This window comes from Zea mays, chromosome 6 (assembly GCF_902167145.1).
Source record: "Zea mays cultivar B73 chromosome 6, Zm-B73-REFERENCE-NAM-5.0, whole genome shotgun sequence".
Classification (NCBI taxonomy): Eukaryota; Viridiplantae; Streptophyta; class Magnoliopsida; order Poales; family Poaceae; genus Zea; species Zea mays.
The window spans coordinates 161,129,092-161,270,663 of record NC_050101.1 but is presented as its reverse complement, the minus strand read 5'-3'; the positions used below and the strand labels follow the sequence as shown (position 1 = coordinate 161,270,663).

The 141,572-nt window shown below is 47.0% G+C and overlaps 7 protein-coding genes and 1 pseudogene across 15 annotated transcripts; 2 read left to right on the top strand and 6 right to left on the bottom strand.

Annotated features, from left to right (window-relative positions):
- Positions 1 to 35,794: 35,794 nt before the first annotated feature.
- LOC103630414 (uncharacterized) lies at positions 35,795 to 50,122 on the bottom strand. Of its 4 annotated transcripts, XM_023300385.1 has the most exons (12): positions 49,418 to 50,122; positions 48,487 to 48,572; positions 48,319 to 48,360; positions 47,243 to 47,286; positions 46,303 to 46,361; positions 44,827 to 44,885; positions 44,283 to 44,341; positions 43,766 to 43,847; positions 43,518 to 43,697; positions 43,193 to 43,255; positions 43,002 to 43,112; positions 41,936 to 42,921 (listed from the first exon to the last, which is right to left on the bottom strand). In XM_023300385.1, the coding sequence occupies exons 8-12, from the start codon at positions 43,830 to 43,832 to the stop codon at positions 42,332 to 42,334; spliced, it is 1,011 nt and encodes a 336-aa protein (XP_023156153.1). In that variant the 5' UTR covers positions 43,833 to 43,847; positions 44,283 to 44,341; positions 44,827 to 44,885; positions 46,303 to 46,361; positions 47,243 to 47,286; positions 48,319 to 48,360; positions 48,487 to 48,572; positions 49,418 to 50,122; the 3' UTR covers positions 41,936 to 42,331. The 4 variants fall into 4 exon arrangements, 1 of the variants encoding a protein (XP_023156153.1); XR_004850378.1 differs by lacking the exons at positions 43,002 to 43,112; positions 43,193 to 43,255; positions 43,518 to 43,697; ... (6 more) ...; positions 48,487 to 48,572; positions 49,418 to 50,122 and adding exons at positions 35,795 to 36,149; positions 36,287 to 36,388; positions 36,515 to 36,619; ... (1 more) ...; positions 37,165 to 37,387; positions 37,475 to 41,925 and having other exon boundaries at positions 42,008 to 42,079; positions 42,154 to 42,311; XR_004850379.1 differs by lacking the exons at positions 43,002 to 43,112; positions 43,193 to 43,255; positions 43,518 to 43,697; ... (6 more) ...; positions 48,487 to 48,572; positions 49,418 to 50,122 and adding exons at positions 35,795 to 36,149; positions 36,287 to 36,388; positions 36,515 to 36,604; ... (1 more) ...; positions 37,165 to 37,387; positions 37,475 to 41,925 and having other exon boundaries at positions 42,008 to 42,079; positions 42,154 to 42,311.
- Positions 50,123 to 51,374: 1,252 nt separating this feature from the next.
- On the bottom strand, positions 51,375 to 53,876 carry LOC100273791 (uncharacterized). The gene is given in 3 exon segments (NM_001148193.1): positions 51,375 to 51,944; positions 52,073 to 52,147; positions 53,350 to 53,876. Coding segments are annotated over 3 exon segments (786 nt in total). The 5' UTR covers positions 53,800 to 53,876; the 3' UTR covers positions 51,375 to 51,683.
- A 298-nt stretch (positions 53,877 to 54,174) lies between these two features.
- Positions 54,175 to 56,666, top strand: LOC100279460 (uncharacterized). The gene is made up of 4 exons (NM_001360971.1): positions 54,175 to 54,996; positions 55,144 to 55,215; positions 55,627 to 55,656; positions 56,315 to 56,666. Exons 1-4 carry the CDS (start codon positions 54,412 to 54,414, stop codon positions 56,390 to 56,392), a joined length of 765 nt encoding a protein of 254 aa, NP_001347900.1. The 5' UTR covers positions 54,175 to 54,411; the 3' UTR covers positions 56,393 to 56,666.
- A 3,897-nt stretch (positions 56,667 to 60,563) lies between these two features.
- Positions 60,564 to 66,299, bottom strand: LOC103630411 (uncharacterized). 3 transcript variants are annotated; one of them, XM_020539572.3, is made up of 5 exons: positions 65,999 to 66,299; positions 62,127 to 62,625; positions 61,953 to 62,040; positions 61,736 to 61,868; positions 60,564 to 61,640 (listed from the first exon to the last, which is right to left on the bottom strand). In XM_020539572.3, the coding sequence occupies exons 2-5, from the start codon at positions 62,514 to 62,516 to the stop codon at positions 60,755 to 60,757; spliced, it is 1,497 nt and encodes a 498-aa protein (XP_020395161.1). In that variant the 5' UTR covers positions 62,517 to 62,625; positions 65,999 to 66,299; the 3' UTR covers positions 60,564 to 60,754. The 3 variants fall into 3 exon arrangements, with proteins under 3 accessions (XP_020395161.1, XP_020395162.1, XP_035816094.1); XM_020539573.3 differs by lacking the exon at positions 65,999 to 66,299 and adding an exon at positions 62,797 to 63,082; XM_035960201.1 differs by lacking the exon at positions 65,999 to 66,299 and having other exon boundaries at positions 62,127 to 63,082.
- Positions 62,649 to 66,084, top strand: LOC109940575 (HIPL1 protein). Its single transcript, XM_035960308.1, has 3 exons — positions 62,649 to 62,654; positions 62,827 to 63,079; positions 65,133 to 66,084. Exons 1-3 carry the CDS (start codon positions 62,649 to 62,651, stop codon positions 65,237 to 65,239), a joined length of 366 nt encoding a protein of 121 aa, XP_035816201.1. The 3' UTR covers positions 65,240 to 66,084.
- On the bottom strand, positions 63,608 to 66,229 carry LOC103630413 (uncharacterized). Its single transcript, XM_008651471.3, has 2 exons — positions 64,993 to 66,229; positions 63,608 to 64,910 (listed from the first exon to the last, which is right to left on the bottom strand). The coding sequence occupies exons 1-2, from the start codon at positions 65,015 to 65,017 to the stop codon at positions 63,775 to 63,777; spliced, it is 1,161 nt and encodes a 386-aa protein (XP_008649693.1). The 5' UTR covers positions 65,018 to 66,229; the 3' UTR covers positions 63,608 to 63,774.
- Positions 66,300 to 72,615: 6,316 nt separating the features above from the next.
- On the bottom strand, positions 72,616 to 73,023 carry LOC103631540 (succinate dehydrogenase [ubiquinone] iron-sulfur subunit 1, mitochondrial-like; annotated as a pseudogene).
- A 38,318-nt stretch (positions 73,024 to 111,341) lies between these two features.
- Positions 111,342 to 116,632, bottom strand: LOC100276348 (cytoplasmic membrane protein). 4 transcript variants are annotated; one of them, XR_004850377.1, is made up of 6 exons: positions 116,484 to 116,602; positions 116,234 to 116,390; positions 115,062 to 115,125; positions 112,332 to 112,437; positions 111,830 to 111,962; positions 111,342 to 111,726 (listed from the first exon to the last, which is right to left on the bottom strand). XR_004850377.1 is itself a non-coding variant. In XM_008651465.3 (6 exons), exons 1-6 carry the CDS (start codon positions 116,567 to 116,569, stop codon positions 111,592 to 111,594), a joined length of 687 nt encoding a protein of 228 aa, XP_008649687.3. In that variant the 5' UTR covers positions 116,570 to 116,632; the 3' UTR covers positions 111,342 to 111,591. The 4 variants fall into 4 exon arrangements, 3 of the variants coding, with proteins under 3 accessions (XP_008649687.3, XP_008649688.1, XP_008649689.1); XM_008651465.3 differs by having other exon boundaries at positions 115,055 to 115,125; positions 116,234 to 116,296; positions 116,391 to 116,632; XM_008651466.4 differs by having other exon boundaries at positions 115,055 to 115,125; positions 116,234 to 116,296; positions 116,484 to 116,632.
- Positions 116,633 to 141,572: the final 24,940 nt, after the last annotated feature.

Here is a 141,572-nt window from a genome sequence, read left to right as displayed (position 1 = left end):
AGGTTTCCATACCATTCAGTGCCATTAGCATCCCCACCGATCGGCTAGGCACCGACCTAAAGGACCGTGCGACGACCCCAATGATTCCTCTAGCCCCGGCACACCTAGGAGTGGGACCTATCTCTAGGGGACCAACACTCCTGATGTGGCAGCATCTATAGGATGTGAGGGACTCCCTTCCTCCTCACTAGGGCTAGGCAAAAAACCCTAAACCCGAACCCGGAATACCCGAACTCGAAATACCCAAACCTCGAATTTTGTTCAAAAATTTCAGGTAGCAACTTGCAAAACCCGAATTTATTTCGGGTAATTCGAGTATCACAACTGGGTACCCGAAATACCCGAACTTTTATGTGTCATGTACTCATGTCACGCTTAATTATTAATTTGTACATCTATAATTATGTGTAAGTGTGCATGACTTGTGATTGTAGATTGCTTGAGTTTTTTATGTCCATGTATATCATTATTCACACTATATTTTTATACTAATTTAATAGGGTGTATGTGTTTTTATGAAGTCGACACAAAAGTTCGGGTAGTTTGGGAATACCCGAACCCGAAATTCCGAGTACCCGAATTTTCGGGTATTGTAAAACCCGATGTAATTTCGGGTATTGATTCTCAAAACCCAACATTTTAAATACCTGAATTACCTGACCCGAAATTTTCGAGTAACCTGAACGCCCACCCCTACTCCTCACTCACTAGCCAATTGTTGGCCCACACGTGGTGCTCCAACAGGTGTCGTGACCCATCTGAACCACCGTTCTAGATGAAGGGGATCTAGCTAGCACGAGTGCAGTAGTCACCCAAGTGGTTGCTCCCACCCATAGGGACACCACCTTATAAGCTCGTGCTAGAAGGTATGATATTTTTGGAGCCACAACTAATGAAGCCTCATGTTCTAGATCACCCGCGTCGTGCGCCACATGTCCCTGACTCCAGCCATATGTGACATGCATCATGACGTCATAGGCCTCCTGGAGCAGCATGGAGGACCTGCTAGTCCACCTGCCATGTCCCAGGATTTCGGAATAGACACACACCCTCGCACATGCCTAGGATATCTAGTACGCGTAGGGCATGCATCTACAACATCTCGAACATTACTACAAAACCTTGGATTAACGCCAATAAGATTTGCATAAATGCAGGGTGGGACCAGTGCTAAATTGACCCCACATGTTAGTTGTAACCCCTCTCTCTTTATCTATAAAAGGGATATGGGAGCCTCCCTTAGGGGGGAACACATGGAGTACCCTGAGGTCCCATATGTTTATACAACTTCACACATTTTCACTCTCGAGATCTAGCAAGCCCCATGTAATAGGACTTAGCCTCTTTCCCACAAATCAATCTAGTCAAGGAGGATGTTGGGTGTTATGCCTAGGCGGACTGAACCTCTACATAATTTTGGTCTCCCTAGTGGTGTCAGATTTTTTGTGTCATGGTCATCTTTCGATAACTGGGCTGGGACCCTATACCGTGGTAAGCGGTAGAGCAACACACTAGGATTGAAAGAGAAATGTGCCCTTGGGCCATTTCTATTATGTTTTGGTGATTAGATGTCCAACACATAGAGTTATGACTTTATCGAGCTAAGAGTTAAAAATATGCAAATGGAAAAAAACAAAGGTATGATTCTAGCACTTAGTAAATTGTTTTTGGTACTAACTATGTTCTACTAAGTTCTAGGAAACTTCTCAAATCAAGAAAGATTCAAAGGGGGAAGTTTGGCTAAGCTCAGCCAAACCTACACCAGCCTATTGTGCACCGGACTGACCGCTCTCGGGAAAACTCAGGGAGACACGACTATAATTTACCGAACTGTCCGATGCGCATATGATTGGCCGGTGTGCCAGCCACGCACCCAGTCAATGGCCGATCGCGCGATCAACGGATGACACGTGGCTCATCCAACGGTTAGAAGGTTGCACCGGACTGTCCAGTGTGTCGCGGGGGCCGATGGCTGCAGCGGTCGGCTTCGCCAGAAAAGGAAGGGAATCGTGCACTCTTCAAGAAAACGTCTTACGAGCTTCTAACCGGTAACAAACCCAGTGTTTCTTACTTTCATGTATTTGGGAGCAAATGCTACATCTTGGTGAAGAAAGGTAGACATTCGAAATTTGCTCCCAAAGCTGTAGAAGGGGTTTTTACTAGGTTATGATTCAAATACAAAGGCATATAGGGTCTTCAACAAATCATCGGGTTTGGTTGAAGTCTCTAGTGACATTGTATTTGATGAGACTAATGGCTCTCCATGAGAGCAAGTTGATCTTGTTGATGTAGATGAGGATGAAGTTCCAACAGCCGCAATGCGAACTATGGCAATATGTGATGTGTGACCGCAGGAACAACAAAATCAAGATCAACCATCTTCCTCAACACTGGTGAATCCCCTAACTCAAGATGAGGAACATGTACCTCAAGATGCATGCATGAATCAAGGGGGCACATGAAGAAAAGAATAAAGAGGAAGAAGCACAGCAAGCACCTCCAACTAAAGTCCGGGCAACCATTCAAAGAAATCATCCAATGGAACAGATTCTGGGTGACATCAACAAGGGAGTAACCACTCATTCACGTCTAGCTAATTTTTTTGAACACTACTCTTTTGTTTCTTCTATTGAGCCTTTCAGGGTAAAAGAAGCCTTGCAGGATCTAGACTGAGTGTTGTCCATGCAGGAAGAGCTCAATAACTTCAAGAGTAATGAAGTATGGAGCATGGTGCCACGTCCAAAGCAAAATGTTGTGGGAACCAAGTGGGTGTTCCGCAACAAGCAAGATGAGCACGGGGTGGTGACAAGGAACAAGGCTCGACTTGTGGCAAAAGGTTATGTCCAAGTCACAGGTTTGGATTTTGAGGAGACTTTTGCTCCTGTAGCTAGGCTCGAGTCAATACGCATATTATTGCCCTATGATGCTCACCACTCGTTTAAGTTGTTTCAAATGGACCTGAAGAGCGCCTTGCTCAATGGACCAATCAAGGAGGAAGTGTACGTGGAACAACCCCCTGGCTTCAAGGATGATAGGTATCCCAACCATGTCTATAAGCTCTCTAAGGCGCTCTATGGACTTAAGTGCAACACCTTGAATTTGGGGGTATAAAATTTCTTTCTTATTATCATCCAAATTCAGGTGTTACTCTTTCTCTCTCTAGTTTCTATCTCTCTCTAGCTTCTATCTCTCTTTTTTTCTTTTGAGTAGATTTAGCTTAATTAGGGAGGGATTTATTTATTTATTTTTGCCAAAACATTATGAGTCATGAAATGTTGCATCATGCTGAGCTTAAATATTTTTTGAATTGTTGCACATGTTTGAATTAGTTTGAATTTAAAACTTGGTTTGAATTTGAATTGAAAACCCTAGAGAAAAAGAAATAGAAAAACAATTAGAAATTCCAGGAAAGTAGAAAAATCCAAAGCAGCCCAAACCGGCCTAGTCCAGCCCAACGGGGCCGCGCGCGCGCCCGCGCCGCCTGACAGGAGGGCTCCACCTGACAGCGGCGTTTCCCCTCAGCCCACGCCTTCTCCCCCTCTCCCTCTGCCCAGTGGGGCCGCTCTGTCGTCGCCAGTTTCCCTCGCCTGTGTGCTCCTCTCCCTCTCTGCCTCGCGAGCCAGCCTCGTCAGCACGCCGAACTGTTTCCCCGCGCACCCGTTCCCTCTCGCTGCGCCGTGGGACCCCCCTGTCAGCTCCGCCTTCCCCGCGCCCCGCCGTGGACCAGCACGCGCGCACTTGCGCACGCACGCCGAGATCCCCGGCCACGTCGCCCGCCCATGCACCCCATCTCCTTTTTGAGCACCGCCAGCACCCGCACACTCTCCCTCGTCCCATTTCGCACAGTCTCGCTCTCTCTCACGCTCTGCCCATGCCGCTCAACCTTGCCAGAGACCCGCGCCCGCCATGCCGGTCACCTAGCTCGCTAGAAGCCGCGCCAAGCGACCCCGAGCTTCGCCCCGAGGTGAGACACCCATTCCCATGCTCAGTTTCCCCAATTATGCTTTGTCGTCGGCCAATTTCGGCTTCGCCTGAGTTCGGCCGTGGCGGTCCAGTGCCCCCGCGTCGGTCCCTGGCGTTACCCTCGCTCTGTTGAAGTTAGTCCAGGCCCTAGCACGCCTCAGACCCCCTCCCCATGGCCGGAAATCCTCACCGAAACAACCCCGACCTGCCCGGAGTTCTCCCTTCCCCATTCTCCCTCTCTGACCTCGGTCTTGTAGTCAAATCCCCACCAGTGAGTTTGCCGCTTCTTCCTCTTCGTTTCTAGCCAACCCCGGTGACCCCGGAACCGCCGTAACACGCACCCGCCCCAACTCCGGCGACCCCACCACCGCGAGAAGGAGCGGCGCCGCCTGCAGCCAGTCAACCCCCCCAGCTTTGATCTCCTCCGTCCGATTCGGATCGCACAGACCAGAGCATGGGATACCGCTTCGCGCACGCGCGCCTTGCGTCCGAACCCACCTGTCGGTCGCTTGTGCCCCTGGCACCAGGCCCGGCCGATCAGTCCGCCCTCCCCACCTCGGTCGCTGACCTCCCTGGCCCACTGGTCAGTGCGCGCCCGCGCCCGCGCCCTCGCCCGCGGATCTAATCTGGGCCGTGGATTCTAGATATAGCGGTTAATCAGGCCCTATAACCCTTCGCGCGGTAATTTTGTTAAAGAGACCCTCGGTTTGTTTGGAATCAACCCGCCGTCCATGGTTTTTGCGCGCAGGCCCCTGTAATCTTGCAGATTGAACCCTAGACTTTTAAATAATTCAAGAATTAGACCTATTTTCATATTTTAAACTCCCAAACTTGTTTATTTCATATCTTTTGCATATGAACTCCAAATTTAGTGATTCAAATTTTAAAATGTTCATAGTAATATTCTCTGTTTAAAAATTAGTTCCATTCACAATCTGCACACTCTAATTTTTATGTTTAGCTCTGGTATTATATATGTATTGTTTCACTTAATAAAATGAATAAAAAGGGAAACCCTAGTGGTAAATAGATGTTTACTATTGGGAAGATAATAACATGTGATGTATGAATTTATCTCTGGTGTAACTCTTATGTCTCATAAAAAGAAATAGAATCAGATTATGTAATCATGGGCAACACTTAAAGAGTACTCAACTACTTAGTGAGATTAGTCTACCCTATAATTTAAACTCCCTTTTAAGTTTAGACTTCTCTTTTTGAGATGTGTTCCCATGTTTGTACATGATTGATGTGTTGTTTATTTGTTATTTACCAAATGTATTGAATGCATGATCACTTTATTTAGACAACGAGCAGTCTGTGGTTCCTGAGTGTGTTGCTGAAGATCTTCCTGAGCAACAACCTAGTGAAGGCAAGTGTACTTTGACCCATTATGTCCCAATCATTTTTAATTCACTGTCCCACATTACATTACTGGAACCTAAGGATTGACTAGTCTGTATTTACTTATCCTTGTTTACCTTTTAGGTTATCATGGTTAGCTTTATGTTATTGCTTTAACTTAATCAATGGACATGATGTGATCATTTATGATACGATGATGTTATCCCGATGATGATATTGTGATACTCTAGGGCACTCAGGCCATTTTCCTGAGTACCTCTCCGTAAGGACCTGTTCGTGGAGTGACCACCTGGGATAACAGTGCAACCATGAGGGTGGAATGGGACGCCCTTAGCTAATTAATTAGATGAACCTGGTGGGTGTAGTTGGCTTTGCCTAAGGGTCGTCAATGGGGGCTGGGGCGTGGTGCTCGCTCTGCCAAGGGGGGGTGCAGAGGTTCATTCGATTTGGTTTTTGTTAGTCACCCACCTTGGGGAGGTGTACTGCGTTTGTACGACTGGCGAAACCTAATGAGCAGCTATGCACTAGGGGAGTCTTTATAAAGGCTACGTAGTGTATCCCTGGCCATTCACCTCAGTAGTGAAGATCGGGTCTATACAACCCAGGCTGGAAAAGGATCACGACTCGTGGGTAAAGTGTGCAACCTCTGCAGAGTGTTAGAAACTGGTATATCAGTCGAGCCATGGTTAAGAGCGGCCTTGGGATCCTCTTTGATTAGAAGAACTTTGGTTACTTTATGATGATGGTTAAGAATGTTGGTTATAATTATGATATCTGGTATTTCCTCTTAGAGGGAGTACTTTTGGGTAATAATTGGGTTTATTACTAAAACTTGGCTCTACTAATAGTAATAAATGTTTGACCAACTAAAAGCAACTGCTTAACCTCAACCCCACATACAGCTAGTCCACTTTAGCCAAACGGGACATTTGTTGAGTACGTTACAAACCACCCCCACCCAGGTTGTCCTCAGGAGGAGATGCTCGCAACATGGAGGACTTTGAGGAGTTCCAGGACTACGACGAGTTCTAGTTTTTCTTAGTGGCAAACCCCCAGTCAGCTGCCTGTGAAGGCCTTATCTTCTACGTTTCGTATTCCGCACTGTGATATTAACGTTAATGACTATGACTATGTATTAGACTCTGTGGATGTCTCAAACATCTTATTGTAATAAAGTACCTTTCCTCTATTTACTTTGAGCATTGTGTGATGATGTCCAATTATGTAATCGTTGTGTACGTGAATTTCTGACCCTGGTACGTACATGGTTCGCATTCGGTTTGCCTTCCAAAACCGGGTGTGACATTAAGCAAGCTCCAAGAGCATGGTATGAATACCTTAGATATTTTCTTCTTTCTAATGCTTTCAAGGTTGGGAAAGCTGAGCCTACTCTGCTTACTAATACTTGTAATGATGATTTGTTTGTATGCCAAATATATGTTGATGACATAATATTTGGTTATACTATTCAAAAGTCTTGTGAGAAGTTTAGTAGGGTAATGATGCAGAAATTCGAGATGTCTATGATGGGCGAGTTGAACTACTTCCTTGGATTACAAGTAAAGCAACTCAAGGAAGGAACCTTCATCTCCCAAATGAAGTACACTCAAGACTTACTCAAGAGGTTTGTGATGAAGGATGCAAAGCCCGCTAAGACGCCAATGGGAACGGATAGACACTTGGACCTCGACAAAGGAGGTAAGTCCGTTGATCAAAAGGCATACCAGTGTATGATATGTTCTTTACTTTATCTTTATGCTAGTAGACTGGATATAATGCTTAGCGTATGCATGTGTGCTAGATTTCAATCCGACCCTAATGAATGTCATATTGTGGTCGTGAAGCGAATTCTTAGATATTTAGTTTCTACGCCTTGCTTCGGGATCTAGTATCCAAAGGGGTCTACCTTTGACTTAATCGGATATTCAAATTCCGATAATGTCGGGTGCAAGGTTGATAGGAAGAGCACATGAGGGACTTGTTAGTTTCTAGGGATATCCGTTATGTCTTAGAGCTCTAAGAAACAAACATTTGTTGCCCTATCCATTGTTGAGGCCGAGTATGTTGCCACAGGACAGTGTTGTGTGCAACTACTTTGGATGAGGCAAACCCTCTGAGACTTTGGCTACAATCTGAGCAAAGTCCCACTCCTATGTGACAATGAGAGTGCAATCCGCTTGGTGGATAATCCTGTTGAACACAGCCGCACTAAGCACATAGACATCCGGCATCACTTTCTGAGAGACCACCACCAAAGGGGAGATATCGATATTTATCATATTAGCACCGAGAACCAGCTAGCCGATGTCTTCACCAAGCCTTTAGATGAGAAAAAGTTTTTGCAGGTTGCGTAGTGAGCTAAATGTCTTAGATTCGCAGAACTTGGATTGATCTATAGCATACATGTGTTTTATGTATTTGATCATGTAACTTTGAGCATTACTATCTTTACTTGCTTATTTTTTGGTGCTCAAGTTGTACATGTCATCCCCAGACTTCACAAGACCATATGCAAATGATGCACATGTTTAGGTGGAGGATGTACTACAACTTGATCCTTTACGACTAATGTTTTTGCTTGAGTAATATTAATCTAGTCTCAAAGATGGAATTGAAAGGGAAAAGATGGACTTCGACAAAGAAGGGCCTTCCACTGCATTCCGGTATCAATGTATCTTGTCCCGAGTCCCTATCTGTTTTTTCCATTGCCTTTGGTTTTACTTGCGATTTGTGTAAGGCAATGGGGTTAAGGGGCCAGATAGTTCTTCTATTTTGGTGCTTAATGCCAAAGGGGGAGAAATTAAGGTCAAAGCAACTGGATCAACTACCACTTGTGAAGTTTTCAAAAATTTAAAGTGTAAGAACTCTTGGTTTTGATCAAAACCCACTTATTACAAAAACTGCTCTCTTGTGGGGGAGAAATTCGATTATGGGAAAAGAGGGAGTTTTTGGTACTTGATCAAATCTAGTCTTCAAAATGTTTTGATTTTCCAAAACAAGTGTTTTTGACATAGAGACGGGAAAATGAATTTGTTATTCGAAATCAAACCAAGTGGTGGCAAACGTGATCCAAATATGCTAAATCCTATGTTAGAGAAATTGATCTTCAATTTGACATCAAGTTGCACTCTTTAGCTTGCATTTGAAAATGTTGTTACATTTTGAGTTGCTTTTGATGTGTTGGTATACATCACCAAAAAAGGGGAGATTGAAAGGGAAATGTGCCCTTGGGCAATTTCTATTATGTTTTGGTGATTAGATGTCCAACACATAGAGTTATGACTTTATTGAGCTAAGAGTTAAAAAGATGCAAATGGAAAAGCAAATGTATGATTCTAGCACTTAGTAAATTGTTTTTGGTACTAACTATGTTCTACTAAGTGCTACAAAACTTCTCAAATCAAGAAAGATTCAAAGAGAGAAGTTTGGCTAAGCTTAGCCAAACCTGCACCAGCCTATGATGCACCAGACTGGCCGCTCTTGGGAAAACTTAGGGCGTCGCAGCTATAATTCACCGGACTGTCCGGTGTGCCAGCCACGCGCTCAGCCAACGATTGACCGCACGATCAGTGAGTGACATGTGGCTCAGCCAACCGTTAGGAGGTTGTACCGGACTGTCCGGTGTGCCACGGGAGCCGATGGCTGCAACGGTCGGCTTCGCCAGAAAAGGAAGGGAATTGTGCACTGTTCACTATCCGATGCACCCACGAATAGAAGGCAACCAGAGCCTTCCAAATGGAGCTCAAATGGCTCCTAGCTGCCTTGTGGCTATAAAAAGGACCCCTAGGCGCATGGAGCACAACACCAAGCACGCTTTGAACATCCAACAACGTTGAGACATCTAATTCACGCCTTTGCTTTAGTAGATTGAGATTTGTGCACTTGTTTTGAGCTATAACTCTGTTGTGCTGTCTTTATTTGTGCTCTTCTCTCTCGTTGTGTGTGTGCGTGAGTCGCTGCAAGTTTGTCTTGTGTGTGTGGTTCTATTCTCTCTCTTACTCTTGTGGGCGATTTGTGATCAATCTTGTAAGGGTGAGAGACTCTAACTTGTGGAGATTCCTCACAAAGGGAATACTTGAGAAAAGGAAGAAAGCCGTGGTACTCAAGTTTGATCTTTGGATCACTTGATAGTGATTGTGTGCAATCCTTGACCGAAGGAGTTCACCACAACGTGGAGTAGCCATTGGCCGAACAACGGGATAAAATCACTGTGTCTCTTGTACATCTTTCTATTGTGATTGCTTTCTTCCGTAGAGTTCTCACTTGAGTTATTATTTATAAGAGCAACGGGGGCACAAGCCCGCAGCGCCCGGCAGCAAGGTCCAAGTTTCAACGCCGCAAGTGAAGTTGACGTTGGCCGGAAGAAAAAGGACAGAGCAACAGGGGGAGCTTCGCGACGTCGGTGGGTGGATCATCGTGGGAGGTGGCTGGAGTCGGTCTGGCCATGCACCTAGGCAACGAAGCTTAACATCGGCAGCTGTGGTGTGGTGGTCCGGATTTGCCTGCACTGCACACCAATCTTTGTCCCTGCTGCCGTCAGGCAGGCTCCCGGGGCGATGGTCTTCTAGCTCAGGTTCCTTCGCTCCTCGTGCTCCCCTACCCCTGGTCTTCTCGTTTATTCAATCATGGACCTCGCTCTCCTGGACTTTTGGCCTGGGTTGGCCTTCGCGGATTCCCTCAGGCTCAATTTAGCTTCCTCGGTTTGTCCGGTTCGCCCCCGTCTTCAGTCGTCTTTTCTGACTGGTGGTTTCTTTTGGCAGATGCATCTTCAAGTTGAACCCGGATTCTGTTGGTCACCTCCTCCAGGCGGCCCTTGGTGGGTTCGCATCTGGCTTTGAGGTGCTTCAGCTCGCTGACCGGGTCTTTCGGTTTTTGGTTTCCTCGATGGCTGTGGGTTTCCATATTTACAATTCCGTATGCATTGATCGTAAGGAATTCAGGGCTTTCTTCAACCTCTGGAATTATGGTGGACCTAACTGGAAACATGAATTCAAGATCTTTTCGGAGGAAGAAGCGTCTTCTTGGCAGCAGGTGCGGGGCAAAAAGAGTTTATCCTTTGCGGATATTGTTAAGCTCCCTCTCACTAGTGCCAATGCTATTCCGATTCGTAACAACATTAATTCTCCCAGTGGCTTTGAGCGTCAGCCTTGGGCTAGAACGTCTGTGTTCAGACGTTTGGGCTCTTCCCCTGATAATCTGGCCTCAGTTTGCAACGATTGGAGGTTTCCCGCTGATGGGCGTTATCAGTCTCGCCCTAGAATCTCAGCGTTCAATCGCCTGGGCTTGTCGTCTTCTTCCTCTCGGCCGGGTTCTGTGCCTCATCAGTTCTCGAGCTCTGACCCTATTGGTGAGGTTCATGGCGGCGGTATGCACGCCCGTTCCAACTTTCAAAATTCAAATTTTAACCGGTATCGGCGTCGCAATCTTCACTGGCGTCCCGTTCGGCCTCGGGGGCCTGTTGGGCTGTTGGGCCCGACGGCCTTTCGCTGTTTTTTTTTTCTGTAAGGCGCTCGGTCACTTGGAGCTTTTTTGTCCCTCAAAGAAATCTTCTTTCGGTTTCCCATTGGCTTCATTTCCTGCCTTTGGGAGCCGGGCCATTTTGGTGGGAAATCGAAATTCTCCGGATCACTCTACTTGGTTTCGCTCTCCCGTGGTGTCCCTGTCCGGTGGACCGCCCTATTTCAGTTGCTTCGAGGAGTTCGCCCGGGAGGTATTAAAAAAATCCGAATCGTCACCTCTCCAGTACCCGACGCTTTCTTTGGGTGTCACTTCACCAAAACCCCAAACTGCTCCCTCTCCGGCCACTGGTTGGCGATATTCGCTTCCCGTCTCGATGGCGTATAGGCGTGTCGACCCCGAGCCCTTCCTTCCGCCGGGCTTCAGCGCTTCGGTGGTCCTGCACCGGGAGGTTATGGCCAGGTCAGTGACTCGGCGCCTTCCGCCATTACATGAGGATTGGGCCATCATCAATATTAAACCTTTGCCTGAACATGAGGTCACTTTCCCGGCGGTGAGGGATGTGGTCAGAGAATATTTGGTGGAGCACCGTCGGCTTGGGGTGCGGGATATTCAGCGGTCGCACCTGGGACAGGTTCTGGTTCAGTTCAGTAGTGTGCTTGAGAGAGACAATCTTGTCCTGCTTGGCCCACAGAATTACCTTGATGCCACCTTCACTGCTCTGCGGCACAATGATGCCTGGAACCACAGAGCCCTTTTCTTTAATTGTGAATGATGGCTCATGTTGTTGGGATTCCCGCTAGATTATCGTTCATCAGAATATCTGCAGGCTGCCATTGGTTCCTTTGATAGATTACTTTTATGGGAAGAAGACAGACATAATGTTTACAGGACCATGCTTAGGGTCCGGGTCACGTCTCGCGAGGTCCCACAGTTCATTGTTTTTTCGGAAGCTGATGGCTTTATTGGTGACTCGTGGACAGTTCAGTGCGAAATCATCCAGCAAACCTTGCTGGGGGCCAGGCCCAGGATGAGGACCCGGTTCCGGTGGCCCCGGAGGATGGTCAGCAGCTTCCCCTTGAGTTCTTTGGTCTGGGTCAACCTGTGCCTACTGCGTGGTGGGATCTCAATCTGCCTCCTGATGACAATGCCTAGGCCGAGCCAGCTAATAATATTCAGGGGGACTGGGACCAATGGATTGTGAATGCACCGCCTATGCAGCTGCCTCAGCAAGACCTGCCACCTGACGAGCAACAAGTCAGCAACCCTCATTCTGACTTGTCCTCGGATAGTTCTTCTGGTCTCGCTCTGGGTGTTCCGGTGCAAAATGGATAGATTCAGAATGGGCAGATTCCTGCTGACCTGGATGTTGTTGGGCCAGTGCCCCCCTTTAATGCCCCTGCCCTTCCTGTTGTGGATGGTGTTCCCTTGAATGACCTTCAGGAGATTGACGGGCCCCCTATCCAGGGAGGTCCCCATGTGCCAGGGGATATTGTTTTACCTGATGCCCAGCCAGAGGGGCCTAACATCAATGACCCCAACATTGTGGAGTTGAATTATATGTTTGCCCAGGATTGGAGGCCGGACCCTGTTCTTCTGAGTCACCTGGAAAGGAAAAGGAATGCCCAATTCTACAGAATCTGGGCCAACTACTTTGCTCCTGCTAGTAATCCTGAGCTCTCTGTGCAGATCCCCAAGAAATGGGCTCCTTTTTTCATGTCTAACCTGTTGCATAAAGACTCCTTCAATTGGTCGAAATCTTGTCTTCAGATATTCCCTCTGCTTTGCTGGAGTCTGAGGATGAGACCCTCCCTTTGGCCATCCCCAAGAAATGTCCGGATGGCATGTTTCTTGAGGCTGTTCTCCAGGAAGATTCTACTGACAACGTCTCTGCCACCTCGGACTTGGCCTCTCGCTCATCCAAGCCTGTGGTGGTGGAGTCTGACCTTCGGAGAAGCAAGAGACTTCGTGATGCTCGGGCTGGGTTCAGGCAGGGCTCCTGCCAGAAAAAGAACTGTTTGATGTGTCAGCACAAGTTTGAGGGCCCCCCTCTCTTTCTGCCAAGAACATCAGATGCCTAGGGGAAATATTTTGTAACCTGTCAGAAGTGGACGTGTCCGATATTGCTCTGAAGAAGAAGAAGAATCCCTCTGGTTGTGTGGGCTCCGATAAGCCCGGGAAAGGAGACAACGGGGATCAGAATCAAGATTCCACAGATGAAGACAACTAACTTGATGGTGCTGCTCCAATTATGGGGATTTTGCAGGACTTCCCTTCGCCAGGCTTTTTGGCTGTTTCGGCCCTGGCGCTTTTGGCTGGTTGTTGGGGCGACAAACTTTGTGATTTCTAGCTGCGCTATGTTCGGTTCTAACAAACACTATTTTGCCCACCCTGCTGATGGGTTTGGGTTTCTTTTCGTTGACAAACCAGATCATTCCCATGATGAATAGTTACAACTCTGCTACTTTTAAGTTTTAATGTACGAGGGATCAATTCGGTCGTTAAAGGGAATGGTACTCATTGCACGATTAGGGATTCCAGATGTGATATTGTTTGCTTGCAGGAGACCAAGAAGGAATTTTTTGACAGGGCTGACCTTAGAAAATTCTGTCCCAATTCATTGGATGCGTTCGCTTTTGTTCCCTCGGTGGGAAATTCGGGGGGCTTCATTACTGTTTGGAATAGCTCTAAGTTGGTGGGCACTGTGATTTTTCAGAATGATTATGCTCTTTTGGTTGAATTCTTTGCTAATTCGTCCAATGAATCCTGGATTGTCACTAATATTTACACGCCCTGTACTCCGCATGGGAAAGTTGAATTCCTTAACTGGTTCTCTGATATCAATATGCCCTCGGAAAAGCTCTGGCTGATTGTTGGGGACTTCAACCTCATTCGTAGGCCTGAAAAAACAGAAACGTTGCAGGGGGGGATATTAATCTGATGTTGAACTTTAATGAGGCCATTAGTGCGCTTGACCTGCTGGAAATCCCCCTCCATGGTCTCTCCTTTACCTGGTCGAACAGGCAAAGGGAGCCTCTCCTGCAGAGACTTGACTAGTTTTTCATCTCGCAAGAATGGTCGGTTTTTTACCCCGACACCCACGCAAAGACGCTGCCCAGGGATTTCTCAGACCAAGTTCCTTGTCTAATTTCTTTCAAGTCTAAGGTCCCCAGGCCTAAGATTTTTAGGTTTGAGAACTTCTGGCTTCATTTTGAGGAATTTATGACTGTTTTTCAACATTCTTGGACTACTCAGCCAACTCTTGCAGACAAAGCGAAAAACTTAACAACAAAGTTCAAGTACACCAGAAAGATCCTCAAGAATTGGCAGCGGTCTCTGCCAAACATTGATAAAACAGTGAGACAAATTAAGCTGCTTATAGAGTTCATTGACTTTATTAAGGAACATCGTGATCTTTCGATTGAAGAATGGAATTTCCGGGAGCTTCTACAATCCAAAAATGCTGAACTGCTCCAAATTCAGAAAATCTATTGGAAACAACGGGCTTCCATCAATTGGGTCACCAAGGGGGATATTTGCTCTAGATTTTTTCATGCTCACGCAACGGTAAAGCATCAGCATAATTCAATTGCGCTGCTCTCTAATGATAATGGGTCATTCTTTTCAGATCATGACGGGAAAGCTGGCCTTCTATGGAATGTCTTCAAATGTCGCTTGGGTTCTTCTGACTTTTCGGACAATGTTTTCGACCTCTCTAGCCTGATTTCGTTGCAAGAAGATTTACATTGGTTAGAGGAGCCTTTCACAAAGCAAGAAATCGACAACATTGTTGCTGCCCTCCCCACCGACAAATCGTCGTGGCCCGACGGATTCAACACCAATTTTCTCAAAAAATGCTGGCCGGTCATTTCTCAGGATTTCTACGACTTATGTGAGCAATTTTACCAGGGGGATGTCTGTCTTCGAAGTATTAATGGATCTTTTATTGTCCTGATTCCGAAGAAGGAGAGTGCTCAATTGGTGGGAGATTTTAGGCCAATCTCGCTTCTAAATAATAGTATGAAAATCATCACTAAGTTGCTGGCCAACCGTCTCCAGACAGTGATGACCTCCCTTGTTCACAAAAATCAATATGGCTTCATCAAAGGTAGATCCATCCAGGATTGCCTAGCTTGGGCTTATGAATACATCCATTTATGTCATGTTTCCAAAAAAGAAATCATCGTGCTAAAGCTGGATTTTGAGAAGGCCTTTGACACAGTTGAACATGATCTGATCCTTCAGGTGCTGTCCTCCAGAGGATTTGGGCCCAAATGGCTGGGCTAGATTAGGGATATCCTCCATTCTGGCACGTCCTCGGTTCTCCTTAATGGTGTGCCAGGCAAATCTTTTCATTGCAAGCGTGGGGTAAGACAAGGAGACCCCCTTTCGCCTCTTTTATTCGTTCTAGCGGCAGATCTGCTTCAAAGTATAATCAATAAGGCGAACAACAGGGTCTTCTCTAGTTGCCTCTCACTGAGAACTGTGGTCAAGATTTCCCGATTGTTCAATATGCTGACGACACTCTCTTGATTTTGGAAGCTTGCCCCAGACAATTATTTTTCCTCAGAGCAGTTCTAAACTCCTTTGCTACCTCAACGGGTCTCAAAGTGAATTACCTTAAATCAAGTATGTACCCAATCAATGTCTGCCCGGCGCAGTTGGAGATTCTAGCCAGAACTTTAAACTGCGAGACAGGCTCTATGCCTTTCACTTACCTTGGTGTACCTCTAGGCCTGTCAAAACCCAGAATCTGCCATTTTTTATCTCTTATTCAAAGGGTTGAAGGGAGACTGTCCTGTACTTCTGCTCTCCTCTCCCAGGCCGGAAGACTGGAGGTAGTTAACTCTGTTTTCTCTACTCTTCTGACTTTCTTGATGAGCACGCTGAAAATTCATGCCTCCACTGTCAAAAGGATTGATGCCTCCCGGAGGCATTGTCTCTGGAGAGGAAATGATGTGAACTCAAACAGACCAGCTCTTGCTGCTTGGAGCATGATTACTCAGCCGAAGCGAAATGGGGGCCTTGGGATGGTCAGGTTGGAGACGCAAAACAAGGCCTTGCTTTTGAAATTTGTGCACAAGTTCTTCAACAATCATGACTTACCCTAGGTTAACCTGGTCTGGAACAATTACTACAGGACAAACAGACTCCCTAGTTGTTCAAATATTGGTTCCTTTTGGTGGAAAAGCCTGCTTAGTTTACTCCAAGACTTCAAGGGCTTGGCAGCCCCGACCATTGGCAATGGGAGAACTATTCTTTTCTGGGAAGATCTGTGGAACAAGGGCATCCCGGCTCAGCAATACCCGGAATTATTTTCTTTTGCTTGCAACACCAAACTCTCTATCAAAGAAGCTAAGCAAAAAGAGCACCTCCTTTAGATTTTTCAGCTCCCTCTGCCTGTGCAAGCCTACGAGCAATATCTTGAGCTAAATGAGGCCTGGGGACAAATCACGGTGACCAACGCTAAGGACACTTGGAAGCTCATTTGGGGATCTGAAATCTTCTCAACGAAGCAGACTTACAAGCATTTGATGGGTCAGTCCCACGTGCATCAGATTTACAGATCGCTCTGGAAGAACAAATGTCAACCTAAGCATAAAGTTTTTTTTGGCTATGGCTAAAAAATAGGCTCAACACTAGGAATATGCTTAGGAGGAAGAACATGACCCTTGAGTCTTATACCTGCGAGAACTACATCTGGCAGAGGGAGGAAACTCTTTACCATCTATTCCTCAGGTGCAACTTCGCGAAGGCCTGCTGGCACTCAATCGGTCTGATTCCTCCTAGAATTGCTAATCCAGAGTGAAAGTCGCCTAGAGGGGGGGTGAATAGGGCGAATCTGAAATTTACAAACTTTATCACAACTACAAGTCGGGTTAGCATTAGAAATGTAAACGAGTCCGAGAGAGGGCGTGAAAACAAATCGCAAGCGAATAAAGAGTGAGACACAAGGATTTGTTTTACCGAGGTTCGGTTTTCGCAAACCTACTCCCCGTTGAGGTGGTCACTAAGACCGGGTCTCTTTCAACCCTTTCCCTCTCTCAAACGGTCCCTCGGACCGAGTGAGCTTCTCTTCTCAATCTATTGGGAACCAAACTTCCCGCAAGGACCACCACACAATTGGTGTCTCTTGCCTTGATTACAATTGAGATGATCGCAAGAAAGAATGAAAGAAGGAAGCAATCCAAGCGCAAGAGCTCAAAAGAACACAAAAAATCTCTCTCACTAATCACTAAAGCCTTGTGTGGAATTGGGAGAGGATTTGATCACTTGGGTGTGTCTTGTATTGAATGCTTAGCTCTTGTAAGTGGTTGGAAGGTGGAAAACTTGGATGACTTGAATGTGGGGTGGTTGGGGTATTTATAGCCCCAACCACCAAACTTGACCGTTGGTGGAGGCTGCTGTCGACGGGCGCACCGGACAGTCCGGTGCGCCACCGGACAGTGTCCGGTGCGTCAGCCACGTCACCCCGCCGTTAGGGTTCGACCGTTGAAGCTCTAACTGGTGGGGTCGCCTGGTTGTCCGGTGGTGCACCAGACAGGTACTGTAGACTGTCCGGTGCGCCTCCCGCGCGTGCTCTGACTCAGGCGCGCACTGTAGCGCATTAAATGCCTCTGCAGGTGACCGTTGGCGCCGTAGTAGCCGTTGCTCCGCTGGCACACCGGACAGTCCGGTGACTCACCAGACAGTCTGGTGAATTATAGCGGAGCGCCCTTGAAAATTCCCGAAGGTAGCGAGTTTGGCTTCGAGTGCCCTGGTGCACCGGACACTGTCTGGTGGCACACCGGACAGTCCGGTGCGCCAGACCAGGGTGCCTTTTGGGTTGTCTTTTGCTCTTTTGTTTGAACCCTTTTCTTGGTCTTTTTATTGGCTTATTGTGAACCTTTGGCACCTGTAGAACTTATAGACTAGAGCAAACTAGTTAGTCCAATTATTTGTGTTGGGCAATTCAACCACCAAAATCAATTAGGAAATAGGTGTAAGCCTAATTCCCTTTCAATCTCCCCCTCTTTGGTGATTGATGCCAACACAAACCAAAGCAAGTATAGAAGTGCATAATTGAACTAGTCTGCATAATTGTAAGTGCAAAGGTTACTTAGAATTTGAGCCAATATAAATACTCATAAGATACACATGGATTGTTTCTTTATTTTTAACATTTTGGACCAAGCTTGCACCACATGTTTTGTTTTTGCAAATTCTTTTGTAAATTCTTTTCAAAGTCCTTTTGCAAATAGTCAAAGGTAAATGAATAAGATTTTGCAAAGCATTTTTAAGATTTGAAATTTTCTCCCCTTGTTTCAAATGCTTTTCCTTTGACCAAACAAAACTCCCCCTTAATTAAAATCCTCCTCTTAGTGTTCAAGAGGGTTTTAAGGCATCAATTTTGACAATACTACTTTCTCCCCCTTTTGAACACAATGAGATACTAATTTGAAAATCATAAGTTTTAAAAGGTGGTGGTGCGGTCCTTTTGCTTTGGGCCTAATACTTTCTCCCCCTTTGGCATGAATCGCCAAAAACGGATACTTTGAGTGAAATATAGGCCCTATTGACTACTTTCTCCTCCTTTGGCAAACAAAATATGAGTGAAGATTATACCAAAGTTGGAGAGTTGCTCGGAGCGACGACGAAGGATGAGTTATGGAGTGGAAACCTTTGTATTTGCCGAAGACTCCAATTCCCTTTCAATACACCTATGACTTGGTTTGAAATTCACTTGAAAACACATTAGTCATAGCATATATAAAAGAGACCTGATCAAAGGTATATTGATGAGCTATGTGTGCAAGATATCAAAAGAAATTCCTAGAATCGAGAATATTTAGCTCATGCCTAAGTTTGTTAAAAGTTGATTCATCTAATGGCTTGGTAAAGATATCGGTTAATTGATCTTTAGTATTAATGTATGCAATCTCGATATCTCCCTTTTGTTGGTGATCCCTTAGAAAATGATACCGAATAGCTATGTGTTTAGTGCGGCTATGCTCAACGGGATTATCCGCCATGCGGATTGCACTCTCATTATCACATAGAAGAGGAACTTTGGTTAATTTGTAACCGTAGTCCCTAAGGGTTTGCCTCATCCAAAGTAGTTGCGCGCAACAATGGCCTGCGGCAATATACTCGGCTTCGGCGGTAGAGAGAGCGACGGAATTTTGCTTCTTTGAAGCCCAAGACACCAAGGATCTTCCCAAGAACTGGCAAGTCCCCGATGTGCTCTTTCTATTAATTTTACACCCTGCCCAATCGGCATCCAAATAACCAATTAAATCAAATGTGGATCCCCTAGGATACCAAAGCCCAAACTTAGGAGTATAAGCCAAATATCTCAAGATTCGTTTTACGGCCGTAAGGTGAGCTTCCTTAGGGTCGGCTTGGAATCTTGCACACATGCATACGGAAAGCATAATGTCTGGTCGAGACGCACATAAATAGAGTAATGAACCTATCATCGACCGATATACCTTTTGATCTACGGATTTACCTTCCGTGTCGAGATCGAGATGCCCATTGGTTCCCATGGGTGTCTTGATGGGCTTGGCATCCTTCATCCCAAACTTGTTTAGAATGTCTTGAGTATACTTCGTTTGGTTGATGAAGGTGCCCTCTTGGAGTTGCTTCACTTGAAATCCTAAGAAGTACTTCAACTCCCCCATCATTGACATCTCGAATTTCTGTGTCATGATCCTACTAAATTCTTCACATGTAGATTCGTTAGTAGACCCAAATATGATATCATCAACATAAATTTGGCATACGAACAAATCATTGTCAAGAGTTTTAGTGAATAGAGTAGGATCGGCCTTTCCGACTTTGAAGCCATTAGCAATAAGGAAATCTCTTAGGTATTCATACCATGCTCTTGGGGCTTGCTTGAGCCCATAAAGCGCCTTAGAGAGCCTATAGACATGGTTAGGATACTCACTGTCTTCAAAGCCGGGAGGTTGCTCAACATAGACCTCTTCCTTGATTGGTCCATTGAGGAAGGCACTTTTCACGTCCATTTGATAAAGCTTAAAGCCATGGTAAGTAGCATAGGCAAGTAATATACGAATTGACTCAAGCCTAGCTACGGGTGCATAGGTTTCACCGAAATCCAAACCTTCGACTTGTGAATATCCTTTGGCCACAAGTCGGGCTTTGTTCCTTGTCACCACACCATGCTCATCTTGCTTATTGCGGAAGACCCACTTGGTTCCTACAACATTTTGATTAGGACGTGGAACTAAATGCCATACCTCGTTCCTAGTGAAGTTGTTGAGCTCCTCTTGCATCGCCACCACCCAATCTGAATCTTGTAGTGCTTCCTCTATCCTGTGTGGCTCAATAGAGGAAACAAAAGAGTAATGCTCACAAAAATGTGCAACACGAGATCTAGTGGTTACCCCCTTATGAATGTTGCCGAGGATGGTGTCGATGGGGTGATCTCGTTGGATTGCTTGGTGGACTCTTGGGTGTGGCGGTCTTGGTTCTTCATCCTCCTTGTCTTGATCATTTGCATCTCCCCCTTGACCATTGCCGTCATCTTGAGGTGGCTCATCATTTTGATTTTCTCCTTCATCAACTTGAGCCTCGTCCTCATTTTGAGTTGGTGGAGATGCTTGCGTGGAGGAGGATGGTTGATCTTGTGCATGTGGTGGCTCTTCGGATTCCTTAGGACATACATCCCCAATGGACATGTTCCTTAGCGCGATGCATGAAGCCTCTTCATCACCTATCTCATCAAGATCAACTTGCTCTACTTGAGAGCCGTTAGACTCATCAAACACAACGTCACAAGAAACTTCAACTAGTCCTGAGGACTTGTTAAAGACTCTATATGCCCTTGTGTTTGAGTCATATCCTAGTAAAAAGCCTTCTACAGTCTTAGGAGAAAATTCAGATTTTCTACCTCTTTTAACAAGAATAAAGCATTTGCTACCAAAGACTCTAAAATATGAAATATTGGGCTTTTTACCGGTTAGGAGTTCGTATGATGTCTTCTTGAGGATACGGTGTAGATACAACCGGTTGATGGCGTAGCAAGCGGTGTTGACCGCCTCCGCCCAAAACCGATCCGAAGTTTTGTACTCATCAAGCATGGTTATTGCCATGTCCAATAGAGTTCTATTCTTCCTCTCCACTACACCATTTTGTTGTGGCGTGTAGGGAGAAGAGAACTCATGCTTGATGACCTCCTCCTCAAGGAAGCTTTCAATTTGAGAGTTCTTGAACTCCGTCCCGTTGTCGCTTCTAATTTTCTTGATCCTTAAGCCGAACTCGTTTTGAGCCCGTCTCAAGAATCCCTTTAAGGTTTCTTGGGTATGAGATTTTTCCTGCAAAAAGAATACCCAAGTGAAGCAAAAATAGTCATCCACAATAACTAGACAGTACTTACTCCCGCCGATGCTTATGTAAGCAATCAGGCCGAATAAATCCATGTGTAGGAGCTCCAGTGGCCTGTCAGTCGTCATGATGTTCTTGTGTGGTTGATGAACGCCAACTTGCTTCCCTGCTTGGCATGCGCTACAAATCCTGTCTTTCTCAAAATGAACATTTGTTAATCCTAAAATGTGCTCTCCCTTTAGAAGCTTATGAAGATTCTTCATCCCAACATGGGCTAGTCGGCGGTGCCAGAGCCAACCCATGTTAGTCTTAGCAATTAAGCAAGTGTCGACTTCAGCTCTATCAAAATCTACTAAGTATAGCTGACCCTCTAACACTCCCTTAAATGCTATTGAATCATCACTTCTTCTAAAGACAGTGACACCTACATCAGTAAAAAGACAGTTGTAGCCCATTTGACATAATTGAGATACAGAAAGCAAATTGTAATCTAAAGAGTCTACAAGAAAAACATTGGAAATGGAATGGTCAGGTGATATAGCAATTTTACCCAATCCTTTGACCAAACCTTGGTTTCCATCCCCGAATGTGATCGCTCTTTGGGGATCCTGGTTTTTCTCATAGGAGGATAACATCTTCTTCTCCCCAGTCATATGGTTTGTGCACCCGCTATCGATGATCCAACTTGAGCCCCCGGATGTATAAACCTACAAAACAAGTTTAGTTCTTGATTTTAGGTACCCAAACAGTTTTGGGTCCTTTGGCATTAGATACAAGAACTTTGGGTACCCAAACACAAGTCCTTGATCCCTTGTGTTTGCCCCCAACAAACTTGGCAACTACCTTGCCGGATTTGTTAGTCAAAACATAAGATGCATCAACAGTTTTGAATGAAATGTTATGGTCATTTGATGCATTAGGAGTTCTCTTCTTAGGCAACTTAGCATGGGTTGGTTGCCTAGAGCTAGATGTCTCACCCTTATACATAAAAGCATGATTAGGGCCAGAGTGAGACTTCCTAGAGTGAATTCTCCTAATCTTGCTCTCGGGATAACCAGCAGGGTATAAAATGTAACCCTCGTTATCCTGAGGCATGGGAGCCTTGCCCTTTACAAAATTAGATAATCTTTTAGGAGGGGCATTAAGTTTGACATTGTCCCCCTTTTGGAAGCCAATGCCATCCTTGATGCCAGGGCGTCTCCCACTATAAATCATACTACGAGCAAATTTAAATTTTTCATTTTCAAGTTCATGCTCGGCAATTTTAGCATCTAATTTTGCTATATGATCATTTTGTTGTTTAATTAAAGCCATATGATCATGAATAGCATCAATATCAACATCTCTACATCTAGTGCAAATAGAAGTATGCTCAACGGTAGATGTAGAGGATTTGCAAGATTTTAATTCTACAACCTTAGCATGTAATATATCATTTTCACTTCTAAGGTTAGAAATGGAAGCATTGCAAACATCTAATTCTTTAGGCTTAGCAAGCAATTTTTCATTTTCAATCCTAAGACTAGCAAGAGAATTGTTCAATTCTTCAATCTTAGCAAGCAAATCATCATTATCATTTCTAAGATTGGGAATTGAAACATCACAAGCATTTGAATCAACTTTAGCAATTAAATTTGCATTCTCATTTCTAAGGTTGACAATAGTATCATGGCAAGTGCTTAGCTCACTAGATAGTTTTTCACATTTTTCTACTTCTAGAGCGTAAGCATTTTTAACCTTAATATGCTTTTTATTAACCGTTGGTGGAGGCTGCTGTCGACGGGCGCACCGGACAGTCCGGTGCGCCACGTCACCCGGCCGTTAGGGTTCGACCATTGAAGCTCTGACTGGTGGGGTCGCCTGGCTGTCCGGTGGTGCACCAGACAGGTACTGTAGACTGTCCGGTGCGCCTCCCGCGCGTGCTCTGACTCAGGTGCGCACTGTAGCGCATTAAATGCCTCTGCAGGTGATCGTTGGCGCCGTAGTAGCCGTTGCTCCGCTGGCACACCGGACAGTCCGGTGTGCACCGGACACTGTCCGGTGACTCACCGGACAGTCCGGTGAATTATAGCGGAGCGCCCTTGAAAATTCCCGAAGGTAGCGAGTTTGGCTTCGAGTGCCCTGGTGCACCAGACACTGTCCGGTGGCACACCGGACAGTCCGGTGCGCCAGACCAGGGTGTCTTTCGGGTTGTCTTTTGCTCTTTTGTTTGAACCCTTTTCTTGGTCTTTTTATTGGCTTATGGTGAACCTTTGGCACCTGTAGAACTTATAGACTAGAGCAAACTAGTTAGTCCAATTATTTGTGTTGGGCAATTCAACCACCAAAATCAATTAGGAAATAGGTGTAAGCCTAATTCCCTTTCACAGAGGAGGCTGCGGCAAACCTTGAACAACAACTCAATGTTTCATTCTCTATGGAGGTTATTATCCTCATGACTTGGAGCATTTGGAAGTGCCGCAACGCTTGGCTTTTTCAGAACAAAGATCCAACGGTGCATCATTGCAAGCAGGAGTTTGCAAATGAGTTGCTCCTTGTCATTCCCAGAGCTTTGGGTAGATTTGATTCTGCCATCCCAGCATGGCTTCAACATTGACAGTAGAAAACATTGGCAGTACAAACTCTCCCTAATCTCCTGTAATTCGTCTTCTTGTCTGTTCTAAACCTTGTTTTCTTTTCAAATTTTAAATAAAATTTTCAGTAGGGGCCCTCCCCTCCTGTTCTATCAAAAAAAATCAAGTGAAGAGTTCTCTTCCCTCTATTCATATCACCTTGATTTTAATATCACCAACTTTTATTATAAACCAAGTTTGTGTTGTTTAGACTTGATTTTTACAGGATCACCTATTCATCCCCTCTAGATGCTCTCAAGGATCCCCCGCCGAATCTTTATGGTGGTATTGTACTTGTACGTGTGCCCTTGACTGTCAATTAGCGACAAATGCAAAAGTAGGCATCTTGTTCTTATTATTGTTATTGTGTGAATAAGGTGTATTGGAGAAGAATACAGTGTGTAGCATCCCTATTTCACTAGTTGTTTTGCACATTTCAACTTCCTTCCTCGTTTTAACTAAGCATTTTATATGTATTCTTTGGACATGTGGATTTATCCTTTTCAAAATATTGAAGCAAGTATACTTCAACTCTAGTGTAGCTAATGAGCTTCTGCATTAGAAAATATTTGCATCTTCATAAGGGTATGTTCGGTTATCTCGGATTCAACCTCCAGAACAATTCCACTTGGAATGATAGTTTAATCTATATAGTAATTGATCATCTAGAACAGTTCCGGGTCTCGTTCCGTTGTAACCGAACAGACCCTAAAACATTCTCTCCATTGGATTCACTCCGTCTTGGGGTGGATTGGCTCTTCTCAACTCTCACGTGGAGCGGTACTTCGATGAAGAGGAAGAATTCACTAGTGTGGCCGCTGGCTTCCATGGAGACTCATCACCGTCAGTCGCTGAATGGCGGTGGCATGTTGTGTGCATAAGTGTGGGAGAAGACACGAATGAGGAACAGAAGGATCTAAGGGCCTACGTAGGAACATGGTATTTTTCTAGTCTTAAGATAATACCATGCTAGGTGTTATTGTCGTCTGCGCTTTGTTAGGCTGGTTGGGCCGTATCCAACCTATAAATACGTATCAGCCTATGTACTTATAATTCCTTAAACTAAATAAAAAATAGATGTGTATTGTCGTTGTATCCTACGCGTATTATATATCTGATACGAGATATGACCCAAGTACGTGTGCTGCATAGATTTCTATTTATCATTTGGATTCAGTTCGAAAGGGATAATGATGCCTGTTGGGGACTTGGGGACTTGTTCTCAAATGCTATGAGTCAAGAACAAGGCAACACAGAGAACATTAAACGTTAAAGTCCTTCGTCCTTCGAAGCATTATTTATCTTAGGATATAATGACCTTCGGACGAAGGTTATGAAGGTCATACTTTCATAAGTCACGACATATAATAATGAAGAAAGAATCATGCAGAAAATAAAAGATAATATAAATAGTCATGCATTATCATTATCTCATTTCTATTTTATTACTAAGGAAAAATAGAAATGATATCAAATTACAAGTGTACCTTCGACTTGAAAGAATGTAAGAGTACAAGTGTGACACAAAGGCAAATGCTAAGTCAACGTGAACAGTACGGGAGCACTGTTTATCTATTTATAGGCACGAGACACAGTCCATGTAAAATTACACCCATGCCCTTTACATGCACAAATAACTCTATAGTAATCCATCGAGGTCTAAATGGCTTTTTCATCTTTAAGTCGGTTTCCTTTTCTGCTATCATGCCGAAGCTCTCCTGCTCACAGCTTCGGCGCTGCACAACCTTCGTATTCTTTATGCTTCTCCCACTGTGGTACTGATTCGAATCCGAAGATACCTGTCCACGCATTATACTCCAGAAACATTGTTAAATCATGTTTTTGAGGACCTTCAGAAGCCGAAGGCCCCCAATAGTAGCCCCTCGCAATATTAATTTGTTCGAATGATAAATTCAGATTGCGACATGGACGAAGGCCCTAAGCCGAAGGTCCGAAAACACCTTCCCTTTGCTAGAATAGCAACAGTCACTGACAAGTGGGGCCTTCCAATTTTCAACGCACTAGGCGTATAAATAAGAGCGCACCACGAGCTCATTTGGCACGCTTTTTGCCATCTGCTCTTGCTTACTCAACTTTTAGCTCTTTGCGCACCAACACTTGCTTGGCTTTTTAAGTTTTTAAGCTTCGACTTTGAGGGCAGTTTTTTAGCATTTCCGAAGATGTCTGAAGATAAAAAAAGTTGTTACTGAAACGAAGCTGAGCCTTTCTGAGGAGAAGAATCTTGGCTTTCTTGAGTCAATAGCAAAGACGAATACAGAGAAGATTACTAGGGAGATTTTAGAAGGTTTATCTGAAGATACTGGTGATAGTGACAGTTATGATGTGGAAAGCGGCGGGGAAGACTCCAAAGATCGACCCTGGCGACCAAGCCATGCGGTTTTTGGAAAATCAACTATTAAACAGAGCCATCTTGACAATATGAGGGGGAGATATTTTCGGGATATGTCTATTGTGAGAGCTGACAACGGAGACAAGACTTGTCCTACTCCCGAAGAAAATGAAGTCGTGATCTTCCGAAGCTTCTTCAAGGCTAGGCTTCGGCTCCCTCTAAGCAGTTTCGTGGTTGAGGTTTTGAAGATATTCCAGATTTTTCTTCACCAGATTACTCCCGAAGCCATTATAAGGATGGGAGTCTTCGTATGGGCTGTGAGGAGTCAGGGCTTGGAGCCAAATGTTAAAAGTTTCTGCAGCATGCACGAACTTTTATATGAGACGAAACCCTGGGGTAAAGAGTAGTATCACAACAACTTTGGCTGCTATAGCTTCGTTGCCCGCTCTGGGTCAAGCTGCCCTGTGCCGACTTTCCAGAAGCGATGGCCCGGGGATTGGATGAAAGAATGGTTCTATGTGAAAAATGATTTAAAGGCACGAGAGTATATTAAGGAGATTATCATGCGCCCTATATGGCAACGCTTCGGCCTCCGGAAGCCGAAGGTGGAAATTGATGAAGCAGCCAAAGAATGCTGAAAGGCCTTCGGCATAGTCTGCTCCTTCATCGGGACAAGGGACTTAGTTCAAGAGCATGTGGCCTACAGGATATGGCCATTGGTAGCCAACTGGGAGATGCCAAAGGAAACTATCAACAACCCCCACGAAGGTGGTTTGGTTCGACTAAAATACACCTTCAGATTTGGAGACCAGTTTGACGAGCCAGACGATGATTGGCTGAAGAGTGTCGAAGCTACAAGTGATGAACTGCTTGGGCCATACTCCAAAACAGAAGATAATGCACTATCAGCGGCCTTCGGAAGCCGGAAAAAGAAGATACTCAACAGAGTTTTCGATGCTATTGGGTTCATGTACCCTGACTACCGCTACCCGTTACGGGGGCAAAAAAAGGAAAGGTGCAACTTCCGGGAAAGATGATGCTTCAGCTGCTCCAAGCGAGCCTGCGCCGAAGAGGAAAAAGGTGAAGGTCCTTACTCACCGACCGCGCTTTATTGAACCGGCCATAGTGCCCGAGTTTGTCGGTGAGACCTCTTCGGCTACTAAAGCCAAAGAACCCGCGCTTGCGCAGAAAACTAAAGAGCTGACTGCAACGCCGAAGGTTGCAAAAATTGAAGAGACGAGAGCTGAAGGGACAAGAACATCAGAAATTTTAAGTCCTTCGGCAGGAGTTGAAGTGCCAAAAACCCAGAAAGGTCTAGCAGTGACCCCCAAAAGAAAAAGGATGGTTAATGTTCTAGATGTACTGGAGACAATAAAGTCTTCAAGCTCTACTCCGAGGAAAATTGCCGAAGCTCCAAAAACGCAAATTGAGACAACAACATCTGAAGCCAAAACTACAAAGCGCTAGGCTGAGACCGAAGCTGGGCCCTCAGAGCCCGCCAAGGAGAAATCCTTGGAAACCAGAGGAAAAGAAACAGAAGCGGCATAGCAAATTTTGGCTGAAAAAACTGCGACTGCCACCCCGAAGCATTTTCCGAAGCTCTCAATTATATTTTAAGACATGCTTCGGGGAAAGAGTTGACTGAAAAAGAAAAGTGAGAAGCTCAGTTCTATGCCCAAAAATTGAAATATCCAAAGGGGGCATTGATTTTCAACGGCAGCGGAGAAGAAGACTTCTTGTATTGTCTCCCAGACAGCAAGGAGATTTCTGTCTTCCGGGAAATAAGCAAAAGCTTCGGATTCCCGACACTAGAGGACGGGCTCTCGGTGCTATCAAAAGATGAATTGGCCGACAACTTAGCATACAATAGCTTAAAGGTGAGAAAATAAATTTTACTAAAAAGCAAAAAATTTCTGTTTGCTTATACTTAATACCGAATTCCTTTTTCAGGGCCTTATTCTTACCAACGCCCTCAGGGCGCAAAAAAGTGCTGAAGACAAAGGATATACTATAGCTTTGAACAACCTTCGTTCCGAAGTAATTGAACTAAGGAACGAAGGTCTTGAAAAAGATAAAATATTAAACTCATTGGTAGACAAAATAAAAGAAGATGAAGCTACCTTCAAAGCCCAAGCTGAAGCCCAGAAATGCGAAATTGAAGACCTTCGGAAACAGCTGGCAGAAGCAAAATTAAAGTGTGATTGCCGAAGCTGACCGAGACGCCAGTAACTATTGGAAAAATTATTGGGAGAAGACAGTTGTAGAACTTCGGTCTTCAAAAGAGAAATGCTACGAAAAATCCATAGAATGTGTGCAAAAAATAAAATCTAGCTTCATCAATGTTGGCTCATTCTCTAGCGAGGACAACTTCGTAAGGGACGATCCTGAAGGCCCAATTGATTGGATCAGCAACAAAGCTGAAGCCTTTGAAGAAGTTTTGAGTGGTCGCGGGGATGTCTGCGCCTTCTCAGGTGCCAGGGGAATCGTGGCTATTTTGGAGAAATCAGGCTGTGATCACGTGAAAGCTTTGGCTCAAACCGAAGCTACCTTATCTATTGAAGATACAAAAAACCCCTCGGCCGAAGCAAGCTTAGTTGGCGGGAAATTCTTTACTGACATCTGGGAGAACAGCGGACGAGAGATGGCGCACGAGATAATAAAATAGAGTGAAAAAGATTCTCATGATGCAAAAGAAGCGACAAAGGCAGCTGAGAAAGCTGCGGAACTTGAAAGGCGGATAGGTATTGCTTAATAACTTTTAACTTTATGTTTTATTTTTGTGACTTCGGACTTATTTACGTTTTCTATCGCAGCTGAGCTATCTCCTTCCCCAGAGCCCTTCGAGCCAACGGCCGACCCAGAAGCAAAGAGAGGAAGAAATCACTAAAATGGCTGAAGCTAGTTTGGATGAAGCTATTTCTCAACTGTTAAACGAAGCTGCGGAAGCAGTTTTAAAAGAAGAATAGTTGTTATTGTAAAAACATTTGGAATGTAATATTTGTTGAACAAAGTGTGTAGTATTTTTATAATTTTGAATATAATATATAAGCTGCTTGTAACTCAATTCTTTACGATGCATGAAACTTTACGTACATACAGTTTTTGAGCCTTCGGCGAAAAAACACCTTCCCTTCTTTTCATGCTTCGTGAAGAATATCCATATTTCGTAAAAACATCCAATCTCCGTAAAAACATTATGCTTCATAAGCAATAGATCTCCTTTTCATATTAGAGTTGACGAAGCTGTACTTCTTCAAAACTTATTTTGTGCCTTGGCATTGCTTCTTCGAAACAATCTCCGAAGATCAACATTGCATCCCCTTCTTGTGCCATTGATGCAATATGATGTATGATGTTATGCTATGCAAATGATGTGATGATGTTATGCTATGCAAAATGATATTTGTGCCGAAGATACACACACATTCCCACGGTAGAGCACACAATCTTTTTGCCGTTTATTTTTCAGCTTCACCGCTTATTTTTCGGTGTATCAGCGCTGACTTTTCGTTGTAAGCCTCCCTTAGGAGCTTCTTCGCCTTATACTTCGGCGGTATTCACGTTGACTTTTCGCGCTTCGCCTTATACTTCGGCGGAATCAACGTTTATTTTTCGCTGTAAGCTCTGCATTCCCTTTGGAACGACTTTTGAGCAGAAAACTTACGCTGCACTCCCTTAGGAACGACTTTTTGTAACTTCGGCAAACTTACGCTGCGTTCCATAGAACGACTTTTTTTGTAGCTTCAGAGATACTTTCTGTAGCCACGAGCTCTTAAGAAGATACTTTCTGTAGCCACGAGCTCATGCTTCGACAACTTTTTGGATTCCGTAAGTCTGTGGAGAAGATATATTTTCACTATGGCAAAAACGAAGCTGTTACAAGAAATTGAAAACGACAAGGAAAACTTAGGCTTTCAATGATTGTTCCTTATTAAAAAATAAAAATGATAACGAATGCAAGAGCTATTTCAGAAGTAGGATATCTTCTAGTAGATGTGCTTCGACTCTGGCATAGTACTGTTGACTGTGCGAGCTTCGGACTCCTCTCTGAAGTTTCGTTGCTGATGAGTGTGCTGGCTCCCTTCTGGCTGCTGGCCTCGTTGTATTGGTGGTGGAGGTGGAAGCTGTTGCCAAGATGCCTGAGGTTGGCTTGCCGAAGAAACAAAAGCTGCAGGATGGTTACCCACATACTCTGGAATGTACGGTGAGTGGTATGAAGCAGTATGCATAACTTGCTTCGGCTGGCTCTGTTGGGCTGCAGCTTCTGCTATCTCTTTCTGTTTCTGGATGGTGACATGGCACATCCTGGTAGTATGGCCCTTGTCCTCACCGCAGAATAGGCAATAAATTTTCCTGGGCTGATCCCCAAACCTTCCTCCGAAGCCCCTGGCGCCTCTGCCCCTTGGAGCTGGGGGCCGAGGATAGCTCTGTTGCTGCCCCGAAGCCTGGGAAGAATATTGCGGCCTCTGTTGCTGACTTCCCCTGTCGTCATTCTGAGTGGAATGAATTGATCTGACGTGCCTAGGGTGGACTCTCCCTCCAAAGCCCCTGGTCATTTCAGAGAACTTGTAAGCTTCCTCCCTTCTCTGTCGAAAGTCATTATCAGCGCGGATGTATTCATCCATCTTCTGAAGCAGTTTCTCCAGGGTCTGAGGGGGTTTCTTGGCGAAGTATTGGGCTGTAGGTCCTAGCCGAAGCCCCTTAATCATGGCCTCAATGACAATTTCATTGGGCACCGTTGGCGCCTGTGCCCTCAGTCGTAAGAACCTTCGGACATACACCTGAAGGTATTCTTCGTGATCCTGGGTGCACTGGAACAAAGCTTGAGCAGTGATCGGCTTCGTCTGAAACCCTTGGAAACTGGTGATAAGCATGTCCTTCAGCTTTTGCCATGATGTGATTGTTCCTGGCCGAAGAGAGGAGTATCAGGTTTGTGCAACATTTTTTACTGTCATGACGAAGGATTTCGCCATGACTGCAGTATTGCCACCATATGAAGATATGGTTGCTTCGTAGCTCATCAGGAATTGCTTCGGATCTGAGTGTCCATCATACATGGGGAGCTGAGGTGGTTTGTAAGACGGGGGCCAAGGTGTAGCCTGCAGTTCTGCTGACAAAGGAGAAGCATCATCAAAGGCAAAATTTCCATGATAGAAATCCTCATACCAGTCATCCTCGTTGACGAAGCTCTCTTGGTGAAGCTCTTTGTGCTGAGGCCTTCGGTTTTGCTCATCTTGAGCAAGATGACGAACTTCTTCAGAGGCTTCGTCTATCTGCCTTTGCAGGTCAGCTAGCCGAGCCATCTTTTCCTTCTTCCTTTGCACTTGCTGATGAAGCATCTCCATATTCCTGATCTCTTGGTCCAAGTCATCCTCCTGAGGCGTTGGACTGGTGGCCTTCCTCTTCTGGCTTCGGGCCTCCCGAAGAGAAAGGGTCTCCTGGTTCGGGTCCAGCGGCTGCAGAGCGGCAACCCCTGTTGCTGAAGCTTTCTTTGGCGTCATGACGAAGGTCGATGCTTGCCGAAGGTGGTCGAAAAGGGTTCACCGGAGGTGGGCGCCAATGTTGGGGACTTGTTCTCAAATGCTATGAGTCAAGAACAAGGCAACACGGAGAATATTAAACGTTAAAGTCCTTCGTCCTTCGAAGCATTATTTTCCTTAGGATATAATGACCATCGGACGAAGGTTATGAAGGTCATACCTTCATAAGTCACGACATATAATAATGAAGAAAGAATCATGCAGAAAATAAAAGATAATATAAACAGTCATGCATTATCATTATCTCATTTATATTTTATTACTAAGGAAAAATAGAAATGATATCAAATTACAAGTGTACCTTCGGCTTGAAAGAAGGTAAGAGTACAAGTGTGACGCAAAGGCAAATGCTAAGTCAGCGTCAACAGTACGGGAGCACTATTCATCTATTTATAGGCACGAGACGCAACCCATGTAAAATTACACCCATGCCCTTTACATCCACAAATAACTCTATAGTAATCCATCGAGGTCTAGATGATCTTTTCATCTTTAAGTTGGTTTCCTTTTCTGCTATCATGCCGAAGCTCTCCTGCTCACAGCTTCGGCGCTGCATCAACCTTCGTATTTTTTGTGCTTCTCCCACTGTGGTACTGATTCGAATCCGAAGATATCTGTCCACGCATTATACTCCAGAAACATTGTTAAATCATGTTTTTAGGACCTTCGGAAGCCGAAGGCCTCCAACAATGCCTTCTATCCTGACTGACGAGGCGGCGAACGTTTGATTTGCGCAGCAAGCGTGGAGCTAGGTTGTTTTTAGGGTGCAAATGCACCCAAAAAAACACAAATTATATAGCTTTAATTAAAATCTCACCATATATACACCTCTAGTTTATACACCCACAAGACTAAATGCATCCTCTTTAATTTTGTTCTAGTTGAGCACAAAAGCTCTTCATCGGCATGGCTACCAGTGCCATCTATCTACGCTATATGATCTACGCCTCTATGCAATTCTTGACCTGCAAAAAAAAATAAATCCTAACTTACATAGACCTATGAGCTAATTGTACCGATCGTCTCGCCTTGCTCGCCTCGGCATCAACGGCAATCACCCGGCGAGCCTCTCTTTTTTCCCCTTCCTCCTCCTCCGGTGGATGTGGATCACGATCCGCGTGGCGCTCGCCGCCACCGGCCGTAAGCCGTCTCGGTTCCGTGTCACTGTAAATGGCTGCCAGTGACCGAAACCTCGGCCTCTTCCTCGCCTCTCCGTGGACGAAGCCGCCGTTGCGATCCTTCCCCGCGGGAAGCCGTTGATCAGCGCCCCTCCGACAGCTTTCCACCACTACAACCTTATTATCCTCCGCCACCACGTCGGCCGCCGTGGCGCTGCACGCGGAGCTGTCCACGCCCTTGACACCTGACTCGCTGCCGCGGTTGCCATCCTTCCCCCCAGCGGCAGGAGGAGGAATCCTTCCGGCGCTCCTCCTGCGGCTCTCCACCGCCGCCTCCTTCTCCTTCCTCTGGCACTTGACGCTGTCCGCGCTCCTGCTCTCCGAGACGGCGGCGGCGGCGGCGGCACCGTCGCCGTCGCCCCCGCTCAGCTGGATGAGCTGCTCCGCGGCTTCCAGGTCTAGCTGGTCAGTGTCTGCCGGCGCCACCGTACAAGACCCGGCCGTAGACTCCGCCTCCACCGCCCCGGCCGGGAACATAGCCGTCCGCCGACGAACCAGATGATGATGGATCGAAGACGATGACGAGGAGAGGACGGACGAAGGTCGATCGAGGCGTAGCTAGCGGTCGCAAAATAGCGTGAGGCCCCCGGCTTTGGACGGTGTGCGTGCTTAAATATAGGAGGCGACGGCGTGTTGGGAGAGGGGGCCAGCCGGCCAGAGAGGTGCCGAAGAAAAACTAGGAAGGTAGCAGGAAGCAGACGCGGCCTTCCCGGGATTTGAGGCTTTTTGCTTGAAGCCTCCTTGGACTCGTGCGTTTTGTTTGGCCCGGCTAAATTTAGAAGCCTTCGCTGGCTCGCTGCTGCGGCAGGTCGACTTGACCCCTTCCACGCAAAATCAATATTACTTGTAAATTAGGAACTAAAATAAAATAAAATAGATAAACTAAAAATTATTTCTATAAACCAAACACCTTCTAACATAGCTTGAGTATATGATGTATGCAGTTAATTATCGGATCCCATTGGTAGTATATCACACGGCCATTTGTTGTGTGAAAATAAACATTTGTTTACTACTAACTCTGCTTGAGTTTGTGCGTCGCTTTGTGCTAGAAAAGCTAGTGCGCCTACGAATGCTCGAGCTAAGGTGCAACTAGTGCAATACCTTGCGTTGCAACGTTATATCAATCATATTTGAAGGTATACTGCAATAGGTGTATGATACCCGAGGTATATTGGTAAGCTAGTGTGATAGGCACACTCTATAAAAAAATAAGTTTTAGATTAAAGTGGACCCTTTACAAAAAAAATATTAAAGTTGATATATGACGCGTATATCAAATATTTAACTGCAGATATTGTATTTTATCTTAGACAAAAGGCCAAAAAAGTATGGGTTGAAAATCATATCTATCTTTTTTTAGCTCGATCGATATCACTCGTACTCGTTTAGCTGGCTAGCTATAGCGAGGTGGTGCTATATGAGAGTGGCGCTACGTGTGGCTTCATACCATATTGGGATTGGATATTTTCTTAGGCCCATCTGTGAGGTAATGAACCGATTGTTAGACGAGACATGTGCGTGGAAGAGAAAACAAATCTAAGCCATTTGTATTTGACGCACGCAAGAAACTCGTACTTTAAAGTAGTAGAGATGAGCACACGTACGAGGCAACTGGATTTTCTCGAATGCAAGCTCAATGATTAGCGGTGATGAGTAGCACTAATAGACTAGCTAGCATGTTCACTTGACTTTAATCCGTCTCAGCTTCTACTACTTCTACAATGTTTTTTGTCTCTATGAATTACATCAGTCAAAATAGCCGGCTTTAATCAAAACGAACAAATTGTTTTGTTGTTAGTTTTGTGCTATAATATATTTAAAGTTTGTTATTATCTATCTATAGAAATAGTTGTTTGTTTTTTATATAACATAGAATATATTTCACTACTTTTATAACTTTGTCTAACGAGTTTTTCGTTCTCAAATATAAAATTACAGCCTATAACTATAGAAATTGTGATAAATTAAAACTACATTTTAAACTAAAATGTAGTTTTCTACGGCGACCCAATAGAACGCACGACTCTGGGCATCTGGCACACGGAACGAGTAGTCTGACCTCGATGGTGACGCGGCTGCTCTCCTCTGTCCTCAGATCAGCACACGCGCACTGGCTCGTCTTGACGGGGCCGTGGCGGCAGGCATTGACCTGGACCCAGGAGGAAAGAGTACTCGCACCGGCGGCGAATGACCCCCCAGGTCGTAGCATGTCATGGTGATGGTGACCTAAGAAAAACTGTGGAGGCTAAACCGCGTGTAGATGGGGGGATCAATCGCAGCAAAACTCAGGAGAACAAGAGTGATTTCTGATAGTCTGATCTCTGCCGGTCTTCAGTCTTCTGTCGTGCGTACAGTCAGAGAGTCACTGCTCGGGTCGGAGATCTGAACTGGATATGGAGACTGCAGGTCCGTTATGTTCATCAGTTCATGTATGATAGCAACCTGTATGCATGGATGAGCTGCCACGGCATTTGCAAGTACGGTTCGTGTCGGTTTCTTTCATCACTTGCGTCACACCTTTTTCAGATAATAATGCTCAACAATGTAATGACTGTACTATTTTACAGCATATGTAGATAGGTCCTCGATCGGCCAAGAGCTAGAAAGTTAACAAAAATAAAAAAAAGAGTAGTATGACTACTTTAGAGCATATATATATACTAGGGATATGCCCGTGCGTTGCGACGGCACAAAATCTCTACTCGCATGAAACCGAAATCAACAACACAATCAGATCTTAAGATGTGCCTTATTCCCTCAAAAAAAATCTGTTTGAGGCCTAAATGACCTTGCAACAGATGCTTGCAATCTAACAAATCTTTTTTAGATACCAGAACATATTGGATCTTTAAAAAAAAGACAATTCAAATTGACACATAAATTCATTGACATGATCAGAAAAAGAAAAGAGGGGACGTGATCAGCCAAAAACACAAGCCCCACCACAACTCACATATATTTTGTTTTCTTAAGATATGGCACAAACCGATCATCTATCCATTACCCAATAGAGATGGAACCAATATTACTTTGCATTTGGGAATACAAGAGAAGATATGTGATGCAATCTAACTCTATCTACAAGAGGAGGTAGAAAGATATAAACTACAGCTAAACATACTTTGAATCAATACACTTTTCTAAAAATTAGTTGCACGCCTTCATAGTGGTGGTAGGGTCTAGTGCATGACATGTCCCAAAGGTGACTATGCTCGCCTTGGTTGAGAAGTTGCGGGTCACCTCCATACCAACAGTTGTGTCCTTCTCTGTGTTCGCCAAATGGTAGGAGGTAGGACGCAGTGAGGTTGTCCCCTTTGTCGTTCCTGAAGGAGTGTTAGTGATCGAATCACTTTGCACACCAAAAAGCCACAAAATTCATGCATTATGCGCTAATATAAAAAATCATTGAAGGTAACAGCTTTCAACATGCAAGTTAACTGCCCAACAGGTAAAAAAACATAAAACATTTAAGATATGCTAGCAGACCTCATGCGGTGAGGAGAGTTGTCCACTAAAGTCTCGGGTTTGAAGCGACCTCACAAGGCTTGCCTCGAAATGTCCCTTCAACCCCATTCATGTGGAAGCCTCCTGCAGCAGTTTGTTGAAGGATTTACTATGAACTGGCTAGTAGAAACAACTTACAAGGTCATAGCAGCACTGAGATCTACAATGAAATAGATATTCAACCAATCTAGAAAAGGTGAAGAAGCATACCCTCCCAAATGCTTGATGTGGATAAGAAATGGCCATTATGTTTTTCAAGCCTGGTAAACCAAGTTCCTCGACTGTGACTGTAGTTGAGAGCTGAATAGGACTAATCTAAAATCAATCATATGCATAGAACAATTTATTTAATTCCAGGCAGTTAAACAAGAACCTTAACATAAGAAGGCTTGAATAAGACATGAACAAATTTAGAAGAAACTTACATGAGGGTCTGAATTTGCTTTGACATCCACTGTGACATTCTTGTGCTTTAGCTGGGCTTGGATCTCACTAATGATGGACTCATTTCTCATTGTGCTTAAAGCTGTTATATCCCCTATAGACAGAAATATTAGAAAGGAAAAGGTGGAAGACCAAATTTTCATCATCGTTAGTGAGAAGTATGAATATAATAGGTGTATGCAAACGTAGACAAAATCGTGCAAATGTTTCCATATATCAAATCACTGTGAATAACAATTAAACAAAATAAATCATAACCAATTAATTTCTTCCATAGTGTACCAAATTCATGTCTGAAAATTGCAGTATGAAAGTCTTTAGTGCTTGCTCTAATTATGAGTTATTTCAACATTGGATAACAGTGTAACAAATAAATCTTGAGAGCACAAGAAATCAATTAAGGAAATATCACATACCATTTTATTGTAAAGAAAAGCAGAATTCACAACTTCTCTGCTTTTTCAGATTGATTGTTGGGCTTATTGGTTCCATGTTCACTAAAAAGACCAGATATTGAGCGAGAGCTGAATTTTTCATTCAGCATGACATGAGAGTTCTTTGGGCTTGGTGTAGGGTCGGCAACCATTCATCAATGAGGGATCCATGGTTACTTGTGTCAGCCATGCTAGAAATCTCTAACTGAAACAGAAACTCAAATCATTAAATATCTGAACAAATAAATTACTTGCACATGTAAAAAAAACAATTGAGTTTTGACAGACTTACTGTGGGTCTGGGTTGTGTTGTTGTTTGTGTAAATCACTCTTCTGTTGTTTGTGAAGATTTCCGCTAGTTTGTTAGGACCTCCTTGTAGACGATGTTCTTGGTGTATGTCCCACAATCTACTGTGGGGTTCTTTCGTACACCCTTCCTCGACCTCTTATTTCCATCGACGGCTGGGATGACAAGGATCTTTATGTTCGATCGGGCTGTCGCTCTAGATAGAGCAACATATAATTGGCCATGAGAGAACACTGATTCGGGCAAGTACACACCAACATTGGGAATAGTCTGACCCTGTGCTTTGTTAACAGTCATTGCAAAACTAAGACGTATAGGAAACTGCTTCCTTTTGAACTGGAAAGGGAACATCTCATCATCAGAGGGACAAAGAGGTATACGTGGCAGGAAAATCCGTTTTCCAGCATGCTGACCCAGTACAATTTCTGCGTCAATGCTATTTCTTTGGAAACCACGAACCACCAGCCTGGTACCGTTGCAAAGTCCATTCGCAGGGTCTATATTCCGAAGCAATATAACAGGGCATCCAATCTTGAGCTTCAAAACATGCGGGGGCAGCCCATTTGGTGTTAGTGTGTTTAGGAACTCAGGTGGGTAATAGTTATGGGGATCATCCATGGCGCTATCGAAACTATGGTACACCGTATGTGCACCTTGAAAACGATCTATCATCTTAACATTTATCATATCCACCCAATCGTTTCGCGTTGATAGTATCACTCGTGAAGTAATGTAGGTGGAATCTGATATATTTTCATTGAGATTTGGGAACACGTAGTCTATTAGATTGTCAAGATCACTGTCACTCCCACTATAAGGCACACATACCTCGCCAGGAAGACGGATGTCACCATCTCTATTCGTGACCTCAGTTCCACCACCTATGCGTAGCAAAAACTCTGCAAACCAAGGGTCGTTTTTTGCCCTCATATTGCTAACAAGCTTTAAGTGGGACATGGACTCCCATAGGTAAGACATCCGTAGAGAAGAAGCGACTACTTGAGCCCTTGAACCTTTACGAACAACGGGCAAGACTTGTCTGAAATCCCCACCGAAGACAATGGTTTTACCACCGAATGGCAATCCAGGCCGACCCATTATATCGCGCATGCTATTGTCTAGTGCCTCCACAGCTTGTCTCTTAGTCATAGAAGCCTCGTCCCAGATAATGAGAGATGCTTTCCGTAGCAACTCTGCGGTTCCACTCTGCTTCGTGAAGCTACATACAGCGCCATCATCAATAGTAAGAGGTATCTTGAAGCGTGAATGGGCAGTTCTTCCTCCAGGCATTATGGAAGCCGCAACGCCAGATGTAGCTGTTGCCACCGCAATCTTGTTCTGGCTGCGTAGCGTCGCGAGCAACACTCTGTATAGATAAGTCTTTCCAGTGCCACCAGGTCCATCCACAAAGAACAATCCGCCCTGATCAGTGTCAACAGCAGACATAATCTTATCATAGGCGGCTCTCTGTTCCTCGTTAAGAGTCTCTTTGAGAGCCACATCTGCCACTGTCGGTTCGATACTTTCCTCCTCGTAAACCTCCCTAACAGTACCTATAGCATCGTCATACGTGTCAATGATAGGAGGAAGTGGGAATGTCTTTATGTCCTTTCCCATTGACTGCAGCATGTTCCTAATGTCAATCAATACCATCTGCTCAACATGAGTTTTGCTCTCACTCCTACGTTGATAGTCCTCTGACATAGCATCTAGGTGTTTTCGCCAGAGTACTGCCACATCGCTTGGCTCACAGTACACCAGTATTGTGGCAAAAAGTCGTCGCAGCGCCGATGGCATCTGGAAAAGAGCACGTTCAGTGAGACACTCATCCAGTGTGTTGTCCGACTCAAGCAGTCCCCTTCTCTCTACTGCCTCACGAAAAGTCGGTAGTGTGACACCATCTACTGTCCTTAGATCCACATAGGAGATGGCGCCAGCCACGTGGTTTAGGAGAACACGGAGATAGTAGCGCTCCCCCTCAGCTGGATGAGCAGAGACTATTCTACCGACTTGTCCACCCGTATCTCGTTTCCTCCGTTGCCATACTTTGCCCTTACCACTCTGCCAAGTGAACCACTCAGGGAAGTCACAATATAGGATGCTCGGAGCCTCTTCGTGTAGCCTATTTGCCTCAAAATATGCTGTGAGCATTGACCTATCAGCACCTGGACGGTTTACAACTCGCTGGACCATTTGCCGATCATGAAATGCCACCATGTGCATGTTTGGAAGATGGAGTTGCAGTTGCATCACAGGTGGAGAGTTCTGACTAAGCTCAAAGCCGTATATCCTCCATAAAGCTTCTGGCGGGGTCACCCACCTTGCATCTCTGTACTGCTTGATCTCATCTACATCATCATCTGTCTTGCTCGCATCTCTCATAACAACAGACGCACGATCATGGCCTTTGTATATGTACTTGAACAAATATTTAACAGCCTTGATGCTCCCGCACGCCTCAACATTGATGTGACAGTTGAAGAGGCGAAGGAGGTAAGGATTGTAAGGGACAACCCATCTATTGTCCAACTCGCACCCTCGAACCTTTTCCTTACGCCCATCGTCACGACGTCTGTAAACAGGATATGAATCCTTCCCTTGCAAAGTTGCGTCACTGAAAGGCCGAGGGTAATGATTCTTGCACGATGCACGACCCTTAGTGCATGGACAGTTAGGGTTTAGCAACCCACATGGACCATGCATCATATGCTTGATAACCATCTTTCGTAGTTCATGGTACTTTTTGTCTGGGATCTCGGCTGAGATCAAAAGGTCATACTGCTCAGGGCATGTGAGCTTGTACTTCCTCTGCATGATTAGTAAAAAATGGGCATGGGGCAAACCCCTCTTTTGAAACTCGACGACATAGACGTAAGCACGAACCTTACCGAGAATATCTTGTTTAGTCAGCCTATACTTTAACTCCTGTAGCTTCGCATGAAAGACACGCACTACAAGATCCGAACGATCTTGTGGTGTCTGCCCAGGGAGAAGCTCCCTCCTTATCTCATCCCAGTTAGGGTTACATGTCATGGTAAGAAAGATGTCTGGTTTCCCAAACTTCCGCACCAGAGCCATAGCATCCATATACCGACGTCTCATGTCACGAGGACCGCCAATAAACGATGACGACAGCACAGTTCGCTTCCCAACCTTTTCTGCTCTTATATCGCCATCTAACATAGTATCCACCAAACCCTGGTATAGGTCTGCCCGTAACCGATCCTGGTTCTTACGAATGAAATCTAAACGGGAGCTCTCAATCTTGATGTATGTGTCAACTGCGAACTGCTGGAAAAGACGTTTACCATGAAGTATTGGATTGAATACCCCTGGACGAATTTGGAATTTGTAGCAGTAATAGTCACGTACGGACACACATAGATGATTAGGAGATTCTGCATACGCAAGGATTGATTATTTAGTGATGTCGAAAGGATACTTTAACAATGTGTTACGTAAGAAATTACAAAGAAATAACTAACCTGCATCTTCATCGTTTGCATTACTTGCCCTATGCGTCTCACGGTATGCATCCACTTCACCCATGGATACACCAACCTTTGGTATATTTGCATGCCATCCAAGTTCACCTCTAGGAAAGAACAGTGGATATGATAGTGCATCGTAGCATCCATGGTATGAGCGGATACCATGGCTTGACCTATCCTTCCCATGTAGCATAACACTCTTGCTGAACTGGCCTCGCCGTTCGCTCCCCTCGATCCAGACAGCAGCGACCTCTGAAGTGATAGGTGTGTTATATGTCTTCTGGTTCAACGATTGATCAAGGTTCAATGTGATACGATAGTCATCAAGGTTCTCAACATGACCCATGCTTCTAAGATGTTCAGAGTATGGATTTTCACGGAGTATGGAAACTATCTGTTTAATAACATCTTTGTCTTTCTGTTGATGTTCTTTGCGGCACATACGGTACCGATGCTCGAGATTGGGATCATCATCGTAAAAGTAAAGTTCAAGGTGTTTATGCTCCGCCCCACCTTCCCTACCGAATGACTTGATATTGTGATACATCATGCCTTGTGCCCGAAACGTGTATATACCAGAATCCTTCACATTAGTTGTCATACTATCAAGGCAACAGTACAACGAAGTGAAAGAGAAATGGCCATTAAAAAACCTGATGTTATCACGAAAGTGCCTAGCATCAGAGTCTGCACTATCCCACAACCTCCGAAGTTGTGGAGGGGTCTCCAGTGGGGCTAGCTCAACCTTCCCACCACGACAGCAAAATCTAGGTGGCTCATACTCAAACTTCTTCGCATTGCAATAACCGCAGTTGGGAACAGACTTCAGCATATGTGTTTCTTCAGGCACGTTACTGTACACCTTGTTGTACGTGTCAGGCAAATCAGTGTCAATAGATTCATCTTGAGTACCATCGATCTTGATGTCCTCGTCGGTCTCATCATCTAATATTTTTTTAGAAAACAACGATTAAGACATGTGTATCTATATAAACCATGGTAGCAACATGTAAATCCAGGTACGTACATTGCCCAGCGAATAGGTATCCATCGTTATCATCATCATCCTCTTCGAATATGACACCCTCATCATCGTCACCTATTCGTGAAAATATGAGGTTTGACTTCTAGGGTGGGGAAATATGTAATGTGAACAAAGTTTTTAACAATTACCATCGGAAATGACCTTTGGCTTCGTATGTGTATGCTGCACTCTTTGTTCAGCCATGCCTTCACTCGCATTTGTTGCCAAGGTAGCACCTTGGCATGGATTCGTACATTGTACTGATGGAAACACACGTTTAGTAAGAATACATGCTATCGTCGCCGTGCAAGATTGATTTAAAATTGGTTAGAAATTACCATTGTTGTGGATCTCTGTAGTCGTATGGGGTTGTGTCCAATCGTCCCCTTCCACGGCGTCACTGATTGTATCCTCAGTCACCGTAGCCACGTTCCTTGAAATGGCGGCTTCAAATTGTTGGTTTCGACTACCTAAGATAGCTGGTCTTGCCCCAGATAGCACATGATGTTTACGACTTAGTGGCTCAGTAGACATAGTGAGTGAACCAACATCCTCGGTCTGTATTGAAGTTGGCAAGAAAGGTGTCCCGACGAATTCAGGGATAACCCAGTCGCAAGTGGTAACTGAGGATCCATACGGTTGTGTTGCATCTGTTCTATGACGTCCAACCTCAGGGGTATATGTTGGGTCCTCCATGGCGATGGACTCCTGATTCAAAGTGTCACATTGCAGTGCTCTACGTTTTCTGCCGTACTCTGTCTTTGCATCTTTCCGTTTTGGTGTCTTATTATACAACCTAAGGCGTTCACGCCTAGACTCCCTATCGACGGGAGTTAAGTTTTTGTACCGCTCACTAAAGTAGGCGGCCCTTTTCATAGTATGATTAGGTGTGTTATCAACACTTTCATGCACACAACCTGGAATAAATGCATGTCTACGTTCAATGTTTTGAAACCCGTTGTTTTTTGCATATGTAGTCAAGTGAACAGTCATGTACCTGTTGTCAGAAGGTCATTACTTGCGACAATGTTGTTTGCCTGGAATGTCTCATTTCTATGCAACCAATCGCTATCATCATCTAGATCCACGTTTACTTGTTCGTCTCCACCTACATTTAACATTTTAGCATAAGTAAAGAGATACATAATAGGTGGTGCTAAAGTGACAAAAAATGTGATTGTTATATACCTGCAATGCCTTGTGTTGACAAAATTCTGAAATCAATGGTGCTACAGTCATCTGGAAAGCTATCTGCGAAACATGGTGAAAACAAAAATAGGATTAATAGGTACTCACTCATTCATAAGAGGATCTGTTCAAATATTGGTAAAATGATCATATACCTAAACCGAGATGCACATCCCCACGTATTTTAAAGTTAACCACCTCACATGACTTGTCCATATTAATGTCTTATTTATATATCATCCATTTACAAAAGGCTACACAACAACTTTGTATAGTACGAACATGTAGGTATAACATTTAGAATTAGAAATTTAACTTTCATCACCTATGGATGATTGTGTTTTTATCGGTAGTCCTTTATTCCTTTGGCGCGCTTCACGACGCTTCCTATTTTTCTCATTCTTTTGTTCAACAGTCATCGCGGCATATCTTTCCCTATCCCTTTGCCTCTTACGTTCCCTAGCATCGACAATTGGTCCAAGCGAGTTCGATTCATTTTGATTACCTACAATGTAACTTTGTGGATTAGTGTCCGTACCTACTACATTTCGACACGCATGTACTAAGCTTTACCTGTAATGATGGTGTTTGAGATGTTCGTGAATGGTGTGCGATCAGCATTGTATCCCATCTGATCCATAACAAGAACAGTGCCCTACAAAACATGAACACATAAATAAACAATAATAAAAGAGGGTAGACAATCGGTAGTCTTTTATATGTGCTCATCCAGTTAACCAGATTGACCATCAAGCGAGGTGTGATTGAGAAGACAATAGATGTTGTCAAACCAATTAGGACTGTGTGTGAGACATATACATTATCAAACAACAATTGTGAACTGAACTATAAAGCAACATAGTTTCAATGATTATGATATTGTTATCTCTAGCTAACACCCACCGAAGGCATTTAAAGCACCACATCACACCATAACAAAGCAAAGTTCGCTAGTTAGTTTATAGTTTTGTGTTTTATAGTTTTGAAGTCCTAGTGCTGAATAAGTTGTTACTGTTACTACTGGTTAAGTGCTACTGATATCAGTGAAGAAAATATAAACCATAAACATAACAGTGCATTTTAGGTTTACCTGGTAAATGAAAAGAAGCCTTATGGAAAGTGTTAACAGTCCCTTTTCAGAAAGAAAACCTGTGGAGAGCAGAACAAAAACATTCAAATCAGTATACAACTTATTTAATTAAATGGTAGTGCACAATGATTACTGTTTAGACCGTCTAAATAGTGTTTAGACAGAATAAAGATAGTTCAGACAACATGACAAAGCCATAATATATACTTATTCATAAAAATACATGTTATCTAAGTTCTCGGTAAAACAATAAGAAAAGGAATAGTCTGCTTTCATTGTAATGGATTTTTCTTGCACCTAAGGATAGCAAATGAATGTCACGCTGTATTTGACAGAGCAGCTAATTATTGGACAACCACCATACATATGATTGGAAATTAAAAGCTTTTGAAAGAACTCAGATTGAAATCATCACCAAATTAATAGATAGCCGAAGGCAGATACTTAGATAACCGAGCTGTGATGAAATCTCTAAATCTAAAACTCTCTAACATGTAAAAGTCTCTGACAAAATCATAAACATTATAGTGCATTATAGATTTACCTAGTAAATAAAAAGGAGCCTTATGGAAAGTGTTAACAGTCCTTTTTCAGGAACAAAACCTGTGGAGAGCAGAATAAAATAAATCAGTACATCTATCAGTTTTATGCACCCAAGTAATATAGTAGATCGAGAGAGTTTAATCATAAATTTTGGTTAAATCAGTACTGCTATCAAAATAGAATGGAATAACATTAGTGGCCAGGAAAAGCACAAATAACAACACTTAACCGAAGGCAGAACCAAAAAACAGTACATCTATCAGTTGTATACATTTAAATTTTGACAGCCTGTGAAATACTCAAATAACTCTACTGTAATGAAATATCTGAATCTAAAACTCTCTGACAAAATTTCTGATCCGATCAGTTGCGGGATATTGATAGACTGTGTGTCCATAATTCATGCCTGAAAACTGGAAGTTGCCGAGATAAAGTTTACAGTTTAGGCTCAATCTGCAAGGATAAGTTCTGGCAAATGTGTATGACTATTATATTCCTTGTTCCGCAATTCCATTAGCTTGATAAAGTTTACAATTTTTTTCTTCATTAAGTTAAAACCTTATTCCTGTCACCTTCAAGAACTACGTAATAGCTACCAACTGGATTGCCTGGTGTCTGAAAAGCGAAATGCCTGACAGAGGAAAACTAAGTTCCTGCAGCAAGGGTGCTATCGTGCATCTCGCATATCAATGAAATAGGCAACTACGAAATGCCAAAGACCATAGTAACTCAACCTCAGAAAATCGGAATGCAGGTCACCATGATCCAACCAAACTGCTCTCCAACCATGCTTTAAGAAATATGAAAACTCGTGCGACAGCCATTTCAGTGGCAGAAGAAGCCATGGGGCAGAAGCCGTCGTACCTTCTGCTGCTCGTCGGCCTCCTCGCCATCGCCATGCTCTGCGCTGGCCTGGGTCACGCGAAGCGCCAACTGAACGACGCCAACGGCGGTGGCCTGGAGTTATCCTTGGGCTCCAAGGCGGCCACGGCGGGGGCCAAGACCGAGCCGCTGGACCCGTCCCTGAGCGACGACTACGAGGTTTGTGCTGTTATGGGTTATGGGGGTGGCTGTTTCGTGGCTGGTGGGGGCAGGATGGCTGTGGCGTTGCGGTGGGGCTGCGCGCTGCTGTCTGGGGCAGGTTGTGGTTCGTGCAGGCGGGCACGCGGGTGGGTGGCGGGGGCACTGTGGACGCTTATGTTTTAGGCTTAATAGGAGTAGTATAGATAAGTGAAATATGTACTTACGGAGATTCTGAAGGAATAGGAGGTACGACTGCAATCGTCCTATTTTGATTAAGTGTGGATGGTGCCATTGTTCTTCTAGTATTTTGATTTCACCAAAAAATCGATAACCAAAGGCATTTAAAGCACCACATCACACCATAACAAGTTGTTACTGTTGTTACTGATTAAGTGCTACTGATATCAGTAAAGAAACTATAAAGCATAAACATAACCGTGCATTTTAGGTTTACCTGGTAAATGAAAAGGAGCCTTATAGAAAGTGTTAACAGTCCCTTTTCAGAAAGAAAACCTATGGAGAGCAGAACAAAAACAAACAAATCAGTATACAAAATATTTAATAAAATGGTAGTGCACAATGATTACTGTTTAGACCGTCTAAATAGCGTTTAGACAGAATAAACATAGTTCAGACAACATGACAATGCCATAGCTAGTCTATACTTATTCATAAAAATACATGTTATCTAAGTTCTCGGTAAAGCAATAAGAGCAAAAAAATTTGGTTGCTATAAAAAGAAAACAGATTTAGAAACATTACTATTAGTTCCCAGGCAACACAAATTAAGATGGCATACAACAGCGTGCATATGACAATACAGTCAGATCTGAGAAAGAAAAGCACTATTTTTTTGTGGACAATTAACAATGTCAAATCATATACTATGCCTTCTAACTTTATGACGTTGCAGAAAAGCACTACAGTCAGAAATATTCTTTTTTATAGAAAGTAACACATATGTATACTGTAGCTGGCACAACTGAACTGGACGAGAACATATTGTGAGCATCTGGTACCCGTTCCCACTAAAATGCATTAATTATGCCTTCTAATTTTATGACGTTGCAGTCGAGTTTGGATGACCGAATAAAGTGTCAATCAGGGCCAGGGATGGTCTTTGGTCGTGATTTACTGATAGGTTGCACATAGTTCCAAGCGCTAGGACTGAAAGGATGCCATTGCTATTCTGTTGAAAGAAAATATTACTTCCAACAACTAATTTAAGAACCTTGCAATCTAAGCTCCCTTGTAAAGCACAAAAATAATTATAACCTAAGTTTAATCTAGATGATTCTTCACTAAGTGAACAGGTAGCAGCCCCAGGTCTAATGACTTGACTGACAAATCTGGGATCCAATCACGAAACAAATAAGTGCTACAAGCAAACTCACCCTGAGAAATTGGAGCTTGTGTGCTGTCCATCTCAATAGTTGCACTACACAAATCCATATGAACAAAAAGAAACATGAAACAAAATAAAGAAAAAGAGAACCGAATCTTAGGCTGAATCAGAAGATTCACATGAGAAATTGAAGAACAGAGGCATATGACTCGACTTTTTATTAAGGGGAATGTATCAAATAGGTAACAGAGGCATTTTGTCATAGGTGTTATAGATATCTGATAAGTTCTACATACACTGTTCCTGACCAAAGCAAATTCACTATATGTCGCTGGTCACCTTTCTTTAATCAACTACAGCTACAAATATTGGATCCAATCAACAAACGAATAAGTGCTATAAGCAAGTTCATCTAAACTTTGTGCACTGAAAGAATCTGTTGCGAAGTTCTACACCGTAGGGTACATGGACTGGATGCAATTAAGTTCATCTACTTGCTTGTTGCCTGTAGTATTCACGACATCATACGTACCAACTAAGATACTTGGAGAGCTGCATGTAGTGATCACAAACAGCTTATACCATCTAAATGAACAACAGTACAATGGATACCCAAATTAGTAAAAGAATGTTGCTACTTTCCATTTTGCTGGAAGTGGAAGTCTTATTGCCCAAAAATCAAACATGTATTCTAACCGCAATTCTAATACTCAAATAGAAAACACAAAATTGCAAAAACAAGAACCTATCCTAAAAACAAGAAAAAGAATAGTCCGCTTTCACTGAAATGGATGCCACTTGCACCTAACAATAGCTCCTGAATGTCACGCTGTATTTCACAGACTGCTCAATTATAATTAAAATATTTTGAAAGAACTGGAAATTAAAATTCTTTTGAGAGAACTCAGATTGATAGAGCAAAATATACAAAACCACCGTCTGTTGCAAACAAATAGAAAGCAACACCAAATACTTATAGATAATCGAAGACAGATTGTTAGTTAAATTTTAGCACTGTGAAATACTTAGATAACCGAACTGCAATGAAATCTCTGAATCTAAAACTCTTTAACATGTAAAAGTCTCCGACAAAATCATAAACATAACAGTGCATTATAGGTTTACCTGGTAAATGAAAAAGAGTCTTATGGAAAGTGTTAACAGTCCCTTTTCAGGGAGAAAACATATGGAGAGTAGAACAAAAACAAAAAATCAGTACATCTATCAGTTGTATTAGCAGCCAAGTAATATAGTAGATCAACAACCAACAACCTTATGAGTTGTAGGACACACCTTATGAGTTGAATAGAACGACGCCAAATCGGCGAATCGGAGGAGAGTACATTGGGATGGGTTGGAGTCCTCGGCTCTGCACAAAACTTAAACATGGACAAGATACATGTGAACACCACACAAATATCTACTACTATAATTATTAGTTATCAGCCTCATCTAAAATAATAGGTTTTGGCACTATCAATTGAAAATATAAGACGACATAAAGCGCTGGATGGGAGACATGTGTCTATTAAGAAAATGGGACTCGGGTGTTAATAAACATGTTCTTTGAAAGATGAAACAGACAGTTTACTGAATATTACAAAAAAGTGAAGTAAGAACAAAGCAGAGATGTCGTCCTCATGTAACTGCCATTTAAAAACAAGACTCTAGTAATGTATCATATATCACACAGATACAGGAGTGATCTTCATCAAAACAACACTATCTCACTTTAATAATTTCAGTTCAATTGTAAGGACACAGCAAAACTGGACAACATGATTCTAGCAAAGTTGGATCACATTATTTCAGCAAAACTGGATAGCAGGATTAGAATGGTGTGTTTCGGAAAATAGAATAAACTAAATGTATCTGCAAAACTGGATAACATGATTGCAGCAGAGTTCCACTACCTTCACATAAACATGCAATCTGTAAACAAATCTGCAAAAATTGTGTTTCAGCAAAACTGGACAACAGGATTAGTTCGGTATGTTTCAGCAAACAGACTAAACTAAATATATCCGTAAAACTGGTTGCAGGATTTCAGCAGAGTTCTGCTACCTTCATATAAACAGAAAATGTGCAAACATTGTGTGTTCAGAAAAATATTCCTTAACTGAATATTCCAGCAAAAGAATCCATTTTCAGTTTACATAGTTGTCCCATTATCAAAATGAGAGAAGATGGTGATGGAAAATGGGCTGAGAGCAGTGGTGCGTACCTATTGTTGATTGATGTGAATTCGAAAATTCTTGGCTGATATCTTGGCTGCTCAATAGTTGCTGCTGACAATGGAGAACAATTTGTGGTTACCAGTGTTTGGCTTTATTAAACCAATGACATGTATCCTGGCAACTAATGCGATTGGCTGATTGCACGGAACTCGTACACCGGATTTGTGCGCAGGCTCATACAGACTCTCCTTGCTGGCGATTAGGACGCTAGATCCACTGTTGTGAGGAGCGTGGTAGGAGGGGGCCGTGTGGCAGCATGATGGAGGCAGAACGCGGTTGGAGCAAGCGACGTGGCGGGGGCGGGATCGGGATGCAGAGCAAGGTTGTAGGGGCTCGGATGGGGATGTGGATAGATGGGGAGGAGGCTGCGTAGATGTCGGTGTGGGGTGCGCGACATGCGGGGTGCTGCCGTGCTGGCGGCGCGATGAGGGCGCCATGCGGGTAGCACGGATGGTGCGGGAGCGGTTGGAAGATAGCGGCATGCAGGGGAGATGGTTGGGGCCGGCGGGGATGAGATCTGGGAGTGGGCGCAGCAATGGGGATGAGGGTGCATGTTCGAGGCGGAGTATGCGGCGGCGAGATCGTGGCGATGTGTGTTCGAGGCAGTTGGATTGGGGATACGGGGAATCTGGCGGAAGAGCGAGCGTAGGCGAGGACGCACGGGCGTAGGCGGGGGCGCCGTTTGGTGTGGACGCCCTCTTTGTCTTCTTAATAGGAGTAGTTTAGATTGGTAGATCCACTGCAAAGGAAGTTGTTGACTAACAAAAATCGATTTTAACACACCAGTCCAACACGCAATCATTCAAACACATCCAACACTTCTACTGACAAAACGAATCTACTCAAACACAAAAAATTACAAGGGTAACTTCAATTGAATATCTATATTGCATCCGTAAATAGTACATGTCATAAAGCATTTGTAGAGATCTCTGACTTCGTAATTGCTTAGATAAAAACTAAAACACCCTTGACTTATTTAACTATAGTCATTCATCCAAGGTCACTCTATCTTATGTTATAGTTCTTGTTGACGGTCAATTTTTGTAGATCGTATCTTGTAAATGAATCTACTTGTTTGCTTCTTAGATAAGACCATACTCATATCCATATTTAAACTTCACTATATGAACAGTACAGTTTACAGTACAGAACAGTTAAAACAATACTTATGATTAAACTTTAGGTGAACGGTTGGAGTCGCGTAAGGTCATCTGGTGGCTTCTTTTGACTTGTGACGAAGAGAGTCTTCGATAGGGAGGCTTCTTCCGCCCTTTCCCATCTCCGTTTTGGAGACTTGACTATATATAAAAGCAATCCTCAATGTTTTGGAGTTCATTAACAATTAGATGTTGTTTGGTTCGGCAACAACAGCTGTAAGGGCAATGAAAATAATTGCGTCTGATATCTTTTGCAATGAATGATTACCGGCATTCTGTTTGGTTGCATCACTTACATTCTGTGCGATGTGAAGGGGCATAACAGAGTTGGCTAACGGCCGGATAACAGCGGTAATAATTTTGTATTGACCGGTATTGCATCCCATTGTAATCACTTACGGCCTAGTCTAAACAAACATAAAGCAACGGTAATAGATCACGGTGTAAACTGATTATTGGACTAGGAAGCACCCAGTTTTTAATAAACTGATTTATAGAAATTGAGGTGCCAAACATATCAGTTTTTATGACTTAATCTTGATTTAAGTCAGCTTTGACGACGCCTTAGTTTTCGGTGGTGTTTTCTTCGCGAGTCTGGCCAATGCGCTTGTGGTCGTGGGTGTTAACTAGCACACACAAACGGTTGGGGATAGACGTTGGGCAAACAAATTTACTCACACAGAAACGGAGTAAGCTCTATTGGATATCAATCTCAACAACTTCGCTTAAAACGAGAACCGAGAAAACTAACTGTTCTACAGTCCACACACCCAAACGAAATGGTAAAACAGAGTAATTCACTTATTCAGGCTTCAGCAGTCCATTCCAGATTATCCACATAGATGCGAAACAGCAAGATATCTGTATGGCTATACAACATTCATACATTTGATTGACTACATTCTAAATCCCTGCGATTTTTTTTTTCTTAAACAAAATGAAATAAGGTATTGAAGCAGCCAGCAAAAACTACAATAACAATGTGAACCCAGATCTATACGCAGCCAAAAAAAAAGGATATGCATTTTGATGATCCACCTAGAAAACAAAATCCTGTAATTCTTCTGATAGTTCTGTAGAAACCATGCCCGCCTTAATCTATAGCAATTATGAGACAGGCAACTGAGATATACATGAGGAACACGGGATACAGCGCCAGGGCCTTTCTCTTTGGGTTAACAGCAGCACTCATGAGGGGGTATGCTGCCCAAGAGCTCCATGCCAATGTTACCGTCACCACAACCATCTTTAGTATGACACTGTCCTTAAGCATGCAAATCAGAGCCCCCACGTCCAGCGGGAACAGACAGTATCCGAGAAGACTGAGGCTTTGGAAGAAGATTATGTTCCCACCCTGTACCAAACCATTACAACCATCACCAAATATTGCAACGTCAGGTACTCAGGTATAAGCTGATATGGCAATATGGGTGCTGTGGCCAGATACAATATAAGAGAGAATAGAGGAGAGGAGGGGCGTACCAGCAGTAGAACATTGAGTGTCAGAACTATAGCACCAGCAGCTAATACAGCGAAGGCAACAGCGAACACTTGAGACTACAGAAACAAAATCAAAGCAACTGAAATTAGTATGCAATACAATGCACCATCACATTGTATAAAACAAACAAAATATCAGTCATAGTTTGAGTTGGTAAGTCGACAAAGAATACTACTCTATTGTAAGCTAAGGTTCTGACAGAAGGAAACGGATATCTAAAAATTACGATACGAAAATATCGGAGTTTTTAACTCACTAGATGTCTATGCACAACAAAGAGATAAGATCCACATCCAGCAGAATTTCAGAAGGGGAGAGATGGCAGCAGCATATACTCAACGCACAAAGTGTTTGTGTTCAAGGGAAAAAAAAAACCCTACAAAGCGATCAATCTGTAGGGTGTTCTTTCCACCGAAACATTGGAAGAATATCCTTAAGCCCTTTCAATTTTTGAGCAGCTGAAGCAAATATGCTCCTATAGTCCTATATCCATGATAGCTAGACATTGAGCATCAAGAGTCTTACGTTTTAAGCCTGATACTGATGATTATTACTCAATTCTTGAAGGCAAGATAGACACATATGGCTTCAACCCTAAAAGTGTTCCGTGTCAGCTCAACATAAACTCCTAGATTGACATTGTTTTCTTTTCATAAGGCAAAAGCACACTGTCTCTCACAAAACATTCTGCTTTCTAACAGCATATGCTCCTAGGTGTTGTTGTCCTCGTCACCGATGTCCCTAGAGAATTTGATCTACCTACGTCTGCATCACGCAGGCAAGTGGACTTCAGCAGCTGTCTGGACATCTTCAATCCTTATGTTAGTGTAAATCTAAGTGTGATCAAGTGTTAATCTAAGCACTAGCTATTGTAATGGTAAGCTAAGCGATTAAGATCCTAAGTTTAAGGTTACTAGTTTATAATACTGTCTTCATTCATCTCGACTCTAAGATGCCTGAAATGCAGTGGCCTTAGGGGTCTGTTTAGTCCAAAGATGGACGGAATCATGGCAGAGGCAGAGGTTAGGGAGAGACACACGGGGTAGTCCCATTGCTGCACTGAAGATGTGCGGTGGTCCCTAGCCAACCTTATAAATTTAATGACTGAAATACTTGTATACCTAGCATTTCGACATTTTTACTGGTTTCCAGACATAGTGATCGTGTTAGATCAAACTTAATTGAGTACCAATGGGATCCTGTTCCATATAGCGGAACGAGTGTAGGTAAGAAAAAACCCATCGAGACGCTGGGATACCTTCTTGGCGGTGGCCGACCAGGAGAGGATGAGTCCGAGTAAGACGATGAAGAAGAAGGGGCCCCAGAGGTCCCAGTCGCGCAGAGCCTTGCCAGGGTCCTCGCGGAAGGGGTTGGGGAAGACAACGAGCTTGAGGTTGCTCACGATACGGGCGAGGTCGCGCTTGACGGTGTCCCAGACGGGCTCGGTGAGCGTGCTGGGCTCGGGGCCCAACCCGCTGGAGGCGATAGCGACAGTGATGGAGCCCGAGGCGGAGGTGGGTGCGGACACCGCTGCGGAGAATGGGAGCTTGGCGGCAGCAGTCTGTGGAGGCGCGTAGGCAGAGGAGGAGACGGGGATGGAGGCGCGCGGAGGGGAGGAGGGCCGCGCGGAGGGGAGGACGACGACCTGGGCGCGCGCGGCGTGGGCGTGGGCGTGGGCGTGGGCGTGAGTCGCCGCCATCTCGTCCATGTCGGACACGCCCGACGAGGAGTGGAGAGGGTGCGGCGACATGGCGGGCGGGTGGATCAGTGGAGGCGATCCATCCTTTCCTTCTCATGGGTTTACCACCACCGGACGCCGGCTAATTCAAGGAGGCCGGGAGAGGGGAGCGGAGGAAGGAACACGTGGAGTTCAGCGGGACGACGGAGCACCGGGACGAGGGATGCGCGAAACACACGTCGACGTTCGTGTTTTATTGGCGCGTTCGCTTGTCCGCTTTGCCATCTCTGATCTCGGGCGAACCACACATCACTGGACAGTTTCGACGGCCGTCAAGTACAGAGGACACGCAGAGAGCCGCAAAAGCACAGCCCGCGGCGCATGCGCCGATCCGAACCCAGAAATCTTCCATTCCAAGCTCTCAGAAGTCGCAGTCGCTTCGCTTCTCTCTCGTTCGCTCGGTTCCCCTCGTCTCGCTCTCGCCCGTCGCCCCTCCCGGGACAAGAAAGCAACGGAACATCGCGGAAAGCGAGAGCCGGCCTGACCTGTCCTCACTCGACCTGCGCTAGCCGACTGTCTGAAGTTTTGCCCCCCCTTTTCTCCTTCCCTTTTGGGCCGTGGGCCGGCCGCGCGCCCCGGCGCATGGCGTCGTCGCGGGTGATGGCGTCCTCGTCCCCGCCGCAGCACGCCGGCGCCGGCTCGTCCTCGGACCTAGCGCGATTCAGGAGCAGCGGCGGCATCGGATCCATGAACATGGACAACATTATGCGTGAAATCTACGGCCCCGAGGCCGTCAACGCCACCGTCAACGGCCGGGTGGAGCCCTCCCCGGCGGCCCCGGAGGCTGCTGCCCGGCGGACGTCGGAGGAGGTGTGGAAGGAGATCTCCGCCGCCGGGGGGCTCTCCGCTCCCGTCCTCCCTCCCCCTCCCGCCGCCAGCACCGGCGCCGGGGCCAGAGGCGGCGGCGGCGGCGCCTCGGAGATGACGCTGGAGGATTTCCTCGCCAGGGATTCCTGCGCCATGGCGGCGGTGATGGAGGGGGACATGGCGCTAGGGTTCCCTAACTGTGAAGGAGACGCGGCAGGGAGCGTGGCGGGGGAAGCAGGCGGCGGGAGGGGAAGCAGGAAGCGGGCTCTTCTGGATCCCGCGGACCGTGCCGTCATGCAGCGGCAGAAGCGCATGATCAAGAACCGAGAGTCCGCAGCGAGGTCTAGGGACAGGAAACAGGTAGTAAGGGGGGCTAAAAATTGAATTATCTCGGTGGCGCGCAGAATTTGATTGACTCTTGCGTGATTTTGAACTGTTCTCTGTGCGTACTTGGTTTTGGTTACTTGAGCATCTGAATTTGATGCTTTCGTTTGGTCCCATGTATAGGCCTATATCGCGGAGCTGGAATCGCAGGTTATGCAGCTGGAGGAGTATCAAGCGGAACTGTTAACGGAGCAGGTATTATTCTTGGTTCTGCAGTAAGGAAATGGTGTTGTACTGTTGTGACGCCCCGGTCCCCGGCCCACATCTTGTTCCCATTGCTTTATTCCAGAACATTTCATTGTACAAGCACTGTGTAACTGCCCAGCTGGTGATTCCGCGAATCGTAAGAGTTCACTGTGCAGCTGTGATAGTTGGGGTTGGGGGTAAATGACAAGGATGATATCAGGCACATGATCTAATTTTATTACGAAATAAAACTCACTCCCTCTAAATTTTCTTAGTTGCATCCAGAGGCTTTATTCAGAATGAAAAAAAATTTGGCCATTTTACCACTGTAGAACCGAGTCTAACTGGCATACATTTGCTCTGATAGTGAAATACATAGTGGGTCCTTCAATTGATCTAATTTTACCATTATTATTCCAGGAGGACCGACGCCAAAAGAGACTTAAGGAGGTAAACATTGTTTTCAATATAATTGCTTGAAATCATGTTTAGCTTTGGTATGCTTTTGGCAGTCAGATTAACATGTGTTTCAGAACCTGAACTTGTATTATGCTTCTGTATGATTTCAGTGAGAAACACCCTTTCTGTAATGTCAATTTCTTTCTTTTTGGCAATATAATTAGCTCCTTTTTGGGGAGAAATTTAATTAGCTCATTTGCTTGCAATGCCTGGAAGGAAACTTTTTTTTTCATCTTTGATTGTAGTCTGAATTCTGAAGAGTGCATGCCTACTAGTTATGTTTTCATCTGTTGCTGTATTAATAAATTCTGCCACTAGCTTATCTGTTACTGATAATTATCTCGCAGCATTATACCGCATGCCAATCTTAAGAATCGTAATAACATTATTTGTATCATCTTATGGTCTTACCCTCTATCGATCAGGAGGAGGGTGTTGTTCTACAGTACATAATGAAAAATAGTTTCCAATTATTTTAGCATAGCAATTAAAGGTTCAACACTGATTAGACATGGTGATTTTCTCCATGTCTGCACTATCACGATTTTCTCAAATCTATTGCCATGGTTAGTTGAGTACTCTGCAAATTCAAACATGCAACAGTTGCTTTTTTTTGTCAGTCGTTAAAGAAGTTAACCTGTTTGTGCAGCTAGTTGAAAGGGTAGTTCCAGTCATCAGGAAAAAATCACCACAAGATCTTAGAAGAAACAACTCCATGGAATGGTAAAAATGACACTGAGCCCTGATGTTCTTCTCTTAGAATTTACAGGGTTTCTTTTTCTTTTAGATTTCTGTTCTCCTAGTTTTCTTTGGCAGCTATTTAGATTAGTGGAAAACATTTAGGTGATTGTGCGTGATAAAAAAGTCACGCCATTCAGAATTGATCTGTTGTCAGCTGATTGTTTCCTTGTCAATGTGGCCGAGTGTTGTATAAACAAGAACAATAAGGTTTGCTTGAAGGGTGGACCAAAGTATCCTAATTACAAAGGCATCTATTTGACATATCCCATTATCTGATCAAAGTTAGTTTACTACTCCCTCTATCCTAAATTATAATCTGTTTGACGTTTTTGGACCAAGTTTGACTGGCTCGTCTCATTCATTTTTTTTTTTTTTTTGCGAAAAAATGGAAAATTCAAGTCCATACAAAGTATATTATATACAAAACAATATCACTGTAAAAATTAGTAATAAATATGAAATTGTTTGAATAAGACCAGCCAGTCAAACTTAGTTTAAAAAAATTAAATAAATTATAAATTGGAACGGAAAGAGTATTGCATAAGAGCATCTTCGACAACTCTCAAATACAAACTATCTAAGACAATAATGGGGTGGTCCAATATCATTTTTAGATTATTGAAGATGTTCACCAGATCAACGGTAAGGTCCTGTTTGTTTTGGATTATAATCTCTCTAGATTATATAATCTAGCGTAAATAATCCAGCAGGTAAACAAACAACTAGATTATAGATTCAGATTATATAATCTAAAGCCTAGATTATGATAATCTCATAATATCCTCAAGAGTAGCTTATTTAAGATTATTGTTGGTAAAAGACCCACTACCCATGGTTATGTAAATAGAAATTAGAATATATGTCATCCTTATTTCCTCATCTCAAATAAACAAATAAGGGTATTTTTGTCTTTATGAATAATCTACATTTATATAATCTAAACTACCAAACAACTATATATAGATTATAATATATCTAGATTATAATCTATAAGCTAAAACAAACCGGCCCTAAGTCCCTCTCCCTTCGATCTATCCCACTTTTACAATATTCTTACTAGCAGTACCGTACAAAAAGGATGACCGGTATGAGTGGAGCATAGACCTTATTAAAAAAAAGTACCCATATTACATATTCCCTCTGTGGCTCTGTCTCATATTAAAATTCGTTTTGGGTTATAGTAGGTTCATATAACATTTAATGTGCGTGTTTTAGATATGTGTCCAGGTTTATTATCATCGTGATTTATAGATATATTATCATCTATTTAAGTATAGATATAAAAGAAAGAGCTAAAACAAATAATATTTTGGAATGGGGGAGTATTAAATCACCAACGCTACTATAACTTTTTGGTGAATGGGGCCGTATCCAAGACCAGAGCCGGATCGGCCCATTCCCATCCTCAAGTGGAGGCGTACTATAGCGGACTCCGGGGCCGAGCCGCTCCCGAATAAACAGAAGGCCACTCCGCGACGGGTCCGCATTTTCTTCCAAGACTAGCTGGTGCGGGCGGAGGCGGGCCATGGTTGTTACGAGGCCGGCGTCGTCGCTGTTGGCTAATTTTATAGGCCACGGGTCACAACTCACAACATTCGCGGACGAAATGATTTTTTAAGACAGTTTAAGAAAGGTAAATCGGACAAACACTATTTTTGAATACTTTTTTCCTTAAAAAGGTACGTAAATTAAAACTTTAAAATCTAGTTTAATCTAAAAAACATAGGAATTTTATTTGAGCTTAGAAAACCAAGAAATCCAGTTTCATTTTTTTCTCTTCTAAAACTACGCTTGATCTTATCGTGTGTAAGTTAAAGCCGTCTGAATCTTATACAGTTCCATCTTGGCTTTTTACTTGGTAGTACGTACATGCATTCGTGTCTATTGTAGTTGGTCAACACACTAATAGCTTAGAAAATTTGTTTTTTTTATCATCAGCAAGAATGCATATTAGAAGATAGATATAGCAATATATAAGTGCCACATGTGCCGATGTAACCACAGCATAATCCTACATTACGCGCTGTTTGACGCCATGCAAGCAAGAGTGAAGGATACTACACTTGTCCAACGGACAGGATTCAAATCGAGGATTCATGTTCGAACGATATACTTGCGTAGTTTGCACACTTGACATTCTCTCGCCAAGATTTAATGCAAAGCAAGTCGATTACCGATGAACTCGGAGGCCACCCCTCTTCCGAGACAAAAAAAAACACATGTCAATGTCCAGGGTCGTTCCTGACTTTTTAGAATATCGGTGCGAAATCCGATATGAAGGCCTCATCCCCATATATACATACCTTGTACTTGTAGGTGCTCATGTTTATAGTGATGACCACATTGTAGGTCTGGAATAAAATTAGGATTGCTCTTTCTTAAGGTGATTCCTTGTTCCTTATTTATTTTCACTCTTATGATGGCTTTTTATAACACATTGTTTTATATTTTTTTTCACTCTTATGTTGTATCCCTGTACTCTTGGCGTCGCGTTGCAGATTCCAAAATCTCAGGTTAAAGTGGCATTCCGTAGAGAAAGCATGGTTAGCGCTAATGAAGCAGCAACATGCTTTGGAGGATGCTTTTTTATTAGACAAACGACTAGGAGTAGGCAATGCTGTGTAAAAAAAGTGTGGCCGGAAAACCACCGTACCAATCACTTTCCTGCAGATTTGTGAAATCGTATCACTTTCCTGCCTTATTGCAGATTTGCAGATTAAGGCGCATTATGCTTTGATAAAAAATTCTACAACTTTGTTTTCTGGAAGTAGCCGTTCTTGTATAGAGATAGTACATGAATACCATGCTCATATACATGACGCATAAATGGATTTTCTTATTGCTTTTTTTACTTTAATTTGGTATTTTAGAAACATTAAATCCACACAAGTTAAATTTTAGGATATAGAGTTTGAATTTAATTGATTAAATATTTGAATACAAATATGGATTCGAACATTCGTTTTGTATTCGTATGCGAGAATATTTAGATTCATATTCAAATCGGATTAAAATATGGTAAATTATAACATTCGAATTCGTATCCTTACGTATTCGATCCGTTCCCACCCCTACTCCGCACCCCCGTCAGGCCGTGTCAATGTCCCACCTGGTAAAAAAGCAGCCAATGCCCCCCACGTTCCGTGGTTCAATCACAGCATCGGCCATCATTCGCCGCAACGCCGGAGGAGAATCCAATCCTTGGTTCCGTCGCATCGCACTTGCCAGTGGCGGCTAGTGATAGTGGAGTGGGATTCCACCGACCAGCGACCACCGCGTCGCGCCACAGGCACAGCAAACAGCATGCACGAGCATGTTTCCGGCGGGCAGGGAATCGTCTGCAAAAGCAAGCAGACAAGATCAGAAAATTCTCCTGCCTGTCTAACAACTTTAACTATGCGTATATGTACCGAGTACTGAACCTAATCCATATGTATTTGAAATGAAATGAGAATTAATTTAAGTTCTATATCAAACCAGTTTAACACGTATAGATTAAGATATACATAGATTAAGATGAATACATAGACATCCAAACAAATCAGCAGTCAGTGGCGAGCTACAGGAGGGGGAAGTGATGGTCGCCGAGCTGCACGGCTGCACCGCACGCACGCGTCCTCACTCCCCACTCAGTTGCTAATTCATAGGAATTGAGGGAGATTATATCCCTGACAAGTCAAAATCCTCTTCAATCCCTCTCAATCTTTATGATTTTAAGATCAAACAGACATGGCCTTAAAAAAACCCCGAGAGATCTGAAAACCCAGAGGCGGTGATCCGATACCACAGCAGATACCCTCGCCGAGGAGAAACGGTGTCATCATATCGAGCACCAAGCCTGTATGGTACCAGTGGTAGGCATCTAGCTAGTGATGAGGCCACTGCAGGGCCGATCTGCTAGTGTTGAAGCCAATTCAGGGCGCACCTGCAGACACAGCCACAGAGAGAGATAGATCATTCCTTCACCCAGCCACACTCATAATAATGGGTCCATTCCATTCCATCCACCCTTTCTTTCTCCACCTTGCCGCTACACGTACGAACGTGCACCCTTCCTCTCCGCCTCCGCGCACAAAGTGTTGGAGACCTTAGCAATTGATTCTCCCATCAGACAACAGCCACCGAGAGCTTCACATGCGAGAGACATGCTCGGTACATTTACACAATAGATAACGCAAGTACCCATGCGAAACTCGCAAACAAAGAGTCACATTCCCATCGAACCCATGAACAAAATGCAAAGAGGGTCCCGGTTCCAGGTTAACAGACAGGAAGCAGAATACAACCATGCACGAACAAAATGCAAAAAAAAAAAAAAGGCTCCGGTTCCACTGCTTCTATCCCTCCTTTACTCGCAGGCCAATTTGGTGTCGAAGCTACTCAAGCAGATGGCGAAAGCCTGGAAGGCCGAGAGCGGGTATCGGTAGTCCATGGTGAACATGTCCTTGGCCACCTTACCGAACTGGAGGATGACCTTGTCCTGGTCCTGCGGAGCCGGCTGTGACGACGGGGCTGGAGGAGCCCCAGCCCCAGCCCCAGCAGCGGGGGCCTGAGCCTGCAGGCTTGGCGCCGCCGCGATCAGCTGGAAGTTCTTCACCGAGGCGATGGTCACGCGGCCGCGGAAGTTGAGGCACCAGCACTGCAGCTGCTCGTGCCATCTCGGGGCCTTGTTGCGGAGCACGAGCGGCCTCTCCCTATCCTGCCCCCCATCTCCACCGCCTCCGTCGACAATGTCGGAGAACCGGGCGCTGCTGAAGTCGCGGAAGCTGCTGCTGCTGCCGCCGCCGAAGTCCACGGACCGGTCCATGATGGATGCTGACGACTTGGAGAAGGAGGTGGTGCCGGTGCCGGTGCCGGTGCGGCGGAACGACGAATCCTCCTCCTCCTCCTCCTGCTCCTCCTCCAGCAGCGCCCGGGGCAGGATCCGCTCGGGCTGTCCGGGGACCGTGCCGCCCGGCTCCACCGCGGACGCCGGTATGGAGCGCATGACGCAGTGCATCCGCCTGGGGCCTCTCGTGCCCAGCACGTTCAGCTCGTACGTCACCTGGGCTATGCTGTAGCTGCCACCACCGGCACCGCCCGGGGCCGGCACCTTCGGGGAGACCTTCCTGGAGTCGAATCGCCGGCTTGCCCGCCGCCCAGCAGCACGAGGGGGAGGGGGTGCAGCCCCGCTGTATCTGTATGGGGGCGGCTGCGTGTCTGAGACCACGAACTTCGTGCCCAGGAAGTTTGACCTGGGAGTGGCCGGAATCGTCTCAATTAATAGCCGACGTACGTACGTAGTCAAATGAACCCGATCGCTTGTTGCATTGCGTTTCGATTCTGTTACCTCAGCTTTCCGATGTACGTGCTGCTAGATCTCGATATGTTGTCGGCGTCCATCGAGATGATATACTGCGTGCAGGTTGTTCTGCGGCTCCTTTTAGCTGATAAGAGGAACTTGCCGTTCTCCATGAGCACAGCTGATAAGAGGGAGAGCAGAGTCAACAATTGTAGGAATTCAGTAAAATATCTACTCATACAAGCAAAAGAAATACACAGCATACCAGTACTCAGGCACAAGTAGAGACGATACGTGGACTTGGATTTATCGCGCTTTATGAAACACTGAATCATCCCGTCTCGAGGCCCAGGCTGTGAAGGCAAACAATACTGTCAAATGTTAGTAATACTACCCAAAAAAAACATTCAGGTAATTAGGCCAAAGGACTAAGTTTTACCTGCTTGAGAGAGACCGGGAAGGTAAGCTTCCCGCAGACCTCCGGGCTGAGCACGATCTCCCGGCACATCTCCCTCCACGCGCGGCAGACGGCGGCGCAGGACACGACGTGCTTGCGGTTCGGCCAGGCGCTCTCGCTGGCCTCCAGCCTCCGGACCACGTCGCGGAGGAGCTCGGGAGGGAGGCTGGCCCAGCGGCTCTCGTCCTGCTGGACCACGACACGCGTGTCCCGGAGCTCGTGCACCGTGCTCTGAGACCTCCCCCTGCGATGTTGCGCGGCGGTGCGTCCGGAGAGGCCGCCGGCGGCGGCTGCAGCAGTCACCTCGAAGTTGCGCCTCGACAGGCTGCCGATGCTGTCTCGGACGTCGCGGACGATGCTGCGGAACGACATCTTTCTTCGCCAACTAGCTAGAACAGGCGCAGGAAACTTGGGGCTTCAGCCTGCCAAGTAGTACGTATGTAACAGTGGAGGTCCTCCGACAGCCTCCGTGGTTGCTCCACTGATAGAGAGAAATTTGCCATTATGGAGGTCCTTAGGTGCGGCTTCGACGATTTGGAGGCGTAGACGAGAGATTCGCTGTTATAAAAAACTAGGGGACTACCCACACTCCAAAATGAACATGATCACGCCATTACAAGGTAACGTCTATGATTAAACCAGTGATACTCACGTCGTCTCTACATCCGTTACCCTGTGGCAGTCCGCGGGCGAGTTCTGCGGCTCGCTGGGCGGCGCCGGCAGGTCGCCGTGCCTGGACGGCGGCGGCGCGGCGTTCAACTCCACCCGCCCGGCGGCGCTGCCGCTCCGCAGCATGTTCCTGGAGCGCGTCGGCAACGGCTCCTACCTCAACATGGCGGCGCACCCGGACGGGTCCGCCCGCGTGTTCCTCAGCACCCAGGCCGGCAAGGTGTTCCTGGCCACCGTGCCGCCGCGAGAAATTTGCCATTATAGAAGTCCTCAGGTGCGGCTTCGACGATTTGGAGGCGTAGGCGAGGGATTCGCTGTTATAAAAAACTAGGGGACTACCCACACTCCAAAATGAACATGACCACGCCATTACAAGGTAACGTCTATGATTAAACCATTGATACTAACGTCGTCTCTACATCCGTTATCCTTCTCCTTCTCCCTATTCTCGCTACCAGGCACGCACCCTAGCAGCCACCGTCGTCTTGCTCCGTCCTCCGCTCGCCAGGTCTCGACGCGCGCGCAGACTCCGCCTCGGCGTGCCGCTGCCGTGCCCCGTCTAAGAGCTGCCGCTCCGGACGCCACGGACGCGGCGGCGGCCCTCATGGTCGCGTGCGCCGAGGCCGGGGACTTCGCGGAGGCCCGGTCCCTCTGGGCGCAGCTCCTGCACAGCTCCGTCGCGCCGTGCCTGCCCGCCGTGGCGCCGTGCCTTCTGCCGGCGTACCCGTTCCTCGACATCACCGACGAGGTGCACATGGACAACGAGTTCGGCCTCATGGGCCTAGCCACCACCATTTCAGAATCAGTGCACAGAACTATTGATGCGAGTATAAATCATCTTCCAGTCTTGGTATGTCTGTTGCAAGCTCCTAGATATATGGAGTTGCTGGCAATGGCAAGCACATTTTAATCACTAAAAATTACAATGTAAGCACTACCCTAGTCGCTGAACTGATTAGCATCAGTAGTTCCAGAAAACTTGGTTTCTCCTATGCTGCTTCCTGAGGTAGACGCCGAGCAGCTTGTAGTACGTCCAGCGCCCCTTCCCGCCGGCGGTCTCCAGCAGCACCTCGGAGCTGGCGTGGAAGCCGCCCTTGCCGAACGCCTCGAACACGATGGGGTCCGTAGCCACGACGGGCTTGGCGTCGCCGTCGAGGCGGTCGAACGCGAACGTGAGGTTCCGCGCGAGGCGGCGCTCGAGGTAGGCGTCGACGAAGCAGCCGTGAGTGACGAGGTCCGGCGCGACGCCGTCGCGGTGCATGTGGTCGGCGCTGAGGTGGAGGTCCCAGAACATGCACATCTTGGAGAAGGCCGCGGCGCGGATGTTGAAGGTGGTGAGGTCCGGCCGAAACCCGGCGGCCACCATCTCCAGGAACGCGCGCTGCAGGGACTTCATCTTGAAGTTGGCCGCGGAGGAGAGGAGGTAGAGGTTCCAGAGCAGGTTGCCGACGTCGCGCCGGCGGAGGCCGGCGTCCGCCGCGAACGCGCCGAGCCTGTAGTACTTCTGTCGGGAGATGTACGCGGACGCGACGGCGCGGATGGCGCCACGGGTGATGAGCAGCCCGGACTTCCTGTGCCGGCGGTAGGCCGCCTCCATCTGCGGGATGGTTCCGGCGGCCGCGTAGGCCCGGACGAAGGCGTCCCCGGTCGCGGAGTCGACGCGGAGGCCAAGGCGGCCCATTTCTAGGACGGCGTCCTCCATGCGCGCCAGCTCGCCCGCGGCGCCGAGGCAGGAGACGGCGAGCGGGTAGAGCGTGCGTGCCGCGCCGCGGTCCCGCGCCGAGAGCTCGCGCACTGCGAGGAGGATCTCGTCGAAGCGGCCCAGGCGCGCGTACGCCGGCAGAAGGCGCGGCGCCACGGCGGGCAGGCACGGCGCGGCGGAGCTGTGCAGGAGCTGCGCCCAGAGGGACCAGGCCTCCGCGAAGTCCCCGGCCTCGGCGCGCGCGACCATGAGGGCCGCCGCCGCGTCCGTGGCGTCCGGAGCGGCAGCTCTTAGACGGGGCACGGCAGCGGCACGCCGAGGCAGAGTCTGCGCGCGCGTCGAGACCTGGCGAGCGGAGGACGGAGCAAGACGACGGTGGCTGCTAGGGTGCGTGCCTGGTAGCGAGAATAGAGAGAAGGAGAAGGATAGCGGATGTAGAGACGACGTGAGTATCAATGGTTTAATCATAGACGTTACCTTGTAATGGCGTGGTCATGTTCATTTTGGAGTGTGGGTAGTCCCTAGTTTTTTATAACAGCGAATCCCTCGTCTACGCCTCCAAATCGTCGAAGCCGCGTCTGAGGACTTCTATAATGGCAAATTTCTCACTGATAGAACAGTGTGCCTACACACACACAAAAAAAAGCAATCGCCGATTTGCACCTGCGCCAAGAGAAGGATGCTAGTAGCTGTGAAAGCGTGTGAAATAGCAGAGGAGACATAGCGACATATGATATAGTTAAGAGATCAATTCCAAGTAAGTACAGCTCATCACGATTGAACACACGAGACGGTGACTCTGAGAGTAAAAAGAAGAAAAAAAACAGAAAGCCTACGTCTCACTCCAGTCTTCCAACACCCGATTCTTCCCTTCTCTTCTTCACCATCTCCCGCGGCCTTAGAAGAAATTGCGGGAGGTAGGCAAGGCAGACGATAGGAACGGGAGACCCTACGGGGCGGCGGCGCGTCGGGAGGAGGAAAGGGATGAAGATTTGAAGGGGGGGAAAATCGAGTATGAGAAGAGCTCAAAACACTCGAGAGTGAGTGGTAGATAGATAGACTAAAAAAAACTGATATACCACAACAGGATTCGTGGAGTGCAGCTGCGACGGCGAGAACATTTTAATTCCGGACAAGTCGTATCAGCGCATCACACGCCACGACACCAACCCATTCTGGTGGCATGTTGCAACATTTCAAGAAAGAAACGTCGTCTCCGTACGGCAAAACCCCATTCCTACTTCCTATCCTAGGATCCGACCTCCGTTGTCAAAAGATCAAAAGGATCCCCACCCACCCTTTTTTCCCCCGGATTCATCAAGGGTGGTAGTGGTGGATAAAAAGGAGAGGCCTTTTAAGGAACAAATCGATGGGCTACGAAAATCGAAATAGATGGACACAAGATCTCTACCGCGGGAATGGACGCATCAGGCAAATGAACCCACGAAATCGGATCACAGCTCTTGGGGGAGAGAGAACTCACGTCAGGGCGGGCGTGCCGGAAGGACGAAATTCCCCGATTCGGGGCTTCCTCCGCGTCCTTCAGATGGCAGATCGGAGTGCAGGTGGCTCAGATTCCTTCAGAGTCTTCACCGGGTTAGCTTCTTTCCACCTCTGGGTTTCCCTGCTAACCACGCGACGAGATCACACGAGGAGCTGACCGTGGAGGGAGACGGAGACCCGGAGCGAACCAGCGAGCGAGGAAGCCGAGGGGGTAAGAAAGCCGAAGCGCACGAGGCTTGTGTTCTTTACTAGTTGTGTGTCGGTGCGTTGCCACGGGAGTATGTTGAGATGAGCATCGACACATCTGATCGGATATTATATTTCTTTGGGGTCTGGAGAAAGTTTGCTCGAAAGCCAAACATGTTAAGACCTGAGCATGTGTTTCTCTTGTGCCCCATCAGCACACTGTTCCGTGCTTGTATGAGTCTTGTTAATTTGCATGCCTCGTGCATAGTTGTCGGCGTTTCGAGACCGGGGGTCCCTAGGCCGACGAGTGAGATGTCGCCGCGTGCCCCAACCCAGATGGGTCGGCGCGAGACGGAGCGCGAAGGGGGGAAGAAAGGGCAGCCGGAGCGAGAGAGGGAGGTGGAAATCCTGCGGCCTTCGTGTTTGTCCCGCGCCCAGGTCGGGTGCGCTTGCAGTATGGGGTTACAAGCGTCCACGCGGGAGAGTGAGCGAGCGGCCTCACGCGAGCGCCTGTCCCGTCCTCTTCCCCGCGCGGCCCACCTTCTGTAAGAGGGCCCTGGTCCTTCCTTTTATAGGCGCAAGGAGAGGATCCAGGTGTATAACGGGGGTGTAGCAGAGTGCTAACGTGTCTAGCGAAGGAGAGCTAGCGCCCTAAGTACATGCCATCGTGGCAGCCGGAGAGGTTTTGGCACCCGGTTCGTGTGGTGTCGTGGCCGTCGGAGGAGCGCTGAAGCCTGGCGGAAGGACAGCTGTCGGAGCTGTTGAGTCCTTACTGACGTCCTCTTGCTTCCGTAAGGGGGCTGAGAGCCGCCGTCGTCGTAGAGCGTGCGGGGCGCCGTCATTGCTTGTCTGGCGGAGCGAGCCAGATGGGACGTCGGTCTTGTTTCCCGTAGCCTGAGTCGGCTCGGGGTAGGGTAATGATGGCGCCTCCTGTTGACGTGGCCGGTCCGCGCCCTAGGTTGGGCGATGTGGAGGCTCCTCCGAGGTCGAGGTCGAGTCTGTCTTCCGAGGCCGAGGTCGAGTCCGAGCCCCTGGGTCGAGCGAGGCGGAGACCGTCGACGGAGGCCAGGGCTGAGCCCGAGTCCGAGCCCTGGGTCGGGCGGAGCGGAGTTCGTCGTCTTCCGGGGCTGAGCCCGAGTCCGAGCCCTAGGTCGGGCAGAGCGGAGTTCGCCGTCTTCCGGGGCTGAGCCCGAGTCCGAGCCCTGGGTCGGGCGGAGCGGAGTTCGTCGTCTTCCGGGGCTGAGCCCGAGTCCGAGCCCTGGGTCGGGCGGAGCGGAGTTCGTCGTCTTCTGGGGCTGAGCCCAAGTCCGAGCCCTAGGTCGGGCGAAGCGGAGTTTCCTATGGTGCCTGAGGCCGGGCCTGGCTGCCTGTCAGCCTCGCTCTGTCGAGCGGCACAGCAGTCAGAGCGGCGCAGGCGACGCTGTCCTTCTGTCAGGCCGGTCAGTGGAGCGGCGAAGTGACTGCGGTCACTTCGGCTCTGTCGACTGGAGGACGCGCGTCAGGATAAAGGTGTCAGGCCACCTTTGCATTAAATGCCTCTGCGATTTGGTCGGTTGGCGTGGCGATTTGGCCAGGGTTGCTTCTTGGCGAAGACTAGGCCTCGGGCGAGCCGGAAGTATGTTCGTCGCTGGAGGGGGGCCTCGGGCGAGACGGAGATCCTCCGGGGTCGGCTGCCCTTGCCCGAGGCTAGGCTCGGGCGAGGCGTGATCGAGTCCCTCGAATGGACCGATCCCTGACTTAATCGCACCCATCAGGCCTTTGCAGCTTTGTGCTGGTGGGGGTTACGAGCTTAGAATTAGGAGTCTTGAGGGTACCCCTAATTATGGTCCCCGACAATAGTCTCTCACCATCTATTCACTATAATATACAAAATCCGTGTCTATCTGTATTTATTTTAAGCTTCTAACGACCTTCCATGATTCCATCAGGTTCTTGCCAATTTTGTTACAACCATGTTCTTGGACAGAGCGAGGAAGGGGTGTTAATTGTTTGTTACAACCATCGGCTGAACGAAGTATTTGAGAAAAAACTATTAATATTTACAAACATGATTAATAAAATCAACAAAAAATTTAATAGTTTAGGTATGTGTCCGTGCTTTGCAACGGCACACAAAATATTCAGCAAAATATTAGTGCACAACAATTATATAGAAATGAAGAACACTTATATTATCACCAACTTTAATATCTAAAAAATTGTTTGCTAACAAATACAATGTTACACTTATACGATTAGTGGCAGCGGCATGAACACGTCCGAGAGTAGCCATGAAGTGAAACTATTTTGGTACTTCTCTCACAAAGACAGAAATATCTGAAGTTGTGTAATATGACATAACAGTTAACATGACCTTATGAAAAAAGATGAACCGAAATATGGTCTCCCGCAAGCCAAGCACGATCTCTCTCTCTCCTTCAACACGAGCAGAGTTCATCCCATCCACACCCAGTCGAGTCTGATAACATCGTCCAACTCCATTAGTGCTATGGTGCCATCCTGCGCAGCGAGCATGAATACGAAGAAGAGTGAGATCGACCTAGATGCCTCTTGTGATGCACAGAACTCCGAACCACCTACAATATAGCGTGTGAAAAAATATAGAATAAGATGAAACCAAAAGCAGGGTAAATGCATGTAGTTCTTTGTGTGAATGCACACCTCGTTTATAGAGTTCGGTGTATCCACAATCTCTGTAAAGGTTGGTCTTAGAGTGGATCTTTCTACCATCGGCTCTGTAATAATTCAGCGAGCATAGGATGTGTATCAGCGGCAATAGTAAGCCTCACATCATGCATGCAGAGGTATCGTATCTGCCAGAGGTAACTCTAAGCTTGAAGATGACTCAGCTGAATGTGAGTGAATCTGAATGAATTATGCAATTAAACAGACATTTTACTCTGCTTACCATTGCCTCTGGTGCAGCCAATGAAGCCACTGGTGTTTTCGGATCAAATGAGACTGGTCTGGGAAGATCAAGAACCAAGGCCTCGGCTAAAGTTGTTCTCCCTGCTAAGTCAACAAATAGTTTTGATCATAAAGATAGTACTGGGTTAAGCTCCCTTAAAGGTGCTCTTCTCGGCCTCGCTAGTTATGATTCAGATGATGACGACGATGCTGACACTGACAGCAAGGATAAGATGCCAATATCAAATTTATCTTCTAAAGATAATGCTGGTGATATAAATACTGAAGGTAAGGTGTAACCAAATGCTCACATTGCATTGCTTTCCAGAATTATTAACTTAGATGGATGATACAATTTTAGGTGATAAAAGCACTCTTGGTAAAAGGAATGGGAATCACAATGAACAGAATTCTTCACTTGGAAGTGCTCCATCAGGGGAAGATCTTAAATCTAATAATCAAAACTTTCAAAGGAGTGCGAATGCAGAACCTGAACAAATGCATATTCGTGATACAGAGAATGGGGAGTTCCGTTTCAAGGCCAAAACTTGTACTGAGCCAATGGGTGCATTTGACAGAATGGATGAGAAGGCAAATACGTATGCAGAGGTATATATCCAGAACAGAAAAAACCTCTTTTGGCAATAATGCCGAAAAGCACAATGATTTGGAAAGCCGTCACAGACATTCAGAAAAGAGCAGCACAGAGGACTTTGTTAATGAGGTGAAGGCTGATCATACAAAAGAACTCGAATATTCTAGAGCAGAAAAATATAATAACGATGACAAATACAGCATGTATGGAAATATTGACAAAAGGGGTAGCTGCAAGGAGGGAAAAGGTTCTGGTAGGGCTGCAAAGCATGAATCTGATACAAGGGAGCCACATTACAGAGGTAACTCTAAGCTTGATGGTGCAAAGTGAATTCGCAGCATGTAATATCATCTGGTGTATAGTAGCTAACCATTTCTTGCGCTGTCTGAAATGAATTTACATACGATCCATTTTTTAACTGGAGCACCCATGATTAGGAGTATTATTTATTGGCAATCTAATGATGGGCATAAATTTCTGATAAGAACCAGTGGAAGTTCTACAGTAACCAAGATGTACATGGTTCAAACAGAAGTCATATAAGCCAAAATGCGTACATATTGCAATGTGGACAACAATGCTCGCAGATTTCCTTCTTTTCCATTTGACCATCTCTTGACTTCAAGATCAAGAAATTCAGCCAGTCTTTGTATCCAAAAGTAAAAAGTTCATGGATAACAAATGTTATTTAGAAACAGAGGAATATGTTTTTCTTTCCTGATGACCAACTATCTTACATGTTTCTCAGCATGCTCCCTCTGCACCAGCATATCCCGCATGTTCTTTTCAGCAAGGGCTTTCGCCTGGAAATTGGTAATGATGAGGACTGCCATAGGCTAGGCAAACAAACAAGTAGAAGGCAACATAGCAATAGCATTGGAGTATACCGCTCGCTCAGATGTGCGTTGGTGCCTTTCCAATTTTGCTTTATGTCGTAGAGCTCACTCAACCTCGACTAATATAAATAGGGAACATGACCACAGCAAGTCAAGTCCCATGTTTCAAATAAGATAACACTATAGAAATATTACAGAAAATTGCACAGAGAAATACTTGAACTATTTTGCAGTAGGATATACTTCTAGCAATACCTTCAACACAAGAGGTCCATGCTTATTATAAGCTATCTTCTGAGATGATGCCTCATGTTGATTGTCCTGTGTCAAGAATGCAGATTAGAACAATATTTATTTTGTGTATGCAACAAAAAAATGCATGCATAATGACATCAGCTACCTGATTAGGTGCCTTAAAACTATCCTTGAAAGAGGACCTGAACTTCCCAATTCGCTCCTTTGCATCTGCAGCAGCTTTTGCCTTTTCAATTGCCCTCTCCCGAGCTTCAGCAGTTGCTCTCTCAACGGCTGCACGTTCTGCTTTCATTCTAGCTTCTTGAGTTTTCAATGGCCTTCTCCCGAGCTGCTTGAGCGGTTGCCTTTCTCTTCTTTCTCGTGGGCTTCTGCAGATGCTCTTTGATGTGCTGAGGTGATCCTTTCTAATGCTATTCTTTCAGCCTTAGCTCGAACCTCGGCGAATGCCCTCTCATGTGCTTCTCTTGTAGCTCTCTGAACAGCAAGCCTATCTTTTGCTCGCTCCATTTCCCGTTCCTTCTATTCTTCCAATTCTCTTCTTTGTCTCTCTTTATCTTGTTCCTTCTCTTTTCCCATTTTGTATTCTTTTTCTTTCTCTTCAACAAGTTTTACCTCCTTCTCGAGTTCTCCTTCAGCCTCTTTTATGTCATTCCTCACTTTAGTTCTCTGAACATTAAGATCCTCTTCTCTGGATTTTAGAATAGTTTCTGATGCAGTACCTTCTGCAGCCTTAGGTCTAATGTCACTGTCCAAGTAAAATGGTTGTTGATCCATGAACCTTATATTTGATATATTGTCTTCTCTTTTTCTTTCTTCCATTTCAAATCCAATATTTTCCCTTCTTCTGAGACTTCACAATTTTTCACTTGGAATTTTTCTACCTGCTTCTCCGCAATCCACTTCAAGATTTCCAAGAACAGGAGTGTTTTCATCAGCCTACTCAGCAGAAATAGACTGAGGTTTTTGAGAAAGATGTTGAATGCTACTGCATACTTCTGAAAACGAAGCTTGCATATTATTTGACATTGTGCTCATGTTCATGGCATAAGTTATTGTGCTCATGTTCATGGCATAATCAGAGCTCAAGCCAAATAACTCCTTTAACAACTCAAATGTAGGATATAGACAGGGCAAGGGTACCTATACTTGAATGGCCTTGGTCCTCGAGAAGATAGATTTCAGTGAATAAATAGAAACTGAAACACTAACATTAAAGGTTAGGCTATAGATCTACCAAGGGAAACACTAACAGGCTAATTACAAGTGGTGTCTGCACTTGAGGGGTGGTAAGGATAAATAGAAACTAAAACGTACTACAAGCATGTTTCTCAATTTATGATTATGATTTGCCTATCAATAGTGTATGAAGATAGGTAACAAATATATACAGCACACATAAATAATGTTTTCTTGGTATGATAACATGCCGCCAACTATAACATTTTTTAAAATAAACACAATTTTCTGGACTGGATTACCTATACACCCAGCATGGTCTTGAAAAGATAGCCAGAGCTCTGATCTTGACAATAGAGATGGTAAACAAAACATGATACACTACATGCACCAAAAATGGGATGGAATCAAATGGCCTATTGTCAGCTAACTCAGTCCCTGTCAGTTAGAACAAATCATTAGATGTGGTGCGGACTGGCGATGTAGATACAACTAAAACATATATTATTCTCCTTTTTCAAAAAAAACAAAAAAAGGAACAAGAATACATTATTTAGTTGCTGCCAATGTAAAATCACAATTATGGAACAAGAATACATCATTCAGCACCAACAAACAGATCCAGCATACACCACCCAACAATCATCCATCACAGTACAAAGGATGTGATGTGGCGGTGATGGTGGTATACCTGTTGGCGTGGAGCAGCGCGGCTAGGCCGAGGTACTCCTTCAGGTTCCACCAGTAGGACGGGCAGGAGGTGGAGCAGCAGGCGCAGAGGATGCACTCGTACATGCCGTCGAGCTTGGCCCGGTCGGCCTTGGTCTGCGGGATCTCCTTGCCCTACTGCGGGGGATGGTCCTTGCGCTTGAGCCATGGCTCGACGCTCTTGTACTGGTTGTAGAAGTTGTTCATGTCCACCACTAGGTCCATGTCCACCACCAGGTCGTTGACGACGAGCATGTGGGGCAGCGGCGAGACCGTGGACGCGGAGGAGGCGCCGAAGATCTTGGTGAGGCAGGCGAGGCTGTTGTCGTCGTAGATGTTCATTCCTTAGATTCCTCGTCCATGACAACAACGAATGTAAAATCCAACGAAATGTTTCAAAAAACGAAGGGATCAGGTGAGGGAATCATATTGCGGCGACGCGGTTGCTCACAGAGGGAGACGAAGGCGAAGCGGTGGTTAGGGCGTCTGTCTGAACGCGTCCATGCGCCTGACCACAGTCCGGGTCCCCACCGCCGGGGCACCATCAGCTCCTAAGGACTGCGGTGACGCGGTGGACGTGGATCCGAGGACGCTACGACAGCGGACTTCATCTTGGCATGGACCTCTCCGGGGAGGTGGGTCGACGGTAGCGAGTATGCCGAGTAGCGCGGTGCCGACGGTGGTGCGGGGTCCGACACCATCGGCGGAGATCTCGAGCGGGAGGGGGATGGAGACGGCGGCAATCTCGGGGGGCAGGGGCCGCAGAACTCTAGCCACGGCGTGTGGCAATGTTGGGGCAAGCGCGCAGCGAGGGGTTGTGGGGATGGGTAGCGTTGCCGGATCCCGGGGCGTGGACTGTGGGCGCGATTAGCGTCGCACTGCCGGATCCGGTGGGGAAGTGCGTGGACGGCGCTGGTGACGCTACAGCCTGCGGGGATGGGGCGGGCGCGGCTCGCCCGCGAGATTGGTGGGGGTGGTGGAGGGTGGAGCCGCATGGTGAAGCAAGGTGGATGCCCTCCTTACGGTCTTAAGGAGTAGTAAAGATATAGTAGTATAGATATAAATTGGACCAAGAAATTAGTGCACAAGAAAATCAAAATTACAACGCAAATACTAAAATTTCAAACAAAAATCTTGGAATAGTAATTACTCCCTCTGCTATACAAGTTATGGAATCAATCACTTTAGCTTTATCCTAAGTCTAACTTCTCTAGCTCTGACCAAGTTCACAGAAAATAAACCGATATATACGACATCAAATTAGTTTCATTAAATTATCCATAAAGTATGTCTTGAATGCCCGTGCATATATTTCAACTCTTTTTAGCGAAAGATACAGCAGGGGAGACCCCCCCACCACCCATACACATATTGTAAAGGAATTTTATTAATATAAAATAAGGGAAGCATGTGCAAAGACGTCTCAAACTATACCAAAAAACAACCAGAAAGAGAGGAACGACAAGACTGAGGGAGGCAAAAGGGAAAGCTAAGATAGAGAGTCTAAACAGAGCAAGGCAGGCCGATTACCATCACTGAATCTAAGTGCTTGAAGCTTAGCTTCCTCGTGGAACAACCTCTTCCAGGAACAGAAAGAAGGGCAACCTCCATCAAAGATGAGGTCATATTTCAACTTGTAGATGTTAATATATTTTTCTAAAACTTTTATCGAAGTTAGAGAAGTTTAACTTAGAACAAAGCTAAAGCGAACTATAATTTGTAAACAAAGGGAGTATTATATTCAGAGGAACATGCATTTAATCCTCTTAAAATAAAAAAATGCAATTCAATTGCATGAGATATGTAAGGAACAAAGACTCAGCTTTTATGCTCAAAGGTATATTATTCTCGTTAGTTCCAAATGTCACATGTAGCTTCTCAAATCCCAATATCAAACGGAATGCACAGACAATCTATCCAGTCTAACAACTCAAAAGTACATACCCTAATACTACAGGCCCCAAATGAACACATGAGGCAATGAGGAACTATGAAATGTGTTACACCATAAGTGAACCAATTTTGAAATACGTGTCTCACCATATTTGACCCAAAATTAATTTGACTGATCAGTCACTCAGGTAACTTTCATCATCTATTTGACTTGAATATGTATACTATTCAAGAACACCTAAAGCAAATATTGTAACTGAGTAAATTACATACCTGTCCAAAGGCACCTTTGACAAGATGTAGAGGCTTTTTATCATTGTTTTGGTCTTTTCCACCACAACTTCCTCTGCCTGTACATGGCATTCAACAGATAAGTATGTTGGTGTCACACATATAAGAATAGTTGATGGACAACATTAAAAACGAAAATATATTGTGATACAACATGCGAGATTGAAAAGGATCGCGCCGCCCCTCGTAAAAAAACAATAACAATCCGCAAAAGTCCAAAACCATCAGAACCAACCATTTCCACCGTCCATAACAACAACCACAATCTTCAGAAGTATCATGACCAGGGAAAGCCTGAGATCAGTATCACAATATGTGTTAGAATTATATATATAGTATATCCACAGTGCTAAAGTTCACATGTTTCGTAACACTACAGCATGCCAGCAAGCTGTCGGCTCAACATGCAACAAGAAAGACCAGCATGCCACATGCACCCATAGAGTGTCATGCAAAAAAACAGAAGCTCAATTCAGTGATAAAAGCGCACGTCAAATTCACATAAAGTGAGGGGAAGGTTAAACTAAGAATGAACTTTGGCCATACTAAAAACCAATGTTATCGAATCGTCTAATCATTCCTAGTCACTGATGACGTCAGTCAGTCCAAGACTAATCATGACATCACAATTAATCATGACTAATCATAGTTCATAGCTCATCGCCATGGCAGCGATCAGCCCAGCTAATCGTGAGTAAAAACCAATGTTATCAAATCATCTAAATCGATTCTAGTGACCATGAGACCGACCAGCCTGACTAATCATAGTGCATAGTTGATTGCCATGGCAGCGATCAACCTGCAAATCGTGATTAGTCATACGACTTGATAACATTGCTAAAAACATATTCTTGGACTATCCCTACAAAAGTGTGTTAGCAGAGGCCCAAGTTAATAGAAAATGACTTAAAGTCATCCTAATTTGGGTGCTCTAATCATGTACTCCAGCTCAGATGAACCATCCCTCTGAAAGCACATGATAGGCATGACTAATTCCACCAGTAGCAATAAACAGCTATCACTTGTGAGTAAAACCGAAAAATCTCTTGTTTGTGTACCTTGTCGGCAAACATCTGATGCAGCACCCTCACAACCTGCGCGCCAGCAGAGTGCCCCACAAAATGCACTGGGTTGTGCTCGTAACAAACAAGATAGTGCCCTGCACCAAATTAGAACAGCCATGTAAGAACTAATGGATAAATAAATTTCTGAAAGGCCATGGCCATGTATTGTGTTCTTTGGAATCTCCTACCTGTGTGATATATTCTCCCAAACCTGTTGTGGCTGCAAGCCTTGCTGTGCTCCTCGCTATAGTCCACCTGCCCACCCTTGAGGTAGTAGAAGAGTTCACGTGCCCTGCATCGCTAGGAACAATAAACTCTCAGCGATCTATATTCAGGGGAACATAATCTTTCTTGTTCATAGACATGCAGAAGATACCAAATCATAATAAAACATAATAATCTACTATTAAGGCGATTGAAAAAGTTAAAGCACCCACCTGTCATGGATGCTGGTGAGCGACCCCAAATCCGGCACGAGCACGCGGTCGTCCTTCTTGGCGAAGCCGCACTTGTAGACGCCGTCTTCAGCTGCTTGTCCCACAGCACCTGAAACGCAATGGAACACTGGAATCAGCTCGGCTGTTGGGCTGTTCTACACTTCTGCGTGCTGGAAAGGAGGAGGGGGGAATCAGATCCGCTGCTTGTTTGGTGGATTTGGAGTGACGAGATTGGAGGCTCACTGGGACGGTTGGCTTCCCGGCGTAGTTGGAGCTGGCGATCTCGTAGAGCTCCCTCACGCTCCGAGCGCCGTTGAGAGGGTCGGTCTCGATGCTAGGCTCCTCATCGGCGGCGGCGGGGAACACCCAACCCAGATGCCCGTCTCTCTCCTTGGTCCGCTCGAAGATGGGCTTCACGACCTACGGTTCTGATGCAGCGCATCACGGGGATCTGGAATCAATCCACTGTCGAGCGAACCCCCGATCCGGCTTGCCGGCTCGCGATGGCGAGGGCGAGGCTAGGGTTACCGATGTACCGTGATGCATATGGTGTGGTCGAGGCCCTTGAGCTTGAGGAAGGCGAGGCACCGAGACGCCCAGGCGCACGCGTACGAGACGTAGAGGTGGTACCACCCCGCCACGGCGGGGAACCGCCCGTCCCTGGAAATGGAACTCCGGAAGGTGGATGGCGACCCGTCGAAGGCGCCCGTGTCGGTGACCTCGTCCAGCGCCGACCGCGCAGTCATCTGACGCGCGCGCATGAGTCCATGAACATAGCAAGCGTGAATCAAGAGTCCATGACGACAGCATCTCGGTGTCGTGGGAGAGGATACCAGGGCAGAGCGACAGCGATAGACTCGAGCGGAAGGGGAGGGGGAACAGGGGCTCTTTGCTCACGCGGGACAGTTGCGAGATGAGGGCTGGCGGCCGAAGGCAGGTGGGAGAGGCCGTGTGGGATTGGTGGACAGGATCGGACGGCTAAGATCGCAGAACGGTAGAACGGACGGATGAGATTGCAGAATGGCAGAACGGCAGGCTACCCTTACAGCCTTAATAAGTAGTAGTATGTTCTTTATTACGGAGTACGACGCTCCGGTCTCGTCCACGAGGGGTTACGGGGGTCGACCCGCTTCCATAACGTTTGTACTGCTACCACTATTATTAAGGGTGAAAACAATTGGTAATAGTCGAAAAAAACCTCTCACTATTTTCACCTGCAAATTTTTTTTGTTTGGTTGAAATCGGTAAATAGGAAGTCAGAAACGGATAACGGCCGATAAATTCTGGTATATCGAAAATAGATAAATTCGAGCAAAAATAGCTCAAAATTAATCGGGAAACAAATTCTGGTATATCGAAAACAAATAAATTCGAGCAAAATAGCTCGAATTAATCGGGAAATAGTAACTGTAATCGAAAAAACTCACAATAAACAAATCCTAACCACACTATTGTTCATTCACATCCACATACAAGTCTCATTCATAAAAGTACACAAAACACAATCTTGTCCACATATAATTGGTCATACACTCATACATGTCCACTCTTAAATTTTAACACACAACACATAAATCTTAAAACACGATTATTTATTCACATCCACATACAAGTCACAACCACACAAATACACAATACATAGTCATGACCACACATAAATGATCATACATGTTTACTGAAGTTTTAACCACATAGTATATAAGTCTTAAACACACGATACATAAACTAAAAATCATGTGGCATGTCGTCTGGATCACTTGATATATCTTTTATGACATCTAAAACCCTAAAACCTAACGGGTATAGTTCTTGCCTCCTTGGTTGTTTTGTAGACCGGGAAAATACGATTAAAATACGGGAAAATATGGATTCTTCCCGAGAAATCCGCAAACGGACAGTAAATATGTTTCACTGTTTACTATACCGTTTCCGTAATAACATTTCTCGTTTTCGTCCTGTTTTCCGTATATCCCGAAAAAATCTAAAAACGGCCAGAAAAATCCGGTAAACGGTACCATAAATTTATAGAATTTTACCGACCATTTACATCCTTAACCACTATACCACAGGACCATCACAGATGCAGGCGGGCAGGGAGCCCGACCAGCATAACGGCGTCAAGTGTGCGGACTGAGGCTGTCCACACTCAACCCTAAATTTCGACTCCAAAATTTTATTGTAGCGATCAAGATTCTCTACTTGAAAGGGAATAGCTTACACCTTTTTCCTAATTAATTTTGGTAGTTGAATTGCCCAACACAAATAATTGGACTAACTAGTTTGATCTAGTCTATAAGTTCTACAGGTGCCAAAGGTTCACAATAAGCCAATAAAAAGACCAAGAAAGGGTTCAAACAAAGAGAGCAAAAGACAACCCAAAGGCACCCTGGTCTGGCGCACCGGACTGTCCGGTGTGCCATCGGACAGTGTCCGGTGCACCACCGGACACTGTCCGGTGCACCAGGGCACTTGAAGCTGAACTCGCTACCTTCGGGAATTTCAGAAGGCGCTCCGCTATAATACTGTCCGGTGCACACCGTACTGTCCGGTGTGCCAGCGGAGCAACGACTACTTCGCGCGCAACGGTCGACTGCAACCACATTCAATGCGCTACAGTGCGCGCCAGAGTCAGAGCACGCGCAGTTGGCGCACCGGACAGTCTACAGGACCTGTCCGGTGCACCACCGGACAACCCAGAGGTCCCACAAGTCAGAGCTCCAACGGTCGAACCCCAACGGCTGGCTGACGTGGCTGGTGCACCGGACAGTGTCCGGTGGCGCACCGGACTGTCCGGTGCGCCATGCGACAGCACACTTCCAACGACCATTTTTGGTGGTTGGGGCTATAAATACCCCAACCACCCCACATTCAATGGCATCCAAGTTTCTATATTTCTACACCTTACAAGAGCTATAGCATTCATTACAAGACACACCAAAGAGATCAAATCCTCTCCCAACTCCACACAAAGCTTTAGTGATTAGAGAGAGAGATTTGTTGTGTTCATTTGAGCTCTTGCGCTTGGATTGCTTCTTTTCTTTCTCATTCTTCTTGTGACAAACTCAATTGTAACCAAGGCAAGAGACACCAATTGTGTGGTGGTCCTTGCGGGAACTTTGTGTTCCGTTTGATTGAGAAGAGAAGCTCACTCGGTCTAAGTGACCGTTTGAGAGAGGGAAAGGGTTGAAAGAGACCCGGTCTTCGTGACCACCTCAACGGGGAGTGGGTTTGCAAAGACCGAACCTCGGTAAAACAAATCATCGTGTCTCACTCTTTATTTGCTCACGATTTGTTTTGCGCCCTCTCTCTCAGACTCATTTGTTTTTCTAACGCTAACCCGGCTTGTAGTTGTGCTTAAGTTTATAAATTTCAGCTTCACCCTATTCACCCCCCCTCTAGGCGACTTTCACTACTCTATCTCATAATTTTTCATAGCCATACTTACCCTAAATATCTATCCTATATGAACTACCACATATTCTATTATTTATTTTTTACCTACCTCTTGTTTATACACAACTGTGAGTCAATAGGAAGAAGAGAGATTATCCAGTTGGAGGAAAGTGTGCGCTTGATGTAGGGTTCTCCTAGCCAATCATAAACTTGTGGTGGTGTTTTCAGTCCACCTACAGGTGTTCTCAGCGCTGTAAATATTTGATGCTATCACTATACATGTTACTAAATTTGAGGCACTTGGATCACTTGGAGATGTTGCTTTAGCTTGTAAGCTTTGATTCTCAGTTCATTGGTGATGTATTAATTGATTAGAATTATATTTATAGGCTCCCAAAGCCCAAATAGTCGTTTGAAAACCACTACCAAAGTTACACAGATTCTAGTCACATCAGACATGTCTAGTGGTGTACCATACATGGCACCGTTTGGCATTGTCCCATTAGTAGCCGTTCTGAAAAGTTATCAACTGTCAGGCAGCATCGGACACATCCAGTGCACTAGACACACCACGACAGTTGTATCTCTTCATTTGGCCTTTCTAAATTTAATATCTTGATCCTATAACAAAACACTTAGCAAACTAGTTACACCAATAACTTGTGATGGTCATCAAACACCAAAAGTCAATATAGAATTGGTCCAAAGCCAATTTTCCTTTTAGCTCGGTCTACCGAGAAGAACTGGAAACCATTCCGATGAGATTCTTTGCACCTCTCAACAAGACTCATCAAGAGTAGGAGGATAGGGTATAATTGGTCCAAAGCCAATTTTCCTTTTAGCTCGGTCTACCATTCCGATGAGCTGTAGTCCGATGTCATGAACTAAGATGGTCTCATTTCTCTGATTAGCATATTTTCACTTCTGGTGGTGGTGGTTTGTTTCATGTGTAAATTGTATCGTAGCAGGGTTTTCCGGTGTCATTAGGCATCGTTTTGTGCTAAGTTTATATTAGCGCTAAAAAATGCATCAGCTTCTCTTGGCGCATACTACCTTGATGGAATGCGTCTCAACTCTTTGTGATCATCTTGCAGGAGCATTGCACTTGTTTATATCAGTGTTTGTAAATAAGGAATATCACTATGTTTTTTTCAGTTTTCAAGAATATTCAGTCCCTGGAGGTCTGCGGTGGGTTGATTACTGATGCTGGCGTGAAGAACATCAAGGTCCTGAAAGCTCTGACGTTACTCACTGTTTCACTGTTTCGGGTAGTTTGATATTACCCGAACCCGTACCCGAAATTATGGGTACCCGAAATTACGGGTACGGGTTCGGGTATAGATGTTTGTCGGCGTTTCGAGACAGGGGGGTCCCTAAGCCGACGAGTGAGTGTGCTGCGTGCCCCAGCCCAGATGGGTCGAGCGCGTGGGCGAGCGCGAAGGGGGGAGAGGCGAGGCGGCCGGAGTCGAGCGTGAGAGAGGTGGAAGTCCCGCGGCCTTCGTGTTCGTCCCGCGCCCAGGTCAGGTGCGCTTGCAGTAGGGGGGTTACAAGCGTCCACGCGGGTGAGGGAAGCGAGCGGCCCCAAGAGAGCGCCTGTCCCGTCCTCGGTCCCGCGCGGCCAACCTTCTCTGAGAAGGCCCTGGTCCTTCCTTTTATAGTCGTAAGGAGAGGATCCAGGTGTACAATGGGGATGTAGCAGAGTGCTACGTGTCTAGCGGAGGGAGAGCTAGCGCCCTAGGTACATGCCAACGTGGCAGCCGGAGAGATCTGGGCACCCTGCTGGCGTGATGTCGTGGCTGTCGGAGGTGCGGCGGAGCCTGATGGAGGGACAGCTGTTGGAGCGGTCGAGTCCCTGCTGACGTTGTCCTGCTTCCGTAAGAGAGCTGGGGGCCGCCGTCGTCATAGAGCTTGTGGAGCGCCATCATTGCCTCTCTAGCGGAGCTGGCCGGATGAGACGTCGGTCTTGTTCTCCGTGACCCGAGTCGATTCGGGGAGGGATGATGATGGCGCCTCCTGTTGACGTGGCGGTCTGTGCCCTAGGCAGGGCGACGTGGGGTTTCCTCCGAAGCCGAGGTTGAGTCTGCCTTCTGTTGCCGTGGCCGAGCCCGAGCCAAGGGGTCGGGCGAGGCGGAAGTCGTTCGGCCGAGGCCAGGGCGGAGTCCGAGCCCTGGGGTCGGGCGAGTCGGAAGTCGTTCGGCCGAGGCCAGGGCGGAGTCCGAGCCCTGGGGTCGGGCGAGGCGGAGTTTCGTCGTCTTTCGGGTCTTAGCCCGAGTCCGAGCCCTGGGGTCGGGCGGAGCGGAGTTCGCCGTCTTCCGGGTCTTAGCCCGAGTCCGAGCCCTGGGGTCGGGCGGAGCGGAGTTCGCCGTCTTCCGGGTCTTAGCCCGAGTCCGAGCCCTGGGGTCGGGCGGAGCGGAGTTCGCCGTCTTCCGGGTCTTAGCCCGAGTCCGAGCCCTGGGGTCGGGCGGAGCGGAGTTCGCCGTCTTCCGGGTCTTAGCCCGAGTCCGAGCCCTGGGGTCAGGCGGAGCGGAGTTCGCTGTGGCGCCTTTGGCAAGACCTGACTGCCTGTCAGACTTACTCTGTCGAGTGGCACTGCAGTCGGAGTGGCGCAGGCGGCGCTGTCCTTCTGTCAGACTGGCCAGTGGAGCGGTGGAGTGACGGCGGTCACCTCGGCTCTGCCGGGGGCGCGTGTCAGGATAGAGGTGTCAGGCCACCTTTGCGTTAAATGCCCCTGCAATTTGGTCAGTCGGTGTGGTGATTTAGTCAAGGTTGCTTCTGAGCGAAGCCAAGGCCTTGGGCGAGCCGGTGATGTGTCCGCCATAAAAAGGGGGCCTCGGGCGAGACGGAAGTCTCTCGAGGTCGGCTGCCTTTGGCCGAGGCTAGGCTCGGGTGAAGCGTGATCGAGTCACTCGTGTGGACTGATCCCTGACTTAATCGCGCCCATCAGGCCTTTGCAGCTTTATGCTGATGGGGGTTACCAGCTGAGAATTAGGCGTCTTGAGGGTACCCCTAATTATGGTCCCCGACAGTAGCCCCCGAGCCTCGAAGGGAGTGTTAGCACTCGCTTGGAGGCTTTTGTCGCACTTTTTTGCAAGGGGACCAGCCTTTCTCGGTTGCATTTCGTTCCGGTGGGTGCGCGCGAGCGCACCCGCCGGGTGTAGCCCCCGAGGCCTCGGAGGAGTGGTTACACTCCTTCGAGGTCTTAATACTTCGCTTAACGCTTCGGCTGGTCTGGTCGTTCCCTCATGCGAACTGGACGTAGCCCGGGTGCACGGTCGGGGCCCAAGCTCTCGGGCTGGTATGTTGACGCTGTCAACGATTTGGCCGGAGCCAGTTTTTGCGAGAGCAGCCCCCGAGCCTCTGCACAGGGCGAGAGGACGATCAGGGACAGACTCGGCTTTTTACATACGCCCCTACGTCGCCTTTCCGCAAGGAGGAGGGGGGGAGTGCGCCATGTTACCCTCGATGGGCACCGAACATGGTGTCTCCGGTGAGCTGCAAGCGGGTAATCCGAGTGGACGTCCGTGCCCCGTTCGTTGGGGGTCGGCTAGGGGCCCAGAGGCACGCCCAAAAGTACCTGCGGGTGATTTGCTGGACCCGGTCCCCTGGCGACGGGGTCCGAGGGCTCGATGCCTCCCTCCGATGGGATTCCGTTACAAGATCGTTCCCGCTGGTCTCGGAAATGTCCTAGGGTACCTCGGGAGCGCAGCCCGAGCCTCGGTTATGTATCGAACGTACCCCTGGTCATCCCTCGCTCGGTGTCTGAGGCGACTGTGAACCCTTCGGGGGCCAGCCTTCGAACCCCTGATCAGTAATGGGCGCGGAGCCCGAGTAGCCTGAGGCGGCCATGGAGCCCTTCGGGGGGCTGGCCTTCGAACCCCTGACCAGTAGTGGGTGTCGGGCCCACGCGATCTGAGGCGACTGTTGAACCCTCGGGGGGCCAGCCTTCGAACCCCTGATCAGTAATGGGGGGCTCGGAGCCCGGTTCCTTCGCGGAGAAGGATCCCTTTCGGGGTATCCCCCTTTCCCGGTCCCTGTCGCAAGAGATAGAGAAAGAGAAAAACGGAAAAAGGATACGAAATCGGATGACGTGGCGTACCTTTTCTGACGCGGTTATTACGGCGAAGGTGAAGCGTCGCGCGCTCCTCCTACCCGAGGCGCCGCGTGTCCCGCCGCGGAGTTAATGCGACGGGGCGAGTGGTTGGTGGAGCGGCCGTTGCGCGCGCGCGCGATCCGTTCGAGGAACGGGTCACGGGTGCACCGTCTTCACGCCGTGAGAGGAGGCTCTCTTGCTGTCTCAGGATGGGACGTGAGCCTGGCTGACGACGTGACCGCTGCGCCCGCCCGCCTGCCACCGCTATTACTGCCGGCCCACTTTCGGTCGCTTTGACCGATGCGCCAGTCTGGCGCTGTTGGGTCGCCTCGAGTCGTGGCATAGGCTTCGCAACCGAAGAGGCGCGATGGTGGCACAAGTGGCGGTGCGGTTGCTTGCATGCAGCAACTGGCGCGCCGGTTGCTCGACGCGTGGGCCTGGGTTCCAAGCTGGCGTGTCAGAAGTCGGAGAAGCGCGTCCATCTGGTGCGGTTGCATGCCGCCTGCATGGCTGCCCGCCCCTTCTGCCCGTTGGTCTGGGCGAAAATGGGGGGTCGCCTGTAACCGCTGGACGGTCGTGCGCACCATGCGCGGCGGTTTGGCTTCTTCTGCCCTGAGCCGGCTTGCATGACGTGCGGGACCCAGCCCCCGAGTCGCAGGGGAGGGCCTTGGAGCGTGTTGGAGAAGACTCGGCCCGCGGCGCCTGGGGGCGCACGTAGGGGGAGTTGCCTTTAAAAGGAGGGGGGCTCCTTTCGTAAGGCAACCATGTCTTCTCCCTCCCTTAAGCGTCGGGTCTTCCCGTCTTCCAAGCCCCCGGATGGGGGGTATCCGCCGCCTTTCCGCCTCCTCGTTGGAGGAACGCAACTCCATGGGAGTTGGTACCTCTCAGCCATCGTTCGGCTTCAAGGATTTTCATCACGCTGCCCGGCCGCTTCCCTCCGCCGGCGGTCACCCGAGATGGCGACCTCCAGCTTGATGGTGGGGGAAAGCGAGCCGGGCTGCGGCCTCTGCCCCTTCCTCAGCCTCAAGGATTTTCATCACCAAGGCTGGGGAGGGGAGAGTGCCGAGTTGGGGCCGGCCCCTGCGTGGGCGGTGGCCCGCTCCTTCACTCAGTGATGGGGGGAGAAGCGGGCATTGCCCGTGGCGTCCGGCAGCTGCAGCGTGCCTGGTCTTCAGCCGCGAGTGGCTTCGGGGCCACTTGCGGCGTCGGCGTCTGCCACGGCAGCCGGAAGAGGTTCTTCCGCCGGCGCGGCGGCCGGGACCGGCCACGGGCTGACCTCCAACTTCTACGGCCTTCTGCCCGTCCTTGCCTCACGAGTTTTGGCATGGGCGGGGGCCTCCTGGCAGCGGCATCCACCCTGAGGTCAGTGTTGCCGCTGTTCGGCCCCCCGGAGCAGAAGTCGCCGTCGTCGCCACTGCTGGAGCAGGCGACTGCGCGCCGTTCGTCGGCCTTCCGTCGCTCCGCAGGCCTTCCCCCTCGGAGCGAGGTTGTTCGTACCTGCGGAGGGGGAACCGGAGTTCCGTTTGTAATGGCACTTCGAATGCCAGTGGTCCTCGTTCATTGCGGCTGTCGAGGCCTGAACGTGTATGTAATTTTGGCACGGAGCCGTGTTTTTTCCTCATTTTCGAGCACTAAGTCTCGCCTGTTGATTATCTGAACCGCTTTACCAAGCATGAGTTGCCCCGTGTCAAGGTGGCGGGTGAGGTATCCGTATCCCGGAGGCGTAGGAATCCCTCGGCCCGTTCGGCCTTGTCGTCTGGGGCTCCTCTAGCTTAGTTGAAGAGACCCCTCGGCCGCCCTTCGATGGGCCAAGGCCAGGGGTAGCGATATCAGTATGAACAGAGGCGGAGTTGGCTCGAGAATGGGAACCTGGTTGGCCGGAGCCTATCCGTGTTGTCCGTCAGCGGGGCCGACGCCAAAGTCGATCAGTCGAGGCCTCGGATCGGGCTGGCGCCCTTGGGAGCCGGTTGACCGAGGCCCCAGGGGTAACCGGTTGAGCCGCCTGCTCGGGCCGGATTCCCGGAGGAGCCCCTGCGCCGCGGCGCCGCCCGAGGCTGGGTCGGGCTTTGCTGAAGACGTCGTCGATGCCGAGGGTGCTACGGCTCCCTTCGGAGTGAAGACCTGAGCCTGCAGGATCAGATCATCTTGTAGCGTGTGCTTTCTGCGGCCGCCGAGGTCAGAAGAACACGCCCTCGCCGCGCTCGCGAAGCTGCGTCTTTTTTCCTCCTGTCCCGAGCATCTGGATTCTGTCGGTAACAGGGATGTTTGTGTGAGCGAGAGTTGCTTTTCGCGGAAGGGACGAGTGAGGTATCTGTATCCCAGAGTGAAAGTCGCCTAGAGGGGGGGGTGAATAGGGCGAAACTGAAATTTACAAATATAAACACAACTACAAGCCGGGTTAACGTTAGAAATATAAACGAGTCCGCGAGAGAGGGCGCAAAACAAATCACAAGCGAATAAGTAAGTGAGACACGCGGATTTGTTTTACCGAGGTTCGGTTCTCGCAAACCTACTCCCCGTTGAGGAGGCCACAAAGGCCGGGTCTCTTTCAACCCTTCCCTCTCTCAAACGGTCCCTCGGACCGAGTGAGCTTTCTCTTCTTAATCACTTGGAACACAAAGTTCCCACAAGGACCACCACAAGTTTGGTGTCTCTTGCCTCAATTACAAGTGAATTTGATCGCAATGAAAGAATCAAGAAAGCACGATTTGAAAAAGCCAAGCGACAAGAGCGACAAATAACACACGGATCACTTTCTCTCTCAAGCCACTAATCACTAATGATCTCTTTTCTCAATTGTGAAACTTGGAGAGATTGAGGTTTTGAATGTGTCTTGGAATGGATTGCTAGCTCTTGTATTGAATGTTGAAGGTTGGAATGCTTGGATGGATTGAATGGAGGTGGTTGGGGTTGTATTTATAGCCACCAACCATTTCCTAGCCGTTGGGCCATTCTGCTGAGCGCGGACGGTCCGCCCTCCTGGTGCGGACGGTCCGCCCCTGTAGATCAACGGCTGAAAATGCAACGGTCAGCAGTAACGGCTATATCAACGGCTATATTGCATTTAATGCGTCGTCAGATGTCAGACAGAGCCAGTCGCGGACGGTCCGCCCACCTGGTCCGGACGGTCCGCGAGGCCGCTATAATTCATTTCTCCGAACCCGTTACCTTCGGGTTTTTCGGTTTCTCACCTACCGGACGGTCCGCGCTAGAGGCCGGACGGTCCGCGCAAGGGCTCGGACGGTCTTTGCTTTTCCTCCGGACAGTCCATAGCACAGACTTGGATTTTTGCATTGGTTCTGGCCGAGTGACATCCTCGTGTCGCGGACGGTCCGCCGCAAGGGCCCGGACGGTCCGCGCTTGGCCTGTTTTTCCAAAAAGCTTCTCCTGTCCGGAATAATCTACGGTATTCCGGACAGTCGAATTAGTATAGTTGTAGATGAACCTTTGGCACCTGTAGAACATGTAATCTAGAGCAAACTAGTTAGTCCAATTTATTTGTGTTGGGCGATTCAACCACCAAAACTATTTAGGAACTAGGTGTAAGCCTAATTCCCTTTCAATCTCCCCCTTTTTGGTGATTGATGCCAACACAAACCAAAGCAAATATAAAGGTGCATAATTGAACTAGTTTGTATAATGTAGGTGTAAAGGTTGCTTGGAATTTAGCTAATATAAACACTTACAAGATATGCATGGATTGTTTCTTCATTTTTAATATTTTGGACCACGCTTGCACCATATGTTTTGTTTTTGCAAATTCTTTTTGTAAATCCATTTCAAAGATCTTTTGCAAATAGTCAAAGGTATATGAATAAGAGTTTGCAAAGCATTTTCAAGATTTGAAATTGTCTCCCCCTATTTCAAATGCTTTTCCTTTGACTAAACAAAACTCCCCCTAAAAGAGATCCACCTCTTAGTGTTCAAGAGGGTTTTTGATATACCATTTTTGAAATACTACTTTCTCCCCCTTTTGAACACAATAGGATATCAATTGAAAAATATTCAACACTTAAGTTTTTGAAATTGGTGGTGGTGCGGTCCTTTTGCTTTGGGCTCTTACTTTCTCCCCCTTTGGCATGAATCGCCAAAAACGGAAGCATTAGAGCCCTCGAAGTGTTTCCTTCCCCTTGGGTCATAAATAAATGAGTTAAGATTATACCAAAGACGAAGTCCTTTTGCTTGGTGCTCATGATTTCTTCCCCTAGAATGGAGAGTTGCTTGGAGCGACGGCGAAGGATGAGTTACATAGTGGAAGCCTTTGTCTTCGCCGAAGACTCCGATTCCCTTTCAATACACCTATGACTTGGTTTGAGATAGACTTGAAAACACATTAGTCATAGCATATAAAGAGATATGATCAAAGGTATATAAATGTGCTATGTGTGCAATCTAGCAAAAGAAATTGCGGGAATCAAGAATATTGAGCTCATGCCTAAGTTTGGTAAAAGATTGTTCATCAAGCGGCTTGGTAAAGATATCGGCTAATTGATCTTTAGTATTAATGTATGAAATCTCGATATCTCCCTTTTGTTGGTGATCCCTAAGAAAATGATACCGAATGGCTATGTGCTTAGTGCGGCTATGCTCGACGGGATTGTCGGCCATTTTGATTGCACTCTCATTATCACATAGCAAAGGGACTTTGGTTAATTTGTAACCGTAGTCCCGCAGGGTTTGCCTCATCCAAAGCAATTGCGCGCAACAATGGCCTGCGGCAATGTACTCGGCTTCGGCGGTGGAAAGAGCGACTGAATTTTGCTTCTTTGAAGCCCAAGACACCAAGGATCTTCCCAAGAACTGGCAAGTCCCCGATGTGCTCTTCCTATTGATTTTGCATCCCGCCCAATCGGCATCCGAATAACCAATCAAATCAAATGTGGATCCCCGAGGGTACCAAAGCCCAAACTTAGGTGTATAAGCCAAATATCTCAAGATTCGTTTTACGGCCGTAAGGTGTGATTCCTTAGGGTCGGATTGGAATCTTGCACACATGCAAACGGAAAGCATAATGTCCGGTCGAGATGCACATAAATAAAGCAATGAACCAATCATCGACCGGTATACCTTTTGATCCACGGACTTACCTCCCGTGTCGAGGTCGAGATGCCCATTAGTTCCCATGGGTGTCTTGATGGGTTTGGCATCCTTCATCCCAAACTTAGCAAGAATGTCTTGAGTGTACTTCGTTTGGCTAATGAAGGTGCCCTCTTGGAGTTGCTTGACTTGGAATCCTAGAAAATACTTCAACTCCCCCATCATCGACATCTCGAATTTCTGTGTCATGATCCTACTAAACTCTTCACATGTAGACTCGTTAGTAGACCCAAATATAATGTCATCAACATAAATTTGGCATACAAACAAGTCTTTTTCAAGAGTTTTAGTGAATAAAGTAGGATCGGCCTTGCCGACTTTGAAGCCATTTGCAATAAGGAAATCTCTTAGGCATTCATACCATGCTCTTGGGGCTTGCTTGAGCCCATAAAGCGCCTTAGAGAGCCTATAGACATGGTTAGGGTACTCACTGTCTTCAAAGCCGGGAGGTTGCTCAACATAGACCTCTTCCTTGATTGGTCCGTTGAGGAAGGCACTTTTCACGTCCATTTGATAAAGCTTAAAGCCATGGTAAGTAGCATAGGCTAATAATATGCGAATTGACTCAAGCCTAGCTACGGGTGCATAGGTTTCACCGAAATCCAAACCTTCGACTTGGGAGTATCCTTTGGCCACAAGTCGAGCTTTGTTCCTTGTCACCACACCATGCTCATCTTGCTTGTTGCGGAAGACCCATTTGGTTCCTACAACATTTTGGTTAGGACGTGGAACTAAATGCCATACCTCATTTCTAGTGAAGTTGTTGAGCTCCTCTTGCATTGCCACCACCCAATCCGAATCTTGAAGTGCTTCCTCTACCCTGTGTGGCTCAATAGAGGAAACAAAAGAGTAATGTTCACAAAAATGAGCAACACGAGATCTAGTGGTTACCCCCTTATGAATATCGCCAAGGATGGTGTCGACTGGGTGATCTCGTTGGATTGCTTGGTGGACTCTTGGGTGTGGTGGCCTTTGCTCTTCTTCCTCCTTGTCTTCCTCATTTGCATCTCCCCCTTGATCAATGCTATCATCTTGAGGTGGCTCATTTGCTTGATCTTCTACTTCATCAACTCGAGCTTCATCCTCATTTTGAGTTGGTGGAGATGCTTGCATTGAGGAGGATGGTTGATCTTGTGCATTTGGAGGCTTTTCGGATTCCTTAGGACACACATCCCCAATGGACATGTTCCTTAGCGCGATGCATGGAGCCTCTTCTTCACCTATCTCATCAAGATCAACTTGCTCTACTTGAGAGCCGTTAGTTTCATCAAACACAACGTCACAAGAGACTTCAACTAGTCCAGTGGACTTGTTAAAGACCCTATATGCCCTTGTGTTTGAATCATAACCAAGTAAAAAGCCTTCTACAGTTTTAGGAGCAAATTTAGATTTTCTACCTCTTTTAATAAGAATGAAGCATTTGCTACCAAAAACTCTAAAATACGAAATGTTGGGCTTTTTACCGGTTAGGAGTTCATATGATGTCTTCTTGAGGATTCGGTGAAGATATAACCGGTTGATGGCGTAGCAGGCGGTGTTGACCGCTTCGGCCCAAAACCGGTCCGGTGTCTTGTACTCATCAAGCATGGTTCTTGCCATGTCCAATAGAGTTCGATTCTTCCTCTCCACTACACCGTTTTGTTGTGGCGTGTAGGGAGAAGAGAACTCATGCTTGATGCCCTCCTCCTCAAGGAAGCTTTCAATTTGAGAGTTCTTGAACTCCGTCCCATTGTCGCTTCTTATTTTCTTGATCCTTAAGCCGAACTCATTTTGAGCTTGTCTCAAGAATCCCCTTAAGGTTTCTTGGGTTTGAGATTTTTCCTGTAAAAAGAATACCCAAGTGAAGCGAGAATAATCATCCACAATAACTAGACAGTACTTACTCCCGCCGATGCTTATGTAAGCGATCGGGCCGAATAGATCCATGTGTAGGAGCTCCAGTGGCCTGTCAGTCGTCATTATGTTCTTGTGTGGATGATGAGTGCCAACTTGCTTCCCTGCTTGGCATGCGCTACAAATCCTGTCTTTCTCAAAATGAACATTGGTTAGTCCTAAAATGTGCTCTCCCTTTAGAAGCTTATGAAGATTCTTCATCCCAACATGGGCTAGTCGGCGGTGCCAGAGCCAACCCATGTTAGTCTTAGCAATTAAACATGTGTCGAGCTCAGCTCTATCAAAATCTACTAAGTATAGCTGACCCTCTAACACACCCTTAAATGCTATTGAATCATCACTTCTTCTAAAGACAGTGACACCTATATCAGTAAAAAGACAGTTGTAGCCCATTTGACATAATTGGGAAACAGAAAGCAGGTTGTAATCTAATGAATCAACAAGAAAAACATTGGAAATGGAATGGTCAGGTGAAATAGCAATTTTACCCAAACCTTTGACCAACCCTTGATTTCCATCCCCAAATGTGATAGCTCGTTGGGGATCTTTGTTTTTCTCATATGAGGAGAACATCCTTTTCTCCCCGGTCATGTGGTTTGTGCACCCGCTGTCGAGTATCCAACTTGAGCCCCCGGATGCATAAACCTACAAAACAAATTTAGTTCTTGACTTTAGGTACCCAAACTGTTTTGGGTCCTTTGGCATTAGATACAAGAACTTTGGGTACCCAAACACAAGTCTTGGAGCCCTTGTGTTTGCCCCCAACAAATTTGGCAACTACTTTGCCGGATTTGCTAGTAAGCACATAAGATGCATCAAAAGTTTTAAATGAAATGGCATGATCATTTGATGCATTAGGAGTTTTCTTTCTAGGCAGTTTGGCACGGGTTGGTTGCCTAGAGCTAGATGTCTCACCCTTATACATAAAAGCATGGTTAGGGCCAGAGTGAGACTTCCTAGAGTGAATTCTCCTGATTTTGCTCTCGGGATAACCGGCAGGGTACAAAATGTAACCCTCGTTATCCTGAGGCATGGGAGCCTTGCCCTTAACAAAGTTAGACAAATTTTTAGGTGGGGCATTAAGTTTGACATTGTCTCCCCTTTGGAAGCCAATGCCATCCTTGATGCCAGGGCGTCTCCCATTATAGAGCATGCTTCTAGCCAATTTAAATTTTTCATTTTCTAAGTCATGCTCTCTAATCTTAGCATTTAGTTGAGCTATGTGATCATTTTGTTTTTTAATTAAGGCTAGGTGATCATGGATAGCATCAACATTAATATCTCTACATCTAATACAAATGGAAATATGCTCAACATTAGATGTAGAGGGTTTGCAAGATTTTAGTTCAACAACCTTAGCATGCAACATATCATTTTTAGTTCTAAGGTCGGAAATAGTAGCATTGCAAATATCAAAATCCTTAGCCTTAGCAATTAGTTTCTCATTCTCATTTTTAAGGCTAGCAATGGAAACATTTAACTCATCAATCCTAGCAAGCAAATCAACATTATCATTTCTAGGATCAATGCAAACATGAGAATCTACCTTAGCAATTAATTTATCATTTTCATTTCTAAGGTTGGCAATAGTGTCATGGCACATGCTTAGCTCACTAGATAATTTGTTACATTTTTCTACTTCTAGAGCATAGGCATTTTTAACCTTAACATGTTTCTTATTTTCCTTGATTAGGAAGTCCTCTTGGGAGTCCAAGAGATCATCCTTTTCATGGATGGCACTAATTAGTTCATTTAATTTTTCCTTTTGTTCCATGTTAAGGTTAGCAAAAAGAATGCGCAAGTTATCCTCCTCATTTTTAACGTCATCCTCATCACTAGATGTTTCATATTTAGTGGAGGACCTTGATTTTACCTTCTTTTTGCCGTCCTTGGCCATGAGACACTTGTGGCCGACGTTGGGGAAGAGAAGGCCTTTGGTGACGGCGATGTTGGCGGCGTCCTCGTCGGAGGAGGAGTCGCTTGAGCTTTTGTCGGAGTCCCATTCCCGACAAACATGGGCATCGCCGCCCTTCTTCTTGTAATACTTCTTCTTCTCCTTTCTTCTTCCCTTCTTGTCGTCGCCCCTGTCACTGTCACTAGACATAGGACATTTTGCAATAAAGTGACCGGGCTTACCACACTTGTAGCAAACCTTCTTGGAACGGGGTTTGTAGTCCTTCCCCTTCCGTTGCTTGAGAATTTGCCGAAAGCTTTTGATGATTAGGGCCATCTCCTCGTTGTCGAGCTTGGAGGCGTCAATTGGTTGTCTATTTGGTGTAGACTCCTCCTTCTTCTCCTCCGTTGCCTTGAAGGCCACCGGTTGCGCCTCGGAGGTGGAAGGCTCGTCAAGCTCGTTGATCTTCTTGGAGCCCTTAATCATGCATTCAAAACTTACAAAATTCCCGATAACTTCCTCGGGGGTCATTAGTGGATATCTAGGATTCCCACGAATTAATTGTACTTGAGTGGGGTTAAGGAAAATAAGAGCTCTTAGAATAACCTTAACCACTTCGTGGTCATCCCATTTTGTGCTCCCGAGGTTGCGCACTTGGTTCACCAAGGTCTTGAGCCGGTTGTACATGTCTTGTGGCTCCTCCCCTTGGCGAAGGCGGAAGCGACCGAGCTCCCCCTCGATCGTTTCCCGCTTGGTGATCTTGGTGAGTTCATCACCCTCGTGCGCCGTCTTGAGTAGGTCCCAAATCTCCTTGGCGTTCTTCAATCCTTGTACTTTGTTGTATTCCTCCTTGCTTAGGGAGGCAAGGAGGATGGTTGCGGCTTGGGAGTTGAAGTGCTCGATTTGGGCCACTTCGTCCGTGTCATAGTCCTCATCCCCTATTGATGGTACCTGTACACCATACTCAACAACATCCCATATTCTTTTGTGGAGAGAGGTTAGATGAAATCGCATCAAATTACTCCACATAGCATAATCTTCACCATTAAAAGTTGGTGGTTTGCCTAATGGGACAGAAAGTAAAGGTGTATGTTTAGGAATGCGAGGGTAGCGTAGGGGGATCTTACTATACTTCTTGCGCTCTTGGCGCTTGGAAGTGACGGAGGGCGCATCGGAGTCGGAGGTCGATGTTGATGAAGTGTCGGTCTCGTAGTAGACCACCTTCCTCATCCTCTTGTGCTTGTCGCCTTTCCGATGCGGCTTGTGGGAAGAAGATTTTTCCTTCTTCTCTTTGTGGTGAGAGGAAGATTTCTTCTCCTTCCCTTTGTTGGAGGAGCTCTTCTTCTTCTCCCTCCTTTTGGTGCGGGACTCTTCCGATGAAGTGCTCCCGTAGCTTGTAGTGGGCTTTTCGCCGGTCTCCATCTCCTTCTTGGCGTGATCTCCCGACATCACTTCGAGCGGTTAGGCTCTAATGAAGCACCGGGCTCTGATACCAATTGAAAGTCGCCTAGAGGGGGGGGTGAATAGGGCGAAACTGAAATTTACAAATATAAACACAACTACAAGCCGGGTTAACGTTAGAAATATAAACGAGTCCGCGAGAGAGGGCGCAAAACAAATCACAAGCGAATAAGTAAGTGAGACACGCGGATTTGTTTTACCGAGGTTCGGTTCTCGCAAACCTACTCCCCGTTGAGGAGGCCACAAAGGCCGGGTCTCTTTCAACCCTTCCCTCTCTCAAACGGTCCCTCGGACCGAGTGAGCTTTCTCTTCTTAATCACTTGGAACACAAAGTTCCCACAAGGACCACCACAAGTTTGGTGTCTCTTGCCTCAATTACAAGTGAATTTGATCGCAATGAAAGAATCAAGAAAGCACGATTTGAAAAAGCCAAGCGACAAGAGCGACAAATAACACACGGATCACTTTCTCTCTCAAGCCACTAATCACTAATGATCTCTTTTCTCAATTGTGAAACTTGGAGAGATTGAGGTTTTGAATGTGTCTTGGAATGGATTGCTAGCTCTTGTATTGAATGTTGAAGGTTGGAATGCTTGGATGGATTGAATGGAGGTGGTTGGGGTTGTATTTATAGCCACCAACCATTTCCTAGCCGTTGGGCCATTCTGCTGAGCGCGGACGGTCCGCCCTCCTGGTGCGGACGGTCCGCCCCTGTAGATCAACGGCTGAAAATGCAACGGTCAGCAGTAACGGCTATATCAACGGCTATATTGCATTTAATGCGTCGTCAGATGTCAGACAGAGCCAGTCGCGGACGGTCCGCCCACCTGGTCCGGACGGTCCGCGAGGCCGCTATAATTCATTTCTCCGAACCCGTTACCTTCGGGTTTTTCGGTTTCTCACCTACCGGACGGTCCGCGCTAGAGGCCGGACGGTCCGCGCAAGGGCTCGGACGGTCTTTGCTTTTCCTCCGGACAGTCCATAGCACAGACTTGGATTTTTGCATTGGTTCTGGCCGAGTGACATCCTCGTGTCGCGGACGGTCCGCCGCAAGGGCCCGGACGGTCCGCGCTTGGCCTGTTTTTCCAAAAAGCTTCTCCTGTCCGGAATAATCTACGGTATTCCGGACAGTCGAATTAGTATAGTTGTAGATGAACCTTTGGCACCTGTAGAACATGTAATCTAGAGCAAACTAGTTAGTCCAATTTATTTGTGTTGGGCGATTCAACCACCAAAACTATTTAGGAACTAGGTGTAAGCCTAATTCCCTTTCACAGAGGCGTGGGAATCCCTCGGCTCGGTCGGCCTTGCCGCTTACGCGTACTTTCACCCGTCCATGAGGCCCTGTCCCCGACTTAGTCGAGAAAGCTTGAAGGACTGCTTCGGCAGGAGAGCTTCCGAACGTGATGACTCGTTCGGTCCACGGAGTCGCTTTACCCGAGCGCAAGTTACTTATCGCAGAAAGGGACGAGTGAGGTATCCTTATCCCGGAGGCGTAGGAGTCCCTCGGCTCGGTCGGCCTTGCTGCTTACGTGTACCTCGTCGTTTCCAGGATCCGCTTTCCGAAGTAGTCAAGAAGCACGGAAGAAATCCTGCTAAAAAGAGATCCTTTTTCGAGGAAAATTCGACGCAGAGGGGGTCTCCCCCCTTTTAGCCCCCGAGGGAGGGTCGGGCTTTGCCGAGGCTAGGCCGACCCTTCCTTGACAACTAAACTTTGCGCAGGTACGAGGTATATGAACAACTTGAAAACATCTTAAGGGTAGAAGCGACGTAGCTGTTTGATGTTCCAAGCGTTGCCGTAGATCTCGCCTTGATTGCTGGCCAGCTTGTATGTTCCGGGCTTCAGAACTTTGGCGATGACGAATGGCCCTTCCCAGGGGGGCATGAGCTTGTGCCTCCCTCGGGCGTCTTGTCGCAGCCGAAGCACCAGGTCGCCCACTTGGAGGTCTCGGGACCGGACCCCTCGGGCGTGGTAGCGTCGCAGGGACTGTTGGTACCGCGCCGAGTGCAGCAAGGCCCTGTCCCGAGCTTCCTCCAGCTGGTCCAGCGATTCCTCTCGGCTGGCTTGGTTGCTTTGTTCGGTGTAGGCCCTCGCCCTCGGGGAGCAGTATTCCAGGTCAGTGGGCAAGATAGCTTCAGCCCCGTAGACCAGGAAAAACGGCGTGAAGCCCGTGGCACGACTCGGCGTCATCCTTAGGCTCCAGACCACCGAGGGGAGTTCCTTCATCCATCGCCTGCCGAACTTGTTGAGGTCGTTGTAGATCCGAGGCTTGAGCCCTTGCAGAATCATGCCGTTGGCACGCTCTACTTGCCCGTTCGACATGGGATGAGCCACGGCGGCCCAGTCCACCCGGATATGGTGATCTTCGCAAAAATCCAAGAATTTTTTGCCGGTGAACTGGGTGCCGTTGTCGGTGATGATGGAGTTCGGGACCCCAAAGCGATGGATGATGTTGGTGAAGAATGCCACCGCCTGCTCGGACCTGATGCTGTTCAGAGGTCGGACCTCGATCCACTTGGAGAATTTGTCGATGGCGACCAGCAGGTGCGTGTAGCCCCCGGGCGCCTTCTGCAAGGGACCGACGAGGTCCAGACCCCATACAGCGAAGGGCCAGGTGATGGGTATTGTCTGTAGAGCCTGAGCGGGCAGGTGTGTCCGCTTCGCATAGAATTGGCACCCTTCGCAGGTGCGGACGATCCTAGTGGCGTCAGCCACCGCCGTTGGCCAGTAGAAGCCTTGCCGGAAAGCATTTCCAACAAGGGCTCGGGGTGCTGCGTGGTGGCCGCAAGCCCCCGATTGTACTTCTTGCAGCAGTTCCCGACCTTCGGCGATGGAGATGCATCGCTGGAGGATGCCCGAGGGGCTGCGATGGTAGAGCTCCTCTTCGTCGCCCAGCAAGACGAATGACTTGGCGCGTCGCGCTACCCGCCGAGCCTCGACTTGGTCGAGGGGTAGCTCTCCTCGATGGAGATATTGCAGGTACGGGGCCTGCCAATCTTGGTCTGGCGTGGCCCCGCTCTACCCTTCCTCGACGTTCAATGCCCCGCCCTCGGGGGCCGAGGGTACCTCGGGCTGGGCCGAGGGTACCTCGGGCTGAGCCGAGGGTACCTCGGGCTCGGGCGAGTCGTCGAGCTTGACGGAGGGTTGATGCAGGTCCCGGGAGAAGACGTCCGGGGGAACTGTCGTTCGCCCCGAGGCTATCTTGGCCAGCTCGTCTGCGGTTTCGTTGTAGCGCCGAGCGATGTGGTTGGGCTCGAGCCCGAAGAACTTGTCTTCCAGGCGCCGAACCTCGTCGCAGTAGGCCTCCATCTTCGGGTCGCGGCAGTGGGAGTTCTTCATGACTTGGTCGATGACGAGCTGCGAATCACCGCGGACGTCGAGGCGTCTGACCCCTAGCTCGATGGCGATCCGCAATCCGTTGACCAGAGCTTCGTACTCGGCCACATTGTTGGACGCCGGGAAGTGGAGGCGCAGCACGTAGCGCAAGTGCTTACCGAGGGGCGAGATGAAGAGGAGGCCCGCGCCGGCCCCCGTCTTCATCAGCGACCCGTCGAAAAACATGGTCCAGAGCTCCGGTTGGATCGGAGTCGTTGGCAGTTGGGTGTCGACCCATTCGGCCACGAAATCCGCCAACACTTGGGACTTGATGGCCTTCCGAGGGGCGAACGAGATCGTTTCGCCCATGATCTCCACCGCCCACTTTGCGATCCTGCCCGAGGCCTCTCGGCACTGGATGATCTCCCCCAGGGGGAAGGATGACACCACAGTTACCGGATGGGACTCGAAGTAGTGTCGTAGCTTCCGCCTTGTCAGGATCACAGCATACAGCAGCTTTTGAACTTGTGGGTAGCGGATCTTAGTCTCGGACAGCACTTCGCTGATGAAGTAGACCGGCCTCTGAACGGGCAATGTATGCTCTTCCTCCTGCCTTTCGACCACAATCGCGGCGCTAACCACCTGAGTGGTCGCGGCGACGTAGACCAGGAGGGTTTCTCCGTCCACCGGCGGCACCAAGACTGGCGCCTTTGTAAGGAGCGCCTTCAGGTTGCCGAGGGCTTCCTCGGCCTCAGGGGTCCAAGCGAAACATTCGGCCTTCCTTAAGAGGCGGTACAGAGGCAGACCTCTTTCGCCGAGGCGTGAGATGAAGTGGCTCAGGGCCGCGAGGCATCCCATGACCCTCTGTACCCCTTTTAAGTCCTTGATGGGTCCCATGCTGGTGATGGCCGCAATCTTCTCCGGGTTGGCTTCGATGCCTCGCTTGGAGACGATGAACCCTAGGAGCATGCCTCAGGGCACCCCGAAGACACACTTCTCAGGATTGAGCTTGACTCCTTTCGCCTTGAGACACCGGAATGTCACTTCAAGGTCGGAGAGGAGGTCGGAAGCCTTCCGTGTCTTGACTACGATGTCATCGACGTAGGCCTCGACTGTGCGACCGATGTGTTCGCCGAACACATGGTTCATGCACCGCTGGTACGTCGCGCCTGCATTCCTCAAGCCGAACGGCATGGTGACATAGCAGTACATGCCGAACGGCGTGATGAAAGAAGTCGCGAGCTGGTCGGACTCTTTCATCCGGATCTGGTGATACCCTGAGTAGGCATCGAGGAAGGACAGGGTTTCGCACCCAGCAGTGGAATCCACGATTTGGTCGATGCGAGGCAGAGGGTAGGGAACCTTCGGACATGCTTTATTGAGACCAGTGTAGTCTACACACATCCGCCATTTCCCCCCTTTCTTCCTCACATGCACAGGGTTGGCAAGCCATTCGGGACGGAATACCTCTTTGATGAACCCTGCCGCCATTAGCTTGTGGATCTCTTCGCCAACCGCTCTGCGCTTCTCCTCGTCGAATCGGCGCAGAGGCTGCCTGACGGGTCGGGCTCCGGCCCGAATATCCAGCGAGTGCTCGGCGACATCCCTCGGTATGCCGGGCATGTCCGAGGGACTCCACGCAAAGACGTCGGCGTTTGCGCGGAGAAAGTCGACGAGCACTGCTTCCTATTTGGGGTCGAGCCCGGAACCGATCCGGATCTGCTTGGTGGTGTCGCCACTGGGGTCGAGGGGGACGGCCTTGACCGTCTCCGCCGGCTCGAAGTTGCCGGCATGGCGCTTCACGTCTGGGACCTCCTTGGAGAGGTTCTCCAGGTCGGCGATGAGGGCCTCGGACTCGGCGAGGGCCTCGGCGTACTCCACGCACTCCACGTCGCATTCGAACGCGTGTTTGTACGTGGGGCCGACGGTGATGACCCCGTTGGGGCCCGGCATCTTGAGCTTCAGGTAGGTGTAGTTGGGGACGGCCATGAACTTCGCGTAGCATGGCCTCCCTAGCACGGCGTGGTAGGTTCCTCGGAACCCGACCACTTCGAATGTCAGGGTCTCCCTTCGGAAGTTGGAGGGTGTTCCGAAGCAGACTGGGAGGTCGAGTTGCCCGAGGGGCTGGACACGCTTCCCAGGGATGATCCCGTGGAAGGGCGCAGCGCCTGCTCGGACGGAGGACGGATCAACGCGCAGAAGCTTGAGGGTCTCGGCGTAGATGATGTTGAGGCAGCTGCCCCCATCCATCAGGACCTTGGTGAGCCTGACATTGCCGACAACGGGGTCGACGACGAGCGGGTATTTCCCCGGGCTCGGCACATGGTCGGGGTGGTCGGCCTGGTCGAAGGTGATGGGCTTGTCGGACCAGTCTAGGTAGACTGGCGCCGCCACCTTCACCGAGCAGACCTCCCGGCGCTCTTGCTTGCGATGCCGAGCCGGGGCGTTCGCCGCATGCCCTCCATAGATCATGAAGCAGTCGCGGACCTCGGGGAACTCTCCTGCTTGGTGATCTTCGTTCTTGTCGTCGTCGCGGGCCCTGCCACCCTCGGCGGGTGGCCCGGCCCTGTGGAAGTGACGCCGAAGCATAACGCACTCCTCGAGGGTGTGCTTGACGGGCCCCTGATGGTAGGGGCACGGCTCCTTGAGCATCTTGTCGAAGAGGTTTGCACCTCCGGGGGGCTTCCGAGGGTTCTTATACTCGGCGGCGGCGACAAGGTCCGCGTCGGTGGCGTCGCGTTTCGATTGCGACTTCTTCTTGCCTTTCTTCTTGGCGCCGCGCGGAGCAGACGCCTCGGGGGCTTCTTCCGATGGGCGGCCCTGGGGCTGCTTGTCCTTTCGGAAGATAGCCTCGACCGCCTCCTGGCCAGAGGCGAACTTGGTGGCGATGTCCATCAGCTCGCTCGCCCTGGTGGGGGTTTTGCGACCCAGCTTGCTCACCAGGTCGCGGCAAGTGGTGCCGGCGAGGAACGTGCCGATGACATCCGAGTCGGTGATGTTGGGCAGCTCGGTGCGCTGCTTCGAGAATCGCCGGATGTAGTCCCGGAGCGACTCCCCCGGCTGTTGCCGGCAGCTTCGAAGGTCCCAGGAATTCCCGGGGCGCACGTATGTGCCCTGGAAATTGCCAGCGAAGGCTTGGACCAAGTCGTCCCAGTTGGAAATCTGCCCCGGAGGCAGGTGCTCCAACCAGGCGCGAGCAGTGTCGGAGAGGAACAGGGGGAGGTTGCGGATGATGAGGTTGTCGTCGTCCGTTCCACCCAGTTGGCAGGCAAGGCGGTAGTCCGCGAGCCACAGTTCCGGTCTCGTTTCCCCCGAGTACTTTGTGATAGTAGTCGGGGGTCGGAACCGGGTCGGGAATGGCGCCCGTCGGATGGCCCGACTGAAGGCCTGCGGACCGGGTGGTTCGGGCGAGGGACTCCGATCCTCCCCGCTGTCGTAGCGCCCCCCACGCCTGGGGTGGTAGCCTCGGCGCACCCTTTCATCGAGGTGAGCCCGACGGTCGCGTCGATGGTGCTCGTTGCCGAGGTGGCCCGGGGCCGCAGGCGCGGTGTTGCGCGTGCGCCCGGTGTAGACCGAGGCTTCCCGCATGAATCGGGAAGTCGCGGCATGAGGTTCCGAGGGATATCCTTGCCTCCGGGATGCAGTGCTCTCGGCCCGCCGGGCCGCAGCGCCTTCCAGGAGATTCTTGAGTTCCCCCTGGATTCGCCGCCCCTCGGTGGTTGACGGCTCCGGCATCGCGCGAATGAGCATCGTGCGGTCGCCAGGTTCTGACCGACCCCGCTGGATGCGGGCGGCGGCCTGATCCTGACGTCGTTGGCGACGCGGTGCTGGAGACCTCGGGGCAGATGACGTATTTCTCCGGCCAGGGGTTGGCCCACCCATGCCTGTCCGACGTCCCGACGGATCGGCTCAAGCGCTCCTGTTCCCTCGTTGAGCCTGGCCTGCGCCTCGCGGACTTGCTCGAGTTGTGGGTCGTAACCCCCCGCCGGAGCGGGGACCACAGCTAGCTCCCGTGGGATGTCGGCGCGAGGCACCGGCCTAGGGAGATCACCATCCTCCGGCATGCCAAGATGGTTGCCTTCGGTGGGATCCCCTAGCTCGATGTGGAAACATTCGCGGCTTGGGCCGCAGCTCTCGTCGCCAAGGCTGCGGCTTCCATCGGAACAGTCGGATAGACAGTAGTCACATGCGGTCATGAAGTCCCGCACGGCACTGGGGTTGCCGAGTCCGGAGAAATCCCAACCAATGCTGGGATCGTCATCTTCCTCGGACCCAGAGGGCCCGTAGGTCGAGACGTCCGTCAGTTGGTCCCAAGGCGACCGCATACAGAACCTCAGTGGGGTTGCACTCGCCTCAATGAGAGCGCCCGCCAAGACGAGGTCGTTTGGCGGGTTGAGGCCGAGTCGAAATGACGCAAGATGGGAGTTAGTCGTTACCTTTTGGTCGACGAGGAGCGACGTAGTCACATCGGGGACTGGTTGCGCCGCCATCTCTGGTTCGAGGGCGACGTCCTGCAGGCTTTCCGCGAGCGCGCCGGCGTCGTCTTCTTGCTCGGGGTCAGCGTGCCGCGGGGGGACGGCGCTTGCCTCCGTCTCGAACGCGAGGTCGACGTCCGGCGTGCCTTCCGTCGGGGCGTCGGGGGCGTCGATTCGCTCGACGGCCGGCGAAGCGTGGCCTCCCGTCTGGCCTTGACGGCTCCGCTTCCTCCTCCGTTGGCGGGGGAGAGAACGGAGCGAGCCCGAATGTTGCTCTTCCACCACGCGGGGAAGATGTCGTCGATTCCGCCGCCGGCGGGCGGGTTGTCGGCCGCTATTGTCGTAGTCGCGCGGCGGTGGAAGAAGTGTCATGTCGTAGCTGCCGTCGAAGGACATGAACTCAAGAGTCCCGAAACGAAGCACCGTCCCGGGCCGGAGAGGTTGCTGGAGACTGCCCATCTGGAGCTTGACGGGGAGCTGTTCGTCAGCACGCAGCAGGCCCCTACCTGGCGCGCCAACTGTCGGCGTTTCGAGACAGGGGGGTCCCTAAGCCGACGAGTGAGTGTGCTGCGTGCCCCAGCCCAGATGGGTCGAGCGCGTGGGCGAGCGCGAAGGGGGGGAGAGGCGAGGCGGCCGGAGCCAAGCGTGAGAGAGGTGGAAGTCCCGCGGCCTTCGTGTTCGTCCCGCGCCCAGGTCAGGTGCGCTTGCAGTAGGGGGGTTACAAGCGTCCACGCGGGTGAGGGAAGCGAGCGGCCCCAAGAGAGCGCCTGTCCCGTCCTCGGTCCCGCGCGGCCAACCTTCTCTGAGAAGGCCCTGGTCCTTCCTTTTATAGTCGTAAGGAGAGGATCCAGGTGTACAATGGGGATGTAGCAGAGTGCTACGTGTCTAGCGGAGGGAGAGCTAGCGCCCTAGGTACATGCCAACGTGGCAGCCGGAGAGATCTGGGCACCCTGCTGGCGTGATGTCGTGGCTGTCGGAGGTGCGGCGGAGCCTGATGGAGGGACAGCTGTTGGAGCGGTCGAGTCCCTGCTGACGTTGTCCTGCTTCCGTAAGAGAGCTGGGGGCCGCCGTCGTCATAGAGCTTGTGGAGCGCCATCATTGCCTCTCTGGCGGAGCTGGCCGGATGAGACGTCGGTCTTGTTCTCCGTGACCCGAGTCGATTCGGGGAGGGATGATGATGGCGCCTCCTGTTGACGTGGCGGTCTGTGCCCTAGGCAGGGCGACGTGGGGTTTCCTCCGAAGCCGAGGTTGAGTCTGCCTTCTGTTGCCGTGGCCGAGCCCGAGCCAAGGGGTCGGGCGAGGCGGAAGTTGTTCGGCCGAGGCCAGGGCGGAGTCCGAGCCCTGGGGTCGGGCGAGTCGGAAGTCGTTCGGCCGAGGCCAGGGCGGAGTCCGAGCCCTGGGGTCGGGCGAGGCGGAGTTTCGTCGTCTTCCGGGTCTTAGCCCGAGTCCGAGCCCTGGGGTCGGGCGGAGCGGAGTTCGCCGTCTTCCGGGTCTTAGCCCGAGTCCGAGCCCTGGGGTCGGGCGGAGCGGAGTTCGCCGTCTTCCGGGTCTTAGCCCGAGTCCGAGCCCTGGGGTCGGGCGGAGCGGAGTTCGCCGTCTTCCGGGTCTTAGCCCGAGTCCGAGCCCTGGGGTCGGGCGGAGCGGAGTTCGCTGTGGCGCCTTTGGCAAGACCTGACTGCCTGTCAGACTTACTCTGTCGAGTGGCACTGCAGTCGGAGTGGCGCAGGCGGCGCTGTCCTTCTGTCAGACTGGCCAGTGGAGCGGTGGAGTGACGGCGGTCACCTCGGCTCTGCCGGGGGCGCGTGTCAGGATAGAGGTGTCAGGCCACCTTTGCGTTAAATGCCCCTGCAATTTGGTCAGTCGGTGTGGTGATTTAGTCAAGGTTGCTTCTGGGCGAAGCCAAGGCCTTGGGCGAGCCGGTGATGTGTCCGCCATAAAAAGGGGGCCTCGGGCGAGACGGAAGTCTCTCGAGGTCGGCTGCCTTTGGCCGAGGCTAGGCTCGGGTGAAGCGTGATCGAGTCACTCGTGTGGACTGATCCCTGACTTAATCGCGCCCATCAGGCCTTTGCAGCTTTATGCTGATGGGGGTTACCAGCTGAGAATTAGGCGTCTTGAGGGTACCCCTAATTATGGTCCCCGACAATGTTAGATACCCGAAATATAAAAAACCCAAAAGCTCGACCCGAAATATTGGGTAAACCCGAACGCCCAGCTCTAGCTATCACTATACACATTACTAAATTTGAGGCACTTGGATCACTTAGAGGTGTTGCTCTAGCTTGTATGCTTTGATTCTCAGCTCATTGGTGATGTATTAATTGATTAGAATCGTATTTATAGGCTCCCAAAGCTCATATAGCCGTAGAACTGGGCAGAAAACCCGAGCCCGAAGCCCTAAACCCGAAATACCCGAACCCATACCCATTTAGCCCGAAGCCTGTTACCCGAAGTGTTCTAACGGGTAACGAAATTAAATACCCGAATTTAGTTCGGGTCTAATCGGGTTTTACCCCGCGGTACCCGAAGTATCCATTAAACCCGAAATTCAAAGAACCGGTACTAGCTGTAGCACTTTCTACTGGTCACTCTGCCTTCATCAGGAACGAAAGACGACGGAAGGGAGCCCAATCGTCCAACCAGCGGCGGCGCCTTGCTTACTATTATCATCGGCAGCGGGGCCTCATCCCGCAGCGTGCTAACGGCCTGCCTGCTGGATGGCCTCAGGGTCGGGTCTTGCTGGGTGCACCAAAGCCCCACAACCAGCACGCACTCCATCTGCCTCAGGGTCGGGTCTTTGTAGATCCTTCCAGTCCCAGCCAGCTACCTCTGATGTGTGTGCTGTTCGATGAGTATTTGGTAATATCGGGTGTCTGCGGGTACCCAAACCCGAACCCGTAATTGCTGGTACCCGAAATTACGGGTACCCGAAATTTCGGGCTCGAGTTCGGGTTGAGCTGCTGAAAACCCGAAATATTAAAAACCCGAAAAGCCCGACCCGAAATTTCGGGTAAACCCGAATGCCCAGCCTGATATAGCCGTTTGAAACCCACTACTAAAGTTGCACAAATTCTGGTCACACTCTTCATGTCTCGTGGTGCACCATACATGGCACCGTTGCACTGTCCCGTCAGTACCCGTTTTTAAAAGTTGTCAGCTATCAGGCAGCACCGGACACATCCAGTGCACTAGACACGCCACACCAGTTGTATCTCTTCATGTGGCCTTTCTAAATTTAATATCTTGATCATATAACAAAACACTTAGCAAACTAGTTACTCTAATAACTTGTGATGGTCATCAAACACCAAAAGTCAATATAGAATTGGTTCAAGGCCCATTTTCTTTTTAGCTCGGTCTACCGAGAAGAAGTGGAAACCACTCCGATGAGATTATTTCCACCTCTCGACAAGACCCATCAAGAGTAGAATGATAGAGTACGGTATAATCTTTAAGATTTCCGATAAGAATTTTTTAGAGTTATATAATATTATTTTAAGGAGGAAATTTAGGTTTTCTTTTTTAAGACAATCTAATTCATCTGAACCTACAGTTAACGTAAGCGGAGATGAGTACGTCCTCGTTTCCTATAACCTTCGTAAGGGTGAAAATATATAGAACATAATCTTTTAGGCTTTGTTTGGATACTCTAGTATTGACCTCAATCCACGTGTGTTGAGGTGGATTGGGGTGTAAATTAGTTTAAGTTACACCCCAATTCACCTCAATACAAGTGGATTGAGGTCAATACTAAAGTATCCGAACTATGCCTTAGAGTTGGGGTTATAGAATATTTTTTAGTGGAGGAAATTTAGGTTTTCTTTTTTAAGGCAGTCGTATTCATCCGAACCTACAGTTAACGTTGGCTAAGACCGTCTTCAACGTTTGCCGCAGTCAGTCCCCCCTTCACACCTGTAGGGGCTACAGTCTCACGCCAAAGCATGCACCGGTTCCCCCTACCTCCTCCCCTACTGTGCGACAGTGCTAGCGCTTTGCACAGGACACTACCAGATGTGGAGGTGCGGCAACCAGACCCTTTCCCTCGATGCGCGTGCATGACAGTGTTTGTTAGTAGATGGAAAATTGGTAATGGATAATAAATAGGTATTTAAAATAATATTTTATGGAGGTAGTAGTGTATAGGGGGGAGAATTTAAGAGGAACCGCTGTAGAGCGTGAAGATATAGGGGGAAGAGAATGCTGACCTGGCACGTGAGTGAGATATAGGGGAGAAACGCAGTCTAAGATTAATAACCTGATGCCGCGAGAAGAGGGTCACTTTCGTTTTGTACTATTTGGCGTTTTGGATCTTAACTATTTGAACAAGTGGCTGAGCTCGACTGCTTGCTGCTGGGAAGCCGGTGAGACTGCCAGACTGGGAAAAAAAAGATAGAGACGGACGCGGACAGAGCTGCAGCGCAGGTCATGTTTTCTCGCGAGGTTGTGCTGATGGCGCAAGTAATCGTCGCAGGTTTTCCGATTTTACAGGGGCGCAAGGCTAGAGGTAAGGCAGGTTAACGTCAACTTTGACGACGTAAAAAAACATTACTACTCCTAACTACCAGCTTTCTTCCCTCCCGTTTTCCCGTGTCCGTGCGCGTGCTTTCGGCTGCACTGCAGCTTTTGATTCGTTCGTCACCGATCGATGCAGCCGCCAAGCCTTTTCTGTTGGTGGCCGAAAAAAACAAATGCACGGCTAGAGATGGCAATGGGTACCCGAAACTCGAAACCCGATGGGTTTTTACCCTATTAGGGTACGGGTTTGGGTTAATTTTCATACCCATGGGTTTGTTAATGGACATAAATGTATACCCGACGGGTTCATGGGTACGGGTTTGTTCCTATAGTATCCAAACCCGTGAACCCGTGGGTTTTTTAAACCCGACCAAACCTAGTGCATATTGTCATTTTATTTTATAAACTAACAACAAACTTGTTATCTACCTATTTACTTCCTAATTTTTATAAAATAGTGAATGTATAAGTAGTTGGTGATAGTGTTGCCTGCTTGCTATTATAGTTATTGCTAGCGTTATATATGTGGTGGATGTATAACTTAGTGCAAGGTAACTTGATTATACAACTTATTATTTGTAATTAATTCTCTCTACTAATATTTTTTATACCAAATCATGAACTCGTTGATCATTACATAAATTTTGGACCATGATCTCATTAATCATTACGATACTTATTGATTATAAAAAGAATAAGCATATTGGAGATAAAAACCCGCGGGTAACCCGTGGGTACCCGCAAACCCGATGGGTACGGGTTTGGGCAAAATTTCAAACCCGTCATGGGTACGGGTTTTTTAATGAGTGTAAATATTTTTCATGAGTACGGGTTTGGGATAGCAAAACCCGGCGGGTTTATACCCGTTGCCATCTCTATGCACGGCGCTGACGAGTCTGCTCCGCTGTGTCTGCGCCTGCGCGGACGAGGTCGGCCGGCGCCCGGCGTGCGACGAGCGGGTGCGCCAAAGCCGCCGCCGCCGTGCTCGGCGCTCTCACAGTACACACACTCATTAAAACAGCCGTAACCGAAAAGCTTCTCCCTTTTTTCCCATCAACAGCCGCCATTAAAAGGCGGGAGGAGGAGCACAGACTGTTGCACGGAAGTAAGGATTAAAAGCACTACTTGTACTACTTAATTACCCGGATTAGCGCGGATCGGATTTCGGATCCAATTCCTCAGCCGAACCAACTCAAAAGCTGGCGTCGCCCAAGCAGTTGGATGTGAATCGTGCGACACCGCTGGAGACCTCGCCGTACCTGACGGTGCACGGGGACCTGTCGCAGCGTGACAACTAGTAGTGGTCGAGAAGCCGCGGCCGGTACAGGTCGGCATCTGAGGTGGCCGAGTGGCGTGGGCGCCTGGACGGTCTGTCCGCTAGCGTCTGCATGTGCCCGTGTCGCGTTTTTTTTTTCTTTTTCTTTGTTGCGCTTGGAACGAACCAGGGCAGATCGGGCAGTGGCCGGGCTCAAGACGCCTAGCACAGGGGAAGACGCTGTGTATGGCGCACACGCACCCACCCAGTATCTAGACAACGCGACGTGCTTTAAATCCCGTGTGCCGCTGGTTGCCCATTTTATGCCTGCGATTTGCGTGTGGTACTCTCCTTGTGCGCTCTCGGGGTGGACTGTTTCAGCTCTTCGGACGGATAAGGATACGGGGAAGGGCGAACGCGCGTACGCGTTGCGTGCTAGAGTAGTGTTTGAGTCAACCAGAGATGCATAACGCTGGCCGGTTGGTCGAGCGGCTCATTCTAATTCCCATTTTCTCTAAGAAAGAGACCACACTTTAATGAACATGGCGCGGAGTATGTTCTTGAGTTACTCTATTTTACTATTGGCTATATAGATGGAGGCCTTAAAATCCATATCCATATAATCAACGAAGTCCCCCGTAAATCAGCACCCAAAACCCCATATGAGTTATGGACTCGAACAAATCTCTAATTCTGGATAGCAAAAAAATTAGATTAAATAACAATAACTTGCCATTTTATTGGCTACCTGAGAAGTCAAAAGGGTTTAGATTTCACCGCCTAAGTAAACGTAATAAGTTTATAGATACAAGACATGCATGCAATGTTTTTGGAGAATGAGACGATCAAGAGAAGCAAGGTATTCCTAGAAATAAACCTTGCGGAAAAGAGGTTGCATGCCCCAATTTCGATGGTTTAAGAACTATATTTCTCGATACATGCTAAGGTTTCACCACCGGTTCCTCCAATTGTCAATATAACCCCGTTACGAATGTTGAGTCATCGAGTACAATAATTAATGAGCAAGTATCATCAACCCATGTGGCGTCTAAGTCTCTAGCGCCAGTTACCCTTAGAACCAGAGAATAAATTTGTGCTTGATGATCCACCATTGGAGCAACCCTAGAACCCTTAGAATGATGTGCTTTTATGAGGGTCTTAGAGAGCCACCAGCAGAATGATGTGCTTTTAAGATCTTAGAGAGCCAGAATATCTGTAGTATCTGATGATTACGATATATAAGCTAGTAAAAAAGAGAAGATTGCAAGATATAAGTTAGTGCATATATTTATTCTGAAAAAGATATACTACTTATGAAGAAGCCATGAGAATTACAAACTCATCTAAGTGGTTTTCTTCCATGACACTCTATAAAGTTTATGACCTAAAGGTCATTCCAAAAGGAGCCAAAATAGTAGGCTACAATTAGGTCTACAAATCCAAACGCGACTCTAGATAAAATGTAGAAATATATAAAGCTAGGCTTATAGTCAAAGAATTCACTTACGGGCGTTTGGATCCCTTCGTTTTAGATAAATTGGAATTCACTCATTAGAGTAACTTATTTAGTTTGGAAATTGACATTCCACCACGTTCCAAAGTTCAGATATAAGCCTATCTCAAATTCATAGAGTAGAGGATGAGAAATAATTTTATGCATTAGTAGAATTTGTTTCTACTCTGTAACTTACATAACACTCTTCGTTTTACTCCTCTATATTAAAAATAAAAATGTAGCACATAAATATCTCCGAGATCTTGCTAATAATAGTATACAAATATATTTTACATAAAATCAAATTAGCTCAATTGATATATGTCTCAATTATTATTATTAGAATGGAATTCAATTCCAATGATCCAAATAGGGTGTTAGAGAGAAGGAATAGATTATAAAGAAACTTTCTTAAAACTCTCAACTAAAAAAATTGTTCAGAATAATCAAGGCATTAATTGCACGTTATAATTTAGAACCTATCAAAATAGATGTAAGGTCAACATTCATGAATGGAAAGTTGTTAAAAATATTTACATGACACAACAATCTAAGACCAACTCCAGTAGTTCTCTAGTAGACTTCCTAAATCATCAATTTAAGTAGTTAACACAAAAACTCGTCTCCAACGGTTCTCTAAATGAACTTTCTAAATTTAACAACTTCTCATCTAACCTTATTTCCTCTCTACATTTGGCAACCATTTAGCAACTCCCTAAACAAAAATGTTTACTACATTATGTAGATAATGAAGGTAATTAATGACATTTGTGACTTTATTTTTTTATGTGGATAGATACAAAACAAAACTACAACCTATATTTAGAGAACTATTGGAGAACTCACATTTTTTTACTCCCAAAGTTATTTAGCAACTTCTTAAATCTGTGATTTAGAGAGCTAAAATTTACATAACTATTGGAGTTGCTCTAAGGCCCCATTTGTTTCGTTGGAATTGAATTCCATTTTAATAATTATAATTTAGATAAAACTAATTAAGTTTATATATTTATATATGTAATATATTTGTGTATTATTCTAAATCTTATGAGAGAGATAGTTATATACTACATTTATGTTATAGCGGCGCAAGTAGAAGAGTGTACTATAAGTTGTACATCGGAAAAATAATATATAAATCTATAGAATCAATTTCCATCTCTCACCCCATGAATTTGTGATAGGCTTATATGATAACTTTGGAAAGTGGTGGAATGTCACAATCTAAAAAAGTAGCTTATTCCATTAGTAAGATTTCAATTACTCAAAATGAAAGGAAACAAACGGAGCCTAAGGGTTTTGTCACAGGAGAAAAAGGTATAGATTAAAGCAAGTTTCTAGACAGTGGTACCTCGAGTTTGATGAGACTATAAGGAAATTGGTTTTGAGGAAAGTTTAAGAATGGAAAGTGCATCTTACTAATCATGTGCGTAGATGACATTCTATTGGCTAATGATGATAAGAACCTGCTTCTACAAACAAAGAAGTACTTTTCCTCAAATTTTGATATGAAAGACATGAGAAAAGTCTCATATATACTAGAAACATAAATTCACAAAGACAAAAACAACAGTATATTAGTACTTTCACACAAAGCATAAATATAAAATATACTAAAGAGCTATGGTATGCATAGGTGTAGGCCCTCGTCCGTGTCAATAGTCAAAGGTGATAAGTTTGAAAATTATCAGTGCCCCGTGCATCAGTATGAGAAAGATTAGACGATGTCAATATCATATGCTTTAGCTATCGAAATTATATGTGCTCAAATTTATACTCGTCCTAACTTAGCATTACACTTGACGGATATCAACTTAATCTAGTCTTATATTACTCAAAAACGACTAAGAACACTCTTAATCTAGTTACAGTGACGAAGACTTAACATCGAAAAGAATTTATTAAACCTAATTAATCCATGATAGCAAATGTTTACCATCACATGAGTGAATAATGGACTAATTCACTGATGGACTAAATAGGTTTAATAGATTCATCTTGTCGATGGATACTAATAATATGTGTAATTAGTTTTATAATTAGGCTCTATCTAATACTTTTAACTATATCCAAAACATCCGATAGAATAGAGACTAAAATTTAATCCTTTATCCAAACATGGCTTTATTCATGAAGAGTTTGTAAATTCATAAATACACATCTCACTATATGATTACCAAGCCAGCATACAGAATTATAGAGGACACGTGCCTCTCAAGTCGGATTTATTCGCCAGTGCCTGGGATGGCCGAGCAACATGACGCCGGAACCCATCTCAACCCAACGGCATCACAAAGAATTTGGTGTACACAATTTCAGGAGCATTCAGCATGCTACACACTACCTACACCGCCTTGAGTGGGGTCCTGGGGCTCGATGGAATGCCGCCAAACCTGTTAACCAGGACCTTGAAACAAGGGAACGAAACAGCGTACAGCACGGCAAGTACAAATGGTGCAGCAATAAGCCAACCCAGCATCTGTTGTCGACAATAGCAATTATGTCAATGTCGCAGCAAAGCAAGAACCGTGCTCCTATCCTATGAATGAGCAGTACTGGTTGCAGAAAGGCTGTTCACTAACCGCATTGACGATGCTCAGCAGCACATCCTTTGATGCATGACCAGTGAGAACATTCTTCAGTGCGTTGGCTGTCAAGGGGAAGTGCCCACTGCCAGTGATGGTTTCCCCCAAACGCAAGAAAGGGACGATCAAGCTGCAGAAAAAAGGGATAAGCAATTATCAGAGCCAACCATATTGAAACCAGAAAGAAAGAATCTGGTGAACTGAGAAATTCACCGGGTAGATACGAATGAATTAAAAACATGGTGGATTAGAAGCCTACACCTGTTGTACAGTTGGTTATTCATATCAAAAGTATGTCTTAGTTGAACTGTAAAGCAAATAAAGACATGAAGTAGATCACTGACGCAGGGCAGAATTAGACTCAATAAAACTCAGCGGTGTGACAGTCACTAGCATACTGCTAGAAACCAAGCTTGATATATGCAATGACCTCACAGAGACTTGAGACCTTGGTAGGCAATCAGGTATGGGTTTGGCCACAAGGAGATTGACTGTGTACCTTAGCTCAATTGGAGTGGCGGCCAAATTTAAAACCATAACAGTAACAGCATTGCAACGACTTCCCAACACTGCTACAGCAACAGCACCAAGAATAACAGTTGTCCCTGGAATCACAAAATGCTCAAGGATAAGTGATGATGTTTTGAGGAACATATGGCTGGATAGCCAGTTGATATAATGGTTACTGTTTCCCATTACACAGGCATGATTGAGCATGACTACCATTGAAATTTTGGGAAACTTTTACAGTCAATTTAATTTATGTTGTACTTATAGGTGTGCCAGAGCAGGATGGGGGTCTTTTTGTCCTCCTGATCTACCATACAGGTTACAACCAATAACATGATGATTGGGACAAATCAAGAACCAGAAGTCATCTGACAGAATACCAACACGAGTCACTGGAAACTTCGAAAGAATAAGAATGAATCATGTGTAACAGTCCTGCGGGGGGGGGGGGGGGGGGTCTTTGGGGCTAATGGTGGTGTGGAGGCCCAGCCGGCGGCGGCGGCCACAGCTAGGGGGCTGTGGGAAAGGGCGGAGTGATGTACTGATGTCACATGCCTAAGTCGGATATGCGTACAGGGTCGATGTAGCCGAGGATGTAAACATTGTCCGATGTTAGGGTTGACTCATCCTGGTAGACCGCCAGTGTTCCCTTGGTATCACTGATAGGGCAAGGAGAGCCATCTCTCAGAGGTAACATCTGCATAAATCGTGGTTGTCTATTGCAGTTGTGTACCTGAAATTTATCGGAGCTGTTGTGATGGTAATGGCTGGTGCATATGACATTACATGCTGTAGATGTTGGTGTTGTCCTAATGTAGAAGGCGATGTTGTTGCCTCGTTTGGAATTCTTCTCCATGGTGTTGAAATTCCAGTAGATTGACTCAAGCATGTCGAACCATGAAGCGACAAGGAAGACATCCATGAGGGTGGTGATGTTGACGCAACATTTAGCAATGCTCGTCAATTGGGCGAAGGTTGTGTTGATGATCTTATGTGTGGCGTTGATGAGGGAGCATGAGATGATGGCATGCATCAAGATCGACCGTATAGGCCGAGGGGCCTTATTGGATTTTTGTACCTATAGCTTGTTGTCTAGTTCCTTGTAGTCTAGCAGCCTCTCAACGTCGTAGGTTGACGGTGAGATGTATGAAGGTCCAAACTCCACGTTAATATTGATAAGGATGGTGTTGCCAAAGAATATCATGGTGGCAACTTGTGTCATAAGACACTTGTTAGAGGAGTGTGGTGATGAATAATTGCGGTCATGTCTCGTGTTGGGCTTCATATTCACTTGATGAATCATTCTAAGTCTTAATTGTTGTGAGAGCCTTGGCCTTGCACCTCTTTTTCTTGTCCTTGGGTGTAAGCTTGTTTGGTCAGTCTTCCACAAAGTGCCACTTCTTGCAACATCCAAAATATTCTCTTTTTTTGTTCTTTTCTATCAATGTTGAATATGATATCTTCAACTTGGATGGACACACCCATTAGGTTCATCATACGAATCATCCTCATCACGTTCTCGACTCTTTTGATTATATTTTCATCAACTTCGGAGGATGAGGTGGAGGCTCGATCATCATTATCTTCTTATTCACTTAAAAAGCTTGAGCTTGCAATTTGTTTCTTGCTCTTTATGTTTTTGTTTTTGTGGTTCGTCGAGGACGACGACGACAAGCCGCATAAGCAAGCCATGTGACCACGTCATGCGGGAGGGTGTTGAGTTCTACAGTAATGGCGGCAAGTATGACGACTACGACATCAAGAGTTGGGCACGGGGCAGCTGGTATCGCGGCTAGTACTGCTAGGGCCTCCTCCACGACACGCTTCTACAACGGCGATCGCTACACAGGTGACTAGGTGAGTGGGTCGACGACCAGAGCCATGGCATCGACACACATGCATGCTCCAACAGGAGCTCTTACGTCGAGGAGTTCAAGTTCGAAGTCAAGCACGGCCTCATGAGCTACCATTTCCGGTGAGCAGTTAGCGAAACCACGAGAAACCGATCCCTTGGCGATTGCTTGGACTTTGAACGTGGGTGCTAGTTTCGATTGTGCTGCTCAAATTTGTTCCAGAGATGGGAGCTCACTGCAAGCTGGAACGGCCTAGGAAACAAGGTAGGGGTAGAATGGTCTCATCATGTCCAAAAAATTATATTCGATCCTTTTTATTTTATTAAACAAATAAATGTCATTACATCGTCTAGGCCAAGTCTCATAATGGCGTTCAGACGAAGCCCACCCAATCGATATCAAAGTGGCAAAGCCCACTTATTATAATGGCATAATTCCAAATTTCTCCTATATTTATAGTTCCTACCGAACTTATTCTCAAAAAAATAGAGGAATCCTTGTACCTTTGGACTTCTCGTTTCCTAGCAACCAGATCTTATTTTCTAAACAAACAAGATCTTAATTCCTAAATAATTTTCTATTATTTTTCTTAAAGTTTCATATATTCCGGATTTTCCCGGACGCGAGGAAACGATGGCGAGCCGTCATGCTATAGCATCGACAGATACTGTTCACACAAAGTCTGGTTTAGGCCCAACATGGTGCCTTGGCCGAGGCCTTGTCCAACGTGGGGGTCTATATATAGGCGTGTGACACCATGCCTTCTAAAAAAGAGAGAAGGATAGAAAAGATGGGCCATGGTTTAGTTGCATGATAAGAAGGTGGGACAATGAAATGCATATACTAAGGAATTCCTTACCACATACCGGAAAGATCCCAATCGTGATACCAAGGGCAGCAGAGAAGGCTAGTTGCTTGGGTTCTGCTCCCCTGCACAGCATTCCAACAGAAGGTTGTCAAAAACCTCATTCAAGAAGCAGATGGAGAAGACATGCATGCAAAGAATCAGGGTACTGCCAAGCTGAATGCCAAAATAAACAGAGATTGTTTAATACCTCAATAAGCTATCTAAGTATATAAACCTGAACAGGTGTTAACAGTAGCTAGTGATACACTATATTACTTAACGAAGAAAATAAGCAGTTGGAGTGTTGGACAGACACATGAAAATCTCCTCTGCCGGAGGGATTTTTAACTATTTAACACTCAATTTGACGGCCTTTTAACTTTTTAACGCCATTTTCGTTGGCCTCATAATAAACCATTTAACCGGTTATTTGCTTGACTTGGTGCCAGTTTCACGTTAATAGGTATCTTTTTGTAAAATTGCTCCATACATCTGTAACTTTGGACTAAAATGCACCTGCACATTCTCTCAAGGCCATTTCTCAGTTTGCTCCAATGACAGTTAGAAGCACTTATCCAAGTATGGATGACTTTAGGATGGTTGTGAGGCAGCACACAATCAAAGGAGAGTTTAGTCCAAAGTTACAGTTGTATGGAGCAATTTTATAAGAGCATCTACAACAATGCTTCAAACTGGTGCCTCAAATTGAAATATAGGGTTCTACGCAAAAAAAAAATTCAACAGTGTCTCATTTTAAAATTTGGTCAAAAAAATATAGAACATCCTCCCAAGTGCCTCAAATATACTACACCGTAGTAGGCTGCTCTATAATTTAGATTTGAGGCTTTACTGTTAGAGCATAATATTTTGTTGATACCCTAAATCCTACTACAAAATATACTCATTTTTTAAATTATAGGCATTTTTATAGGTCACGAATCACAATGTTGAAGATGCTCCAAAAAGATGCCTATTAACGTGAAAGTGACACTAAATCAAGCAAACGACTGGTTAAATGGTTTATTATTAGAGACCGACGAAAATGGCGTTAAAAAGTTAAAGACAGTTGAATTGGAGATTGAACGTTAAATAGTTAAAAAAATCCCTCTGACGGATGCATTAATAACTATTATTATGATTGAAATGAAGCAATTGGGAGAAGAACTGCAGCAGATGGGAGTGGGTCCCTACCTTCTGATGACCTGCAGCATGGGATCAACAATCTTGGCGTGGAGCCATGGCAGGACGCCAGTCCTGGTGAGAAGAGAGCCCATTCAATTAAGTCTAGGGCATCGCCTGGTGGTGGAGTTGAAGGAAGCAGGGGCAGGGCCGACGAAGATCTGGGCACCTGGCGTAGGGCGGGAGCGGCGGTCGCCCAGTTATGGCACGAGGGGTGAACAGGAGAAGAAAAGGAGAGCAGAGGTAAGGGCAGTACGGGGACCTTTGGTGCTCGTGCTCCGACGAGGGAGGGCGGGAGATGGAAGGATGACGGACGCCCAAGAGGCAGGAGCTGGATCTGGCCTCCATCGTGGCAAGCAAAAGTTGCGGGCAAAGCAACAAAATGGACTTTAGACTGTGCACAACACATCACTTTTTAGCCTGTCTCCGGGGGGCGCGGAAGGGACGGTGGATGCAGCTATACTGCAAGCCAGTGCAGTAAGTCAGACTATCTGCTCGGAGATATGGTGTCAGATGGTGTATATAGTTCTCCAAAATACTATTTTGTATTATAAATAATATTTCGTCCGTTTCAAATTAAATATTGTTTAATATATGTGTTTAGATTTATTTCCATATATTTGAATATAAACATAAAAATTAAGATGTAAAACGAATATTATTTTAGAACGGATAGAGTACGGTATATACAGTAGATTTTAAAATACGGGATATAATAGAAGAGTCACCGGAGATAGCCTAAGAGCATCTTCATTAGTTTCCTAAAAAATGCACCATAAAACGGTGATTTAGCAAGTTGCTAAAATATATTGAGAAAAAAACAACGTACCCTTGAACAGTTCCAAATTTTTAGATTGTTAAATATTTTTGAACTATGTTACTTCAGCTTTTGTGACTATTATTTGCAACTTTCAATTTGGTTTCATTTGTATGATAAAATTCAATAATCATTATTTCTTTTTATTACTATTTCCATTCGGTATAAATCACAATTGATCGTTTTTCTCTAAATTTTTAGATGAATCACCTTCAGTCTTTTCAAACGATGAATGATGGATTCATCATTTCCGCAGCTCATGTATTGCTTGTACACAAGAGCGAACTTGAGGACAGGCAACTTCTGTAATTGACACACGGAATATACTATTAGGAGTGTCAAACAACTTCCTAAATCTGGAAACTATATAAGAATATTTAGAAAGTTGGAGCACGTTTTTTTAATTAATAACACCCTACATTAATTTTAGGAACTTCGTTCCGTAACTAGTGGAGATGCTCTAAAGCTAACTCCAATCATCCCCCTCTGAAAATCCCCCATTTATACTCTCTTCACATTTAAATATCTCTTCCTTCCCCTTATTTCTCCTCCTATTCACTTTAATGGAGTTATTTGACTTATATATATATATACACACACATATATAAAGTTTATATATCTAAAGCCCTGGTCTTCTAATAACTATAGAAAGCTTTGGCCCAACAATACCATTTGTTGCATCCGCAACAGGTTCGGACGTCTATAAAAAGGAGCCAAAGAGCGTTAGGGTTCAGTTTTTGACGCCCAGCCCGATGCACGGGCGACGGCGTCCACCCAGGCACGTGCGACGACTGCAGTTGTCCGAGAGCGCGCGCGACAACTGACCCCTGGGACGGCGGCGGCTCCCCGATCCAGAGGCGCGGCGACGGTGTCTCCCAATCCGATGGCAGTTCCTCGATCCGAAGCCGCGGCGACGGCTCCCAGATTCCAAGACGCGGTGGTGGTAGCTGAAAGTCGCCTAGAGGAGGGTGAATAGACAAAACCTGAAAATTATGAATTTTGAACATGCACTTCACCCCAGGTTAGGACTAAAAATAAATAATAGTGAATTCGGAGTGCAGAAGATAATTCTTCTTGCTATGAGTTGCTTAATCAATGCGGATAACTTGGGAGCCAACTCAAAACAATGAACAGGGACAGATCAATGCGTAGAGTTCACTGTTGGTGAGAATAGTAGTGAATGAATCATCAGACTTAGCCTGAACAGGGAAAATATAGACAGAATATGAGACAAGAGTATTTTGGTAGTTTTCTGGAAAATGAACTATGCTTAAGGGGTGACATTGTTGGATAGGGAATAATTTGATAAGAATTTAGAAACAAGAATTATTGGAATCTGAGTTTGGATGGAGGAGTTTTGGATTTTATAATCCTAGGAATAAAAAGAAAAGGGAAAATGAATATTTCTGGAATATTTCATAATTTGAATATTTAGATATATTTGGAAAAACAAAAATACAAAATGTATTTTTGAGCGGGGTGCTATGAATTATTTCTGGGTTATTCTTAGACAAAGGTTTATGTTAGTGGCAACTGTTCCTACCTACTATGTCACATGGGACAACAGTAAGGCAGGACCCAAATAGCTAGAATACTATGGTATTCTGGTCTGGGTGGGTTGTGGTACCTTGGGTCAGGTTTTATAGGATTGATGGCGTATCCATACAAACATGGTTCGCCTTTCTTTTTGGAAGCCTGGTTCGAAAGAATCCCAGAGTTAAGTGTGCTCAACTTGGAGAAATATGGGATGAGTGACCAGATGGGAAGTTCTTACTGAAAGGAAAATCACAGTCACCAGAGTTCGTATGACTAGAATATTGGTCTGGCAGGTCTTAGGCGAGCTGGACAACATGATGGACGAGCGGTTGAATATTTGGGTGATCGGATGATCAATGAATAGTAACGATGAATAGATCGATGGATAGTAATGATGAATAGTCCGTATGAATGAACAATGAATAGGGACTATGAACGAACGATGAACGATGAATAGGGACTATGAACGAACGATGAATGATGAATAAGGACTATGAACAAACGATGAACGATGAGTAGGGATTATGAACGAACGGACGAACAATCGAATGATCGAACGAACGAACAATCGAATGATCGAACGAACGAACGATCGGAATTTTGGCAGCATAACGGTTGAGTAAAGATTATTTGACGAACGATCGGACGAACGAACAAACTATGAAGAAGTGGACGAACGATCGAACGAACGATCCTTGTGCTTGTGTTGTGCTTGCGTGGGAGTGGGGGAGGGGAGAGTTGCCATGAAATGGCTTGGTGTGGCTTGAGGGGAGGCCCTTACCCTTCTATTTATAGGCATGGTGAGGGATTAGGGGGAGGAGGCGATGATTAGTAGGAGGATGTGAAAGTCGCCTAGAGGGGGGGTGAATAGGGCGAATCTGAAATTTATAAACTTAAGCACAACTATAAGCCGGGTTAGCGTTAGAAATAGAAACGAGTCCGAGAGAGAGGGCGCAAAACAAATCGTGAGCGAATAAAGAGCGAGACACGATGATTTGTTTTACCGAGGTTCGGTTCTTGCAAACCTACTCCCAGTTGAGGTGGTCACGAAGACCGGGTCTCTTTCAACTCTTTCCCTCTCTCAAACGGTCACTTAGACCGAGTGAGCTTCTCTTCTCAATCAAACGGAACACAAAGTTCCCGCAAGGACCACCACACAATTGGTGTCTCTTGCCTCGATTACAAATGAGTTTGATCACAAGAAGAATGAGAAAGAAAAGAAGCAATCCAAGCGCAAGAGCTCAAATGAACACAAATATCACTCTCTCACTAGCCACTATTGATTTGAGTTGTCTTTGGACTTGGGAGAGGATTTGATCTCTTTGGAGTGTCTAGAATTGAATGCTATAGCTCTTGTAATGTGTTGAAGGTGGAAAACTTGGATGCCTTGAATGTGGGGTGGTTGGGGTATTTATAGCCCCAACCACCAAATTGTGGCTGTTGGAAGGCTGCAGTCGCATGGCGCACCGGACAGTCCGGTGCACCACCGGACACTGTCCGGTGCGCCAGCCACGTCAGCAGACCGTTGGGGTTCGACCGTTGGAGCTCTGACTTGTGGGCCCTCTGGGCTGTCCGGTGGTGCACCGGACAGGTCCTGTAGACTGTCCGGTGCACCTCCCGCGCGTGCTCTGACCTCTGCGCGCACTGTAGCGCATTGAATGCGGTTGTAGTCGACCGTTGCGCGCGAAGTAGCCGTTGCTCCGCTGGCACACTGGACAGTCCGGTGAATTATAGCGGAGCTCCCTCTGAATTTCCCGAAGGTAGCTAGTTCAGCGTCGAGTGCCCTGGTGCACCGGACACTGTCCGGTGGTGCACCGGACACAGTCCGGTGGCACACCGGACAGTCCGGTGCACCAGACCAGGGTGCCTTTGGGTTGTCTTTTGCTCTCTTTGTTTGAACCCTTTCTTGGTCTTTTTATTGGCTTATTGTGAACCTTTGGCACCTTTAAAACTTATAGACTAGAGCAAACTAGTTAGTCCAATTATTTGTGTTGGGCAATTCAACCACCAAAATCAATTAGGAAAAAGGTGTAAGCCTAATTCCCTTTCAATCTCCCCCTTTTTGGTGATTGATGCCAACACAAAACAAAGCAAGTATAGAAGTGCATAATTGAACTAGTTTGCATAATGTAAGTGCAAAGGTTACTTAGAATTGAGCCAATAAATATTTTCTTAGAATATGCACGGACCACATGTTTTGTTTTTGCAAATTCTTTTGTAAATTCTTTTCAAAGTCCTTTTGCAAATAGTCAAAGGTAAATGAATAAGATTTTGAGAAACATTTTCAAGATTTGAAATTTTCTCCCTCTGTTTCAAATGCTTTTCCTTTGACTAAACAAAACTCCCCCTTAATAAAATTCTCCTCTTAGTGTTCAAGAGGGTTTTAAGATATCAATTTTAAAAACACTACTTTCTCCCCCTTTTGAAAACAATAAGATATTAATTGAAAAATTCATCATTTCTTTTAAAATTTTGAAAATTAGTGGTGGTGCGGTCCTTTTGCTTTGGGCTAATACTTTCTCCCCCTTTGGCATGAATCGCCAAAAACGGATACTTAAGTGAAATATAAGCCCTTTTTAAACTACTTTCTCCCCCTTTGGTAAATAACATATGAGTTAAGATTATACCAAAGACGAAGAGTTGCTCGGAGCGATGGCGAAGGATGAATAATTCGATGGAGTGGAGTGGAAGCCTTTGTCTTCGCCGAAGACTCCAATTCCCTTTCAATACACCTATGACTTGGTTTGAAATTTACTGGAAAACACATTAGTCATAGTATATAAAAGAGATATGATCAAAGGTATATTAATGAGCTATGTATGCAAAACATCAAAAAAATTCCTAGAATCAAGAATATTTAGCTCATGCCTAAGTTTGTTAAAAGTTTGTTCATCTAGTGGCTTGGTAAAGATATCGGCTAATTGATCCTTAGTGTTAATGTATGCAATCTCGATATCTCCCTTTTGTTGGTGATCCCTTAAGAAATGATACCGAATGGCTATGTGTTTAGTGCGGCTATGTTCAATGGAATTATCCGCCATGCGGATTGCACTCTAATTATCACATAGAAGAGGAACTTTGGTTAATTTGTAACCATAGTCCCTAAGGGTTTGCCTCATCCAAAGTAATTGCACGCAACAATGGCCTGCAGCAATATACTCGACTTTGGCGGTAGAAAGAGCTACGGAATTTTGCTTCTTTGAAGCCCAAGACACCAAGGATCTTCCCAAGAACTGGCAAGTCCCCGATGTGCTCTTTCTATTAATTTTACACCCTGCCCAATCAGCATCCGAATAACCAATTAAATCAAATGTGGATCCCCGAGGGTACCAAAGCCCAAACTTAGGAGTATAAACTAAATATCTCAAGATTCGTTTTACGGCCTTAAGGTGAGCTTCCTTAGGGTCAGCTTGGAATCTTGCACACATGCATACGGAAAGCATTATGTCCGGTCGAGATGCACATAAATAGAGTAAGGAGCCTATCATCGACCGGTATACCTTTTGATCGACGGATTTACCTCCCGTGTCAAGGTTGAGATGCCCATTAGTTCCCATGGGTGTCTTGATGGGCTTGGCATCCTTCATCCCAAACTTGTTTAGAATGTCTTGAAAATACTTAGTTTGGCTAATGAAGGTGCCCTCTTGGAGTTGCTTCACTTGAAATCCTAAGAAGTACTTCAACTCCCCCATCATCGACATCTCGAATTTCTGTGTCATGATCTGTCGGGGACCATAATTAGGGGTACCCTCAAGGCTCCTAATTCTCAGCTGGTAACCCCCATCAGCATAAAGCTGCAAAGGCCTGATGGGTGCGATTAAGTCAGGGATCAGTCCATTCGAGCGACTCGATCACGCCTCGCCCGAGCCTAGCCTCGGACAAGGGCAGCCGACCCTGGAGGATTTCCGTCTCGCCCGAGGCCCCCCTCCAACGGCGAACATATTTCCGGCTCGCCCGAGGCCCTGCCTTCGCTAAGAAGCAACCCTGACCAAATCGCCGCACCAGCCGACCAAATCGAGCATTTAATGCAAAGGTGGCCTGACACCTTTATCCTGACGCGCGCCCCCCAGCCGGCAGAGCCGAAGTGACCGCCGTCACTTCGCCGCTCCACTGACCGATCTGGCAGGAGGACAGCGCCGCCTGCGCCACTCCGACTGCGGTGCCACTTGACAGAGTGAGACTGACAGGCAGTCAGGCCCTGCCGAAGGCATCATAGGAAGCTCCGCTCCGCCCGACCCAGGGCTCGGACTCGGGCTAAGTCCCGGAAGACGGCGAACTCCGCTCCGCCCGACCCAGGGCTCGGACACGGGCTAAGTCCCGGAAGACGACGAACTCCGCTCCGCCCAAACCAGGGCTCGGACACGGGCTAAGTCCCGGAAGACGACGAACTCCGCTCCGCCCCAAACCAGGGCTCGGACTCGGGCTAAGTCCCGGAAGACGGCGAACTCCGCTCCGCCCGACCCAGGGCTCGGACTCGGGCTCAGCCCTGGAAGACGATGAACTCCGCTCCGCCCGACCCAGGGCTCGGACTTGGGCTCAGCCCTAGAAGACGACGAACTCCGCCTCGCCCGACCCAGGGGCTCGGACTCGACCTCGACCATGGAAGACAGACTCGACCTCGGCCTCGGAGGAACTTCCACATCGCCCAACCTAGGGCGTAGACCAGCCACGTCAACAGGAGGCGCCATCATCACCCTACCCCGAGCTGACTCGAGCCGCAGGGAACGAGACCGGCGTCCCATCTGGCTAGCTCCGCCGGATAGGCAATGATGGCGCCCCGCGTACCCTGTGACGGCGGCGGCTCTCAGCCCCCTTACAGAAGCAAGAGGACGTCAGCAAGGACTCAACCGCTCCGACAGCTGTCCCTCCGCCAGGCTCCATCGCTCCTCCGACGGCCACGACATCACACCAGCTGGGTGCCAAAATCTCTTCGGCATGTACTTAGGGCGCTAGCTCTCCTCCGCTAGACACGTAGCACTCTGCTACACCCCCCATTGTACACCTGGATCCTCTCCTTGCGCCTATAAAAGGAAGGACCAGGGCCCTCTTAGAGAAGGTTGGCCGCGCGGGGACGAGGACGAGACAGGCGCTCGCTTGGGGCCGCTCGCTCCCTCTCCCGCGTGGACGCTTGTAACCCCCTACTGCAAGCGCACCCGACCTGGGCGCGGGACGAACACGAAGGCCGCGGGATTCCCACCTCTCTCACGCCGGTCTCCGGCCGCCTCGGTCTCCCCCCTTCGCGCTCGCCCTCGCGCTCGACCCATCTGGGCTGGGGCACGCGGCGACATTCACTCGTCGGCCCAGGGACCCCCTATGGGCCCCCGGTCTCAAAACGCCGACAGTTGGCGCGCCAGGTAGGGGCCTGCTGCGTGTTGACGAATAGCTTCCCGTCAAGCTCCAGATGGGCAGTCTCCAGCAACTTCTCCAACCCGGGACGGTGCTTTGTTTCGGGAGTCTTGAGTTCATGTCCCTCGACGGCAGCTACGACATGATACTCCTTCCACCGCCGCGCGACGACGACAACGGCGGCCAGCGGCCCGCCCGCCGGCGGCGGAATCGATGACGTCTTCCCCGCGTGGTGGAAGAACAACCTTCGAGCTCATCCCGCCCTCTTCCCCGCCGACGGAGGGGAAGGCAGGGCAGCCAAGGCCAAGCAGGGGGCAGCGCCTCGTCGGCTGTCGAGCGAGTCGACAGCGCCGGCACCCCAACGGGGGGCGCACCGGGTATCGACTTCGCGCTTGAGACGAAGACGAGCGCCGACTCCCCGCGACACGCCAATCCCGAGCTGAAAGGGAATTAGGCTTACACCTAGTTCCTAAATAATTTTGGTGGTTGAATTGCCCAACACAAATCTTTGGACTAACTAGTTTGCTCTAGTGTATAAGTTATACAGGTGCTAAAGGTTCACACTTAGCCAATAAAAAGACCAAGAGTTGGGTTCAACAAAAGAGCAAAGGGGCAACCGAAGGCACCTCTGGTCTGGCACACCGGACTGTCCGGTGTGCCACCGGACAGTGTCCGGTGCACCACCGGACATGTCCGGTGCACCAGAGGACTCCAACGCAAACTCGCCACCTTCGGGAATTTCCAGAGGCACTCGCGCTATAATTCACCGGACTGTCCGGTGTGCACCGGACATGTCCGGTGCTCCAAGGAAGGGCGGCCTCAGGCACTCGCCAGCCTCGGGTTTTCATTCCAGCCGCTCCGCTATAATTCACCGGAATGTCCGGTGTGCACCGGACTGTCCGGTGCATCTGCGGAGCAACGGCTACGACAGGCGCCAACGGCTACCTGCGACGGCATTCAATGCGCGCGCAGCGCGCGCAGAGTCAGAGTCGCCCATGCTGGCGCACCGGACACTCTACAGTACCTGTCCGGTGCGCCACCGGACATCAAGGCGGGCCCAGAAGTCAGAACTCCAACGGTCGATTTCCAACGGCACTGGTGAAGTGGCGGGGGCACCGGACTGTCCGGTGCGCCATCGAACAGACAGCCCAGCCAACGGCCAAGTTTGGTGGTTGGGGCTATAAATACCCCAACCACCCCACCATTCATGGCATCCAAGTTCTCTACTTCCCAACTACTACAAGAGCTCTAGTATTCAATTCTAGACACACCAAAGAGATCAAATCCTCTCCAAATTCCACACAACGCCATAGTGACTAGAGAGAGTGATTTGCTTGTGTTCTTTTGAGCTCTTGCGCTTGGATTGCTTCCTTCTTTCTTGATACTTTCTTGTGATCAAACACTCACTTGTAATTGAGGCAAGAGGCACCAATTGTGTGGTGGCCCTTGCGGGAAGTTTGATTCCCAAGTGATTTGAGAAGAGAAGCTCACTCGGTCCGAGGGATCGATTGAGAGAGGGAAGGGTTGAAAGAGACCCGGCCTTTGTGGCCTCCTCAACGGGGAGTAGGTTTGCAAGAACCGAACCTCGGTAAAACAAATCCGCGTGTCACACTCTTCATTTACTTGCGATTTGTTTTGCTCCCTCTCTCGCGGACTCGTTTATATTTCTAACGCTAACCCGGCTTGTAGTTGTGATTATTTTTGAGAATTTCAGTTTCGCCCTATTCACCCCCCCTCTAGGCGACTTTCAATTGGTATCGGAGCCCGGTGCTTCATTAGAGCCTAACCGCTCGCAGTGATGTCGGGAGATCACGCCAAGAAGGAGATGGAGACCGGCGAAAAGCCCACTACAAGCCACGGGAGCACTTCATCGGAAGAGTCCCGCACCAAGAGGAAGGAGAAGAAGAAGAGCTCCTCCAACAAAGGGAAGGAGAAGAAATCTTCTTCGCACCACAAAGAGAAGAAGGAGAGATCTTCCTCCCACAAGCCGCATCGGAGAGGGGATAAGCACAAAAGGATGAGGAAAGTGGTCTACTACGAGACCGACACTTCATCAACATCGACCTCCGACTCCGATGCACCCTCCGTAACTTCTAAACGCCAAGAGCGTAAGAAGTTTAGTAAGATCCCCCTACATTACCCTCGCATTTCTAAAAATGCACCTTTACTTTCCGTCCCATTAGGCAAACCACCAACTTTTGATGGTGAAGATTATGCTAGGTGGAGTGATTTAATGCGATTTCATCTAACCTCACTCCACAAAAGTATATGGGATGTTGTTGAGTTTGGTGCACAAGTACCATCCGTAGGGGATAAAGACTATGATGAGGATGAGGTGGCCCAAATCGAGCACTTCAACTCTCAAGCGACAACAATACTCCTCGCATCTTTAAGTAGAGAGGAGTATAACAAAGTTCAAGGGTTGAAGAGCGCCAAGGAGGTTTGGGATGTGCTCAAAACCGCGCACGAGGGAGATGAGCTCACAAAGATCACCAAGCGGGAAACGATCGAGGGGGAGCTCGGTCGGTTCCGGCTTCGCAAAGGGGAGGAGCCACAACACATGTACAACCGGCTCAAGACTTTGGTGAACCAAGTACGCAACCTCGGGAGCACGAAGTGGGACGACCACGAAATGGTTAAGGTTATTCTAAGATCTCTCATTTTCCTTAACCCCACTCAAGTTCAATTAATTCGTGGTAATCCTAGATATACTAAAATGACCCCCGAGGAAGTTATCGGGAATTTTGTAAGTTTTGAGTGCATGATCGAAGGCTCGAGGAAGATCAACGAGCTTGATGATCCATCCACATCCGAAGCTCAACCCGTCGCATTCAAGGCGACGGAGGAGAAGAAGGAGGAGGCTACACCAAGTCGACAACCTATAGACGCCTCCAAGCTCGACAATGAGGAAATGGCGCTCGTCATCAAGAGCTTCCGCCAAATCCTCAAGCAAAGGAGAGGGAAAGACTACAAGTCCCGCTCCAAGAAGGTTTGCTACAAATGTGGTAAGCCCGGTCATTTTATTGCTAAATGTCCTATATCAAGTGACAGTGACCGAGGCGACGACAAGAAGGGGAGAAGAAAGGAGAAAAAGAAGTACTACAAGAAGAAGGGCGGCGATGCCCATGTTTGTCGGGAGTGGGATTCCGACGAAAGCTCAAGCGACTCCTCCGACGACGAGGACGCCGCAAACATCGCCGTCACCAAGGGACTTCTCTTCCCCAACGTCGGCCACAAGTGCCTCATGGCAAAGGACGACAAACGGAAGAAGGTTAAATCTAACTCCTCCACTAAATATGAGTCTTCTAGTGATGATAATAATAGTGATGAGGAGGATAATTTGTGTGTTCTCTTTGCCAATCTTAACATGGAGCAAAAAGAAAAATTAAATGAATTAATTAGTGCTATTCATGAAAAGGATGACCTTTTGGACTCCCAAGAGGATTGTCTAATTAAAGAAAACAAGAAACATGTTAAGGTTAAAAAGGCTTATGCTCTAGAAGTAGAAAAATGTGAAAAATTATCTAGTGAGCTAAGCACTTGCCGTGAGATGATTGACAACCTTAGGAATGAAAATGCTAGTTTAAATGCTAAGGTTGATTCTCATGTTTGCATTGTTTCAACTTCCAATCCTAAAGATAATAATGATGATTTGCTTGCTAGGATTGAAGAATTGAATATTTCTCTTGCTAGCCTTAGAGTAGAAAATAAAAATTTAAATGCTAAGGCTAAAGATTATGATGTTTGCAAAGTTACAGTTTCCGATCTTAGAGATAAAAATGATATTCTTCATGCTAAGATTGTTGAACTTAATTCTTGCAAACCCTCTACATCTATTGTTGAGCATGTATCTATTTGTACTAGATGTAGAGATGTTGATGTTAATGCTATTCATGATCATATGGCTTTAATTAAACAACAAAATGATCATATAGCAAAACTAGATGCTAAAATTGCCGAGCACAACTTAGAAAATGAGAAATTTAAATTTGCTCGTAGCATGCTTTATAATGGGAGACGCCCGGGCATCAAGGATGGCATTGGCTTCCAAAGGGGAGACAATGTCAAAATTAGTGCCCCTCCTAAAAGACTGTCTAATTTTGTTAAGGGCAAGGCTCCCATGCCTCAGGATAACGAGGGTTACATTTTATACCCTGCCGGTTATCCCGAGAGCAAAATTAGGAGAATTCATTCTAGGAATTCTCACTCTGGCCCTAATCATGCTTATATGTATAAGGGTGAGACATCTAGCTCTAGGCAACCAACCCGTGCCAAGTTGCCTAGAAAGAAAACTCCTAATGCATCAAATGATCATGCCATTTCATTTAAAACGTTTGATGCTTCTTATGTGCTTACTAACAAATCCGGCAAGGTAGTTGCCAAGTTTGTTGGGGGCAAACACAAGGGGTCAAAGACTTGTGTTTGGGTACCCAAAGTTCTTGTTTCTAATGCCAAAGGACCCAAAACCGTTTGGGTACCTAAAATCAAGAACTAAAATTGTTTTGCAGGTTTATGCATCCGGGGGTTCAAGCTGGATACTCGACAGCGGGTGCACAAACCACATGACAGGGGAGAAGAAGATGTTCTCCTCATATGAGAAACCCCAAGATCCCCAACGAGCGATCACATTCAGGGATGGAAATCAAGGTTTGGTCAAAGGATTGGGTAAAATTGCTATATCACCTGACCATACTATTTCCAATGTTTTTCTTGTTGATTCATTAGATTACAATTTGCTTTCCGTATCCCAATTATGTCAAATGGGCTACAACTGTCTATTCACTGATGTAGGTGTCACTGTCTTTAGAAGAAGTGATGATTCAATAGCATTTAAGGGAGTGTTAGAGGGTCAGCTATACTTAGTAGATTTTGATAGAGCTGAACTCGACACTTGCTTAATTGCTAAGACTAACATGGGTTGGCTCTGGCACCGCCGACTAGCCCATGTTGGAATGAAGAATCTTCATAAGCTTCTAAAGGGAGAACACATTTTAGGATTAACAAATGTTCATTTTGAGAAAGACAAGATTTGTAGCGCATGCCAGGCAGGAAAGCAAGTTGGAGCTCATCATCCACACAAAAACATCATGACGACCGACATGCCACTGGAGCTCCTACACATGGATCTATTCAGCCCGATTGCTTACATAAGCATCGGCGGGAGTAAGTACTGTCTAGTTATTGTGGATGATTATTCTCGCTTCACTTGGGTATTCTTTTTACAGGAAAAATCTCAAACCCAAGAGACCTTAAAAGGATTCTTGAGACGGGCTCAAAATGAGTTTGGCTTAAGGATCAAGAAAATAAGAAGCGACAACGGGACGGAGTTCAAGAACTCTCAAATTGAAGGCTTTCTTGAGGAGGGCATCAAGCATGAGTTCTCTTCTCCCTACACCCCACAACAAAATGGTGTAGTGGAGAGGAAGAATCGAACTCTATTGGACATGGCAAGGACTATGCTTGATGAGTACAAGACTTCGGATCGGTTTTGGGGCGAGGCAGTCAACACCGCCTGCTACGCCATCAACCGGTTATATCTTCACCGAATCCTCAAGAAGACATCCTATGAACTCCTAACCGGTAAAAAGCCCAACATTTCATATTTTAGAGTTTTTGGTAGCAAATGCTTTATTCTTGATAAAAGAGGTAGAAAATCTAAATTTGCTCCTAAAACTGTAGAAGGCTTTTTACTTGGTTATGACTCAAACACAAGGGCATATAGAGTCTTTAACAAGTCCACTGGACTTGTTGAAGTCTCATGTGACATTGTGTTTGATGAGACTAACGGCTCTCAAGTAGAGCAAGTTGATCTTGATGAGATAGGTGATGAAGAGGCTCCGTACATCGCGCTAAGGAACATGTCCATCGGGGATGTGTGTCCTAAGGAATCCGAAGAGCCTCCAAAGGCACAAGATCAACCGTCCTCCTCCACGCAAGCATCTCCACCAACTCAAAATGAGGATGAAGCTCAAGTTGATGAAGTGGAAGATCAAGCAAATGAGCCACCTCAAGATGACGGCAATGATCAAGGGGGAGATGCAAATGATCAAGACAAGGAGGATGAAGAGCAAAGGCCGCCACACCCAAGAGTCCACCAAGCAATACAACGAGATCACCCCGTCGACACTATCCTCGGCGACATTCATAAGGGGGTAACTACTAGATCTCGTGTTGCACATTTTTGTGAGCATTACTCGTTTGTTTCCTCTATTGAGCCACACAGGGTAGAGGAAGCACTACAAGATTCGGATTGGGTTGTGGCGATGCAAGAGGAGCTCAACAATTTCACAAGGAACGAGGTATGGCACTTAGTTCCACGTCCTAACCAAAATGTTGTAGGAACCAAATGGGTCTTCCGCAACAAGCAAGATGAGCATGGTGTGGTGACAAGGAACAAAGCTCGACTTGTGGCCAAAGGATACTCCCAAGTCGAAGGTTTGGATTTCGGTGAAACCTATGCACCCGTAGCTAGGCTTGAGTCAATTCGAATATTATTAGCCTATGCTACTTACCATGGCTTTAAGCTTTATCAAATGGACGTGAAAAGTGCTTTCCTCAATGGACCAATCAAGGAAGAGGTCTATGTTGAGCAACCTCCCGGCTTTGAAGATAGTAAGTACCCTAACCATGTCTATAAGCTCTCTAAGGCGCTTTATGGGCTCAAGCAAGCCCCAAGAGCATGGTATGAATGCCTTAGGGATTTCCTTATCGCTAATGGCTTCAAAGTCGGCAAGGCCGATCCTACTCTATTCACTAAAACTCTTGACAATGATTTGTTTGTATGCCAAATTTATGTTGATGATATCATATTTGGGTCTACTAACGAATCTACTTGTGAGGAATTTAGTAGGATCATGACACAGAAATTCGAGATGTCTATGATGGGGGAGTTGAAGTATTTCTTAGGATTTCAAGTAAAGCAACTCCAAGAGGGCACCTTTCTTAGCCAAACGAAGTATACTCAAGATATTCTAAGCAAGTTTGGGATGAAGGATGCCAAGCCCATCAAGACACCCATGGGAACCAATGGGCATCTCGACCTCGACACGAGAGGTAAGTCCGTGGATCAAAAGGTATACCGGTCGATGATAGGTTCCTTACTTGTAGCATCCCAAAAATTCAAATTCTGAAATTTTCTCAAACTCGCCCTAAATTCAAAATGAATTTCAAATTTCATTTCAAAATGTTTGTTTGCGAGTTGATATCAACAAATAAAGTATAGTGGTCTATATTCTCTCTAAAATCCTCCTCAAAATACCCTACAAATATTTCCTCAGTGATCCCCCTCAAATTGTTTACAGAAATACTGCCCAGATATTTCCCTAGTGATCCTCTTCAAGTTCTTTCCAGAAATACTGCCCAAATATTCCACCGATATATCTCCAGATATTTTCCTCCTGAGAAATACCTTCAGAATCATTTTTCAAGTCCCTATAAATATTTTCTTTATAACTTTCCGCATGCTCATACGTATACGTATGCCTCCAGTGTCATACGGTGAGCTCTACAAGCAAATCTCACTTATACAAGACAAATACATGTTAATCTCCCACTAATCCTCTCATCCTCCCACTAATCCTCTCATCCCTCCCCCTAATCCCCCCACCATGGCTATAAATAGAGGGGCAAGGGCCTCCTCTCATCCCACCCCAAGCCATTTCATGGCAACTCTCTCCCCCCCCACACACACCCACTCCATGTTCCACACAAGCACACACTAGCACAAGGATCGTTCGATCGTTCTTCGATCGTTCGTCCCCCTGTTCTTAGTTTGTTCGTTCGTTCGTCCGATCGTTCGATCGTTCGTCCGATCGTTCATGGTTCGTTCGTCCGTTCGTTCGATCGTTCGTCTGTTCGTTCGTCCAAATAATCTTTTTCCTACCGTTATGCTGCCGAAATTCCGATCGTTCGTTCGTTCGATCATTCGATCGTTCATCGTTCGTTCATAGTTCCTATTCATCGTTCATCGTTCGTTCATAGTCCCTATTCATCGTTCTTCCAGATAATCTTTGTCCTGACGTTATGCTGCCGAAATTCCGATCGTTCGTTCGTTCGATCATTCGATCGTTCATCGTTCGTTCATAGTCCCTATTCATCGTTCGTTCATAGTCCCTATTCATCGTTCTTCTAGATAATCTTTGTCCTGTCGTTATGCTGCCGAAATTCCGATCGTTCGTTCGTACGATCATTCGATCGTTCGTCCGTTCGTTCGTCCAAATAATCTTTTCCTGCCGTTATGCTGCCGAAATTTCGATCGTTCGTTCGTCCGATCATTCGATCGTTCGTCCGTTCGTTCATAGTTCATATTCATCGTTCGTTCATACGAACTATTTACTATCACTATTCACCATTACTATTCACTATTACTATTCATCGTTACTATTCACATACACTATTCATCATCGTTACTATTTATCATTACTATTCATCATCGTTACTATTCATCGATGATATCTATAATTTCTTTTCCATCGCCACTATTCATCGTTACTGATCATCGTTACTATTCATCGGTCATCTAGTCATCCCAAATTTCAACTACTCGTACATCATGTTGTCCAGTCCACCTAAGACCAGCCAGACCCATATTCCAGTCATACGAACTCCGGTGACTGTGATTTTTCTTCCAGTAGGGAACTTCCCATCTGGTCACCCATCCTAGGTTTCTCCAAGTTGAGCACGCTTAACTTTGAGAATCCTTCGAACCAGGCTCCCAAACTCAGATTCCAATAAATCTCGTTTCTAAATTCTTATCAAACTATTCCCTACCCAACCATGTCATCCCTTAAGCATGGTCCATATTCCAGAAAACTCCCAAAATACTCTTGTCCCATATTCTGCCTATAACTCTCCTGTTCATACTAAGTCAGACGATTCATTCGTCACTATTCTCACCAACAGTGAACTTCACTGTGCTACACCACATACACCCAGCTATAAATACACCCAGCTACCCTCTCCCTCTCCACACACACTCAACACCCTCAGCCAAGGCAAACACCCCACCCACTCAGTTACTCTGCTCTGCCGGCTACACACATAGTGTCGCTTCGCCTCCAGTCCACCCTCCTGGTAAGCACCTCCGCTCCACCACCAGTAATATCACAACACCACATGACACAGATTCTACTCAAGACTCTACCCATCCATATATCGCTATTCTGACCACTATACTAAATATTTGTTGGTATACTTGCTTGTTTGTATGTTTGCTTATTCATGTTGCATAGTTATCGGAGTGTTCGTGTCGTCTCGTGGAGGCCAGATCTGCAAGTCTACACCAAGCGGTGGAGCTAGAAGCCAGTTCCGCGAGCTCCCCTTCCCCCTTCGCCGAATAAGCACGGCAAGCTCACTGGATCCCTTTGATGCATAAATTACCTATGTTTTACAACCACAACCCTCAGCCTGTTATTTTATGCATAATATGATTTTGAGACAAGTTATTATGGCCACCCAGCCGCTTGCCGCAATCAATCCCTGATATAATTGTTACAAATGATTTGAGGAAAGGTGTGAGTTTTCAAAAGAAAATGCTTTTCAAAATGTGTTTGATGAAGGGTTTTCACCCTTATCACCTTTGAGTAGGGATGATCAAGGACTCCCTGGTTTAGGGGAGGGCCTAAGGTGATGGCTCAGCTGGTTTAGGCGTGAGCAGAAGGATTGTCCCCTCTTATAAGGACCGATTTGTCATCTTTCACTACCTGTACTCATGATAAGTACAACCACTCGAGACTGTGTGGGCAGTCACTCAATCTGAACTCGTACGGTCCAACCCCAGGGTTATGAAGGCTGGGGAGCACCGGGAGGATAAGGAGGGGGAAAGTTTTGTCCGGTTTGGACATGGCGGTGGCCTGACTCCTTCCGGTATAACTGTTAAGGTTAGGACGTGCGAGGAAAGAAAGAGATTCGGATTCGGATCTCATCGGCCATGAGATCGCAGAGCCGGACTAGTGGGTAAAGTGTACACCTCTGCGCAGAGTTTGAGAACCTATTCGAATAGTCTGTGTCCACAGGAATGGACGAGTCTGGTGTGGTATGGCAATTAGTGTTTGGTTTTTCCAAAAAAAGGGTGTGTTTGAGAAAAGTGGTTTTTAAAAGGACCGGCGGTTGAGCCGTGAGCTATGGTGGACGGGAAGTCCAATAGCTGTTTTTGAAAATGAAAACCAGTGGGAAACTGCTGAGATACCTGGATGGTTTAGTCCAGGGGATTTTGTTATAATACTGAAAAACTTCCTGCTCCTTTTGGAGAGGATGCACTTTGCAAAATACAAAATGTTTTTCAAAACAACCCTGCATAAAATATTGTTGTTTCTGCAAATATCCTGAGCTCTACATATTCCATGCATTATATCTGATTTCCCCATTCCGCGGGTGAAGGTGGGCTGCTGAGTACGTTTGTACTCACCCTTGCTTATTTGTTGTTTTTTCAGAAAAAGGAGATCGGGTAAGAGTTACGACTGTTCCCAACCTTGCCTGTGGCTATTGGACCGCTGAATTGCTTCGCTGCGTATATCGGGCTGCTTCAGCCCCACTCTGATGATATGTCCCGAGTTGTGGACCAACTCTTAAAGTTGTTCGCCACCTTTGTAGGTTTGTCTCGTTTAAGCAGATTTGGTATCATCTGATGTATAAATGTGTTTACTAGCCTCCTGGGACTAGTAATTGTATCACATTTGAGTCCCAGAGGATTCAGGACGCTTCAGGTGGTATCAGAGCTGTTAGGTTGGCCGCAGGACGTAACCCTTAGCCTGATCCAAAAGTTTTTGAGTCAAAACTATTTTCTTAAAAAATTCTTGCTCTCATCCCTTCATTTCAAAAATGCTTTCCCCCTTTCCTTCTCTCAGAAGTCAGATGGAGGTTCAGTGCCAAACCAGCTTCTGCCAGAATGAAGATGGTTTCCCCAAGTTGCTGAGAGCATGCACAGTTTGCCTCGGAATCAGGAGCCAGCCAGAGTATGATGGTCGTGAATTCGTCGAGCATGGCACAGAGAAGTGTGTCGTGACTGTATACATTGGATCCAGTCCACACCATGTGGAATGGAGTGTCACTGCTGCTGGGCACAGATTCAAAGACACCTGCCAAGTCGTCGCTCGCAAGGCATTGAGGGCCCTGTGTCAGATCTATGAAGAAGAAGTGGCTGACACCCCGCTCAGATTCTTTCCGCCCTTTCAGAGAGACCGTCCGGTTTGGATGGCCAGGATGCGTGCATTGGAAGGTCAGCAGCTGCTTGAGGATGACCCCACAGTCGTGTACCTCACTGCATACCTGCTCACCCTGGATGCACAATATGATTTCTTGGCTCGGCACCACCGTCAGATGATTGCTCGAGCAGAAGATGCAGAGAAGCTCAACCGTAAGCTCCATGTGGATCTCACCACAGCTCAAGCCCGTGTAGCTGCCTTGGAAAGTCGTGAAGTCATTGCTGTTGAAGCCCTGAAGCAAGCCAAGGATGAGCACATCTAGAAGTTGATGGAGGCCTACTTGGTAACCCATAACCAACGTAGAGCCCTGCGGATCCAAGAGCCTGCTCCATCCAACCCAGTTCAACCCAGGAGAGCTGAAGACCCCCAGATTCTTGAAGGTCACCCAGTCTCTATCAGAGGAGAAAAGAAGGCTTGGGAACTCCCGGAAGGAGCCATAGTCTTGGAAGGAATTCCAGTCTCCCCTCAGGCTATGGATAAGCAAGAGCACCCTGAATCCTCCCAAGATCCCCCGCCGGAGTTGTGTGAGCCCCTCACCACGAAGAAGATTCCAGCACCATCCCTTGAGGTCAAGGAAGAAGCTGCAAGCACCCCGCCAGCACCGCCGCCCTCAGAGGAGCTACAAGAGCCAGTCCCGCTTGAAGAAGAGTTCGACCCTGTCCTGCCATCTCAGTCGCCGCCAGAAGAAGTCATCAACGTCAGCTCCCTCTTGACCCATCCAGGAGATGTCTCAGATTGAAGTTGTGTGCCAGCCCTGCCAGAAGAGAAGTTGTCTGGTCTGAAGTTAGTATGCCCAGTCCTCTGCATGCATTGGGTAGTGAAGTTTTTCTTCACTTTGGCTAGAGCCCTGCATGTATGAGAGTTAATCGTGTAGTCCCGTGCTTTGAAAAACTCTATTTGTGTTGCCCCCTAGGGCATTTCAAAATGAATTTCGCTTGATGTTTTCCTCCCTTTTGAGTGCATATGTGATGCTTTAACGTTAGTGCTCATAAGTTGCATTTAGCATAGTTCTCAATTCAGGAGCCAAGCAATAGTAGTTATGCTTAGCCCCCGAATCTGAGTAGTTCGTGCTTTGGAAAAACTCTATTCTTCCCTTATTCAAAACATTCGATTTGTTTGTGCTTATCATTGCTGAGCTTGTGTGTTTTTTTAAGAAAGGTTTTCTCTAAAAAACATAGATCACAAATTAGATCTAATCCTCACCTTATGCTTCCATTCTCATCTTAACCCATCTCAAGAGAAAAGTGTCTTACCCAAGAAGATATCGGGAAGCTTACCCTTGAAGCCTAGAATAAGCTACAGAGGAACCTATCCAGTCGCTCAGTCAAAAGGACCGACCGTGAGAATCAAAGCACTGCCCCTGAGTCAAAGTAAACAGGAAAAGAGGACAGAAGGAGTTATTACCATACACAGAGGCAAAGATTCTTGGAACCAGAGACCACAAACATCAGGGTCATCGACCCCACCACTCACCCGTGCCCCCCCACGCGTGCCCGCCTCCATGCGCACTACCACCGCCCCACGCCCCCCTTTGCAGCGCACTACCGCCGCCCACGCCACCTTTGTAGCGCACCCACCGCCACCATCATCGCCGGCAACACCAGGCCCCCCTCCCCTTATCGCACCCGCTGCCGCATAGCACCTACTCCATCACCACTGCTCCGCAACCGAACACCCCCGCTCGCCTATAAAACCCCCCCACCATCTCCCTCAACTCCCAACTCGCTCAAAGCACACTCCAGATAAATCCCCTCTGCCAATTCGCAAGCAACTCCATTTTCCCACTCCCTCGCCCCTAAGATCACAATGCTTGGTGATTCTTGGGTGGAAGACTGTTGTACATGGTTCATAGTCTTTGGTTTCCTCCTCTGTATGATGGTAATACTCATCGATAGACTCCTCCAGTGGGAAGAGCAAAGAGAAAGAAAGAGGCAGTGAAGAGTGAAAAGTGAGAAGAGAAAAGAAGATAGTGAAGAGAAGACAAGAAGAAGGTTCTCCCAGAATCAACCCTGTGTCAGTCATCTCTCCGCAGCCTGGTCAAGCAGCAACAGCAGAAGAAGGCCCCGTAACACCCTTGTTATGAGGTACTTCAAGGAGTTCAAATCCCCAAGATTCAAGAGATCTGCCCTCATTCATTTTAAGTGGGGTAGTGTTCCAGCCAAGTTCCTGCTATGGAGAAAAAGAAGAAGGCCTGTAGCAAGCTTGTGGAGGACCAGATCACCAAAGCATATAAGTTTCTGGATGAGAAGTGGTCACCCAAGTTCCGTTGATGAAGCACCAGAAGAACAATCAAGGAAGGAATCCATGTGGGAGTTTGCAAGAGAAAGGTTTGTGTGTTGGCATCTATGCTCCTTCAATAAGCAAGCTGCCAAGCGAAAGCTAGAAGCCTGAAGATGATCTTTGAGTAGCCAGAATCAGTGTTTTCAATCAGCAACCAGATGTTCCTCAAAGGCCAGACTTTGTTGAAGTTTCATCTCCTCGAAGAGTTGCAAAGTGAAGATATGTAGCTGAAGTAAAGCTATACCCATAATCCTTCTAAACCGAATCTCGAGGACGAGATTCCTTTTAAGTGGGGTAGATTTGTAGCATCCCAAAAATTCAAATTCTGAAATTTTCTCAAACTCGCCCTAAATTCAAAATGAATTTCAAATTTCATTTCAAAATGTTTGTTTGCGAGTTGATATCAACAAATAAAGTATAGTGGTCTATATTCTCTCTAAAATCCTCCTCAAAATACCCTACAAATATTTCCTCAGTGACCCCCCTCAAATTGTTTACAGAAATACTGCCCAGATATTTCCCTAGTGATCCTCTTCAAGTTCTTTCCAGAAATACTGCCCAAATATTCCACCGATATATCTCCAGATATTTTCCTCCTGAGAAATACCTTCAGAATCATTTTTCAAGTCCCTATAAATATTTTCTTTATAACTTTCCTCATGCTCATACGTATACGTATGCCTCCAGTGTCATACGGTGAGCTCTACAAGCAAATCTCACTTATACAAGACAAATACATGCTAATCTCCCACTAATCCTCTCATCCTCCCACTAATCCTCTCATCCCTCCCCCTAATCCCCCCCACCATGGCTATAAATAGAGGGGCAAGGGCCTCCTCTCATCCCACCCCAAGCCATTTCATGGCAACTCTCTCCCCCCCCCCACACACACACCCACTCCATGTTCCACACAAGCACACACTAGCACAAGGATCGTTCGATCGTTCTTCGATCGTTCGTCCCCCTGTTCTTAGTTTGTTCGTTCGTTCGTCCGATCGTTCGATCGTTCGTCCGATCGTTCATGGTTCGTTCGTCCGTTCGTTCGATCGTTCGTCCGTTCGTTCGTCCAAATAATCTTTTTCCTACCGTTATGCTGCCGAAATTCCGATCGTTCGTTCGTTCGATCATTCGATCGTTCATCGTTCGTTCATAGTTCCTATTCATCGTTCATCGTTCGTTCATAGTCCCTATTCATCGTTCTTCCAGATAATCTTTGTCCTGACGTTATGCTGCCGAAATTCCGATCGTTCGTTCGTTCGATCATTCGATCGTTCATCGTTCGTTCATAGTCCCTATTCATCGTTCGTTCATAGTCCCTATTCATCGTTCTTCTAGATAATCTTTGTCCTGTCGTTATGCTGCCGAAATTCCGATCGTTCGTTCGTACGATCATTCGATCGTTCGTCCGTTCGTTCGTCCAAATAATCTTTTCCTGCCGTTATGCTGCCGAAATTTCGATCGTTCGTTCGTCCGATCATTCGATCGTTCGTCCGTTCGTTCATAGTTCATATTCATCGTTCATCGTTCGTTCATACGAACTATTTACTATCACTATTCACCATTACTATTCACCATTACTATTCACTATTACTATTCATCGTTACTATTCACATACACTATTCATCATCGTTACTATTTATCATTACTATTCATCATCGTTACTATTCATCGATGATATCTATAATTTCTTTTCCATCGCCACTATTCATCGTTACTGATCATCGTTACTATTCATCGGTCATCTAGTCATCCCAAATTTCAACTACTCGTACATCATGTTGTCCAGTCCACCTAAGACCAGCCAGACCCATATTCCAGTCATACGAACTCCGGTGACTGTGATTTTTCTTCCAGTAGGGAACTTCCCATCTGGTCACCCATCCTAGGTTTCTCCAAGTTGAGCACGCTTAACTTTGAGAATCCTTCGAACCAGGCTCCCAAACTCAGATTCCAATAAATCTCGTTTCTAAATTCTTATCAAACTATTCCCTACCCAACCATGTCATCCCTTAAGCATGGTCCATATTCCAGAAAACTCCCAAAATACTCTTGTCCCATATTCTGCCTATAACTCTCCTGTTCATACTAAGTCAGACGATTCATTCGTCACTATTCTCACCAACAGTGAACTTCACTGTGCTACACCACATACACCCAGCTATAAATACACCCAGCTACCCTCTCCCTCTCCACACACACTCAACACCCTCAGCCAAGGCAAACACCCCACCCACTCAGTTACTCTGCTCTGCCGGCTACACACATAGTGTCGCTTCGCCTCCAGTCCACCCTCCTGGTAAGCACCTCCGCTCCACCACCAGTAATATCACAACACCACATGACACAGATTCTACTCAAGACTCTACCCATCCATATATCGCTATTCTGACCACTATACTAAATATTTGTTGGTATACTTGCTTGTTTGTATGTTTGCTTATTCATGTTGCATAGTTATCGGAGTGTTCGTGTCGTCTCGTGGAGGCCAGATCTGCAAGTCTACACCAAGCGGTGGAGCTAGAAGCCAGTTCCGCGAGCTCCCCTTCCCCCTTCGCCGAATAAGCACGGCAAGCTCACTGGATCCCTTTGATGCATAAATTACCTATGTTTTACAACCATAACCCTCAGCCTGTTATTTTATGCATAATATGATTTTGAGACAAGTTATTATGGCCACCCAGCCGCTTGCCGCAATCAATCCCTGATATAATTGTTACAAATGATTTGAGGAAAGGTGTGAGTTTTCAAAAGAAAATGCTTTTCAAAATGTGTTTGATGAAGGGTTTTCACCCTTATCACCTTTGAGTAGGGATGATCAAGGACTCCCTGGTTTAGGGGAGGGCCTAAGGTGATGGCTCAGCTGGTTTAGACGTGAGCAGAAGGATTGTCCCCTCTTATAAGGACCGGTTTGTCATCTTTCACTACCTGTACTCATGATAAGTACAACCACTCGAGACTGTGTGGGCAGTCACTCAATCTGAACTCGTACGGTCCAACCCCAGGGTTATGAAGGCTGGGGAGCACCGGGAGGATAAGGAGGGGGAAAGTTTTGTCCGGTTTGGACATGGCGGTGGCCTGACTCCTTCCGGTATAACTGTTAAGGTTAGGACGTGCGAGGAAAGAAAGAGATTCGGATTCGGATCTCATCGGCCATGAGATCGCAGAGCCGGACTAGTGGGTAAAGTGTACACCTCTGCGCAGAGTTTGAGAACCTATTCGAATAGTCTGTGTCCACAGGAATGGACGAGTCTGGTGTGGTATGGCAAAAGTGTTTGGTTTTTCCAAAAAAAGGGTGTGTTTGAGAAAAGTGGTTTTTAAAAGGACCGGCGGTTGAGCCGTGAGCTATGGTGGACGGGAAGTCCAATAGCTGTTTTTGAAAATGAAAACCAGTGGGAAACTGCTGAGATACCTGGATGGTTTAGTCCAGGGGATTTTGTTATAATACTGAAAAACTTCCTGCTCCTTTTGGAGAGGATGCACTTTGCAAAATACAAAATGTTTTTCAAAACAACCCTGCATAAAATATTGCTGTTTCTGCAAATATCCTGAGCTCTACATATTCCATGCATTATATCTGATTTCCCCATTCCGCGGGTGAAGGTGGGCTGCTGAGTACGTTTGTACTCACCCTTGCTTATTTGTTGTTTTTTCAGAAAAAGGAGATCGGGTAAGAGTTACGACTGTTCCCAACCTTGCTTGTGGCTGTTGGACCGCTGAATTGCTTCGCTGCGTATATCGGGCTGCTTCAGCCCCACTCTGATGATATGTCCCGAGTTGTGGACCAACTTTTAAAGTTGTTCGCCACCTTTGTAGGTTTGTCTCGTTTAAGCAGATTTGGTATCATCTGATGTATAAATGTGTTTACTAGCCTCCTGGGACTAGTAATTGTATCACATTTGAGTCCCAGAGGATTCGGGACGCTTCATTACTCTATTTATGTGCTTCTCGACCGGACATTATGCTTTCCGTTTGCATGTGTGCAAGATTCCAATCCGACCCTAAGGAATCCCACCTTATGGCCGTAAAACGAATCTTGAGATATTTGGCTTATACTCCTAAGTTTGGGCTTTGGTACCCTCGGGGATCCACATTTGATTTGATTGGTTATTCGGATGCCGATTGGGCGGGGTGTAAGATTAACAGGAAGAGCACATCAGGGACTTGTCAGTTC

Coding starts and splice junctions, on each gene's coding strand:
- LOC100276348 (XM_008651465.3), bottom strand. CDS start 116,569: ATGGAGGCCAGATCCAGCTCCTGCCTCTTGGGCGTCCGTCATCCTTCC. Junction 116,297..116,390: donor CCGCTCCCGCCCTACGCCAG/GTGCCCAGATCT, acceptor TCTTCTCACCAG/GACTGGCGTCCTGCCATGGC. Junction 115,126..116,233: donor ATGCTGCAGGTCATCAGAAG/GTAGGGACCCAC, acceptor AATGCTGTGCAG/GGGAGCAGAACCCAAGCAAC.
- LOC103630411 (XM_020539572.3), bottom strand. CDS start 62,516: ATGTCGTTCCGCAGCATCGTCCGCGACGTCCGAGACAGCATCGGCAGC. Junction 62,041..62,126: donor TCCCGGTCTCTCTCAAGCAG/GTAAAACTTAGT, acceptor TTGCCTTCACAG/CCTGGGCCTCGAGACGGGAT. Junction 61,869..61,952: donor CTACTTGTGCCTGAGTACTG/GTATGCTGTGTA, acceptor CCCTCTTATCAG/CTGTGCTCATGGAGAACGGC.
- LOC103630413 (XM_008651471.3), bottom strand. CDS start 65,017: ATGAACATGACCACGCCATTACAAG. Junction 64,911..64,992: donor CATGACCACGCCATTACAAG/GTAACGTCTATG, acceptor TCTCGCTACCAG/GCACGCACCCTAGCAGCCAC.
- LOC109940575 (XM_035960308.1), top strand. Junction 63,080..65,132: donor AGAAATTTGCCATTATAGAA/GTCCTCAGGTGC, acceptor TCACTGATAGAA/CAGTGTGCCTACACACACAC.
- LOC103630414 (XM_023300385.1), bottom strand. CDS start 43,832: ATGGATCAGATGGGATACAATGCTGATCGCACACCATTCACGAACATC. Junction 43,698..43,765: donor CTCAAACACCATCATTACAG/GTAAAGCTTAGT, acceptor GTTACATTGTAG/GTAATCAAAATGAATCGAAC. Junction 43,256..43,517: donor AAAAACACAATCATCCATAG/GTGATGAAAGTT, acceptor CATGTTTCGCAG/ATAGCTTTCCAGATGACTGT.
- LOC100279460 (NM_001360971.1), top strand. CDS start 54,412: ATGGCGTCGTCGCGGGTGATGGCGTCCTCGTCCCCGCCGCAGCACGCC. Junction 54,997..55,143: donor GGTCTAGGGACAGGAAACAG/GTAGTAAGGGGG, acceptor TCCCATGTATAG/GCCTATATCGCGGAGCTGGA. Junction 55,216..55,626: donor CGGAACTGTTAACGGAGCAG/GTATTATTCTTG, acceptor TTATTATTCCAG/GAGGACCGACGCCAAAAGAG.